The sequence below is a fragment of the Adiantum capillus-veneris genome, chromosome 9, assembly GCF_014529385.1.
Source record: "Adiantum capillus-veneris isolate H3 chromosome 9, ASM1452938v2, whole genome shotgun sequence".
NCBI classification, from domain to species: domain Eukaryota; kingdom Viridiplantae; phylum Streptophyta; class Polypodiopsida; order Polypodiales; family Pteridaceae; genus Adiantum; species Adiantum capillus-veneris.
In genome coordinates this window covers 89859642-89978698 of record NC_140939.1, presented here as the reverse complement: position 1 = coordinate 89978698, position 119057 = coordinate 89859642, and the positions used below count along the sequence as shown (strand labels likewise).

Sequence of the window (119057 nt, the reverse complement as noted above, 5' to 3'; positions counted from 1 at the left end):
ACAAATACAGTCCAGAAAACTAGATGATAAGGTTGTCAAATATATTTTTGTTGGATATAGTGTTGAAAGCAAAGGTTACAGGTTATATCATCAACAAACAAAGTGTATCTTGGTTTCACGGGATGTTGTATTTGTGGAAGATTCTATTCAACCCTTGTTGTCATGTACTAGAGACAGTAATATAAGCTCACATGACATTTATGACACCTTGTTATCTAACTGCATATGGCCAAAAAAAAACAAGGGACAGACTAAGGGCAAACTATTGAGTAGAGGACGACGCGTGTTTTTAGTGGAGATGAAGTACGTGGTGAGAGCCAAGTCTTACAATAGACACCTCCACAATCTCCTTTGCATGGAACTACCCCATTCCATTGAAAGATGTTCACCTATAATGAGTACCATGTGGCAAGACATTGTGAGCGCATGCAGCATGTGAGGAAGTTGCACGTATTGCCCAGCTGGCGCTTTATGATTTGTTGAAGTTGGTTGTAGCCACTCTGCACCAAATGAAGAAAGTAGTGTTGTTGTTCTTGTCTTTATATTTTGGATACTTGCATGACCTAGATGAGCTGCTACCTCAAGAGAGTGTAGAGATGCTACCCGTGTCGTCTGCATTATGCCACCACTTAAAGTAGTTGGACATGAACCAGAAGGCATAGTAGTGCTAGCCACAAAGATTTAATAATCACCTGATCACGTGAAATTTTTTGTGATTACCATGTTTTATTATCATATTCACATAATTATACATAATCACATTTAAGCCAATGAATGGTGATCTAATAATCCAACAAAATCCCACAAGGAAATGATTTTGTATGGTAGACCAATTGGGATATGGCAAAAACCCCACATCGAGCCTATCAAGATATGGAAAATCCTAGTGTGAGACTACCGGTTTGGGTGGTTGTTACAAGCTAATATAATGAGTCTACATATTTATTAGCATTTATTAGCCATTTCAAGGATCATGGAGTTCTTTAGTTGAGTAGGACAATTTTTATCTCCTTATCTATGCAGACCCCACCTCCCCTTGTACTTTTGGCATATTGTGATCAACGATCAAAGCTTCCACCATCGTTTGGATTACATCTCTCTCTCTCTCTCTCTCTCTCTGTGTGTGTGTGTGTGTGTGTGTGTGTGTGTGTGTGTGTGTGTGTGTGTGTGTGTGTGTGTGTGTGTGTGTATTTGCCATCAATCTCTCTCACCTTAGCACTCCCCTTCCCCTTTGTGTTGAGCCCCTATTTGCATGTACTAAACTTGGAGATTGTTACCCATGCCCGTTTGATAGGCGATACGCAATAGGAGGTTTTTTTTTAGGAGATATGTCGCAATAGACCCAAGATGCATTGGCTACCCAATCCCGAGAGGATGTTTTCTTGTGGTTGGCAATACAATAATAAGAGGTCATTTCTGAGGAGATATGTCACAACAGATCTAAGACCCATTTGCGGCCTGGTCTTGAGAGAAAGTTTGCTCACAATTGCAAATGAGATTGTTGGAATTAGCGTTGCAAGGATGCACATAGAGCTTGGAGAATATGAAGATGCTTAAAGCACACAATAGAGAGTGTATTGCTTAGTGCGCAATGAAAAGATAAGTTAGCCCTGGAATGATGGGAAAAGTACAACTACTTCAGTTGATGTACAATGAACCTTAAAGCCATTTCATCCAAAATATTTGATTGAAAGATTCTTTGCTAAGGAGTGTAGCCAAGATCATCCAATTTCCCTATAGAAAGTAAGCTATTTGTAAGCTTGGGCACATGTCTGACATTTTGCAACACAAAAGTAGTGCCATTATGCATCTGAAGTTTCACATCACCAATGCCAAGCTCATAGGAACCACCAAGCTTGACTATGCCATGCATGGATGCATAAGAGGAAAACCACTCTCTATGCGGTGTGACATGAAAACTTGGACCAGAATCAAGAATCCAATTCTGTGCATAACCCTCATCCTGTGCAACCAAAGCATCTGGAATGAGATCTAAAGTGAAAATGAAAACATATGAGGGATATGTTGTCACCTCTGCATGAATGTTTGTTGGCATAATGATCATCACTGGAAGAGAAGCATCCTCTACTGCAGTGGTAGGTATGGGAGACTCAACCACATTGAGCTCCTCAATCTTTATCGTACTTTGCCCTTTGCCAGAATTATCCTTTTGCATGTTTTTTTGATCTGTTAGGAAACTGCGACAATCCTTTTTGTAATGGACTTTCTTGTGGCAATAATAACACTTGTCATTTCTGGTATTGCGGTCTGTACTTGAGTTCTTGTGTTTGCTAGGACTACGAGGATTTCGCTCTCTACTTTTGCTTTTGTATTTGTTCCTATCATGGCCTCTTGCCTTCGTTGAACTGCCAGCCATGTATACATCTCCATGAGTAGCACCTTCGAGAGATTTACGTCGAATTTCTTTAGTGAGCAACACATCTGTGACGCCATTGAACACTAACTTGCCATTCAGAGCCGAATTACTAATGGTTGTGCAAAAGATGTCCCATGAACTAGGTAGAGAGCATAACAAGAATATAGACTTGAGTTCGTCGTCAAACTCCTTAAAGCCCTGAGATGTCAACTAACTGAACAAGGTATTGAACTCATTTAAGTGACCAAAAAAACTGATACCTTCTTTCGTGTTGAACTTCATAAGCTTTTTCATGAGAAAAACTTTGTTGAATGCACTTTTGCTCTCCCATGCTAAACATAAGCTATCCCAAAGTTCCTTGGTTGTTGTCTTCCCTATGATAGTGAAGAACACTGACTCGCCTAGATGTAGAAGTATCGTAGCCATGGCTCTCGCATCCAAAAGCTCCCACTAAGCTTGTGTCTAGTCATCATCTTCTACATGCTCTTTCAAAGGTTCTGATAGGCCTTTGTTTGTCAAAATATCTTTCATACGCTCTTTCCACATGGTGAAGTTGTTGCCATTGAATTTTTGAATGAAATGCTCCTCCTTTTCTGAAGAAGAAGCCATCACTGACAATAGGGTTTAAGAGGTGCCAAACTGTGGCAAGAGGCTACAGAAATTTGGGCAGAGTCTCCTTTCTATGAGGACTCAAAACTCAAATCAGAATACGTATAAATGTACCAACTGCACTACCTGGGCATCTATTGCACAAATTGTGTGCCGCCAACTCGACGTCAAAACCGTATGAAACCATCTAGATACATTTCTTATGGCGAGGATATCGAAAAGTGGGGAACTCTAGCTACCTGTATCACCGAAGGTGTCTCAACATTTGAGCACACCCTAGCTCAAAGAAAACCTCACGCTATTGACCCTCCAAAGGCTAATGCAGACACAAATCAGAAAGGGCTCTTCCGGTTCGAGTCTCAGAAACGGTCGAAAAAACTACCAAAATAGCCAAAAATGGCTCCGCACATAGTACAGTGGGCAATGTCCGCAACTCAATGTACATGAGTGAACCATGCTCAAACATGCACCAAGAATTGTTGCATGTAGTAAAAGTGGTCCATGCAGGGATATCAACTCTCAAAAGAGCTCAGTAGCACTAGGTGTGCTCACTAGGTGTGTTCACAGAGAATATGTTGTCAAAATGAAACATCTGTGAAAGCGCTGTGTCTGGTAATCTGGAATATCTGAACAGCCTGAAAAATCCCCTATAACTTGTAACCTACCTGTCGGTGTCGCTATGTGCCGATTTCTACCGCCGGGCAGAAATGCACTTGTCGTATAGCCGCCAAAGGTGTCGTAGCTGAAAATTGTGTTGTATAGCAGCACGATCGGTGCGCTTGGTGCCGATGCTGGTGTCACTCCTCTATGGTAGAGGTATCTCACCCATGCATGGGCGAGCACAGCTATCGATCGCCGAAAAAGTCATCCGCGTCAAACCGGTGTCGGGTCGGATATCTAGGAATCCGCCGCAATGTATAAGAATGTCAAGCCGCACCCACTAGAAATGGTGTCAAGAATCGATGTGCCTATGCGGAGCAGTAAATTGCTAATTTCACGGAGCTGGAGCTCTCTCTCACTGCCTAAGAGTGATGACGATGTCGATGTTGATGTCGCCTTCCGCCGCCGCCGGACGAAAGTGGCTAGCGGAGTAGCCACAGACGCCTATGCTCAAAGCCGGTGTCGAGGAGATTTTCCGAGGTCGAGGTCGACATCAATGCCAAAAACGTGCGCACACACAGTGTGTGTGTGTGTGTGTGTGGACGGAGACAAGAAATCGAGGTCGATTTCGGAGCCGGATATTTGCAAATACACACAATCCCTCTCTCTCTCTCTCTCTCTCTCTCTCTCTACTCAAACTCCGGACATGGAGTCGGTGTCGAGAAAGCCGGGGTCGAAAGTTGAAATATGGGAGGGGGGTGTGTGAATGTACCTTTGCACACTCAATGTGTTGTGTGTAATTTTGAGATTAAAAAAACATTGTCGATTATTGCATCTGTCTGACAAAAAACAGAGAAAATGCAAGAGGTGGAGGACGACTATGCAAGAGCGGTGTGTGTGTGTGTGTGTGTGTGTGTGTTTTTCCCAAGTTTTTCCTCGCTATTGAGGCCACCCCTTGCTGCACGCTCTCTCAAATCTGCCAGCACTACAGGCTCACGACACGGTGCTGCTGCTCGTTTCTTCTCACAAAACTGCAATCCCGCCTGCTCGGTCTGTGTGTGTGTGTGTGTGGGGGGGGGTTGAGCTTTTTGATATACTGTACAACTCGGTACTGCCCGGTTCTACTCCTACTCACAATTGCTTGCGCTCAAGATCTCACAGTGCTACCTGATTCCAAGCTTTGCAATCCCTCAATGCTCAAGCCCTGCCTTTGTTTGCCTTTCTCACGACCTCCTCAGTTTTAGCTCTGGTCATCTCTACTATGCCTGTACTTGCTACCTCCAATTGTGTCCGGTGCGGCTTGCTGCTTTGCTTCAAGATCCTTTCTCTGCTTGGTTCTCTGTGCTACTGGCTAGCTGATTTTAGTGTCAAATTCCCCAAAAAAAACTTGACCATATGCTCTTGAACATGTCCTACTGCTTCTACCCAATTCTTGCATTGTTGCTTCAAGATCAGAAGCTTCCAAGGTTCAAAAGAGAGCTTCACTCGATGGGGAAAGCGAGGAGCATCAACCGTGGCTCCGATACCAATTGAAAGGCTTAGGAAGCTATGTGCGCGCACGTGCAAGCAAGAGGGAAGGAGAAGGGGGAAGGGGATGAAGTACACCAGAGTGGGTTGGGTTAGTGGGTTGGGTTAGTGAGAGGAAAGTGAGAGAGTAATCAACTCTCTCACTTTCTCTCACTTTCTCTCCCTATATTGAAAAGGGAAAAAATATAAGTAAGGGTGGTTTTCCACGACCACCTGGATTACACCACAACAAAAAGGCCCTTTTCACATTCAAAAAAGGCAGCCCATGTATTCTACATTAAACATGCTCCAGGAGAGATGAAATCCCATAGTGGATGTCCATTAAACTTTTGTGCTTATGTAAGGGAATCACATTTGGAAAACATATTGATCAAAGCATCACCAAGCATGACATATTTCTCAAATAGACCCATGTCGAATGCAGCAAATCTTTAAGGCATAAGCATAATTAAAAGAGCTTAGAAAATGCCTTCAATCTCCATATGTGGAATCTAAACCAAATTTTCTTCGTATCATGCAATTGCCGCAATCCAAGCCTACAATATTCCAAACAAGAAGCTTGCAAAACATTTGTCCTTTTGGGAGGATGCCATATGTGGAGGCATAAATATCGACCAAAGCACAACTTAACATCTGTTGAAAATTGACAAAGAGTTTATTGAAAATAGCTTGAGTCTTCCACAACATTGTTGGGCATATTTTGCAATCGACCTTCTCTTAGTGAACATTCAAGATAGGAAATAGATCAATGATGTTTTCCCTGATGCTATCCTAAATCTTACATCCCTTATCCATTACATATGAATCACAAAGTACATTGAGCACACTAGTAAAAGCAATCACAGGTAGGGAGATTTTGTGAAAATATATGTGCGCTCTAATACGATGTGAAAATATAAGGGGGGTAGGAGATGAAAACAAGACAAATACAAGAGAGAAAATGATATACTGTAATGGAAAGCTTTATTATTCACAAGACTACAATGAGATACAATCTGAGTTCTAAAAGAAACAAATAGGTACTTTAAGGTACTTTTCACTATCTACAAAAGGTACTCTGGAGCACCTTGATAGGTACTGTAAAGTACCTATGATCCCCAAACCCAAGCTAGAGGCTAAAGTTTCGAGTACACTGAGGTTGTTTTCCTAGATAACAACACTCTATACAAGATGATCTAATGCCTCACAATGTCGCTCGGCTCTCTCTCTCTGATGTCTCATTGTCTCACCACTGTCTCTCTCTGTCTCTCTATAGAACTAGTGTCCTAGCATATCTTTATATAGTTGTAGTCATCAAGTCCGAGCATAAGTCATGAATTCCTTTGGCAGGTAGATGCATCATATGTGGGGATCACTCCTTCTTTACATTTCATGAGTAGATGATGGATGTATCTCCTGATAGGTCCCTCCCAAGTTGGTATGTTGGCTCCTCTGTGCAGTCTGTAGATCTACAAGAGGCAGCTAACTTGGCACCTTCACCAGAAATGGTAGGAGTGGAATTAGAGCTGATATTGCTCGTACAAGTCTGCTTGTAGAACTCTTGAAATTGCTCCTACCTTTTAGGTATAGTTCAGTTGTCTTCTAGGTGGTTTTTGTAGAGTCCTCCAACATGTATAACTGATGATGTAGAGGTTCATGAACATCCAAAATGATGTCAAAGAACCATGTTAAGATATCATGCCATCATCCTAACATGCCAACCTTATTGACCCTTTGTTTCTACCTTATTGAAAAGGATGTATTGGACTTGTAACTTTAACACCTTCCCTCAAGTCCATAAGCATCTATAATGAGAAAGCTAAAAACCTTGAACCAAACATGAATTGAAAAAACCAAATCTCTAATGATGAAATTTGAAGACTTTCTAAACAAGCCTTCCCTTATTCATGAACCATGTATGAGGAGCCTTCCTTTATTGTTCAACTCCTTCCCTTAAGGGAAGCTCCATCATGCAAGTGTCAATCTATGCTTGAATAAAAGATCCTTCCCTAGAGCTTTAGTGGATATATTAGTAACATTCTCCTTGGTATTGCAATGGGATTTATGTTCATCCTTACTTGAGGAAAGGATGATAATGTTTTTCTTCTTTGAGCTCCGAGAAAAGGCCCCACTACCTAGAAAGAAATAATTACCACTAATGCTCTTTCTATCCACCAAATATTTCACATAATCTGAATCACTATATCCATGGAGATTGAGCATATCTCCTTCACATAAAATACATAAAGAGGGAGTACCTTTCAAGTACCTTAGTACCCTCTTGGCTGCATTTCAATGAGATAACTTTGGTGCTTGCATGTATTGAGCAAGGGAATTTACTGCAAAACAATTGTCTAGCCAAGTGATTCTCAAGTAGATTAGAGATCCCATGAGCTTCCTTCTATAAAGAGTAGCATCATCAAGAACACCATGCTCATCGTTGGTGAGCTTAAGACTGTACTCCATGGATGTAGAGACTAGTTTGGAGCTTATCCTACCAAACCTTTTTTTGTCAGATAAAGATGTCTTCCTTTTTCAACCTAGAGACTTCAATGCCAAGAATGTAGTGTAGTTCACCAAGGTCCTTCATCTCAAACTCCTTGGAGAGTTTGGATTGGGCATCCTCCACCATAGCTTCATTTCTTCCTCTCAAAATAAGGTCATCCACATAAAGAATAACTAGAACAATGTCTTTGCCTTGAACCTTGCAATAGAGAGTTGATCGGCACTTCCTCGAAATACTTGCGAGTGAAGATAAGTATCAATCCTCCTATACCAAACTCTAGGGGCTTGCTTCAACCCAAACAATCTCTTCTCAAACTCCCATACCATTTCTTCTAGACCAACATCAACATATCCTCGGGTTGCGGCATATAAACTTCCTCCTCAAGTAGTCCATTGAGGAAAGCATTGTTAACACCCCACTGCTTAAGCTTCCAATTACAGATAGATGCTAAAAATAATCTGATGGAACTCATCTTGGCTACAGGAGCATAGGTTTCATCATAGTCTAACCCATATTGTTGAGAGAAACCTTTGGCTACTACTAACCTTGCTTTGTGCCGGTCAATCTTTCCTTCTTTGTTGAACTTGAGCTTGTAAAGCCATTTTCATCCTATGGATTTCTTGTTTGGAGGTAGGCAATCCATGACAAGAACCTCACGAGTCAAGAACACCACATTTGGCATACATGTTGACCCACATAGTGCAACAACTTCAACATAAGCATTGCAATATGCCTATAAGATACAAGCATAGGTGATTGCATTTGGAGAGCCTTCATCACCTGAAAATAGCCTAGAGCTCTTAGCTTCGTTCACGCCAATCTGAAAAAAAGGAGGGGCTAGAGGGCTAGAGCCCCCCATCATCAACATGCACGCGGATGATGGGGGGGTTCCAACCCCCCTTTTTTTTGAGATCGACATCTTGCATAATGCCACAATCCTCTAGGAGCCGGGTCCACATATTACGCATGTCTTTAATGTCCAAAGCACTACTATCTATCTCATTGACAGCACAACTGAAAACATGACCTTTGAAAAAGAAGCTAATTCTCAGCAATTGAAAGCATGGCCTTCGCAAAAGAATCCAAGTCATGCAATACTTTGTAGAGAACTTCAATTCACTTTATCATTGGTATAGATAAATACACTTACAGCATTAAAAGACACACTGCACTCTGGAAAAAGAAGGGGGGACTGGAGCATCCCCATCGTCAACCCCCCCTTTTTTTTTAGATCGGTGTCTTGCATAATGCCACAGTCCTGTAGGAACTGGGTGTGCATATTAGGCAGGCCTTTAACGTCTAGAGCATTGCTAATAGCTATGTATCTCATTGGCACCAATTGAAAGCATGACTTTTGAAAAAGAAGCTAATTCTAGGCAATTGAAAACATGGCATCAAAAGAAGCTAAATGATGCAATACTTGTAGAGAACTTAACTCACTTGATCATTGGTACAGATAAATACACAAGTACACTTACAGACACAGACAAAGTTTGATTTGGGGAAAAAAGAGGGGGGCTGAAGATGATGGGGGGCTCCAGTCCTGCCCCCTTTCTTTTCCAGCGTGCATGCAACCACCCTCTCTCTCCCCTTCGTGTACAGACCCTCTCTCTCTCTCTCTCTCTCTCTCTCTCTCTCTCTCTCTCTCTCTCTCTCTCTCTCTCTCTCTCTCTCTCTCTCTCTCTCCATCACGTGGCCAAAATTTGGAACTTTGAAAAGAGGGAGTGGAAGCACATTGTTAAAGGGTATACGCAAGGCCTAGCCTCTCTCTCTCTCTCTCTCTCTCTCTCTCTCTCTCTCTCTCTCTCTCTCTCTCTCTCTCTCACCCAAGTGTGGTAGATTGATTATTCCATTTCCCTCTTGAATAACAGTTCTTGAGTTCAACTCCTCGTCGGCTAGATGTTTAAGGTCTCTTGGGATAGTTTCCTAAGACACTAAAACTCTCTTCTTCTTCTTCTTCTTCTCTCTCTCTCTCCAAGGCTGGCTAAGGCCATGCTTTCGATCTTGAGAACTAGCTTCTTTTGCAAATTTCAATTGCCAGAGAAAATCTATCATCTTACCTTTGGGGCCGATGAGATAAATAGCAGTGCTCTTGACATTAAAAGAGCAAATAAACCAAAAACGGGACACGGCTATGGATCGTAGAGCATGCCTGGAAAAGACAAAAGAAGTGACTTGGCTACTTCGTAGAGAAAACGGGAACTTGGAACAAACCTGGCTATGGATTGTAGGTAGGCCTAGAGCAGGCAACAAGTAATGTGTTGGAGATTCTTGGCTTCACACCTCCCTCGACACTAAGTGACACCGTGCATTAAAGAGGGCAGGTAAAGGGATTGACGATCGGGAAGTCATGGCCAGAATCTCGAGGCGCACTAAACCTGGCCAAAGCAAAATTCGAGGCAAAATGGAAACTGTCACCCCTCGCGACCCGGATTTGAACCTCTGACCTCGCACTCTGGGTTTTGTGATTCATGGGCTAACCACCACACTTACACGCGCGTTGTGTAACCCTCTCCATTTTTACAAGGTTATATTTGTGAGTTAACACACGTTGCCTAAGTTTAGGGTGTTTAATTTGTGTCCAGCGGGTTTAGTATTTAAATAACCTGGATGGATCCATTCACCCCGGCTTTCATGCGTGAACTTTTTTATTGTGGATCCCTTCAAACCCCCCCCTCCCCCCCCCTTTTCAATGTTCGGTGTTACTTATTTCTGAGGACACACCTCCGTTCCAATTCCATGCAATTTTTAAGTTGTTGATATAGCATGTAGTGGCTAGTTATAGCAAAGCTGATTTCTCTTAATTCAATGGCATTCTTACTCTATTTATTTACAAAAGATTCAAAATGAGCCTATTTTGTGAGTTTTGCACGTTTGCAAAATAACTACCGATAGGTAAGAAATGGTTTAGCTACCTCACGATGGCCTAAGGAAAGGGTAGGAGTTACATGATCCTCATGACAATGCGATGAACATGGAAGACAGTTGGTGTATTACATTGACTCATATGTGTATAGACTCTACATTTTAAATTGCTTGTCCAAACAACCGTCTAGAAGGTGTTGTAAACATTTCAATACATAGTCAAAGGCCTCTTTCGAAGATGGAGGTCACGAAAGACAAGAGAGACTTAAGCTTATCTCAAAGTGTGACCCTTCGTTTGGAAGGTAGTTGTATTGCTTGGAGAAGCTTTAAAAGCATTTAGTTGTATCTAGGCCACATCATCAAAGGTTTTATGGATAAAGTTTTTAAAAACGCCATCTAAATTGGGGGGTCATTTGAATAGATTTCTCATAGACTTTTGTAAAAACAATTAGGTCACAACATGCTAAGCTTCATTATGGATGGTCTCCCTTAGCACCTCTATAGCCATGAGAGTAACTCAATGCATGGATCTTTGTTTTGCTAGTATGTGCATGCAAGTAAGTGTGTGTGTGTGTGTGTGTGTGTGTGTGTGTGTGTGTGTGTGTGTGTGTGTGTGTGTGTGAGAGAGAGAGAGAGAGAGAGAGAGAGCAGTTACTGATACGTAGTGGGGACATTGTAGTATTCGGTCATTATTATTCATACTGGATATAGTTTTTTATCTTATGGGTAACTTAAAACTTATATTTCCTTTTAAAGATTTTCTATTGGACTTAAATATTTTCTTGAAGCAAGAGAAAGTTTTCTCATGTGGATTTGGGAACAGTCAAGGACAGGGAAGAAAGCAACAATGGGCATAAGAAGAAAGTGACCAAATGTGTAGAAGGAAACATAAGTGTAGGGAGGACTACGTTTCCTCGAAGAATTGCAGGTGAAGTTATTGAGTTGAGGGACTTAGTGGAGATTGTTCCAAAGCTTGTTGACAAGTGGAAAGTTGTTGGTCTAGATCAATTCAATCTATGCCATGCATTCTATAATAAACAAGAAAGATATGTATACACCTTTCAAAATTTTGCTTTTTGCTATAAGGCTTATGAAAGAGAAAGAGACTTCAAAGGGGGTGAAGCCTTTGAGGGTGAAGCCTTTGAGGGTAATGGAAAGTGGTACATTCAATGATCGCCTGGTAAGCCATATTGCTTGAGTTAATTGCCAATGCCTTAGTGGTTGGTAGATAAGGGCTTATCTTTTTTGTTGGCGAGAGTAAATTTATTTTAGGCTAATTCTAAAAGTGTTCATGAGATCTTCCATGAAGCAACATGGATGATTGAGCTAGAACTCTTGCATTTATGAATTATGTTTTGACCCATTCATATCTACTTTACTAGGTTTGTCCCCAATGGGTCCACACGTCTCCAAAGGTTACACCTGAGAAATAAGCCGGAGGTACGAAGTGTGACACTAGAGTATCGTAGAGGGCTTCATTAAAAGCACCAAATTTCATGGAACTCCTTTCAAGTTCCCAACTATTGTTACATGGAAGGCAAAGTTTGTGGTGAGCTGCAACTTTGGGCACATGGAATGGGGAAGCATATCCATGAGATGATACTTCTAGGCAACGTTGTCTTGATGCTCTTTGACATCAAGGGTAGGCATCCTAGAGAAGCTTCCTTCTTGTAGGGTTATCCATTATGATGCTTTAACAATGAAGATTCCTTCTTGTAGGTTTGTCCTTTATGATGCTTTAATAACAAAGTCTACTTCGATAAGGCAAGGCCAACAAGCTCTTCACTATTTTGAACAGATGCACCATGAAAAACATCCTTGTAATTGAGATGATATGTGCTTGTATCCTTAGACCCAATGTTAGGATTAGGGTTATCAAAGGGGGAAAATCAATATATCCATGATGAGATCTCTAGGTAAGGTTATTTGTTGTGATATGGTGGACACCATTAGAAGGCATTTCTAGAGGACCCCGCACTTGCCAAAGAACATTACATCTAGCAAACACACTAATGGGAGCCTTAACCAACATAACATCACACCCAAAAAGGCATTGCGTGCAAATCTCATAATGGATTTGCCTCATATGTGCCTAAAGTAGCTGAGAGCTAGTTGGCATTGCAAGAGCATGACAACTTTGTTCTAAGTTAGCTCTCGTGTGAATGTTCTCTATGTAATCTTTTTGGATATTGTAGTGGTTCTTGGTGGGTTTATTACACTATGGTATTCTATAGTTTTCTCCATTATTCACTTCATCATCTTTACAAGTTATTTCATCCACATGGTTTACCGTCTATTATTTGGTAAGTGATACTTGTTGTGATGGAGGCTATATATCAATGTGTATCCTTGATGGAAAGAAAAGTAGTGGCAAGAAGCTCAAAAAAATAGTCTCAATGGAAAAAGTTCAAAAATGAAATCATCAGGGCAAAAACGGTTATAAAAGGGTTGTTTATTAATCTAAGGATTAAGGAATAGTCTAGTAGTCATTTGACACCTATACAAAAGTATGACACTTTTGTCTCCTCTATCTTGGGTTTTGGTGGTCCTATTTTGACGGAGAGAGAGTAAATGTCTTGATCGTAAGGCTGAAACTACTATATTTAGGTGCTTTCGGTGAGTAAGCTCATTTAATTGTGGCCCAAAGTAATGAAGTCTCGTCTTTTATTCTATTTTATATTTCAAAAAATCGTTGTCAAAAGATACAAAATCTATGTGACAAGGCTCTAAAAACAAGGGCATTAATGACAAATCACCTACTTTTTTCAAACGTATACCTTTTTCACTTTCCCTCTATTTTGTGAGAGGTTTAGGTATTTCCGTCTCTTTTTTTTCTTTCCTCTTCTTTAATTTACGAGTTTCCATGGCGTCTTCTGTACGTCGCCCTTCACATAACATAACTTCTTGTGACTTTCATAACGTTAGAGAGGATGGTCTTTGGAAACCTATGTCTTTTCGTGTGAATGACTGGGTAACAATGCTTCCTTCATGCAAAGGCGTACACAGAGTGACGAGAACCAAACACGATAAAGTAAAAAACCATTGGAAAGGTCGTGTTCTTGCTTTCAAAGTGACCGACAATGGCTGGCTAGCTAAGGTTCAGCATGTGTACATGGCCAAGGATATGGTGTTAGACTTGGACGAACATCCCACACTGGATTCTTATTGTAAGTTTTAAAAAAAACTTATCTATTTGATACAATAAATTTTTATTTTTCCCATTGTTTTTTCTCTTTTTTTTATTCCATTCTAGATATATTTCCTTCAACAGCTGTGGAGAGTCTAAGTGGGACATTCAAAGTGGAATGGAAGCCTGTGGAGAGTCTAAGTGGGACGTTCAAAGTAATGCATAAAGGGATTACAGATGCTATGTATGCTGACAAGCCACCTTGTTTTTACAAAACAATGGATTTGTTTGTCTATTTTGCAGAATACAAGGTTCCATCACGAGAAGGTGCATATGGAGAACTACATCAGTTACTCGTTCCCACCATAAGTTCACTTGACTGGGAAGCTCCTAATGCATGTACTATATCAAGCTTCAAATCCAAGATCATAGAAGACATCCTTAAAGCTATGTCTCCAGGCAGGATATCAAGAAGAATTAAAGTTCAATGGTTCTTGCCTATACATGTCTTTGTGGCATGTTTCAAAACAATGGACTTGCAGAGGACAAAGACGATGTGGCTTAATAGAAGACTTTCTATGACTGAATTGGATAATGTACTTGGAGACGGATGGAATACCAAAGAAACTTTCCATATTGACGATAATATTGGTTGTAAAGTAAGCCCAAACTCTATGTCTATCTCATATCAACTATGTTGTCAATCATTAGTTTTGGGCTATGACTATAGGAGATTGAGAAGCAAATTAGGTAGTTGGGTTCCTCTTGACTCTGCATTCCATTCACACACTGAGCATAGAAGCCTTATAGGAACAACAAATTGGAGACTACAAGATGTTAGTATAGATTCAAAGTGGATGGATTTGTGATGAGCACAAGGATGGAGAATTCAACCTCTTGCATCAGATGCCTTCCCCCAAAAAGAGTTGTATTTGAGCCACTTGCAGGGACTTGAAAAAACAAGTTCAATGTTGTAATCATTGCATTTTGCAAATATATTTGTATTTTCTACCTTGTTGTGATCATTATTTATGTTGTTTTAAACTAACATGACACCATGATACACATTTAAGAAGCGAATAGTTGGTATTAAGTATTTGCAGTACAAAATTATGAACCACCAAAGGGTATTCATATGGACAAAATGAACAAAAGTGTACATAATTTTTGTGGAGTAATCAATCATGAAAATCCACTTTTCTTTTTGCCTAAGAGGATTCTACATCCTCAAAGACCCTTTATCTTTTGTGTTCAGGAGGGGTGAAGTCAGTTCAGGAGGGGGTGGTGGGGACTTGGGCTCCTCAAGGATTGGCATGGGGGTCTTGGTAGGGGTTGGTGCTTTGGGCTCTTGAGTAGTGGTTGGTTTGTGTGACTTTAGTGGGGTTGGTTTGTGTGACTTGGAAACCTTCTTTGGTGACATAAATGGTACTTTGAAAGGTGAGCTAGGTGCCTTACTATTCTTAGTTAAATGATGCTTTTAAACCTTGAATTTCAATGGTGAGTGGAATGGTTGGCACTTTGTGTCTCATTTTCTTTTGGCAGGGCTCTTCTTCTTGGTGGGGCTCTTCCTCTTGGCGGGGCACTTATTCTTTGTAGGACTCTTCTTTGTATTGCTTCTCTTTGAAGGGATCTTACTTGTATGACTCCTCTTTGAAGGGCTCTTCTTTGAAGGGATCTTCTTTGCAGGGCTCTTCTTCTTGTGATCCCTTTTCTTTTCACCCAAACCCTTGGTGGCTCTATCTTTCTTTGGTGGCAAAGAAGACTCTATTTCATCTATACTTGGTGCCATAGGAGAGTCTGGATCTTTTGGGTTTATTGATCTTTCCAAAACCATAGAAATAGGCTTCTCTCTCACCCACGTACCCAAGACTCTGGATATTCATGCAATTGCAGCAAATAGAAAGGGAAATTAAAAAAATGAGTACATACATGAGTTAAGAAGTCAAAACAAATCAATGGAACGAACATGAGATGCACACTTACAGTGAGTGTAATCATCCTGCATCTTGACTCAAGATATCTCCATGCATTGGCAAGCACTCTCCATCCATAAGATGTTGAGTCTGTTTGTAAAGGCACTTTTTGATTGTAGTACTTGAAACCTTCTACATTGTAATCCTTATTTGTGGTACTCAATTGACCAACGATAAGTTTGGCAGCACTGCAAGAAGACATCAATCAAAATGCTACTAGTAGAAAACAATGGGCCATCAAGCATAGATCATACTTCATACTTCAATTTACTTCTCCCATGGATACTTGACAATGAATTCATAAATATAATATCTTTCTCCAAAATATTGAAGATAATAAAACTTTAGTGCCCTCTACAGAAAAAATAACAATTAGCTAGGAATACCTCAGAATATTATAAATTGTTAGGAGTTAAGGACATACCCTTCAACATAGGGGTCTATTATGTAATTGTAGGTCAGCATGTCAGAATCTTCAAAAAAACTTGAAAGTCTTCCTTGCTTGTTAAATAGGCACTGTGTCACTAGAGGATCAAGTATGGAAATTTGCATAGCTATAGCCTCTTGGAAGATCCCTCATAAGATATTTGAAGTCAGAGAAAACACATCCCCCAATGAGGTCCTTGTAGGCGCACATGCACTAATAATTAGCAAAGGGGCAACACATACCTGAGACAGATAAAGAGCACAATATCACCAAGCTCAATGTTGGGTTTTACAAGGATACTTGTGTCTTGAGGGAATATGTCACAGTACAGCTCATCATCCCCACACATGGAGACATCCACAACCATTTCGCCTGTAACTTTTTCATAAAAAGGAGAGAGTTGGATGCTCTTAAAATTTCTTCTTGCTCTGTAAGGATAGCATCCTCCGACATAATGTCTTCCTTCCTCTCAACCTCCTTGCATGCTTTGATATCCTGGGCCTTTCTTGTTGTGTAACATCTTCAATGAAAACCCATGACTTCTTATACTGCCTGGAAGGGGGGATACTTAAAATTTGAAAGGCCCTAAGATCCTCACTAGGAATAATCTCAAGAGCCTTATCAAACTTGCACCTCATCCTTGACACAAGCACAAAATCTTTGCTCATCAATGTGACCCTGTGAGCAAATGCAACTGTAATGTAGCTAGCATTCATAAAGTCTATTAGGAAATCCTTAGAGGCCTCCTGAAGGCACATCAAGGTTTGAGATTGCCACCTTATTGAAACAAAAGTTTTGATTTTCATCATGCTCACAAGTCTATCAGATATCTCTTTGACAACTCTCATGAAGAGTAGCCTTGGAATAAGAAGACAAGTATACTTATATGCCGTCCTTATCTCCCTTAGAGATTTGACTTGATAATTCATTCTCTTCCTAGCAGTAAGCCTCTCGCGAGGTTCTGTAGGTAGTTTCCCTTCTTTCTTTCCAACCTCTGGATTGACTAATTCTTCTTGGTTGTCATTATCATCTTTCTCCAAATCCTTCGGAGCTTGGTAAAATTTTCTTGCAGTTTGCTTTGTCCTTGCCATTTGATATTCAAAAAGTGCTATAGGAGGCACAAGAGACTCTCCAAAAAACACGCTATCCCCTCGTAATGAAAAGATCACATGCTTCAACAATATCCCTAACAACGCGATAAGAGGTATTACCAAAGTCTGGACAACTCGCTATCGCGTCATACAGGAAGGTGAAAAAAATACCACAGGTGGTGATAAGAGGTGCTCCCAAAGTCTGGAACTCCTCTCTATCATGTATGCGGGCAGCTGAGAATAAAGTAGTCAATTCGAGAGAAAATCCCAAAGAACGCGATAGTAGGTATTTCCAAAGGTTGAAAGTACTCGCTATCGCATCGCCTCGGGCACATGAGATGAGATAACGTAAAGAACGTGAAAGGGGATGTTCTTAAAGCTTCTAACTCTTCAATATCACGTCGTACAGGTAGATGAGAAAAATGTAATACGAGGAAGATGAAAGAAGCAATGGCGGAGGATGATGGAGGGACAAAACGACACAAAATTATTCTTTGGGAGAGATGAAAGATGAACATGTGACATAAGCCTTTTATACATCCGACCATCCATACAGTATTTGTTAGAATTATGCCATGTGGCACGTGTGCATGAGTGACACGTGTCAATAACAATCATTTTTGGACCCCTTATATAAGCTTGACCCTGCCTTTTTTGTTGCTTTATTACTGGTTTGGGCCGCACGATGCGAAAAACCTTAAGCTTAACCTCTTCAAAGCACTCTCCTTTATCCATGCCCTAACGTTACCTTTATACATCATCCTCTAACCTTTTCAAAGCACTCTAATTCTCTCACCTCAACTCCATTTCACTGCTCTCCCTCCTTGTCCATCCGCCATTCACGTTGGTCCTACACGATGCGATACTGGGTGCTTGCAAAGTTTGCGTCATACTACTATCGCTCTGTTCGGGTTTTATTGCCACGCCCTTAACCGCCTGCACGATGCAATAGCCGTAGCTAGCAGAGTCTACCTCGTGCCTCTATCACTCCATTCGTGTTTTGTTGACATGCCCTAAACTCTCTGCACGAAATGATAGGAGGGGTTTAGCAGGATCTTGCTCATGCCTCTATCGTTCCGTTCGGGTCTTGCTTCCTTGCCCTAAACTTTTTTGCAACCAAATCATGAGTGAAGGTCGTGAAGAGACTTTAGAGGAGAGCCCAAGTGAGAAGCTCTTGGTTGCTATCATGGATGGTGGTGACATGGAAGTGTACACCAAAGCATATGAAATATTCAATCCTTTGTTTGATCTTGCAGTTATGCTAGACAAATTGAAGGACTTTTTGTCAGAGGAGTTCAAAGAGTTTGAAGCGACGGTTGAGGGTAAGTGTTTTGTGTTGGATGGTGAGACTTATTGGCATCTAGTTGAATTCACTACCAAATCAAATGAGAAAGGCAAGGTAACAAGGTGGCCAGGAAGATTTTCTAAGAAGACTTCATTTATTTGTCCACCGACCATTTCTTGTCATGTACATTCAAAGCCTTTGTAACCTTGTTCCAAAATAAGTTGCCTTTCTTTTCTTTTTGTTCCTTAAAGTTGATATGCAAGGCAACGGCGACGATGAAGTGAAAGATACAGACAAAGAGGGAACAAATACAAATGTTTCCACAATCTTACAGCTTGAGAAAAGTGAAATTCTAGAGGAGAAGGAAATTGATGATGCAGTTGAGGAGCAGGAGAGTTCAAATTTTGATGTGGCTCAATTTAGAGCTAGTACTGTCATTGATGAGCCCATAGAGGAGGTAGAGGAGGTAGAGGTGTCTGAGGCCTCGCTTATTGTTCCAAACCTTGTCTACTTCTATATCAATAGAAAAGATTATATCCATCATATTCAATGTCTGCTTAATATCAGGGAAGACCATTGTACTTCAACCATTTCTAAAGCTTCGGAGGTGGCCAAAGATTTCAGTGACACAGAAGAAGAATCAAAAGAGGAGTTTCTGACACTTGATCTTCAGACATCCGATAAATTATTTCTTCCTGCTCCTGATGCACTTGCTCTATGCATGAAAAGAGTGGAAGAGAAGAAACCTACTCTCAAAGATAAAGATTTTGAGAAGAGACTTGTTGAGCTTGGCATCCAATCTTTTGGCAGAGACTTTAAGCTAAAGGAAGTTGAAAAGGACGTTGACATAAGAGAGATGACTAGATCATGCAATCTCCTTCAAGAAAAAGTCATTGCCGAGAATGAGTTGAAAAAGGTAGATTCAGTTTCACTTTAATCTCCCTTTTTTTCAAGTTTGTTTTAATTACTCGTTATTTGTTGTTTTTCAAATTGAACTCCTTGACAAAGACAATTTTCTTGGGAGAGCTAAAGGCTCGAGAGGGAAAGCAATAGAGGGCACTTCAAGAAGGAATGCCTCCTCTCTCATGCACTACATGCCTACATTGGATAGTGTCACCTTCTGTGCTTTTCACATGCAGTAATCTGAAGATCCTGATTTGCCAATATTTTCCCTGAACATATTGTCACAATTTTTGGGGTACACTCCCCTTCAAATCGATGCAAACAAGATCATGCTCCTTCAAAGAGCTATAGCACTTAAAATATTTGGGTATGCTGCAGGATTCAATGTCTCAAGAGCAAGATACTTTCTTTGCTACTCTAGCTATGCAGCAGCAGCTAAGGAGACAAATGTCAACCTTCTTAGGGGACTATAAAAGAAGAAATTTTTTGAGATATAGGGGTGACATGCCTAGTGATACCAAAAAAATCAAAAATTGATGTAAAATTGATAATATTTTGTGTAAAAGTATCTTTTTTGAATTTGGATCTCTTTAGAAAGATTCGGTACAAAGTTTCAAAGTGAAGCATTAATCTCCATTTGTGGTTGAGCAGCATGGTTGTTTGATCTCATCCGTTATAATTACCTCCTATAGAACCAGTTGAATAATTCCTTTAGTGCATTGCTCCTTCTTTGTCCCCCTCCCTTTCTCGTACATCCGAAAAATGAAGTCCTCACTTGATAGTGAGATTTTTCCATTTCCTGAGTATTCCATATTGCAAGGGGTCCTTGTTTTGCAAAATATGGTCCACGCAAGTATAGAATATGCTAAATTTTTTAAAAAAAAAGGTTAGTTGAACTCATAGGATGCAATGTAAAATACTATCCAGACTTTAAAATGTAATTGAATAGTCACCAAGTAATATGTGATGTCTTTTGTTTCCCAAGCATCTGCGATAACAGTTATTAAAAGCTTTATTGTCTTCTTAAAGTCATCTGCATAAGTAGTAGAGATAACTTGTTGTCTCAAAACTTTCAAAAAATTATCGAGCTTCTTCCCACTTCCATGCATTTGTTGGCTACATCTAGTCTACTTTTGACATTGGTTGTTATTACACAAAGATCCTTCCAGCAGTTCCACATAGCGTCAACTTGTTTGTTGTCATGGTTGCTCAAAAATCTTTTGGCTTTTGCTACACCCATTGAAATATCTTGTAAAACATTACCCATTCCTTTTAAAAGATTAGGATTTTTTTTTAGATGCACTTGACCACCATGAGAACCCCATTTGAGAGAGCAAAGCCTCACATTTTTCTATGCACTCGTCTGCAAGTTTACTTGGCTTAATAGAATATGCATAATCAAGATGGAGTCGAAGCAATTTGTCCAAGATTCTAATCTATGCATGCATTGTACATATATGTACATTTTTAAATCTATTTTTAGAATTGGATCCCAAATCATAGAAGACGATGGGTAGTCGATGACGTTCACACTATTTCTCGATGATGATTTTCCAACCTCGTGTTCTGTAAGCCATCCTTTTTGTTCTAGTGCTTGCCATGCAATACAACCATGGATACTTGGTATTGGCACCTCCACATACACCAAACATGCACTTCAATGCTTTTAGATCGGCACTCAAGTGCCATTCTACAAGAAAGCTACCCATGCCATCTACACGGAGTTGTTCACCTGCATTTTGGTCCTGTATAACAGAAGGGATATCGGTATACAAAAAGAGCCATTTCTGATTGAGGTTTGTGGTATGGGGAATCAAGCTCCATTTTTTATTGAGGTTTGCGGTATGGGGAATCAAGCTTACCCTGGCTATAATCCAATGCTCTATTCATTAGGGATATGGATACTTTTTCCAATTTTTGACATTTCCGAATTTGAGCTTCATACAATTTCATAAAAAATATAAGTTTTCCTTCACAATCTAGTTCTCGCATGTTATAGTATCTCACCATAACAGATTGAACTTTTTTTATACTCATCCAAATGTTATTAAAAACATTATACTCAAAAGAACATAGTTTAATCTGTTTTTCATATGGCTTCGTTCCTTCTATTTGATAGTACTCTCCAAAATGTTCACCATAGCGGATTGAACTTTTTTTATACTCATCCAAATGTTATTAAAAACATTATACTCAAAAGAACATAGTTTAATCTGTTTTTCATATGGCTTCGTTCCTTCTATTTGATAGTACTCTCCAAAATGTTTAGGTATTTCTCCGTTTAACAGAGTCCTTACTTTCCCAACATTGTGAGGCCTAGGCAACCCAAAAGCTTTAATCTTGTAATACTTTAGGACCTGAAACCAGGTTTTAGAGATTGCCCTGTAACCCCTTCTACTCACCCCCACTGTGTCACAAACTTCTTGCATTTGAGAAGGTTAGACCAATAAACCCATATCTTTCAGTAAATTTTGAAATACCAATTTCTTCTGAGTTCAATTTTCGGAAAGTTTCAAAATGTCATTTTTGTTCATTACCTCATTCAAAAAATTTACCCTTTCTTGAACATTGGACATATCAAATCCTAAAAGGCTGGTCACATGTTCTCTAGTAATCTTTAACCTTTTTTTCCTTTGTCCAAAACCTTCCATTAAGTTTACTACAACTCTCATTCGTTTTACTCGTGCTCTTAATCCTATTGGAGTTTCTTTTGAAGTCTGAAGCTGATGATTTTCTTGTTTTAGAGATGCTATTTGCTTTTCAAGTTCTAAAATTCTTGTTGCATTCGAAGACAAAGCAGTTTTGAGATATTGAATGTAATGTGTATGATCAATGTGTAAATGAGATAGCTTAGAACTATATCCTAGTAAGCCATCAACCCCATCTCCAACAAATCTCATCAAATCATGAGGTGTGTGAAAAGATGGATACCTTCCAGTGCTAGGATCCGGTGGATACAAGCTCCCATCTGTCCATAGTTCCATGTGTTTCTTTCCCTCGAAGTTGTGATTCATTTGCAGTTGTAATTGGTCATTGATAGACACTCCGCGTAGTAGCATATTCTTGGCTTAGCTTAATGTTAAAGTGAAACTTGCGGTTATCACTAATGGAAGATGTATTACTCATTGTAAGTAATGAACACATAGAAAGTTTAATGGAAATAACGTAGTAGCAAAACAAGGTGCATCTAAAAAGAAGAGAGAAAGCTCGTGAAAGTTCAGACAGAAAAAAAAGAGATTGAGTGATTCAAAAGTGGAAACAACTATTTGCCGCCAAGTGAAGTAAATGAGAACAAATTTCAAGGTGAGCCGCAAAGGAATGTGAAAAAAACGATATCTTTTTTAATATTTAGAGATATGTACCTAGATACGTTTTAGATTGCGTAGATATGCTTTAAATGACCAAAACAACCAAATTTGGAGCCGTTTTGACCATAAACGGCTCTACTAATTAGTACGTTGCCCAATTTCTTAAACAACCCTTTTTCAGTTGTTTTTGGCCCTAATGGCACTCCCTTTGGGGAGACATGCTATTTCCAAAGAAGCACAAAAGAGATTGGAGTCAGTTGCATGCATGGTCGCAACGTTCTTGGAAGAGAAAGTGGAAAGTGAATGACACATGGTTTTTTGAGTCTTGACACAGAGAGTTGTTAGTATGTACACATAAAGACAGAACCTCTATGCATCCTCATGCCTACCTTCAAACAATTGTGGTTATTATTGATTCTCTTTATGTCTCGATGGATCTTAGCATGGGGACCATGAGACCTCAGTGTCGATGTCCACTAGAGTAGACCCATGTGATGTACCCTCTATGCATCCTCATGCCTACCTTCAACTTGAATAGGTGGTTTTGACAATTGGGTGGCCTAGAATCCTTATTTTAATTATATTAGTCAACTCCATGATCTTTAGTCTAAGAAATTTGGTATATAGTAGATCTTGTTTAATAAAAAAGGTTAATTTTCTCAATAGTGAGAAGGTTGATATTAAAGAGTCATAATCTCAATCGTGAAATTTTTTTAAGTGGTTAATTGTTGTGATAAATTTGGGTGTCTATAATTAGCATAAGATGGGCAATGTAGAACTCACATCTGCTGTTTTGATTTTTTATTTTAAAAATTGTTACACAAAAATGTATCGGCTTTATGTTGGCATGGAGATGTAAATAGGAGCTATCCTTATCACTACCAAAGACACCTCCTCGACACTCATAGGGAGACACGTGAGAAGTAGGAGACACATGAGAAAGGGACACACATGACATGGAAGGCATCCCAAGTAGGATATGTGACATGGATAGATTAATAAGGAGGATTCAAGATGCCAAGGTATGAGAGACGTAGCCAAGAGCATGGTAATGGTGACCTCTTGGGGACTTTTACACTTAAGGCTAAGACATGGGTAGAATAAGGAGATGGATGCCAAGAATGCACCAAGAAAGCTATAGCTTACCATCAAGCCTAGCTATAAAGAAAATCATGGCGTACTAACAACTAACACCCTCTTAACTTGCTAACCATTGCAACTCCATCATGCACCATTTAGGGATGTCTTGTATGCTCTTTTGGAAATTGATATAGAAGCATTTATGATGCCTTCTCTCCATTAAATACTCTCTTGGTACCTACCCTCCACCAAATACTCTCTTGGTACCTACCCTTACTCCGCTAGCATGATGTTTTATTGGTACTTTGGTGGTACATTGTTTAGCTCTCTCTCTCTCTCTCTCTCTCTCTCTCTCTCTCTCTCTCTCTCTGGTGTGTTTGTGTGCATGCGTGTACGTGCACACTCGCATTGATATGGATGCCAAAGCTTGTGGGACTAAGCAATGACAATCCTTGACAATGCTAGGCTTCTCAATAAATAAGCCTACATATGAGTGTGACAGGAACTGGAAGTGAGCAAAGAGTTGGAATCATATCAAATTTGTTATGTCTAACTAGTACACCCTCATATTACCATTGTATATACAACACTTTGTATAATTCCACATAAATAATTTTTCTCTCTAGCCATGGTGGCTACCCAAACACCAACCAAGAGGTATCTAGCTACTATCACCATCAATTAAGACCAAGAAGCATAAGTCCAAGGTTCAAGGTCACATGCTTGGTCCTACATACTTTGGAATTGTAAATAGGAACTATCCTTGTCCCCACCACCCAAAATAATCCCCAAGGCCTAGAAGTGTGCCTCCTTTACACTCATAGGGGTGAGTGTTGTTGCTACGCTCAAGAGGGTGAAGAAGGACCAATGATTTCTCTTTTGACGTCCACACCAGAGTTGTCACATCAATATTTTCTTGAATTTCTCCGGTCTTCTTTACAGCTACACCACGGTCTGAGACGCCACCCCAACCACCACGCCAAAGTAAATTTTATAAAGTCTGAAGATGTCACTACGGATGGTATCCAATGAAAATCCTTGGAAACGATAGGTTTCTCAATAAGTCTACACATGAGTGTGACAACAATTGAAAGTAAGCAAAGAGTTGGAATCACGGGGAGTTTCTTATGTCGAACTATTCCACCCTCATATTACCATTGCATATACAACCCTTTGTAACATTATGCATAAATAAGTGTGATCGCTACCAAATGGTGGCTGCCACCATCTAGGAGATATCTAGCTATTGTCACCACCAAATAGGACCAAGAAGCATAATTCCTTCGGCGATAGGATCAAGGCCACATGCTTAGTCCCACAAGCTTTGGAATTGTAAATAGGAACTATCCGTATCACCACCCAATCTTACCTCACGGCCTATGAGGATACCTCCTCTACACTCATAGAGAGACATGTGAGAACAAAGGAGGTCCTAGTAGGTTATGTGTCATGTATAGATTGCTAAGGAGGATTCAAGATGCCATGATATGAGAGACATAGCCAAGAGGAGGGTAATAGTGACCTCTTAGGGACTTTTACGCTCAAGGCTAAGACATCGTTTGAGAGGTGACATCTTGAGCACTTGGGGTATGGTCGAGGTATGGTAGAGCACATCACTCTAGTAGGTTTTGTTATATATCATGCACTATGTTTCCCTATAGTACGGAGATGAAGCGTCAAGAATGCACAAGAAAGCTATGGCCTACCATCAAGCCTAGCAATCAAGCAAAGCCTAGCTATTTACCATTATAGATACGTCCAAGTTTTGACCAATGTTAGGTGGTATCCCCTTGTCCCTTTCCCTTACCCTAATGATGCACATACGGTAGGGGTAGGTGCGTAGAGGCTATAAAGACCGACCCCCCCCCCCCCCCCCAACACCCAAAAAAAAAAAAAAAAACATCTTGACGTTCTCAATTTTTGGCCCTCAACATGCTTAGTTTTTGTTGGGTGGTAAGCCTACTACATGATATTATGGTGATTTGGTGCAAGGTGGCTTGGATTAACGGCAAAATCAACACTTTTTTATTAAAAGAAGTGGGCGTGACTGGTTTGTTAGTGGGAAGACCATCACATAGGATGTCATCACATGGGATGTCAATCCGGTTGTTTTGTTTTTATGCTTAAAGTTTTTTTAGCATTGATTCACCGTATTGATTTTTCATGCCTAAAAGGCATGTTGAGTGTGGTGATTTTCTCGATAAGAGACATGGCCTTTACTCTGTTGGCTATGGGCTTCCTTAAGCATACGGTCGGCTTTTCTTAGTTAATAGGCTTATTGACTAAGCACTCCTTTTGAAATGGTCCTTCCAATCCTTTAAAACAAAAATAGGGAAACTTTTGATGTAATCCTTTAACCAAAAAATACGTTGCTTTAGGTTTTAGACTCTATGAGAAAATGTGAGCTTTCGTGCCAAGATCCTTCTCAAATTGATCTCCTCTCAAATGTGAGTAGTGCCACATGTTCATATCCCATTTGCTGAGATAAAAGAAAACTAAATAGAAAACCTAGAAAAATACTAAATGTAAATACAAACAAATCGATACAATTAAGCAATATCGTAGGTTTTTGTTTAATCTAGCATGAAGAGGGGGATTGTGTCAATTCTACACCTACCACTTGATATTGTTGATGGCGTAGGCATTTATGGAGAATAAAGTCTAGCAACACAGAGAATGACACGACAACATTATTACACTAGCTGAGCCAAACTGGAGATGATAAACTAGAATATTATTAGCTATAAGATTTGTGTACAAAAAGCTCTTTATATGCTTAGGGACGTCACTTAATAATTATGTGACTATTATGTGAGTGCAACAGAAGAGGTTATTAAATTTCTATTTCTGACGTTTTCACATACAAAAGGGTACTGTAAAATGGACTTGCAAATACATTTACAGATTGAATAGCAAAAGCGTGTTTTTCATTTGTTAAAAAATTCACAGATAAGAAAATACTATTTGAATGCACGCGATATACACGATTTATACATAGTGACCCCCCCCCCCCCCCCCCCCCCCGAACTAGATGGAAGGAGTAAAGCTAGAAAAATTGTGCATAAAAAGGGGGATGCATCCATATGTATGACACAAGCAACATCGAGTTTGGCATGTGGTCCCAGACAACAGTTGCTCACAACAAGCTTAATTCAATGTTCCACAATCGCTCCAAAGAGTTTGAGGAGTCTCCTAAAGGTCCAAAATTCACCATTTTTGTGTGCTTAGTCATGAAGGGCCATGTACATGTAGCATAACTCTTAGACCGAGAATGACAATATATGGGACTAATTGACACCTCCATGTTCAAGAGGGATAAATGGCCCACACTTATTGCATGTCTGCATTCAAGAGTCGTAAACAAAACATGATCACCATGACTCACCCTTTTCTTGAACTCACAACCTTCCGATCCCAAGGTGCGTGCATTAACAATGTTATCATGTGCTTCTTGTTGTGAGGGCAAGTTTTTGTAATTATAAAGAAAAATCACAATATGGTGCTCATACATAGTTTGCTTTGGCTTGACTTAGAGTTCACTTGAAAGGGTGTAAGTTCAAAAGGGGCAAGTAGTTAGCTTAGGGATCACCTTGGGTTCACCTTGACTTCGCTTCAAATGGGATCACAACGAGTTCACTGAGTTAAATCTAGGATATACTCCGAGTTCACTAAGCTATTACCAATGATATTGTGTTATTCTTTCACTCTTCTATAGGGTGCATGCCCTATCAAGTAGCTTAATTTTTATAGTAGTTTTTCTTGCTTAGTACTTCTTTCAATACTAGGCTACATTACATTTACTTATGCCAAAAACTTAGTACACATTCACATTGTATTGACTTATGCTTGTGTGTACGTGTGGAGTGGGCGTGTGGGAGTATAGATTAGCATCTAGCTCTGAACCCGCTATTGTATTGATCTATGCTTGTGCATGCCGCACGCATGTGTGTGGGAGTATATAGCAATACCAAGTTCTACACCCACTATTGGCTTGTGGATGACTACCATGAGTCTATACCTTGAACTTTCCTTTAAAGGTGAATCTGGGCATATCATGGATTCATTGAGGCATATGTATCCAATCTCACGCGACCCCGTCTCACCCTTGAGGAATGGCAATAGGTGGGTGAAAATCTAAAGGGTCCACCAAAGAAATTTGGTCACAATAGTAGCTTCTTGACAAAGAAGGGAAGACTCATCTCCACAATCTCTAATCTAATCCACGATTAGATGTGATAATAACGCTTCCTTTTTTAGGCTTTCGAGGGAAGAAAACTAACTTAAAACATAAGGACAAAGGAGCAAGTTATGAGACATGCTCCACCAAGGAACATACATATCCCCAATTTAGAGAGAAAATTTTGAAATATACAGCATGTGTCACTATGATTTGCTAAAAAGCATACACGTTTTGATTGTCTCTAATGCCTTAGGAAGCCTCAAAAATTGAATTTCATAAAATAAAGCGTCTAAAAATTATCAATCTTGGTATTATTTAATGTGCCTTTTCATGACATTTTGCAAGCAAGAAACCCTCTTAAACTATCCACATCAATACTGATAGACAGCAAAGGCAACTGCAACGCCGAATATATCTTCATTTGTAAAAGTCTCTTCAGCATAATCATCAGTATTTGGATCCCAAAAACATCGACAAGCCATGTTAAAACCTTGGCCTCGCTTTTCGCCAATCGTAGCTTGCACTACTATTTTGTATCTCTCATATTCCATCTCTGTCATCCCAAGCAACAATGACTATCATAATCAGTCGATAGTAAGATTTTTATTTCATTGATAGATAAATAGCATGTACACGGAAAAAACTGCTCATTGAATTAAGATACTCATTTTCAAAACAAAGATATTGACGTCTACCCAAACTTGAAACGAGAAATAGCAAGCTTGCACGTTGAAAGGTTCAAACGCATTGCTAAATAAAAGAAATTTTCTTAGTCTTAACAAGGAAGGCTCACATTGGCATTCTAAAACAATAAAATAAAAAGGAAGCCAACTTATGTAAGGCTCTGAAATAAAGCTCACATTGTCAAACTAAAAACTAAATAAGATTTCAATGCTTTCACATGAAAAGGTAGGCCCAATTAACTTTTTGAATTGATGATCGAACAAAATAACAAGAATTCATACCATGCACATATGTAGGCAATTCATACTGTTAAACATCCATGGAATCTTTGACTGTAGCAGGGATTTAGAAGAGGCCTCCATGGAAGGGGGTAATTGTAAGACAAGACACGATGGAATGGATTTGATTAAAATTTTCTCACGCCCACACACAAGGAGGGAGGGGGTAATGCTAACTTTACCTCTTTGAGATAAAGTTATTTGAGGGGAGGGGGTTAACTCCAAAACAGTTAACCCCTCACCTGGAGGGCCCCTCTTGCTCCCAAATTTTGAGGATTGATGCAGGACCAAAAACGTTAGCCAATTCACAAGCTTTTAAAGAAGAAAACATCAAACCAGAACAACGAAAATGTTTTATGATAAAAACGATTCACCGTAAAGGAAAGATATGGATGACTTTTCTTGAGCAAGAAAACGAAGATCCGTGTATATACAGATAGGTGCAAAAGGGCACAAATTTACAAAAAGAGAGGGGTATACAAATCATCAATGATCATGGCAATAAGAGACAGGAGCCATAGAGAACCAATCATCTCTTCAAAAATCAAATATGTGAAGCAAGTCAAAACAAGTTCCTCTCTCTTGCTACCTGCATAGTAACATGGAACGCAAAATGGGAACAGAGAATGTGGAGCCGGAAGGGGCATGAATTGCCATTCCCTATCATGACATACTCACAATTGTCATATGGAATGAGGATCAAAACAGAGAATGTGGAACCGGAATGGGCATGCTGTAGCCATTCCTTGTCACTATGGCTACCTGCCATCGAAGAAACAGCAACTTAAAAATATCACAAGAAATGGAGCTCTATAGTTAACTTCTCCAAAAACTACCTGCAAAACTTCACCTTTAAAGACAACCAACCTCAAAACCAAAAACAATATGGAGGAAACGAGTGGGGGTGAAGTCATTTCTTGTGTGATTGTCAGCTTTTCCAGGCACTTGGGAGCAAAAGTGTCACGATTGTGACGTATTCTTTGTCTTGTATTACCTTCTTCACTTGATTCTTTTGCACATACGAAGATGCACCAGATCCAAGACCCCGATTCTCCAAAGGATGCGTCTCTTCGCCCAAGAGTCGCACCTGTTCGACGAATAGCCATGCCTCCTCAACGAATGGTTGCACCTTTACACTGAAGGGTCACGACTCTCCAGCAGAGGGACACGACTATTGGCCTAGAGTAATGTCTTTTGACCTATGGTCATGTCTCTTGATCGTGTCTCTTCAGTTTCTATATAAAAGCGCCCTTGTAACATATTTCAAGCAAGCAAGCAAGCAATCAATCAAACACACATTCAGTCTCTTGAGTCTCACTTTGATCTTCAATATGAAGTTTTAGTCTTAATTATAGGATTAGCACCACCAATCCTCACAGTGGTATCAGAGCAAAAATTTTCCAAGGACTTGAAGGTTGTGAGCCTCTCACCCTCGTCGCTACGCGCTAACCCTCTCCCGGAGTTGCATGGAAGCAGAAGAAAGGTAGTACACACACACAAACAAGCATGAGGTAACATGAATTTTTTTGTTCCAATTAGATAAATAACAGACAGCGACACAGATATATGTGTGCGGCGTGCCACGTTCCCGGTGATTTGCGGGGGAAATTGTGTGCTGGTGCCTCTTTGCATTCCCCATCCATTGGGAGGTACCCCTTCGAGCTCGTACTCGTGCCCCTTCATACACAAAGGTCTTGAACCAGCAAGCAGCCACCTCTTCTCCAAAGGTTGCACCTTTCTCCCAAGCGGAATGTCTTGTGTGCAATCCTTTACCTTGCGCTAGCTATTGAAATTACTGGCTGCCCAGCTTGCATGATGTTTCATCTCCCAAGCGACAACATCTCCAAGCAGTGAACCAATAAAAATCCTTACGCTGGAACGTTTGCGCTGAAATCTTTTTTACGCTGATGATTTCGTTTTGACGCTGGCAGCCACTACTTAAATTATTATAAGTTCCAAGAACACTTTGGCCGGCCCAACTGTCCATGGTGTGGAAACTTTTAAAAAATCCGCCCAAAGGTTTTCTTTTACATATCCTGTCACCCCAGCCCCTGAATATTAAGCCCCTCATGTGAAAGCAATTTATCACAATCCCACTTACGTTTACAAAATAAAAAATAAAAAAATGAAAGCTAGCTTTCCATGTTGCTTCCCCTTTGCGCGCCATCGGAACCACCACCATGGCCGACGATCCCGAAGTGCCCATTCCAGAACCTGTTCCCGATCTAGAACCTGCACATATTCGTTATTCCCTTTGAGGCGTTACCATGCCAAATTCTCAAAACGGAGAAGGTCAATCAAAGGATGGCCTCGCTATCATCAAGGAGCATATGGCCACACTTTCCACAAGTCTCACATCACTTTATACTCGCTTGAATCAGATGCAGACGCAAAACATTTCTCCGACAACTAATTGCTGCCTCTCCGCCATCTTCTTTTGAAGCTTCAGTGGTCGACCAGGAAGAAGCACTCAAACAAAAGCCTTTGGAACTCAAATTTTCTCACCCAAAGTATGGTTTCTCAGAGACAACTAGACACAAAGTATCTTCGTGCGAGCAACAAAAGTCTCAGCATGAATATTCTTGGAAATACTACCAGTCCTTACGTTCAATGGTGTAAAGGATAAATTAGATGCAGCACTACTTCAGTTGTTGTAATAGAATCTTTGGACACAACTTGTTCTACAGATGAACCTTTAAAGATGGATATACCTCCAAACACTACTCTGTCTCAGTCCGACATCCCTTCAGGAGGATTTTATTGTTCCAGACAAACCAATGGAATACCTTGCACATTTCCAACCAGTGGTCTTCACTCAACAGAAAACTCAAGTCAGTTTACCAATAGTTTCACTTGAAGCAGATAAAGATTCAATCTTTTCTTGGACAAAGCTCGAAGTTACAAATGACTTTAACAAAGACACTAATCAAGTTGCAGTTTTTAGTTTGGAAAATTCGTTATGGTCAATATCAGTGCCACGACATGGGGCTTAACAGTTAGAGCTTTGAATGCAAAAGCAAGCAGAAATACATTTTCTTCTCCCGGAGTTTCTAAAACTACCCTGGGTTATATTTTAAATGGGAGGGAATGTCACGATTGTGACGTATTCTTTGTCTTGTATTACCTTCTTCACTTGATTCTTTTGCAGATACGAAGATGCACCACCTACGAGACCCCGATTCTCCAAAGGATACGTCTCTTTGTCCAAGAGTCGCACATGTTCGGAAAATAGCCATGCCTCTTCAGAGAATGGCTGGACCTTTACGCCAAACGGTCACGATTCTACAGCAGAGGGACACGACTATTGGTTTAGAGTCATGTCTTTTGACCTATGGTCATGTCTCTTCATCGTGTCTCTTCAGTTTCTATATAAGAGCGCTCTTGTAACACATTTCATTCAATCAATCAATGAATCAAACACAGAGTCTTCTGAGTCTTATCTCTTGAGTCAAGTTCAAGTTTCTTAAGTCTTAATCATGAGTTTAAGTACTTAATTAAGGATTAGTAACTAGAATCCTTACAAAAAGACAAAATTCAAATGATCCATTAGCCCAGCTCTTTCAACTTGTATACCTCCTTCGTCTCTGCTTTCATACAAAAGTGCATGTTTTTATTGTAAAGTCAAATAGCAAGGCACTTATGCAAATGCTGTACCATGAGCGCCCACTAAAAAGAAACTTTGGTTTTCATATTGGACATGAGACCTACATGTTCTTATCGTTAGTTGTCGTGTGTTTGAACAATATAAATCAGCTCTAGAAAATTTCTCTCTTCATTAACCTCAAGTGGTGAAATAGGACTAGGTGCCCCTTGGTCAGCAGCATTTGAACCTTCCTGATAGTCCTCTTGTTTCTATATCCAAATCTCACGTAAAGCATAACCAATTAAGGGTACAGAATGTCTTAATATGACTTTAAAGCCAGCATCGCTTAAGAAGAGCAGACGTGTTCGAAGGATAAGCAATATTTGTCCTAAAAATGTGGTCTCTTACAGGCATGGTGCCAGCCAAAAATGTGTTTGGACTTACACGTGTAGTGAAACCATGGTCAAGACATTAATACAAAACTCCCACAAACCTGGCTATGCTGACTTTATTCTTGGAACATCTTGAATTTGATTTTATATAAGTAACCTTTCTAAAGACAAACATGAAAAAGTAAGCACGTTTTGAGATTTCAAAAATTCAGTGTCTCGCTTTGGAAAAACAATGTGATTCAACCTTCAAAGATCTTTTGCAACACTAAATTTATGAGAACTTGATTATGTAGTGAAAATCTGTGATTTTTGGCCTGCAATGGTTAATTTTAGTTAGTGATCTCCTTTGGTTGAGCCACTCTAAACAAGTAATGAAGTGCCTCATCCCATAATCTTGCAGGATGTACGACAATCATTCTTAGCAAAGGCCCTTGTAAAACAAGCTGTCAGTGTTCTGTCTTGCTAAGAGTGCCGGTGTCAAGTTTGGCTGCAATGAAGAGGTTACCCCAGCAGATCTAAGAATGGAGATGGGTTGTCCTATGCCCATACACATCAGCCCTATGGGTTACCCAATCTACCAAGCAGTAGCTACATAAACTATTAGGGTAAGCCCTCGCTTGTGGCACAACATGGGAAAGCCTCCTAGACAACTAGGATGGATAGAATATGAGATGGTCCAATAGGGAGAAGGTGATTGTAAAGCACCAAGCCTATTTAAGAGGCTCTTTTCTAATGAATCTTGGCACTTGAATCTTATCATTGTGTCTATACTCTACCCTAGATCTCTTGCCCTTGGCATAGCCTAACCCTAATACTAATCTCTCTAACCCTAACTCTAATCCCATGGCTAAGCTAAGGCTCCATCCACCATAGCTTGATGCTGGACAATTGGTGATTAGGGAACACAATTCCGCAACTAATCCTCACAATTGGCATAGCCTAACCTTAATCCTAATCTCTTGCCCTTTGCCCTTGGCATAGCCTAACCCTAATCTTAATCACTCTAACCCTAACCCTCACACCACGGCTAAGCCAAGGCTCCATCCACCATAGCTTGATGCTCAACCATTGGTGATTAGGGAACACACTTCCGCAACTAATCCTCACAATTGGTATCAAAGCTTTCTAGGTGATTAGCATCTCTTGATCGCCATCAAGATCCACATTGTCTCTTGCCCTAATCACTATAGTTAACAATTAATTTTGAGCATGCTCTTGGCAATACCAATGAGCCACTATCCTTCTTGATTTTCCATTTTGATTACTGGCATTAATATTTGTGTTTGTGTGCGCAATTTTTCACTTTTATTGTGCTCATTTTAGCCTACTCCATCGCATCATAGCTCTCATTGAAGCCACTATTGCTTTGTGCAATTTGTGTGTGCAGAGTGCTTTCAACGTTGTTCTATAGAGCCCTTAAGCACCAAATTTGCACATCATTAGATCATCCCTTTGAGCTCCCAAAAAATCTCTATATTTTCAGCTTTCTCTAGACTATCTAATCTCTACATTTGAAGCTCATTAGCCCACCTAATCACTCTTCCAGATTTAGGTGTGTGTGCGTGCGTAAGCTTTTGTGGTGGGAGCCCCCTTCGTCACCTGTAGCTCATTTCAGATTTAGAGCCAGATATACCAGTAGCTCCTCCCACAGGGAACAAGCCCGACAAGTTGCCAAAGTGGCTATTGGAGAATCTGCGAGATTCAGCAACCTCAGATTTTCCACCCGATTGGCGTGAACCTCGTACCACACGACACTCTCAGGGACTTCGACTTGCCAAGGTGGATGAACCTTTACTTCGGGTGAACTATGCATTGATGTCTACAGTGATCGGGGACAGAGTTCCTTGTACAGAGTTTGAGATGACAGATCTCGGCTTGCTTCATCATTTTCTTGCATTGGAGGTTTGGCAGACTTAAGAGGGGCATCTACCTCTCTTAGGCATGGTATATCTCAAGCTCAGAGGTGAATAGTCAACGTAATGTGATCTTGTTTGATTCGGATAGTATGCATGATGTGATTAGTGACTCTCTCGTGAAGAGTGCACGTTTAGCAGCTCTTCCAATAGATCCCATTGTGATCTCTAGGTTTGCTCCTGGCATGTACTCTTCTTTCACGCATGAATGTTCGGATGTGACATTGTTAGTTCCAATTGTCGGTTTTCGTCGTAAGTTTGTGGTTTCTCCTCTCAAAGGATGTGATATAATTTTGGGCATCAAGTGGTTTAAAGATTCTGATCCACAAGTTAGTTGAGAAAAAAACACTCTCTCACAGTCAAAGGAGCACCTCCCGTGGTTCTTCGCTGCATCAAGAACATTCCGTCTTTGCCATTAATCTCTCACTCTCAAGTTTTGCAAAGGATAAAACACACAATCTCATAGTCTCTCTTAATACACAATCCCACACTCTAGAAATGAATCAGTCATTGCATGAAAAGGAATCTCTTTTTGTCATTCCTTCTCTTGAGCACGACATCCATTTTTTGCATGATAGAAATTTGGTTGTTCGTAAGGATCGTCAAGCCCTCAGTTGCTCCAGTTTGTAGCAAGTACACCTTGGGGTGACTGTCAAGATAGATGGTTCGAGTCTTGTGATCAATCGGTGGTTTGATTGATTGTGTTTCTAGTAAAGCTAACTCAATTGCACATACGATCAGTCACGCAGGATCGATCTTGGCTCTTGAGTCGAGGTCCACAAAACCCATTCAGGAAGTATCTTTTGTTCGCATGATTAGTCAATATCCATTGTTCAAGCCTCTCATTTGTGATGGTCTCTTGTATTTTCTTCACCATCTTTATGTGTTACCTTTTCATAGGAACGCCATATTGCACGATGCACATGATTCACTCACAGATAAGTTCATTTTCCTATCCCGTGGTAGCTTCGGCATCTCCCAGGAGCAGATTAGGCAGTGAGGGCTATTTTGTGGTTGTGCCCAACCGTACTTGAGGTAAGCGTACTTGTATACGGTAGTGCACTTCACTATGTTGCTCACCAGGTAGGGTGGCATGAGACGGGACCCTCGTTCCTAGGGTTTCCCAGGGTCAGAGTCTCGGGTGTTCTGCAGTGTTGCTACTAAATGTGTCCCAGGTCACTTTTAGTGAGTTTACATATTTATTAGCACATTTTAGCCATTTATTGGGATCGTCGGTTGGGTTGGAAGTTTCCCTATATAGGCACCCCCCCCCCCCCCCCCCCCCCCCCCCCCCCCCCCCTCCCTTGTACTTTTGGTATGTTATTCAGTGCAGAGATCCAGTATTTGAGGCATTCTCTCTCTCTCTCTCTCTCTCTCTCTCTCTCTCTCTCTCTCTCTCTCTCTCTCTCTCTCTCTCTCTCTCTCTCTCTCTCTCTCTCTTTTTTTTTTTTTTTTGGGAAAATTAGGGCTGTATATTACTGAGTACAATATAATCCCCAGCGGATGCCAAAATAGCCTATCACGTGGGGTGTACAAGCTGAATGTAAGGGTGAGAGCCACTATAGTGACAACTCGACTAGAACAATCTCTCTCTCTCTCTCTCTCTCTCTCTCTCTCTCTCTCTCTCTCTCTCTCTCTCTCTCTCTCTCTCTAGCGTTTTGCATTGCTAGAGTTTTGTGAGTGTGCGGCCACATCCTCTTGCTAGAGTTTTTTATCACCATCATCGATCTCTCTCCAGCATTTTTGCTCAAGATCTCTCTCTCTCTACACCTAACGCTCCCTTTCTCTTGCGGTGTACACACCCTCTCGGTGTTGCATCGTGTGCAGCAAGATGGAGTGCCCGTTCGATGGGCAGTACGCGCTAGGACCTTGACGGTGAGGAGATCCATCACGATAGGTACGAGATCTATTGGCTGCCAGTCATCACTAAGAGGTGTTTTGCGCGCGGTTGTAGACCAATTTCTCATCCGATTCACCCTTTTCCGCTACACCTTTAACACACAGATGCATGAAGATCACTCTAGCAAAGATCGAGTTTGCAATCAAGAAATTTACAATGTTTCACGATTGTACGTCTTGTCAGACACTTTGGCATGTTCATTACTTTGCAGGACACAATCACAGCAAAAGCACTAGCATGATTGTCCATCAAGCATTGACATTTCCGTTGTGGTTTGCCACAATCAACAGTTTTCGGTCGAAAAGTCAAGTTTAATTTACACTTTTGGCATGTATTTGGTGAACGGTTTGGCACTTCGTCACATTGTTCATTTGCATTCCATGCACAGTCATTTACGAAGCATAGTCTTTTTTTAGTCACTCGACAAGGAACAGATGTGTCTATGATATTGTGTTTGAAGTGGTTCCAAGGATACTCCTCGAAGGAATTCTTGGAGAAGGTGAACCGGAGATCGTAGACGAAGTTGAAGCATTGGAGTGGAAGCTTTTCATTTATTCAAATCGTGGAATTTGTTAGGATGGCTGCCCGACCCAGTTTTATGCATTTATAAAAGAAGCTCTTGGGTCACCAGAGTTAGCCAGAGGAGCAATGGGTCACCAGAGTCAGCCAAAGGAGCAATGAAGGAGCCTCTCAAGAACCAAAAGAACCTAGCACTCGGTGACGGTAGCGTTTTCCAGATCAGCCATCAACGTTTTTTAGCAGCAGAAACGTTTTTGCTTCCCTCGGCATCCCACTGCAATACCATAGCACATCAGTCTTAAAGTGCATAGCAGATCCTCTTAGAGTGCATTTTATTAAAATGTGACTTTTCATTTACCCAAATCATGGGATTTGTTAGGATGGCTGCCCGACCTAGTTTTATGCATCTATAAAAGAAGCCCTTGGGTCACCAGAGTCAGCCAAGAGGAGCGGTGAAGAAGCCTCTCAAGAATCAATAGAACCTAGCACCCGGTGACGGTAGCGTTTTCCAGATCAGCCATCAACGTTTTTCAACAACAGCTGCGTTTTTGCTTCCCTCAGTATCCCACCGCAGTACCATAGCAGATCAGTATTTCCTTCGTCGGGTCGCCATTCCCATCCCAGCCAAGACAGTATTTCAGTTTTCAGCCAGCAGATCAATTAGCGTTTTTCAGTTTTCAGCTGTCGTCGTCGCCGACAACAACAGATCAGCCCTGTGGCTTCGTTGCACTTGCAAGATTCCATCGGCATCCATAGTGAGTTTTCAGCCTCAAGCATCAGTAGCATTTCAAGATTTCAACCATTAGCCTCGACATCATCGTCGTCATCGTCAACATCATCGTCATCGATATCGTCCTCGTCAAGTATCACATCATTTAGAACCATTGTACCAGACTTTGTGCAATCTAAAGCAAATACCTCTCTAGCAATAGAGAGGGGGGCCCTTGGAGGGGAGTTTGGGAGGCTTGGGACCCGACATCTGGTGTCGTCTCTTCTCTCTGTCTCTCGATCACTCTCAGCACTTTCACTCACAGTTTCCACTCTCTTTTGTTTGTTCATTGCACAATCTCTCATTAAGTCAAGGAAGGCTCTCCCTTCCCTTTAGTAAAAGGAACCTTGAGCACACACTGATCACTCATCCTGAGCATACACCATCATTCACTTCCGCTGCACATCAGACCACATTTGCAATGTATGCATACTTTACCACATTAGCCATAAAGGTTACACCCTCAACAAACCGGACCAACGACATCAATGAAAAAAAAAAACATCAACATGAAGATCTACACATGAAGATAACAACATCAACAACGACACGTAACAACAACAAAGACGTGAAGACGATTTTGAAGAGGACACACATGCAAACTTCTTCACACATAGATGAATGAATAAAATTTGTATTACCTTAGAAGTTAGGACTACCTTTTGAACCTAGGATGAGTACTATCGAACCATGAGTGATGAATCCATTATGAGAACCACCATGAAAAATCATGTACTACACCTAGATGTATGTGCAGCGCTTAGGAATACAGTATGACATGAAACATGAAACCAAAACATGACTTCTTTGTATGACGCCCCAAGCTTGGCTTAAGGGGGCAATTGTTAGGGTAAGCCCATGCTTGTGGCACCACATGGAAAAGCCTCCTTAGACAACTAAGATGGATAGAATATAAGATGGTCCAATAGGGAGAAGGTGCAACCTCTCTAGCCAATGATTGTAAAGCACCAAGCCTATCTAAGAAGGTCTTTTCTAATGAATCTTGGCACTTGAATCTTATCATTGTATCTATACTCTTGCCTAATGCTCTTGCCCTTGGCATAGCCTCCTTAGACAACTAAGATGGATAGATATAAGATGGTCCAGTAGGGAGAAGGTGCAACCTCTCTAGCCAATGATTGTAAAGCACCAAGCCTATGTAAGAGGGTCTTTTCTAATGAATCTTGGCGCTTGAATCTTATCATTGTGTCTATAATCTAGCCTAATGCTCTTGCCCTTGGTATAGCCTAACCCTAATCCTAATCACTCTAACCCTAACCCTAACACCATGGCTAAGCTAAGGCTCTATCCACCGTAGGTTGATGCTAGACCATTGGTCATTCGGGAACACACTTCCGCAACTAATCCTCACATAAACCAAAGAAAAGGCACCATCAAAATGCAATGTTGGTGGCATCAAAATGGAAGGGCTATTAGCCAGCTGGAGATGAATGGAGGGAGGGGGCTTCCTAAGTGGCCTACCATGTCAAAACTAAGCCCCATAGGGGTGCAACCTGCATGGGGACTCACCCATACAGTGGGGGGAGGCCCGCCTCAAAAGGAGCATTGTGGGCACTCTGTAGCGTCGCCCCCCTCCCTCACAGAAAGAGGTATGCCCCCACCAATGGGCTGACAACTGTTTAAACAAAATGTATCTTCCAAGGAAGGTGGGCGGCTAGCGCCAGGATTCAAACTAGACCTACAAGCATGCTAGACTACCCAATTTTTCCCCTTCAACGATAGTTGGATAATACCAACTATTGCACTTGGTGGATATGATGATGGCAGTCTTTGATTCATGAGATACTCGGTTCTTTGTAACTGAAACAATTGCAAAGCCAACCTATCAACATCCGGAGCTCCATGAGACAAATGCTTTGGGATCAGTTGGCGTCTATCTATGGATCATTGGTAGCACATCTATCTGATTCTAGGTTGTATGATGGTAAAATTATCATCAGAGATAACTCATTGATTCCTATACTTGGTGAGGGGGTTATGGAGCTATTCCAAACGGGAGAGTCCGGATGGGAGAGACAGTTTGACACTTTGCAGCCTTAGTTTCTTTCATATTTCCAAAAATATAGAGCAAAATCGATGATAATGAAACATACCCAAAACAGATATCAAAGAACAGACATAATTCAAACAATTGCAATTTGCTGCAAGTCAAAAAAGAACTCAATCCTTTTCAAAAAAGAGAAAACCTTAAACTCAATGTACCCATCCTACAAAACCAATAGCTCCATCATACATCTACAATGACAACAATGACTTCACAGAGAAACTTTTAGCATTAATTGTCTGTAGACAAATCAAGAAAAATAATGTTGAAGAAACTCAATGCAAAACAAAGTTCATACTCAAACTGCCTTTGTCACCCAAATCATTACTTTGGACTTTAGCAATACCTTTCAGCCTGTTCTTGATGGTGTCGACAATGTCCCGTACCCATCCAGAGGCAGCTTCGCCATCATAAATTATACCAGAGAGCCGTTCTCGTAAAGTTGCTCTTATAATGTCTTTTGCTTTACCAGGCAGGAAATATTGTTTTGGTGCATAAGTCAAATCTCTTACAACTGTTATCTGAGCATAGGATGACATGTGAGTTTTCATTTGAGGTCATATAATATCACAGGTGATTGTACAAACCACTGTTAAAAGCAGCTGAGCAGGCAATAAATGGTTGGATTTCACAGTTAACTATCCTCTAAAATTTAAGCTGCTAAGCATATTATTAAAGTGGTGATGAGGTAAGGTGTATCACTTCAATGGTACATGACAACAAACACAGAGCAGCATAGAAAACAACCTAGAAATGAAAGACAATGTGTTATTCAAAACTACAAGTGAGACTTCTACCTCATCATTCACCAGAAAATAATGAGTGTGACTTAAGCCTTCACATCCCCTCTTGCTGCATCTTTTTGAATTCTTGCATAGATGATGCTTTATATGCTCTGGATGAGGACCGGAAATTGTTACACCAGTTTGTCAGAGTAGTGTCTTGCTGGGGAAGCTCGTTGTTTGTGGGCTTCTTCCCTCTCAGATCCATGCTAGTATTTGAGCGGAAGGTGGTCTTTGGGTCCAAAAGACGTATGGCTCTTCACATTTGTGCACACAGCCAGTTTGAGAGATCGTTTTGCTTTGCCCATCCTTCAGGCCTTGGAACAACATCCCCCTGGTCATCAGCAGAAGCCCGTCCCATTCGGAGAGGAGACTTCACCAACCTTTGGTGTGAACACCCGTTTCCATAGGAAGCATGGCCACATGCAGTTTGGGAGTCATTTGCATGTGTCTCGGAATTCCATAGCAACAAACATGTCTTGGAGAGCATCACTCAGGAATATGTGTAGCATCTAGATAGGCGCTGTATCAATTTCTTCCTGTCGCGGTAAAAAGATAAGGGATTGGCTCAATTCAATGTGTCTGCGCAACAATAGCATGTGCAGCATCTAGATAGGGACAATGTATCAATTTCTTCCTGTCATGTTAAAAAGAGATGCTGCGTAACAGTAATATGTGCAGCATCTAGATAGGCACGATGTACCAATTTCTTCCTATCATGTTATAAAGAGAAGGAGATCACATTTTCAGACTGGCTCAATTAAATGTGTCTGCATCATAGTAATGAATTGCAACATCTAGATAGGCACTCTAGATTGAATGGGAAGACTTTGTGTTTGCTCCTGTATTGATAGCTCGCACCGCTGTGGCATATGTGGGTGCATCACCAATTGCATCCTTCATACACTCCAGCATGTTGTACGTAGAGAGTCCTGAACCATAAAGTTCCTGAGTGATGCTCTCTAGTTATAGTTAAGGGCGTGTAAGGAGATCACTGCAGAAGGTATGAGTCGAGAGCCGAGGCTCCTGAAGATTTCGAGCAGTACTCCATGGTGGCAAAGTGGGAACGTGAATATTGAGTGCCCAAACCAGAGGACTTGGCGCCCGCTACTCAAACAGCTGCTGGCTCCATAGGTAAAGACCACAAGGACGTAAGGTTACGCACTTTCTTTGATAAAATAAAATGCACCACCTATAATTCCAGCACTCTTGATCAGAGATAAAAGTTCATATAAACTATAAACTGTGTAAATAAAAAAAGATATTTGGAGTGAGTCTCACTGTTTTGGGCTCACTTTTGAAGGGTGACCCTTATCACTCATTTGAAGGGTAAATCATAATCCAAATCCACCCTTTATTAAGCTATATTTAGGACAAAATGAGAAGGGCTACTTAAGGATTTTTCAATATCCTATCCTTCTTTTCTAGGGTAGAATTATATATGCCTCTAAAGGGCGTCGAAGCTTTCAAAAATGAGCCTTGCAAGTTGAATGACAATGACAATGACACTAATGCTCCTAATATGTGAGAAAGAACTTGAAGCTAAAGGTGTAAAATATGGCTACAACGTCACGCCCTTTTTGACATGCTAAAACATGCCTTAGAACATACTCATACCACATGGGTAGAAGGAGGAGGCCCTCCCTCCAAATTCTGGGTGAAAAAGAGGCTCCGCTGAGGCTTCCTCTAGCATGTTGTTCACACACAAGCAGCAGCACTCCCCCTGACATGTAAGCTGAGGTGGGAGGGCACCATTGGCTTTGAGGGAAAAACTAGCAAAGGTTTGTGTGCATTTGTTTATTAGTAAATGGGTCTCTTCATTAAAGGGCCTTATTTGACTTCCTTTGCACTTTGTTTTAGAATGAACCGATCGTTAGAATACGATTGATTCCTTTCATATGTATGGTTACTCGTATAAAAACAAGGGTTAGGCACACGACTGGATGCACAAGGGTTAACTTCATCATCATCATCCTTTATTGCATCGCACCCATCTAAATTAGCTTGCAATAAAGACATGCCATGTGTGCTCCCAACCACAAGGTGTCATTTCAACTAAAATTTTGCAAATGATAGGCTTGGTAGAATCCACAATAGAATCGTTCAACTATCGTACGACAGCTAGAAAGAGACAAAGAGCAATCGAATTACCAAAGCAAATAGAATGAGTAAAGATTTCTTTAACCTCGGACACTGCTGTTCATTTTAGCTTTCATTTTATTTTGCACCCAAAGATTGTATTAGAACCACCAGGATTGTATCAATTTGGTCTCGTAGGTCATTTTCACCTTTTGAAGACGCTTGATATAGCATTTCTTTTCTCGCATTTTAGGGAGAGACCCATTGGGAGTAGTATGCAAGCATTGGGAGATAGATGTTACCCTTCGACCGCTCAAAGGGTCATTGTGGTTTACAGGTAAAATTTGCAATGACAAAAAATCAAGTGAAGAGGCCTCATAATCTGACCCCTCTTCTTAGACTTTGTGTTCCATTGGGTGTAGGACCTTGAGCATGTGATCTGCTGGACAATGGACTTGGCTTTTTGCTCGGACTTGAGCGTGCATGTAGTATTCAATGTTTTCATCTATTCATACTTATGGCATGTTCATCGATGTTGGTTAAGGAAGCTGGTGAAGAAGGTATAAGATTCAAAATTAAAAGCTCTCGTGTAGACGTCTTGGTGCAATCATGAACATGCAACTCGGAGGTGGAACGCCAAACCTATTGCAATTGACAAGATAGGAGGCAATTACTAGACTTATTCAAAGAATTTTCACGTGAGAAATCCTTCATTTAATACTTTTGTACCAATTGGATATCTTTAGTAAATATACATCCTGCTAAACTATGAAGTTTATTAACTTGCAAGCATGAACATGCTTTCATAAACAATGTTGTGTTGCAAGCACTTCAATTGAATTTTGCAAGGACGTGAGAAAGAAGTGTTCTGATATGCAAATCAAGACAGGAATCGGACAATTGAACCCTATCCTGTGTCCCAAGTCACATGTTCTATGCAACAAGAAATATATAGGGGTTTGCAAGATCAATTCACTCGCATAAGCTCAAGAATGCTTGTTTCTTTACTTCTAGTGCATAGATGAAGCAAAAACGGATGGCTTCAATCTAAACAAATCTATACAAAAATTAATTGAGCATTCAATTGAAGAGCTAAAAGCATAAAAGATAGAGACACGGCTTCTTTCTATGAAGATATGAGTGTTGTAAGTAAACCTTCTTATGCACAATGTAGATTTTCATTGAGAAATAAAAGGTGACTAAGCGTCACATTAAGATTACTAATAAAGAACTATATTTAAACACTATTGTAGACAAGTGCGTCTTGTATCACAATAATCATATCAAATATGTGAATTAGGATTCCTAGTGTTGAGGATTCCTAGTGTTGAGGATATAGATACATCTTAAGTTTTGAAGAAGCTCAATGTACATCCTGCAAAGAAATCCACGGTTACGAACATATTTTGATGCATTAGTGCAAAGGTTAATAGTCCAATGGCAACAGGTGCAGAAATCCACGGTTACGAACATATTTTGATGCATTAGTGCAAAGGTTAATAGTCCAATGGCAACAGGTGCATTTGAGGGGAGTGCATGAAGTCTTGTTCTTGTCAAGAATTTTAAACCTTCAGCTAGCTTTGATAAGTCTATAGACCGAGCTACGTCATCATCGAGCACCATATCAGAATTGATGGCAACAAAAACAACCACCATGTCTTTCCTATGACAGGCCGCTAAGCAAAAGCACTCTATGCAAGCTATATAAAATTTCCAAAATTGTGCAGAAAGGGATGATGATTGATTGTTGAAACTAGGAATTCACATCCAACATTTGTGATCAATTAGGATGCTCTTTTGGTCAAATGTTATCCATAAATATGTATTTTAGTGTAATTAGATTCATTTGTTTTTGTTTATATGGCTTGTAAGTTCACCAATACATATAGACAGGACATATGGAATTTCCTTGAGAGTAACATCAGGTTTTGGCTTCCAATCCGGTCCACATGCTTACTATTCTTCTCCACAATTGCTTGGTTTGGAGTGTCGCCCTACCCTTGATGTCTTTCATGAGATCTAGATGTGCGGCCCTTAAGTTGAGATCAAAATGAGCACTAGGAGCTCATTAGCAGCAAGGTAGGTCCATGTGGACGGTACCTACAATATGGTGTAGGGAAAGGACCTCTACCCTGTAATAAGTATGCAACCAGCAGAGGCTGGCAGCCATGGTGGGAGCAATTATTACATGGTAAAGGACACTAGATGTCCTTTCCCAATAGTCAAGAGTCCAAGCGAAAAACACTATTTTGCTTGTTGACTTGTAGGCCTACATTGGCAAAGGGAGAGGAGGATAATTATTTCATTCGGGATGCTGACTTGTCAACTGTACAAGCGCTCTGCCGTCGCCATCGTACTTTCCTGCTGTTGATGTGTTGCATGCGGATGAATTGCAGGTTTGCAGACATTCCAACTACGGACTTGGCGAAGATTTGAGCCACTGTGGTGGAGGTTACTCTCAGTAATAAATAGTGAATGAGCGGCTCAAATCTCCTACTCCTTGACCCTGGACCTTGACGATGTACGCTCTTTAAGAAAAAGTGCATGAGATACAATAAGATTTTCATGAATTATTTATAGCCATAGAAAATATATACTACATTCCTCATGTCATAAATTCCTTTGAAAACACTAGTCATTCGTCAAATTCTAATATGGAATTGGCAAAATTTGCAGATCCCAAAGTGTGCATGCATGTATGTGAGTATGGAATCATGTGATTTCTCTGTTTTTGGATATGATCTTTTTACCTCTCTTGCAATTCTAAGGAACTTATGGGCTCTATATATTTATATGCTTCATATACACAGACAATAAGTATCTTGGAAAATACACGTATGCTTAGAAGATCCAATGGTATGGTTGTTGAGGGCTCTTGTATTGATATATATGCTTCAAAAGATCGAACAATGCTAAGGTCATTATGGGCTCTTGTATTTATGGATCATTGCTGCTTCATAGACACAAAAAAATAAAGGTACGCTCAGACTACCAAATGGTATGATACATACACTACGATGTGCACACAAGTACGCACTAATCAAAAGTACGACTCAAATCCAAAAGAACGAACATTAAACCCATTCTTGATTAGCAGCCTCACTGAGCGACGCAGCCCTAGAGTCAAAAGAGAATTGAGCACTAGGAACTCACTAGCAGCCTCATGGTACGATGGATATTGGGGGCTCGATGATTTGGTACCATCTATGGGGCATGAATGCCTCTTGCTAACGAGACCTACAACCCAAGCTGATTCACCCTTTAGGCCAGTATGATTTTTACAAGGTAGCTCAAAACAGCTTCCAGCAATGGTGGTAGGCTTCCATTAGTATTTGGCAGGTTGGGCACCTTCTCCACAATGGGTGGTTCAGTTTGGTCATTGTACGACTGGCCAGCATTGCTTTTCCCACCACCCTTTGTATGATACAAGCCTTTGAGCTTCTCGTATCTTGGAAGAGTCACCCAAAATGCCCCCTGGCCTTTTACAAAGACATGTCTGAATTCTGTACCTCTGGGGGCATTTGATTGACTAAAGGAAGTACAAATGGTAAAGAGAATTGCCTGCTCAAACAAAAATGTCATGTGCACATGCCATAAAAGAAATCTCATCGAGCTGCTCGCTGCTGCTGTAATTCCTTCCCTACACTAACCCTGCTGTAGCAGCTCGCGCTACTGCTGCTGCTGCAGCCCCGCCCGCCTTTTCCGCCTCTGCCACCAGCTGCCCCCTTGGGGCAGTCGCTCCCGCCATTGCCGCCCCCGCCTTTTGCTGCCAGCGCTCCCGCATTATCCCCCCCCCCCCGGCCCGCCTGCTATTTTTTTCCTCCCAGTTGCATCCTGCAAATCGGTACCTACAGCATTGAGTCGATTTTGGGGCAGTGCTTTGCGTGCCAAGTTGCAGAATCCGCCCGCCGTCCTCTTCTTACGCCACAGCAGTAGACACAGATGGAGGCTCCAGCTTCGCCACAGAGGGACTCGCCAGAAGCCCCCTCGCCCGACCCTGCTGAGCCCACCATTCGACTTGCTCTTTCGCCGACAGAGCAAGCGAGCCTTGCCGCAGAGGTAGAGCGTTTGCAGGCGACTTCAGTCATCTGCAAGGTTCTCGGCACCCGACCTAGCACAGGAGAGCTACGAGACCTACTACAGGCCCGCCTTCTCGCAGAGGTGGGCAAGATCTTGGATGTCCAGATTCTCGGACATGGGTACTACCAGATCGAGTTCGAGACCTCCGCGATGGCCTCCAAGGTCATAGCTATGAGTCCACTGGCCATCCAAGCATCCCGCGCCCACTTTCGACAGTGGCGACATGGTTTTGACCCGACTTCGGATGTGCTAGTAGAGGAGGCAGACATCCCCATCTCAGTCTGCTTTCCGGGTTTACGAAGGGAGTACCTACCACTTCTCTCCAGGATTGGCTCCGCCATCGGGACTGTCCTGGAGACACCTCGTACGGCAGCATCAGTAGCTGCCAAGGCGGCTTGCATCTCCTCAGTTCGAGTTTTGGTCAGAGATACCCACATACTCCCGAAGGTCATCCTTCTGCCTCGGGTGAGTGGGGGTTGGTTTAGACAGAGTGTGGAGTACTCGGGTCTCCCGAACCAGTGCTTCATTTGCAGACACATGGGCCACCTAGTGAAGGCCTGTCCACGGAGGAGGCCACGACCTGCACCTCAGCCTCAGCCTCAGCCTCAGCCTCAGCCTCAGCCTCAGCCTGCCAAGGCTGGGCCGCAGCCTCAGCCAGCGGCACAGCGCACAGATTCAGAGCCACCCTCCGAGCCTGGGGCTCCAGCGAAGGAGGGGTGGCAGCAGGCCCGTGGCCATCGACGCCAGGGGCCACAGCGACAGCCTGGCACTAAGAGTGGCCCTCAGGTGCCTACTCAGCAGCAGTGGGTTCCCACTGGGAACCGCTTTGGTCCTCTTGAGCAAGAGGAGCCCCCTACGCCAGCCTCCACCTCCGCTTCACCCTCGCCAGCCGCCCCACCTTCAGAGTTCCCCTCCTCCTCCTCATCCTCCCCCCCGCCCTCTGCTCCCGTCCACTCCCCACCTCGCCCCTCTACCTCTGCCGCCCCACCCCACTTTTCTTCCCCTCCGCCCCCCCAGCTCCTTCTCCCCCCCCTCCTGCTCCAGTACCACCATCAACTCAGGAGACTGGTCCCTCGCCGGCGGCTAGGAGATCTCTTGGCAGCGCCTTTGCCACGAGTCGCCTAGCGAGAGAGGGTCAGCCCTTCTTGCGGCCCCCTCTGCAGATTCAGACATCTTCCCTTGCAGCTATCCCTCGTGGTCTGACGAGCATTGACCTCCGACGCCGCTGGGATTTCTTCGACTACGGATTCACTCGCTTTCTCGGCGATTCTGCAGCAGACCACGAGCCAGCCTGCTTCAGGGTCCACGCTTTGTTCCTCGCCGCAAGGGGGACAGAGGCATTGGACTCAGCAGTTGGTCTCTCCTTCCCCCTCTGTGGTAGGACCGAGAGAGAGTGGTCCCTCAACTCAGTGGTGGGATGGTTGCATACACAGGTTCTCGAGTTCTCTCACCACATGGGAGAACTTGGAGTTACAGATTTGGTGCAAACGTTGTGGCCACTGGCCAAGTTTGCGGTGACACCCCCAAACTCAGCAGGATGTAGGCACAAGGCACATTGTGGTGTACTTTTTTGCTGATACCCAGTGTTTGCCTTGCTATGTATACATTCATGAGGACTCCTGGAAAGAGGAGGTTGCTTTACGCACGGCTCGCTCTACTTGGGCTTGGGCTAGGCACTCACTGCAGTCTCGCCTATCTAGAGGCCGCTCGGATGCGGATTACTCCCCATCCAAGCCAGCCTCGAAGATAGCCCGTCTTGCTGCTGCGGCAGCATCTGTTCTCTCTCGCTCCCCATGAGGATCGTCTCGTGGAACGTGCAAGGATTAGGTGGGTCCCAATTTCAGGACAGCGGGGCCGATTGCGTCAGGAGCTTCAGCCTTGCCTTGTGGGAGGAGAGATTGATCTCCTTATGCTTCAGGAGCACCATCTGTCTGAGAGCCGCATTCGGCGATGTGGTCAGATTTTGCGTGGACGATATGATACCTTTTGGTCAGCTGCTTTTGGAGGCATCTAGGGTGGGGTATGTATGACTATTGCAGACTCATTGCAGCAGGCCATTGTGGGCAGAGGGATTATTGTGCCAGGCAGGGCTCAGTGGATTACTATGCAGGTTCAGGGTGGCCTTGTGGGCTTCTTGAACATCTATGCGACCAATGTGGTGAGTGCTCGTGCAGAGTTTTGGTCACAGATTGTTGAGTCTTTGCTACAGGCTGACCATTGGTGTGTAGGAGGGGACTTCAACATGTTGGAGGACCCTTCTGACAGGATCGGAGGCAACCATGCTACTGTGCATGGAGTCGAGTTAGCAGCTTGGGAGAGGTTGTGTATGACTTTGAGGGTCTCGGATACATGGCAGTATTCTGGCTTTGTGAGGCCTCCAGAAAGTCTTGACTTCTCTAGATCGGACCGCAGAGTGGGAGGAGTGAATCTATCGCGGATAGATCGCTTCTACACTAGTGACCACTTCAGTGACTTGGGGGGATCAATGGGCATCCTGGCAGGGACATCCTTCTCGGACCATGCACCAGTGATCCTCACAGTGGCAGACAGGCAGAGGAGTGGGAGCACGATGCTTCGCATCCCAGAGTGGGTCTTGTTGGACTTAGCACTCAGAGAGAGGGTAGAGGCTCTTTGGACAGAGGGCATGGACAGCCAAGCTCTTCCTGCAGACAGAGTGGCCTCAGGCCTAGCTCAGCTTAGCCATTCTTTTCTCCAGGAGTCATTGGCTCGACGGGCTGCAGCGAGAGAGGAGGAGCAGCGTCTAAGACGAGGCATTGCTTCACTACAGAGGATGCAAGAGCAGCATCCAGACAGTCCATGGTTGGAGGAGCAGTTACAGCAGGCTCGACAGGAGCTTGCTTGCACAGAGGAGAGGCGTCATGAGTTTGCCTTTCACCGACAGGCATCTCAATGGACTCAAGTGGGTGACAGAGTGACTGGTGCTTTCTTTGAGACAGTGGGACCTCGGCACTCGCATGCCAAGGTCAATCAGTTGAGGAGACCCGATGGGTCCGTTGTTTGTGAGCCCGAGGATATGCGTCCAGTTGCTACTGACTTTTACCGTTAGTTACTGTCGGCTGAGCCCCAGACAAAGCGGCAGGATGCATGCAGGGAGCAGGTTTGGGCACAGATGCCTTGTCTTGTGACTGAGGAGATGCGCCAGAGGCTAGAGATGCCTCTTCAGCATGAGGAGCTGCACACGGCTCTTAGGGCCCTCCCTCGTTGTAGCTGTCCAGGTGAAGATGGGCCGACTCCCAGCTTCTTCTTGGAGTACTGGGACCTGCTTGGCCCAGATCTTTGTAGTGCCTTTCAGTACATTCTGCACACACGAGTGATGCCGGATAGCATGAGTGAGGGCCTGATTTACCTCATTCCAAAGGAGGGTGGCTCCTTGGATGAGATTCGACAGTGACGCCCCATCACCATCCTCAACTCAGCCTACAAAATTCTTACCAAGGCTCTGAGTTTGAGAATTCAACCACTTTTGGAGAGCCTTATACATGGGACTCAGACAGGTTTTGTCAAGGAACGCAGTTTCCTTGACAACATCTTCACTTTCTAGGAGGCTTCTGCCCTGGCACGGCTCCGTGGGGAGGACCTTGTGATTCTTCTTCTCGATTTTGAGAAGACATACGACAGAGTTGACTGGGACTTTCTAGAGGGCACTCTAGAAAGGATGGGCTTCTCAGATGCCTTGATCAGAGGGGTGTCAGCTTTGTACAGACAGGCTCATTGTCAGGTGCTTTTGGCAGGAGGTAGAGGTGAGCGCTTCATGCTCACACAATCGATCAGACACGGTTGTTCTCTTGCCCCATTTCTCTTTCTGTTCTACGCGGAGGCGATGAGCAGATTTTTGGTGTCACAGCAAGTTGGTCTAAGGGGCTTAGCACTCCCTATACGGGGGGATGAGCTTCTGGACGCTGAGTTTGCCGACGACTCAAGCCTTGTACTTAAGAGGGCCAGGAGGCCAATCTACACAGATGTGAGCAGGCTTTGGAGACCTTCTGTTGTGCATCGGGCATAGTGATCAACTGAAGAAAGACAATGGCTTTCTCGGTTGGCAGTGCTCCTGTGCCAGATTGGATGCCAGGAGAGGGTTTCAGGTGGATTCCCCCAAGGACTGCAGTTCGGTACTTGGGTCGTCAGGTTGGTTTGGACTTGTCCCCCGAGCAGCAGATTGCTCCTCTTCTCCTGTCCATCAGGAGGAAGCTGTTACATTGGAGCTCAGCACGACTTTCTCTGGCTGGTAGAGTAGTAGTTTCCAACCAGGTGTTGTTGGCGACTATGTGGTACATCACTTCTTGCTGGATCTTCTCGAGTTCTTGTATCAGTCAGGTTGAGAGGCTGATCAGGAACTTCCTTTGGTCAGGTCGTGACACTCAAATTGCCCGAGCCAAGGTGGCTTGGTCGGTCATCACACTTCCTTGTTCTCAGGGAGGGCTTGGGATCATTGATCCAGCACAGCAGAGCAGAGCCCTTCTTGGGAAGTTCGTCGTCAGAGGACTTCTTCTAGGCGAGGAGCCCTGGAAGGAGTTCTTGCTGCAGAGGCTTCATGCCAGGGTGCCTCAGTCAGCAGGCCCTTGGCAACCTTCGACCAGATGGATCTTTTCAGAGGTGCGCCGAGTTGGTTTGAGCAGGAGACTGGAGGACAGATTCGCTGTGAGTTTGCTTCGATCTTGGGACCTCTTACGGCGTGGCCTAGAGCAGAGACAGCCGACGTGCACGGAGGAGCGCCTACGGCAGCCCCTCGTCTAGAACCCCATGGTTAGCACTCAGAGAGGCCACTTGGTTGGGAGTCGGCCTCATGTTTCTTGGGGTCCCATGGCAACAGGTCAGCGCGCTCTCTAGGTGACTGGCTAGAGTTCACAGGTTTGTCAAAGGAGGTGCAGGGTTTACAGCTACAGGGCATGAGAGGGGTGCAAAGTATGTGTCACATAGTTACCCGGAACGCGGAACGGGAACGGCAACGGGCCTCCCTGCGGAACGGGGGAACGGCAAGGGGTCCAAAACGGGAACGGCGCGAAACGGGAGGCATTAAAAAACACCCAAATAATGCAATTTTTAGCGTTATGTGTTTGAACTTTGAATACAAGTAGTGTTAGAGTCCTTTGACTCTAATACTCACAAAAAACATACCGTTCCACCTTATTATGGCTTGATTGTATAGTGTGGTGATGCGCGGTCATAGTACGTTCACAACAGACACAATGCATGCTTGAGATAGAGAGCTTGAGAGAGGCTTCACTTCTTGAGACGAAGGGAGAGAGAGCTTGAAGCCTTGAAAATTGAGGGCAAGCCCAAGAGAGAGCGCCTGAGAGCTTGAGGCCCGAGCGCGAGGGTAGAGGAAGAGAGAGAGAGCTTTGAGGCTTGTTGCATTTGGGAAGGAAAGGGGTGAGGGGGGAGCAATTTATAAGGAAAAACACACACCCAAAATCTGCCCCTTTATGCTTTCTTACCATTGCTGCCGTTCCCGGCCGTTCCAGGCCGTTCCGAGACGTTCCGGCCCCGTTCCCCCCTGCCGTTCCGGTATTCACTGGTCTGTCGGAACGCCTGGCCGTTCCGGGCACCTGCAGCAGGTCGGAACGCCGTTCCGGCGTTCCAGGCCTTGCTAGGGGTGTTCCCCGGTAACTCTGATGTGTCAGGACATCTCAGAGTCAGTTCCAGCTGAGTGGCTCACACCTCTCGAGCCAATAGCACCCCGGTGGATGGGAGCCTTCACACGACTGGAGATTCTCATTTCAATCAAGGCCTGCTCACAGACTGTCCCAGCCCTGTTCTTCGAGCTTCAGGGTGGGGGACGATTACAGCGAGTTGCAATAGAGGCCCCGCAGGTAGCAAAGTGTTGTTTCCAGAGGATCCGAGTTGTGGGCATTGTGGGAGGACTTGCGTCATAGACCCGGACCCAGCAGCTCTAGAGACTGGACACTGAAGGCTATGGGCTTGGGAGTGTTGTCCACTGGCACGAGTACAGTGGGATCCTGGTGAGTGGGTATGGAGGGACCCCCTCTCTTCTACAGACCACCCAGGAGTCCCCTTCTTTCAGTACACTGTTCGACTTGGACGTCATATACTTGCAGCACAGAGAGAGGCCCGCCCCGCTGCAGCACGTCATTGGCAGGAGGAGGGCCTCACAGTCGAGTTCTTGGCAGCTTTTTGGCAGAGGCTGTGGGACTCCAGACAGCCGAGGCGAGTCACCTTGTTCCAGTGGCTGGTTGCACACAGAGCCACAGCAATAGGGAGCTGGCTCGTGCATAGTGGTCTCTCGGCCGCATGTGCAGCCTGTGACCAGTTGGTGGAGAGTCAACGTCATTGTCTTTGGGACTGTCCCTCGGCCCAGCAGGTGTGGCTCCGAGTTCTTCGGTTGATGCCTGCTCTCTCCACGGCTCGACAGTACACTTGGGGGGCAGCGGCCTGGTCCACACTCACCGGCCCAGCACTTCATTTTGAGCTATCTTCCACCAGCAAGATGATAGAGATGCGGGGGCGTCCTACACTCCAGCCTGCTACAGAGCTTACTCCACAGGAGTGGTGCAGTGAGAGAGAGGAGTGCTGGGAACTCATCAGTGGCCTAACACTTTGGTTCATCTGGCGGGCCCGCTGTTTCCCCATCTTTGAGGCTCGCCCTGTGCCACCAGCAGAGACAGTTCGTGACTTTTGGCTAGAGCTGATCCATACTCTCAGAGGACCGCTTGAGGGACTACAGGGTAGCTCCGACCGCATGCGGGAGCGCCGCGAGGCTTTCCTTCGACTTTGGCGCCCTGGGCCTTTCTACACCATAGTCCAGGGGATGCTCAAATGGCACTACTGTCCACCTGTGTGGCTCTTCCCTCCTCCCATCTCTTGATTTAGCCTCATTGTATATATGATGTTTTCTCATTGGGAGAGTCTCCCCATCATGCTTGTTGTAGCCCTCTCTTGCGAAGGTGGATGTAGCCCTATGGGCAGTTTTCATTAACTAATAGAAGGATCTCTTTCTCGGAAAAAAAAAATGTCATGTGCATATGTTTTGTTCAAGAGAAGCACAACTAAAGCTGCCTGCACTTGAAAATTGATTTTCCAAAACCAAAATTCGACGATTTGCGAGGTGTGCACTTAGAGACACAATTAGAGCTCGTACCATTAAATCACAAAAGACTTTTATAGGTTCCAGTTTGAGAGACGAACTTCCATTAGAGAAGCAACTCAAAACACACCAAGAGACAGGTGTCCCAAACAGAACTTTGACACGGGCCATTGAGGAGCGAAGTAGTCACCACTAGTGAATTTTTTAGAAATAATGCAACCGGCTCCTAACATAGAAGGGTTCAAGAATTTGGACATAGTATGTGCAAGAAGCAAGCAGGTGGGTGCCTTGATCCAAAGGATATTACTCATTTGGAGATCAACACATCAGGAATAGATAGGCTATTTACATGAGTATTGTCTACAAAAAGATGATGGCCTACGGGAGAAAGAAATCATTTAGGCAAGCGCTCGCTGCTGCTGCTCTCACGCGCTCACCATCGCTGCCCACCTCCCTGCTTCCCTTCGTGCTGCCCTGAACCTGCCAGCCCCGCCCCATCTCCCCCCCCTTGCACTGCCTCGCGCTGCCCTGAGCTGTCCACCATGCCCTCGCGCTGCCTTGGGCCTGCACACCCACCCCGCACTCCCTCCTCGCGCTACCTGCAGCCTGCCCACCATTCCCTCACTCCCTCCTCGCAGCCTGCCCACCATTCTCCCACTTCAACCTCCCGCCCCCTGGCCTCAGCCCTATTACACCCCCCGCCCCCTCTTTTCCACCCCTTTTTCGCCTTCTTTGAGCCTGTAGGCTGTTTTTTCAGCTTGCTGGCATTCACCTCGCCACCAACGACCCTATCCTCTCAGCAGCAGACACAGAATGGCGGCCTTTGCTCCGCCTCAGAGGGACTCCATAGAAGCCCCCTCGCCCGACACCGCGGAGCCGACCCTTCGACTGGATCTTTCGCCAGAAGAGCGAGCGAGCTTGATGGCCGAAGTGGAGCGCTTGCAGGCCACTTCGGTTATCTGTAAAATCATTGGTACTCGGCCCAGTCGGGGTGAAGTTCGGGATCTACTACAGGCCCCTCTTCTCTCTAATGTGGGCAAGATTACAGATGTCCAGATCCTCGGGAGAGGGTACTACAAGGTCAAGTTCGAGTCTACAGACATGGCAACCAAAGTGATCTCGATGCGCCCGCTCGGCATCAGAGCAGCTCAAGCTTACTTCCGAAGTTGGCATCACAGTTTCGACCCTACTACAGATGTGCTCGAGGAGGAGACAGACTGGCCGATTTCGGTTTGCTTTCCAGGCCTAAGGCGAGAGTACCATCCCCTCCTACCCAGGATTGGTTTCATGTTCGGGACAGTTTTGGAGTCTCCACGCACGGCAGCTTCAGTTGTGGCCAAGGCCGCAGGTCTACCTACTGTGCGGGTTCTTGTTCCTGACACACACTCCCTCCCCAATTTGGTACTGCTGCCTAGGGTGAGTGGGGGATGGATTAGACAGACTGTGGAGTATTTGAGTCTCCCAAACCAGTGTTTCATTTGCAGACAGATGGGCCATATGGCAAAGGCCTGTCCTCCCAGGAGACCTCGACCAACAGCGCATGCGCAGCCGCCCAAGGCTGAGCAGGCCAAGCAGCCAGGTACACAGGATACAAAGGCTGGTACTTCGACAGAGACTAGTGACCAGCCAGTTGATGGTTGGCGGCAGGTGCCTGGCCGCCGCCATCGGGGGAGAGCTCACCCCACTGCTCCTCCTGGTGGCCGACCTGCTGCAGCTCAGCACCACTGGGTTCCGACTGGGAACCGTTTCGACCCCCTTCAGCAGGGCCTACCTGAGGAGGCCCCGTCCACTTTTGTTCCTCCACCACCGCCTCCTCCACCCTCACCCGTTGCCGCCCCGCCTCCCCCACCTCCCCCCCCCCCCCCCCCACCTCCACCTTCGTCCCCCGCCCCTCCCCTCTCCTCGATGGGGCCCACAGCCTCGTCTCCGGACCCCTCCGCCACTCCTCCTCAGACAAAGGGTACTGGCTACACTTTTGCCGCGAGGCGTTCTCTTGGTAGTGCTTTCGCTACGAGCCGTGTGGCTCGTGAGGGACAGCCCCACTTGAGGCCGCCTTTTTTGGTGCTCACTTCTCTCTTTGCAGCGATCCCCAAAGGTCTGACCAGCTTCAACATTCGCAGACGCTGGGATTTCTTCGATTACAGCTTCACTCGGTTTCTGGGTGATTCCTCTTCCGACTTGGAGGAGGCCAGCTTTCGAGTCCACGTCCTCTTTCTTGCAGCTAGAGGCAGTGAGGCCCTGGACACAGCGGTGGGTTTCTCCTTTCCGTTGTGTGGTAGGGATACCACAGAGTGGACCCAGCATACAGTCCTGGACTGGCTCCAGACACAGGCTATTGAGTTCTCACACCACACAGGGGACTTAGCAGTGACAGATCTGGTACAAACACTTTGGCCTCTTGCCAAGTTCAGCGTGACACCTCCAAATGCAGCAGGTTGCAGGCACATTGTGGTACACTTCTTTGTTGACACTCAGTGCCCTCCGTGTTATGTTTTTGTGCATGAGGATTCTTGGACAGAGGATGTAGCCCTTAGGGCTGCACGCTCGGCTTGGGCTTGGGCGGGACAGTCACTTCTTGCGCGCTTGTCTAGAGGTCGTTCGGTTGCGGATATTACTCCCCATCCAAACCGGCCTCAAAGATAGCGAGCTTGGTTGCTGTTGCAGCATCTGTTTTCTCTCACTGACTCCATGAGGATCATCTATGGAATGTGCAGGGATTAGGAGGGCCCCAGTTTCAGCGACAGCGGGGTCGGCTGCTTCAGGAGCTGCAGAGATGCCTTGTGGGTGGTGAGATTGACATTCTTATGCTGCAAGAGTATCATCTTTGTGAGAGCCGCATTCGGCGTTGTGGTCAGATTTTGCGTGGTCGCTATGAGACTTTTTGGTCAGTTGCTTTTGGACCTGGAGGCATCCAGGGTGGGGTATGTATGACTATTGCGGAGTCTCTACAGGAGGCCATTGTGGGCAGAGGGATTATTGTGTCAGCCAAGGCTCAGTGGATCACTATGCAGATTCAGGGTTGCCCTGTGGGCTACCTGAACATATATGCGCCCAATGTGGCGAGTGCACGAGCAGAGTTTTGGTCACAAATTGTTGAGTCTCTGCCGCAAGCAGAGCAGTGGTGCATTGGGGGTGACTTCAACATGTTGGAGGACTCTTCTGACAAGATTGGTGGTAGCCACGCTACTGTGCATGGAGTTGAGCTGGCAGCTTGGGAGAGGTTTTGTATGACTCTGAGGGTTTCGGATGTGTGGCAGCACTCTAGCTTTGTGAGGTCCCCAAACAGCCTGGACTCCTCTCTTTCGGACCGCAGAGTGGGAGTAGGAGTGAATCTATCGCAGATAGATCGCTTCTACACTATTTTTCTGTGACTCGGGTGGGACAGTTGGCATCCTGGCAGGGACTTCCTTCTCGGACCATGCACCAGTGATCCTCACAGTGACATATAGACAGAGGCGGGGGAGCATGATGATACGCATCCCTGAGAGGGTTTTGTTGGACTCTGCACTCAGAGAGCGAGTAGAGGCTCTTTGGACAGAGAGCTTGACATGCACGATTCTCCTGCTGACAGAGAGACCTCAGGACTAGCTCAGCTTAGTCGTTTCTTTCTTCAAGAGTCCTTGACTCGCTTGACTGCAGCGAGAGAGGAGAAGCTCTCAAACGGAGCGTTGCTTCCATGCAGAGGATGCAGGAGCAACATCCAGACAGTCGTTGGTTGGAGCACTACAACACTCTACGCGCTTTTTGACGCGTAGTATTTCGACGCGGCATACCTTTCCACGCACATTTCGACCACATAGCGGACGTCGATATATGCGTCAATATATACGTGGCAACACACGTTTCAATGTCCGTCGAAATATGCGTAGCAACCACGTAACTCGACGAGTTACGTGGAAAAATGCTTTCTACGCGTATTTCCATGCGCGTATCGACACATATATCGATTCATATATAGACGCTCAAAAAATTGGGGAAAAAACCCCACCCGCGCGCAGGCGGCCATTTTTGCCTACGCGCACAGATCTAGCCCCTGCTTCTTGGAAACCTGTAGTGCAAGTATTGTTCCCCCTCTCCCTCCCCCCCTCGCCTCCATCTCTCTCTCTCTCTCTCCCTCAAGCTACATTGTTGTGTGTGTATGTGTAGGAAAGAGAGAGAGAGAGAGAGAGAGAGAGAGAGAGAGAGAGAGAGAGATAAGGAGACACAGAGAGAGAGAGAGAGAACTAACTAGAGATAGCTACGGAGATGGATAGAGAGAGAGAGAGAGAGAGAGAGAGAGAGAGAGAGAGTAGTAGATAGAGAAAGTAGTGGTGAAAGAGTTAGCTTGGATGCTGACCAATTGTGTGAAAAGGATAAAAACTATCTCTCTATCTCTCTCTCCCCCTCTAGAAGAAACTATGAAACTAAAAGAGGCAAAGGGCTTTTGCCCGCTACATGCATTGTCATGTACACCTAGGTGTGCACGTATGTGTCACCCTTATAGGATTTGACCAATAAAGATGAGAATTTGACCCGGTGCTCCTAATCTCCGTACACCTCTGGACCAAGGTGTGCGGAGATCGGGCAAGGCTAGAGAATGTGAAGTAGTTTACATTGTGAGGAGTATATATATTGAGACAACATTCATAATCATTTTAGATGGCAACATCATCAACTAACATGGAGGAAAAGATTGCATGCTCGTGCACGCTCTGCAAGTATCAAATCCAGCGCAAGCGTAGGATATGTAATAAGCATGTACACAAGTACGGAGAGTTTGCTAAAGAAACCGTACAAAATCTACGATACGACTCCTATGGAACGGGCATTGATTTTCGCGACATAACACCTATATCTGAGAGAGAGAGAGAGAGAGAGAGAGAGAGAGAGAGAGAGAGAGAGAGGATTATGCGTGAAGGTCCGACTAATCCAAAGCCAAGGATGGAAGCAGAGGAGGGCTTACAGACACAAGACGACGGCATGGAGGAGATGTTGGATGCCTTCTTCCAACCAAGCGAGGAGAACGCTAACAAAGCAGCACCAGAAGACGTGCGCCTATCTCCTGAAGACATGTTGAGAAAGTTGGCACGTCAACCAATCTATGAAAGCGCCAAAATATCTGTGCTTCGTACTTGTCTGTCATTTTTTAATCTGCAGTCAGTGTACGGGGGGGGGGGGGGGGGGGGGGGGGGGTCAGATGCAAGCGTCATTGCTTTGTTTAGGTACGTAACTTACAAAAGAGATTTTCCGATTGCAACGGTGACGTGCTTGGGGAGGTTTTAATTTAATGTGGCTTAAATAGGTTGTTGCGAGAGCAACTACTCCCGGCTACCAATAAAATGCCCCCCTCTAGGCCAGACGCAAAGCGACTATTGACCTCAATTGGATTGGACTACAACAAGATTCATGCATGTCCAAATGATTGCATTCTTTTTCGCAATGAATTCGTAAATTGTCTGTCGTGTCCTAAGTGCGGAGCAATGCGCTACAAACAAGATATGACACTTGTAGATGAAGATGCAATGGATGAAGACAATCCGCCAGAACGAGTTGGGGCATAGTTATGTCTGCAGTTAGAAATAGACGATGATACGGTGCAAGATCTTATCGATGATGCCTCACTAGTCGAGGCCTGTAAGTGTTTGTGTGAAGACATTGATTTACAATTAAGCTCTTTCTTAATTTAAACAAAGGTGTTCTAACGCTTTCTTTTGCTTTCTTTTACTTTCTTTGTGCAGCACTTTAGTATGGCAGACCAGTCATCATATCCCGGTTCTATGAGTGCGGGTGCATTTATGGGCTTCATCACACAGATGACGCCCACTCAAATGGCATAGGCATCTCAGTATTGGTAGCCACAGGTACGGGTACCACGCCTCCGGGCATGACACCCAAGGGTCCGACGCCTATGGGGGAGACGCCTATGGGGTTTTGCCCGCTTATCAGTACGACGCCTGCGAGGTCTCCCATCACGGCCGCTTCGACACCTAGGGGTACGGTAGAGGCGGGTACGTCAGCATCTCCGCTTCACAGGCGCACTCGCCGATCTTGGCAATCGTCAGGCGGAGGTGGTGGTTGCTATGGAGGAGGGTCCACGGATGCTTCGACCCCTCCTCGCTCACGACCCCCGTCCGACGCAGGCACACCTCTCGACACACCTCTTAGCACACCTCGGACACCTTGGGAGACACGATCCCAATGCCTCCAAGGTCTATACTATACGGCTAGATAGATAGGTTGACATGGATAGTGTCGGGACTGAGATAAGACAACGGGTTTGCCAGCTCTCGGAGGTGCAGTTTTCTAGCACCATCATGACTTCTTGGACTCATCAGGACCACGACAAAATCAATTATATAGTGGAGACCATCCTGAGAGAGTATCGGCCTGCTCCGAGTTCAGCAGAGGTTCCGAGGAGGTGGATCACGAATGTTGCACGGGACACCGTGAAACATCGTCGAGATGCAGCTCGTCGGGCTTTCAAGCAAGGCTCGCCGAAGCCTACGGGCATCTCACACGAGCCGTGGCAGCAGATCAAGGAGAAGGAGGAGACAACGGACACAAGGTTCAGGCCGCGACGTCTGGCCACGACGAGCCGTCAGGACACGAGGGGCACATCTCATCTTGGCAGCGGAGGCTTCCACACCTTTCGCTATGAGTTCGTGAGTTTCCAATCCAATCCTAGCTATGGCATTTTTTTCAAGAGCGATGAATCATGTATTCTATATTACTTTGGTTTTTAAATAAACGCACAATTTTGCAATACATCGAGCCCCGACACGCCAAGAGGAGACAGATGGATATCGGAAAGGAATTTATGATGTATTGAATGATCTTGCTGCTTAGAGTCTCGCTGATCGATTGAGGTGAGACGTTTGATCAAGACAAACCATAACCAAAATCACATTATTTGTCTCGATCAAACGTCTCACCTCAATCGATCAGCGAGACTCTAAGGCCTCCCAGTCTACAGTCTCTCCTGGTAGCAAGATCATTCAATACAACATAAATGCCTTTCCGATATCCATCTATCTCCTCCTGGCGTGTCGAGGCTCGATGCATTGCAAGATTCTGCGTTTATTCAAAAACCAAAGTGATTAAGAATACATAGTTATCTCTCTTGAAAAAAAACGCCATAGCTACGATTGGATTGGAAACTCACAAACTCATTGCAAGAGGTGTCGAAGCCTCCGCTGCCAAGATGAGATGTGCCCCTCGTCTCCTTACGGTTCGCCGTGGCCAAACGCCGCTATCTTAACATCGTAACCGCTGTCTCCTCCTCCTCCCTGATCTGCTGCCACGACTCGTGTGAGATGCCCGTAGGCTTCGACGAGCCCTGCCTGAAAGCCCGACGAGCTGCATCTCGACGATGTTTAACGATGTCCCGTACAACGTTCGTGATCCACCTCCTCGGAACCTTTGTTGAACCCGGAGTAGGCCGATACTCTCTCAAGATGGTTTCCACTATATAATTGATTTTGTCGTGGTCCTTATGAGTCCAAGACGTCATGATGGTGCTAGAAAACTGCATCTCCGCGAGCTGGCGAACCCGCTGTCTCATCTCAGTCCCAACACTATCTATGTCAATCTGTCCATCTGGCCGTACAGTATAGACCTTGAAGGCACTAGGATCGTGTGGCCCCCAAGGTGTCCGAGGTGTGTTAAGAGGTGTGTCGAGAGGTCTGTCTCCGTTGGACGGGGGTCGTGAGCGAGGAGGGGTCGAAGCATCCGTGGACCCTCCTCCACAACAACCACCACCTCCACCTAACGATCGTCGAGATCGGCGAGTGCGTCTGTAAAGCGGAGATGCTGACATACCCGCCTCTGCCGTACCCTAGGTGTCGAAGCGGCCGTGATGGGAGACCTCGCAGGTGTCGTACCCATAGGCGGGCAAAACCCGATAGGCGTCCCCTCCATAGGCGTCGGACCCTCGGGTGTCATGCCCAAAGGCGTGGTACCCGTACTTGTGGCTATCCAATACTAAGACGCCTGTGCCATCTGAGTGGGCGTCATCCGTGTGATGAAGCCCATAAATGCACCCGCACTCATAGAACCGGGATCTGGTGACTGGTCTGCCATACTAAAGTGTTGCACAAAGAAAGTAAAAGAAAGCGTTAGAACACCTTTGTTTAAATTAAGAAAGAGCTTAATTCTAAATCAACGTCTTCACACAAACACTTACAGGTCTCGACTAGTGAGGCATCATCGATAAGATCTTGCACCGTATAATCGCCTATCTCTAACTGCAGACATAACTCTGCACCAACTCGTTCTGACGGATTATCGTTATCCATTGCAGCTTCATCTACAAGTGTCATATCTTGTTTGTAGCGCATTGCTTCGCACTTAGGACAAGACAGAAAATCTGTGAATTCATTGTAAAAAAGCTTGCAATCATTTCGACATGCATGAATCTTATTGGAGTCCAAGCCAACTGAGGTCAATAGTCGCTTTGCGTCTGGCCTAGAGGGGGGCATTTCATTGCCAGCCGAGAGTAGTTGCTCCCGCAACAACCTATTTAAGCCACATTAAATTAAAACCTCCCCAAGCATGTCACCATTGCAATCGGAAAATCTCTTTTGTAAGTTACGTACCTAAACAAAGCAGTGACGCTTGCATCTGACCACCCGTACACTGACTGCAGATTCAAAAATGACAGACAAGTACGAAGCACAGATATTTTGGCGCCTTCATAGATTGGTTGACGTGCCAACTTTCTCAACATGTCTTCAAGAGATAGGCGCACATCTTCTGGTGCTGCTTTGTTAGCGTTCTCCTCGCTTGGCTGGAAGAAGGCATCCAACATCTCCTCCATGCTGTCGTCTTGTGTCTGGACTCTGTAAGCCCTCCTCTGCTTCCATCCTTCGCTCTGGATTGGTCGGACCTTCACGCATAATCTTTTTTCTCTCTCTCTCAGATGTAGGTGTTATGTCGCGAAAATCACTGCCCGTTCCGTAGGAGTCGTATCGTGGATTCTATACGGTTTCTCTAGCAAACTCTCCGTACTTGTGTACATGCTTATTAGATATCCTCTCTCTCTCTCTCTCTCTCTCTCTCTCTCTCTCTCTCTCTCTCTCTCTCCGTAGGTCTCTCTCTCTATCCATCTCCGTAGCTATCTCTAGTTAGCTCTCTCTCTCTCTCTCTCTCTCTCTCTCTCTCTCTCTCTCTCTCTCTCTCTCTCCACATACACAACAATGTAGCTTGAGGAAGAGAGAGAGAGAGAGAGATGGGGACGGAGGTGGGGGGGAGGGGGGGGAGAGGGGGAACAATACCTGCACTGCAGGTTTCCAAGAAGCAGGGGCTAGATCTGTGCGCGCAGGCGAAAATGACCGCCTGCGCGCGCGGGTGGGGTTTTTTCCACCAATTTTTTGAGCGTCGATATATGAATCGATATATGCGTCGATACGCGTGGAAAGCATTTTGCCATGTAACTCGTCGAATTACGTGGCTGCTACGCACATTTCGACGGACATTCACACGTGTGTTGCCACGTACATATCGACACATATATCGACGCCCGCTATGCGCGTCGAAATGCGCGTTGAAAGGTATGCCGCGTCGAAAAACTACGCGTCGAAAAGCGCGTAGAGTGTTGTAGTGTACAACAGGCTCGCCAGAAGCTTGGTAGCACAGAGGAGCGACGCCATGAGTTTGCTTTTCACTGACGGGCATCTCAGTGGACGCAGGTGGGTGACAGAGTGACTGGTGCTTTCTTCGAGGCAGTGGGACCTCGGCATACGCATGCCAAGGTCAGTCAGTTGAGGAGGCCCAACGGGTCAATTGCTTCTGAGCCAGAGGACATGCGTGCAGTTGCTACTGACTTTTACCGTGTGTTACTATCTGCAGAGCCTCAGTCAAAGAGACAGGATGCATGCAGGAAGCAGGTGTGGGCGCAGATGCCTTGCCTTGTGACTGAGGAGATGCGCCAGAGACTTGAGCTTCCACTTCAGCTTGAGGAGTTGCACACGGCTCTTAGTGCACTCCCCCGTGGTAGCTGTCCAGGTGAGAATGGCTTGACTCCCAATTTTTTCTTGGAGTACTGGGACTTGCTTGGCCCTGATCTCTGTAGTGCTTTCCAGTACATCTTGCATACAGGAGAGATGCCTGACAGCATGAGTGAGGGTTTGATCTACCTCATTCCCAAGGAGGGTGGCTCCTTGGATGAGATTCATCAGTGGCGCCCCATCACCATCCTCAACTCAGCCTACAAAATTCTTGACAAGGCTCTGAGTTTGAGGATCCAGCCACTTCTAGAGAGCCTTATACATGGGACCCATACTGGTTTTGTCAAGGAGCGTGGTATCGTTAGGTGGCAGAGTGTTGTTTTCAAAGGATCCGAGTGGTGGGCATCTGTGGGAGGACTTGTGTCATCGATCCTGACCCAGCAACTCTTGAGACTGGACACTGGAGACTGTGGGCTTGGGAGTGCTGTCCACTGGCACGAGTACAGTGGGATCCTAGAGAGTGGCTTTGGAGGGACCCTTTCTCTTCTGCAGACCACCCAGGCATCCCATTCTTTCAGTACACTGTTTGACTGGGACGTCACATACTAGCAGCACAGAGAGAGGCCCGCCCTGCTGCAGCACCTCATTGGCAGGAGGAGGGTCTCACAGCTGAGTTCTTGGCAACCTTTTGGGAGAGGTTGTGGGACTCCAGACAGCCGAGGCGAGTCACCTTGTTTCAATGGCTGGTTGCACACAGAGCTACAACAGTTGGGAGCTGGCTAGTGGCATAGTGGTCTCTCGGCCGCATGCGCAGCTTGTGACCATCTTGTAGAGAGTCAGCGTCACTGTCTTTGGGACTGTCCTTTGGCACAGCAAGTGTGGCTTCGTGTTCTTCGGCTGATGCCTACTCTCTCCACGGCTCGACGGTACACTTGGGGAGCAGCGGCTTGGTCCACCCTCACGGGCCCGGCACTTCAGTTTGAGCTATCTTCCACCAACAGGATGATAGTGATGCAGGGGGGGCGACCTACACTCAAGCCTGCCACAGAGCTTACCCCACAGGAGTGGTGCACAAAGAGAGGAGTGTTGGGAGCTCATCAGTGGCCTGACACTCTGGTTCATTGGCGGGCCCGTTGCTTCCGCATCTTTGAGGCTCGCCTTGTGCCACCAGCAGAGACTGTGCACGATCTTTGGCTAGAGCTGATCCACACTCTCAGAGGATAGCTCGAGAGACTACAGGGCAGCTCCGACCGCATGCGGGAGCGCAGAGAGGCTTTCCCTCGACTATGGCGTCCTCGGCCTTTCTACACCATGGTCCAGGGTGTACTCCGATGGCACTACCGACCACGTGTGTGGCTTTTCCCTCCTCCCGTCTCTTGATTTAGCCTCATTGTACATATGTTGTTTTTTCATTGGGAGAGTCTCCCCATCATGGTTGTTGTAGCCCTCTCTTGAAGAGGTGGTTGTAGCTTTATGGGCAGTTTCATTAACTAATAGAAGGATCTTTTTCTGGAAAAAAAAACAAAAAAAAAGAAATCATTTAGGCCCAACAAAGATGAAAGAGAAAACCGCATTCACCCTTGCAAGTTTCACCACGGCCACCTTTGACTGATGAAGACGCACCAAACAATAAGTGTTCTAATTGAATGACCAGTAAAAGCCACAATTACTACTAACACCAAATATGTCAAGGTGCTCGGATTGCATTCTATATGAATGGAAAATACACATAATAATTTAAAGGCGGCTGTAAAATTCATGTACAGTATTTTTGTCAAATACTGTATTGCTTCAGGAAGGTTCTTTGGACTTAAGCAATAATACTAAGCATCTTGTCACAAAGAAGCCATAGAGATGGTCTTAGAATTTTGTTTGCAACACAATCTAATGACCTTGAAACATAAAGGACATCTAAGCGGGGTTTCTCAACCATAAGGTCTTACTTACAGTCTCAAACCAATTGCAAAAATGCAAGGTGACTCTGAACATTTATGGGTGAACGTGTCACTTATCCACCAAAATTGTATGGTGGTTCAAGCTTTGCCAAAATGTCCGAAGCAGTTAGGTGGTATCACATACTTTGTACTCGGCAACACTTTTGTGAAGAAAAAACTCAGTTGCTGTAAAAATGACTCACAAAGCTCCTTTTGGAATAAACATGGTATTACTGAAGTTCTACTTTTGCTGATGACCACTGAATGCTCAATGATCTTTCTCTTCTTAGTTTAACTTCAAGCAAGCACAGGCACAACCTTCCAAAACTAATTAGACAAACGTACGTGTGTGATCTTCTTTTCCTCTTGAGCTTCATGAAGAGTTTCTAAGTGTTCTATGGCTCTTTCTTCGCTTTTCTCAGTAATTTTCTCCATAATAGTACATTCACTAAAGTCGTGCCTTCAGGATAGTCAATTGTTCGACAACTGTAAGCTAAAGGAATGACCATCAGAAAAGAATGTGTGGATATTAAACACACCTTGTTAAAGAGAACTCAAACTGTTGCAAGATAGAAAATCAGAAAAGAAAAAGACAAAAACAAAAATAACACAAAACAAGGACTTCACAAACTTCAACTCTTTCAAAGACTGAACTGAACCTGCAGCATCTCACCAGCTAAAGGCTGGCCACAGATGTGAACAAGGTTGCAGCAGTTATGAGTCGCTGGAATCTTTCCTTTCAGTAAATTTGCAGATCGAGGTTATCAAAAGCAATTGGCATCTTAATGAGCTCAAAAAGCAGTTACAGAAAAAAGGCATGCTTCCATGACTCTTGTAACATTAAACATTGCATATATAAGACTTGAAAGATGCACAACATAGCAGTTTAGTCTATGTTCTGTTCAACCGATGATTAGAGTTGTAGCTTCAAAAGGCTGCAGTTTTCCGTTGAGGTGGCAGCCACGTGGGTTGCTGACATGGAAGGCCTTGCACAAAATTGCGGAAGTGGCAGCAGAGCTGAGATGGCAGCTGAGAGGTAACCAGGACCAGAAGGCTGATCAGATCCAGGGATGCAACAAAAGGCAGCAAAGTGAAATCGCTAGGGACGAGTAGAAAAGTGAGATCGTTGATGAAAAGAAGGGAAAGAGAGATCGATTGACAAAAAATGGGTCTTTTGGTGTGCCAAAACAGCGATGCTGTACATCAGACCCCCAACTACTTTTGCAGAGGTGCTCTACTGCTCTGTTCTGACCTGCTTTTGCAGAGTGTTTATGAATGAGGTCCCTTGGCCTCAGTTGCATCAACAGAGCACTCACGTGTGGTGAGACATTTCAACGCCTATCAGAGCACAGAAAATTAACAAAGAAGACCAAAGGGACAGTAATATTGATCTTCTTGAGCAGCATTCTCACCACTTATGTCTTGCAGTTGACAATATTGTCCTGTACTCTTCGCTTGTCTTTGCTTTCAAGGTGTGGGCTTGCAAGATGATGTGCAATGGCCACCTCTAGTGAGAGGGATTGCTGCTAGATATACAACAATCAGGCCATTCTCCTCGTGGTCTTCAGGCTACGTCTCATACTCTAAAAGGAGGAGTCAACGACTTAAGTACCTCCAAAAGAATATGCAGGATTTGGATGATGCAGCTTGGATTGCACAAGTGATGAGTACAAAACCGTGCTTGACGCTCATGCAATAATGGCTGGCTATGAAATCCATAGTCACAAGAGACGCGTCCCGAGGAGTGGGGACAGGGGATGGGGGACAAGGCTCAAATGGAATTTAATATAAAAAAGAGGGCGACACGGCAAGTGGGGACGGGAAGCCCAAAAATGGGCTCCCCCTGTGACTATGATAAAATCAGATGATAATAATAAGTAGATACACCACGATAGACCCCAAACTCAGCATGAGCCCAGCCGCTCTCAATGTATCAACCATAACAGCCTGGCAACACACACAGCTCCATACCTGCTAACAAGATACAATGGGGTGTCATGAATCAAACACAGCAAGGGAAGTGCTGTGACAATGACTCGACTCTAAGCCCAAGTGGAATGAGTTGGGGGCTTGGGAACTATTCTAGAGTTAAGGCTCAGATTGACGAACAGTTCTGACTTCGATGTCAAATGATCAAATGAGCTGATTGGGTTCACATATCAGATATTGCAAGATGGAATATTTTCTTATTTTTTTGAGTAATTCTATTTATTGAAATTAACATATTTAATTGTGTGCACTTGAACCGTGAGGTTAGGAACTTAAGATCTACTGGAATTATTGAAAGCCATCAAGAACGGACAATTATGATGTGTCACATGATGGGTGACATTAAGCATCGCGAAGGGGTTGTACCGTTAGTTCGATAGGAGAGATCGGGAACAAATATTCCTAGTGCGTCACGTGAGGGTGATGGGAGCATTGGAAAGGGAATATTCCAATGGTCTGGCAAGATATTCCAAAGGTCTGGCAGGAAACCCGAACTGGATAAAGGAATACATGTAGACACACAAGCACAAAAATAAAGATGGGTTCTGAGAAGCTTAGCGCGGACTACGTTTAAGTGTTTTCCGAGAAAAGCAGATGATTTCCCGCGAGCAATCTGTGTTTGCATTGCATATTGCCTGAGAATTGCATCCTGGGACGCTTAGAATGTGAATGTATAGCATTAATTTTCAGCTCACTCAATTTTATTGAGTTTTGTCCAAGTTCACTTTTTTTTTTCAAGTGACCGACCGCCCACTTTAAAAAAAATGGACCATGCTTTAATAAAACAAACCAGCGCTGGCTGGAATATAAAAGAGCGTGCGATGCCTCTCTCTCTCTCTCTCTCTCTCTCTCTCTCTCTCTCTCTCTTTTCTCGCCAATTTTGCAGCCAGCCCCTCCCCCCACTCTAGCACTACCTCTTGCCTCTATTCCGACAAGGTGCGGGTGCCTATAAAAGCAGCCAGCGCTAGCAGCAAGGAGCACCTTCGTCGAGAATCTGCAAGTGATCATGAGAAGTCAATACTCAAAGTTCGCTTTCCCGCACTCGGAGCGAGAGGTACCAATTGTGATTTCGCGATACAAGTTGTTGTTTCGTGTTTTTGCTTTTGCAGGTACTCCATCACGGAGAAGGAGCAAGGAGGCCCCGGCCTATGCTCAAAGATTCCGGGAACAAAATCAGGAACTATCTGTAGGGCTTCACGCTCTAGGTACATACAAAAAAGGAGTTGAGAGCTCATCTCTCAGGATTTTCCCGCACGGAAAGGAATTGAACATCGAGTCTAATGATTTAGAACGGAGGAGTCAATCCGGTTCTTGTGCTTGTAAAAAAAGATTCTCCCTAATAAAGATTCTCGTATTTATTTTCAGCTTGTTGATTATTCGTGTGCGCTCCCGTTTGTGACAAAGGTATCAAAGCTCGGGTTCCTCTCTTTCTCTACATAGGAGGACGATTCCGAGAAGAAACGGGAAGAACCATGACAAGCCACAGAAGAACCATTGAAGACGAACTTCAACAAGTATGAGTTCAACTCGCAGAATTGTAGTAGCTTATCTCGCTACTGGCTGTCCAAAAGGTTTTGGACAGAATCAAGAAGCCGCAAGGAACAGATGCCAATAAGCATCAGTAAAATCCTATCGATGGTAGCAACTTGCAGGAGGAGGATGCAGAAAGAGGTGCAGAAGCGCACAAGAGACCTTCAGATCAGGACAAACGGCCTTCCAAGAACAAGGGCCACGAAAAAGAACTTTCTCTGCTTTAAAATAAGAACCTGATTATACTACTACATCTACGTCTCATACAGTATCTAAATCTTCTCCAAAGAAGAAAACTCATACTACTTTTCTACTAAAGAGAAGCCCAAGTTCAAGAAGGATAACCACAAGCGTCACCGAAAGATGCGGGTTTTCAAATCCGGTGACAAGGATGTCAAGTTTGACAACAACACAAGACAAAGAGACATCACCAAGGCACTGTCTTTCATCAGGCAGTTTGAAGTTGCTTTTGACAACGAAAAATTCACCGAAAAATCCAAGTTGCGTCATGTTGGGATGCATCTGTAATGTGCAGCGGAAGTGAATGATGGTGTATGGCTCACTATGAGTGATCAATGGGTGCTCAAGGTTCCTTTTACTGATGGGAAGGGAGAGCCTTCCTGGATTTAATGAGAGAATGTGCAATGACCAAAACGACGAGAGTGGAATGCAAACCGTAAGTGAGAGTGCTAGAGAGAGAGAGAGAGAGAGAGAGAGAGAGAGAGAGAGAGAAGAGACAACACCAGATTGGGTCCCAAACACCCCTCCAAGCACCCTCCTCTCTATTGCTAGAGAGGTATTTGTTTTAGATTGCACAAAATCTGGTACAATGCTTTTAGGTGATACTTGACGGCGACGATGTTGACGACGACGACGACGACGACGACGATGTTGACGATGACAACAATAACTGAAATTTGTAAATGCTAAGATCTGATGCTGTGGATTTGCTACTGTTGCAAGGCAAGGGTTGATCTACTACCACCAAGGCCTGCAAAAGCAGACACTGATAGTCAATGGCTGAAAACGAAAAACGCTAGCTGATCTGGGCTAAATCTGGAAAACGCTGGCTGGTTTGTGCTGAAAACTGAAAACGCTAGGCTGATCTGGGTGTTGGGGTCGTGATGACCAGGATCTGCAACAGGTGTTGCGGGTTCTCGTGAGGCTAAGGGCTGAAAACTGAAAACGCTGGTCTTCAATGCTGAAAACGCTCATCTTCTTGATGCAAAAATGTTGGGCTGTTTCTGGAGAAAACGCTAGAGAATGCGTGAGGGTGCTGCCGATTTGCGTGGGTCTACCCTCCTTGTGCCTCTTGCCTCTTCTGTTTATACTGAGCGCCCTGGCCTTCATTATATAGATGCCTACAACTGGGTCGAGCAACCTTCACAAGCCTCCCACGATTTGGTTGAATAATAATAAGTCACTTATTATTAATGCCAAGTAAGAGGTGGTTCCCACGTGCGGTCGGGACTCGTTCCCATGCGGTGGAACTGCTCATGCTGGATACTAGATCATGATGCTAATGCTATGGGTTGTGCAATTAGAGGGTATGCAGCTACTCTAAGTGCCTGGACATGCACGGCCCGCGTACAGGCTCACAAGGGTGCCAAAACACTTCCTAGGCTACCTAAACCCTAGAAGTAGGAACAGCTTGTCCACATACACATAGGGTTAGATGAACATGTGTCATCCCCCCCCTTTCAAGGTGAGGTACTGGTACCAAGCTGTATGGCGTCCGTAGATTCCGCCAACAACTCTTGGGATCTTGCGAAGTACTCTTCGTTGGCCCACTCTGCTGCGTGGGCCGTGCGATACTTGAACTTCATAAAAGTCTGCAATGCTTGCTTCTTTGGCCCGCGCCGAAAGCGACAAAATGATCTGCTACGGCTCCAATGCTCTAACTTTGTCTATGGTCATGGGTCCATTTTCTCCGAAGAATCTCCTCTGAGGAATATCCATGAAACCACTTAAAACACAAAACCATAAACATACTCGTTCCATGTCGAGTGACTGGAGAAAGATTGTTCTTCCTAAATGACCGTACATGCAATGCAAATGAACAAAGTGATGGAGTGTCAAACCGTTCACCCAACACATGCCAAAAGTGTGATCTAATCTTGACTTTTCGACCTAACCGATCAACTGTGGCAAATCACAACAGAATTGCCAATGATTGATGGACAACCGTGCTCGTCTTTTTCTGTGACTGTGTTATGCCGAGGAATGAACATGCAAAAGCGACCGACAAAACAGGCAATTGTGAAACATTGTGAATTCCTTGAATGTAAACTCTTCATCTTTTCTAGAATGACCTACATACATCCGTGCTCATCCATGAGTGAATCATGTGCATTGTGCAATACGGCATGCCTGTGAAAAGGGAACACATAAAGACAGTGACGAAAATACGAGAGAACGTCACGAATGAGAAACTTGAACAATGTGTACTAACTAATCATGCCAAGACAAAAATACTTCCGGGATGGACTCTTTGAACCTCGACTCGAGAGCCAAAATCGGTCCTGCATGACTGATCGTATATGCAATGAGGTTAGCTTTACTTGGCACAAAATCATCCAAACCACCAAATTGCTCACAAGACTGGAACCATCTAGCTTGATGGTCACCCCAAGGTGTACTCGGTACAGACTGGAGCAACTTACAAACAATCACAGTTCTATCATGCACAAAATGCATGTCCTGCTTCGGAGAAGACATGACAACAAGAGTTCTTTTCATGCAATGACTCATGCTTTTCTAGACTGTGGGACTGTGTACTGAGAGAAACAATCATACTACGTGTTTTATCCTCTATCAAAACATGAGAGTGAGAGGCTCATGGAAAAGATGGAATGTTCTTGTCACAGCGAAGGACCACGGAGGTGCTCCTTCAATTGTAAGAGAGAGTGTTTTCATTCCAATCAATGTGTGGATTATAACCGTTAAACCACTTGAAGACAAAAATCAAATCACATCCTTTGAAAGGAGAAACCACAAATCTATGACAAAAACCAACATCTTGAACTAACACTGTCACATCAAAACATTCATGCCTGAAAAAAGAATGCATGCCAAGAGCAAAACCAAAGATCACGATGGGATCTATGGGAAGAGCTTCTAAACGTGCACTCTTCACGAGAGCCACTAATCACAACATGCATACTATCTGAATCAAACAAGATCACAATGCGTGTACTATTCACATGACCATAACGTTGCATGAGAGACTCATCTACATGATCATGAGAAACTTCGCACACATTAGTGTTCTCACTGAGTGCATTCACTGATGATGTGGATTCTTGTGTGGGTTCATTAGGTGCTTCCTTAGGACAATCTCGTTTAATGTGACCTTTAGTGTGACACTTAAGACATCTTTTGTCTCGTGCATATTCGGCTTGTTCTTCAAGAGTTAACCTACCTCCTAAAATTCCTTGAGCAAATTTTTCATCAAGCGTCAACTTAGGGGTGTCCTGAGTTTTAGCCCTTCCTTTATCATCATTGTGAGAGTTTTGTGCTCTAGGTGTAGAAGAAGATTGAGAAGAAGAATTACCGTCATCTTACCAATGGTCTTACCGTGCTTACCATTCGGTTGGTCCTGAGAGAAGTACTCGCTCGTTCTCCTTCGGCTTGCCTTTGTTGTGCTTCATTTCTTGTGCTAAGGTGATTCTAACGGCGTCATTATAGTCCTCAGGGCGGAGAACTTGCACACCGAACTTGATATACTCGTCTAACCCAAAGAAAAAAGCCTCCTTGCGATCCTCATCCGACTTACGCAATTGAACGCCAATCTATAAAATACGGTTAGAAAAAGACATAACACGGAATCCATTTTGCTTAAGACCACGCCAATCTTCTTTTAATCGATCAAGGTACTTTGCTAGCATGAAACGAGCCTTGAGCTCTTGGAAGTCAACCCAACTAAAAAAGGGGGTACACCTTCCTCAGTACGCTCAAGATGCTCAGCCAACTAACAATGACTCCTGCCAAGCTTGATACCAATTAATGGCATCACCTGCTAGATACATGGGAGCAGTCAACACTTTATTGTTGCTTGTTTTCTTGTAGTCGCAAAGTAAGCAATAAATTGATACAACCAATGATGAATCATAAATGCATCCATCTTACCATCATACTTACTAAACATCAACTTCTGAGTGACTAGATTGTTGGAATCTTCGTCTCTACCTGTGTTAAGTAATGACTCGCCGACCTCCTTGAGTGGCTCAGTCTTCGAGGAGAGTACCTGTAGGACCAACTCCTGCATGCGTTGCTCTCTCTGCGCCTCTCGCTCTAACTCCATAGCCGCGCGCTTCTCTTCGGTCGCTATGCGTTGAGCTTCGCATGCTTGCTTACGCTCGAGCTTCATAGTTGTCCTTCTTTCTTCACGATCTCAATCCATGGCGGCACATTGAGCCTCTTGTTGTAAGTAAGATCATCTCCATCATCGTCTTGCCCAAAGCCTCCATAGGGTTTGGTGCAATCCGTAGCGTAGATGGGGATGAGGAAGGATCGGGGAACAATCCTCTTAAAGTAGAAACTTCCTCTTCTCCAACTCCACTCTCATCAGCTTCATGCAAAGTATACATTCCGCTTCGGGTGATGACCAGGCACTGTGTTCTTTGGGTTCTTGGGTTCTTGGGTTCTTTAGTACGTGGGTAGCCCTTAGCGGCCTTACGCTCACACCAAGGTTTCTTTTCCCCACCTCACGTAAATTGGCTTGCCGCCAAGTGCAAGGTTCGCTCTCAATGAGTGGAAAAGAGGAACGAGGAGAGGCTCGACAAGCCCTTCCTTTTTTGGTTACCTGCCACTCTTCAATAACACAGATTAGGGATCGACACGCCCAAGTGGTCTTGGGTTATGTGCGACCACAAGAAGCAAAAAAAAATTGTGCTTCTTGCCTTGCTGGTTTAGGGTTTCACACCTAAACTGCAAATTAGCACCAGGGGAGTCTCAGGAAAGCCTTGGGATGCATGTATAGGGCTTTGGCACCTGGCAACGGCAAAACAGGAATCTACAGTGCGCTGAAATTCTGTTGCAGGTCACCAGAAAGCTTCTAAATTGCAAGGGAATTTATCCTAGACAGATACTTTTGACTTACAAGGGATTTAGCGTCATTATGCTGCCGAAATTGGGTCAAAAACCTGCAATTTCAGCCCTCGCCAAGTTTGGACAGCTTTGTGAGACTTTGATCTACGTGTTCGGATCGTCTGTTCCTAATTGAACATAGATATACCGAAAGGGACGCTAGTCTTTGGGGCCTACAAGGTGTCAGTCTCGTGTACGCAATAACATTCTAGTCGCTAGACGTATCTGTGTTCTCTTTTCTTCTCAGTGCTCTGTGTAAAGTTAACAGATAATTGAATTAGTACCGCCCTCTACTGTATACACGCCGGTTTTATGGTTCTATCGCCGGGATAGTCACTTTCTCTTCAAAAAGTGCAACGTGGATTGTTGTGGGTGAAAGGAACATAGAGCTTGTCGTTATGGCAAAGAAGAGAGACCAAATACCTGAAGAGAGATCTTCCTCACATGGCATAGAGAACGTTCCTTAAACTCTTCAAGAAGTGGATAGGTTGTTCAAAGCTCAACTACGTAGCTGCATGGAAATGTTTCAGCAGTTAGCTAACAACCCAAGGATGCAGGAGTTCTTACAAGCTCCTACACAGGAATTTCAGGCTCTGACACAAGGTTTTCAGGCTCCAACACAGGACATGACTGAGCCGTTGCAGGAAAAGGAGATTTTCAATGCACAGAGGTCTTGTAATGCTAGAGGGAAAGCCCATGTGATTGAGCAACCAGCGGTGTCCATTTGTTTTACCTGGACGGGAACCGTTTGGGAATGGTCAAGGGAGTAATGAGCAGGCTATGCGTCAGACCCTTCCCTTACCTACTTCATATCCTGGTTATTTTCAAGGTGGTTCAGTGTTTCAAGCTATGGTTGGACGTTCCACAGGTTATATGCCAGGGAATGTGTTTGGGCCAATGCAAACAAGTATGGTAAACCCTATGTATGGGAACATGGGTGTCCAACTAGGTTTTAAGGTGCCTATGGTCAGTTTAGAGTACCAAAACACAATTTGGTATGGCTGGTTTTTCGCAACCATATGCCCAAAATGCAGATATGACAGGTAAAACAGATAATGCGAGTGCTAGAATCGACAATCATGGAGCACCACTTTTGCGGGCACCTGTTTATGACACTGTGATTGTGAGTCAGCCTAAGGATTCGAAGGAAGATGGGCAAGGAATGAAGTTTGGAACTTTCAGAAACTAAGCATCAACTCAAGGCTTTGATCGTCATCTTGTGCAATCCCACTGCACCAGATCCAACCTTGTTGATCTGCAGGATCTCTCGGAGTAGACGCACCTAAACCGAATGCCTCAAGGTAAAGTTCCAAAATCTAAGGAGTATCTGCTCGGTCCTCCTCCTCCATCCATTTCGCATTCAATGCCAAATAGTTCTTAAATTTAACTAAGAACCACCGAATCACTTTCCCTTTCACTTTTCTTTCCTTGTGTACCAAAATCTGTTAAGGAACGAGTATCTCCTCGCTCTCTTCCACTTCCGATTGCTCATCAGGCTCCCCATCAACTGGCACCTCACCTTTAAAAGGTTTCAAGAGACTCCCATCGAATGCATTGTGAATCTTCCAAGTATCTGGCAACTTGAGTCAAAAGGAGGCGCAAGGAACATGAAATTCCCCATCATGTAGCAATTTATAGCGCCTTCTGTACAAAAAAACATGAAACGAAAACCAGGTTTAGGTACGGTAGAGATTACATAGCTCACAATTTTGTAGATCATTTGATCATCATTAGCCACGTTGCAGGGACCACTGTGAAAACCTCACCTTTGACACCCTCATCCGCATTCAGAGGCTGTTGCCGTTGTTGCTGCCATTCATGGAGAAGTTAGGGACGATGCGTCCCGCGCCCCTCTCTATTTGCGCTCAAAGCCCTATCTGCTACCCCTGAGCTTTTGCGTTTTCTTTAGGTTTTTTTATCATCCCGCACCTAGGCTACAAGGTAAGTAGAAGTAAGCAAGGGCAAAATTAAAACTCTTTCAGTTTTAGGGCCACATTTTCTTTTACGGATGGAAAGGTTAAAACTCTTTCAATTCTTAGTTTTGAGGCCAAATTTTGAAGAATATTCCATAGATATAAGACTTCAACAAATCCAAAACAACTGAATTGACGATCTCAGATTGCCCATGTCTCCGGGTGGAAAGATGACGAGAATTGCAACTGTGCGCCAGTGTTGTCCCAAATAGCCCTCCAAAACAAACTCGTGAATCAAGGATCTCTGTCGGAGACTATTGTCTCAAGCATGTCATGTAACAGAAATATCTATGCAATGAACAGTCTCCCTAAATGGTCCGGCTTGACTGTTTTCTTCACTAGAATGAAGTGAGCTTGCTTGCTAAATCTCTCAATGACAGTCCAAATCATAGTTACCCGGAACGCAGAACGGGAACGGCGACGGGCCTCCCTGTGGAACGGGGAAACGGGAACGGGTTCGGAACGGGAACAACACGGAACAGGAGGCTTAAAAACACCCAAATAATGCTATTTTTAGTGTTATGTGTTTGAATACAAGTAGTACTAGAGTCCTTTGACTCTAATACCCACAAAAAATACGATTCAAAAACCATTCAACCTTATTATGACTTGATTGGGATATGCGGCGTCGCGTCCATGTATGATGGTACATACACAACATTGAACAAACACAATTCTCATACACAATAACACATGTAGTTACAGATTAGAGCTCTCAAATAATTGCAAGAGTAGTAGTCAGAGATAAAACTTTTCGCTTAATTTTGGCTAACAAGGCCTGCAAAGGCGCTACAAAAAAACCAGAGGTGACATATACCATAATGAGACTACAAGGGGCCAAACCAGTGACCACAATACCAAAAGACTAAAGGTGACAAATACCATAAAGATGCTACAAAGAGGGCAAGCAGTCATACAAAAAGGTAAGGATAATGAAAGTCCTAGAGTCGCAACTCTCGAGTCTCAAGACTCAAGACTCAAGAGACACTAGCCTGAGAAGCCTTCCAATTCGTAGTAGCCGGCTGTACATCATGCACATCCTCCCATTCCTCATCATCGAGCTCTAGGCCCGGCTCGACCTCAGCCATGGATGAAGTACCTAGTGTCGGTGGCTCTGTATCTCCACCTGCCTGAGGAGCCTCTTGCTCCATCTCCCACTGTGTAAAGGCTCTATCTATTTACCTGCACTCTTACAAAGCATTTTCAAATTTGCGCTGACAAAGACAAGATCATTTGCCTTCTCCACTCCAAGCCGATTCCTCTTCTTGGAAGCAATGTGGCTAAAGGTACTCCAAAATTTCTCCAAGCATGAGGTACTAACTGACTGGCTCAGAATACGGATCGCCAATCTCTGAAGCTCAGGGGCATCATAGCCATAGTCCTCCCACCATAGCACTGAACCTATCTTCCTGTGATCAATCTGAGCATCTGGACTGCCAAATGACCCCCGCATCTCTTAGTACTGTCTCAACTAAATCTTTGACAATGCGTTGCTCATCTCTGTCTAGAACCATCTTGTTTGAGATCTCTGTAAATTGGTCCATGACTTCTCTATCTGTCTCTTGCCCTTCACCTTGGAACTCTGGATCCACCATGAACGTTGCCCCATGTGCACCTTGAGGCATATGAATTCCACCTCGAGATGCAAAGTGCATGGATCTCCTCATATCGCTCTGCTTTTGGCTCAAGTTGTGCAAGCTGCTCGATCATGCGGTCCATTGCCTCATAAACCTTGCCAATGCAATGGTCCATGTCATCGAGAACTCGAAGCAAATGAACCACCGGTTTTACTCTTGAGCTCCTTCCATAACTCAAGATCCTCTGTCTTATCCTTGCACAAAATTCATGCAACTGTCTTTGCATAGGGAGAGGTGGTGAACTCATCACTAATGAAGACCTGTCGAACCGCATTTTGACATTCAAACAACCTACGCACAAGAAGAAAGTTGAATACGAAGTGGGTGTCTGAATACTTTAGAAGCACTTTGCCGCCTGACCTCTTGAGATACTCACTCCGAACCAAGTTGTGATTGTTGATAAAAGTAACAATCTTCACTCCATCAACAATGATAAGAGTAATCCAGTCTAGCTTGCCGATGTCTTTTAGAGTCGTTCAAGCAGTGTACTATGCAAAAGCACACTGTCACATGCAGATAGTGGCCCTCTACAATAGTTGTTGCTTCTCTGTTTGAAACTTTGATGCCTCCCCATCTGTGACAAAGGCCCCCACGTGTTGCTCACCGATCGTTTCTATGGCCGTTGTCCACTCTGCAGAGAGGACATCGGCGGATTTACCACTCTCCGTAGCATCATAAGAGTGCACAAAGTACATCTCTCCACTCGAGTATGCGACGAGGCCATGGATAGATCTCTTCCTTGTATCGCTCCACCCGTCGGCAATGAGGGAAACGCCATGTTTTGCCCAAAGCCGTTGAATATTGAGTGTTGCTTGCTCCACGAATACAAAAGGGAGAGCCTTTCGTTCCTTTCGAGAGAGAATGCAATGATCACAAACAAAGTGAATGCTACTGTGAATGAAGGTGTTGAGACTGACAGAAAGAGAGAGAGAGAGAGAGAGAGAGAAGAATACGACACCAGGCGGATATTTTTCCGATCCTTGGCCATCCCCATCGACGCCACGGGTTGCACCAAATCCTATGGAGGCTTTGGTCAAGTCGATAATGGACATGATGATACAACAAGAGGCACAACGCGCCGCCTTGGATCGCGAGCACAAAGAAAGAAAGGCAGCCTTGGAGCGTAAGCGTAAGCAAGCGCGCTTGGCGGCCGAAGAAAGAAAGGCAGCTATGGAGCTTGATCGTGAGCAAGCACACGAAGCTCAACGCATAGCGGCCGAAGAAAGGCGAGCGGCCTTGGAATTAGAGTGTGAGGTGCAGAGAGACCCAAGAATTGGTCCTACAGGTACTCACCTCGAAATCCAAGCCGATAAAAGATGTGGGCAATTCATCAGGTAGCACAAGTAGAGATGCGGACTCCAACAATCCAGTCACTGAGAAGTTGACGTTCAGTAAGTATGACGGTAAGATAGATACTAATGGTATTCATTCTTAGCTGCATCAATTTAATGCTTACTTTGCGACAACTAAGAAAACAGAAAATAGCAAAGTTTTTACAGTAGCCATGTATCTTGCCGGTGATGCTATTAATTGGTATCACACATGGCAAGAGGCACAGTTCGCCGCGCACCTAGAGGAAGCCGAAGAAGGCGTGCCCCTTTCTTCAATCGGGCCGACTTCCAAGACAAGCCCAAGGTGCGGTTTATGCCACCTCGGTACTTGGCGCGGTTGAGAGAAGATTAGCGCAATCTCAAGCAAAATGGTATGCCAGTCATGTCTAACCGTGTTTTGCAGCTCGGCACCCAATTACGCAAATCGATGATGAGCGCAAAGAGGCATTCCTTTTTGGTTTGGACTATATCAAGTTTGATGTCGAAGTACTCGACCCGTGGATATCAACAAGGCGGTAGCGATTGCTCTCGCACAGGAGATGAAGCACAACAAAGGAAAGCCTAAGGAGAACAAGTCTTCTCACAGTACCTCTCAGACTCCTCAGAACCCATAGAACGGTAAGTATGGTAACGCTTCTAGTCCGTCTTCCTCTAATCCTTCGGAAAATAACTCTCAAAATGAATCTAAGGGTAAAGCTAAAACACCTGCTAAACCTATGCTAACCCAGATGAAAAAGATGCACAAGGAATTATAAGAGGACACATAACGTCAGAAGAACAAGTCATTTATGCTAAGGAAGGTCGATGTTATCAATGTCACGTCAAGGGTCATATTAAGAGGCTTGTCCTAAGACAGCACCACCTAAAGAACCCAAAGCACCGACAGCTACCACAAGCACTTTAGTGAACCAATCTGAGTCTCCACATGTTTCTGACACACACATTGATGAGTCTCTCTTTAAATGTTATGGACATGTGGAGAGTCAGCGTTTTGTCATATTGTTTGATTCAGGCAGTATGCATGATGTGATTGGTGACTCTCTTGTAGAGAGAGCTTGCGTGGAGGTTAGCTAGACAACTCCTCTTGAGGTGTCAGGCTTCGCTCCACTCTCTCATTACGCAAGAGTGCCTTGATGTGTTATTCATTGTTCAGCAAGCTTCCTTTCGTAGAAAATTTGTCGTGTCTCCTCTCTCAAGATGTGGTATGATTTTGGGCATTAGATGGTTTCGTGAACATAACCCTCTCATTGATTGGACATACAATACGCTCACTTTAAATGCCAAAGGTGACTCTCCCATGTTCATTCGTGGTGAGGAGAGTCTGCATTGTTTACCTCTCATTCTCATGTGCAGGAAAAGCATGAATTACAAAGAGGAGCACAAGCGGCATTCATCTATGCCTCTCCAGTTACTCAGAGCATTAAGACTCCAGACATGTATCCAGCCTTGTTTACCAAGTATGAGCACCTCTTTTTGCAGGATGATCTTCCACCCCGTCTCCCTCCCGAGCAGCCGGAGGACAATCACATCGAACTCATGGAGGGGGCACAGCCAGTTAGTAAGGCTCCCTACCATTTGAACAAGACTCAAGAAGAAGAATTAGAGTGGCTACTCACGGAGTTGGGTGGCCAGAGGATTCATACGTCCTAGTGTAAGCATAGTTACCAGGAACAGCAACTGCCACAAAATGCCATTCCTTGTTACGGATACTCACGTTTGAAACACGGAACGGGGATTCGGAACGGTAACATAGAATGGCAACGGGGAACGGAGACATGAAAACGGCCATTCCCTGTTACTATGAGTGTAAGTCCTTTTGCTGCTCCTATTTTATTTGTCCGCAAGAAGGATGGTTCGTCTCGTTTGTGTGTTGATTGTCACAAGGCGGGCACCACGTGCCAATAGAAAAGAACAGACTGAACAACTTTAAGCACTTCAAATAACAACTAAACTGAAATGGAGAGAGAGACGACATGCGACACGGAGTGGCGGAATTCCACCCCAGAGAGTATTGGCCCCAAACCTTGGCACCCCTTTCGGTATTTCTTTATATTGCATCAACACAGTACAAGCCGGTACTCCAGACTCTGCACCTTCGTACTGAAGCATGCCAGAGAATGAGCCTTAGCCTCATATTTAAAGGCCCTTGGCCTGAAAAGCAATTTACATGAAAAGCTTTCAAACTCAAAAGCTTCTGGTCCAAAAAGCAGTTTACATGAAAAACTTTCAAACTCAAAAGCTTCTGGTCCAAAAAGCAATGCCAAAAGCTGCCAGCGCAATTTACTGAAATCCGTACAGCCTGCCACGTCATCATGTCAGCACAATTTTCGGAATTTGTCTGCTACCTTAGGGTTAGGGTTAGGGTTTTTGGCAGAAATTAGGGTTGCAGGTTTTAGGGTTAGGGTTTCCAAAATTAGGGTTTCAACAGTTAAGGTTTTTGGCAGAAATTAGGGTTTGCAGGTTTTAGGGTTAGGGTTTCAGCAGTTAGGGTTTCTAGCAGAAATTAGGGTTTGCAGGTTTCCGGGTTAGGGTTTCAGCAATTAGGGTTTCTGCAATTAGGGTTTTCAAAATTAGGGTTTCTGGCAGAAATTAGGGTTAGGGTTTTCTGCACTCGGGCAACCACGTCCTCACTCTGTGACACTTCTTCTACTGCTTGTTCTTCTTAGGGTTTAGGCCCCTCGGCCGGCATCTGTAAGTTGGCTCCATTCTTTAGGCTTTGACACGTCAGCAGTTTGTTACATTGATCATAGGGCTTTGAACAAGATGACCGTCAAAAACAAGTTTCCGATGCCTCGCATTGAGTATAACCTCAATAGGCTCAATGGGGCAAAGGTTTTCAGTAAGGTCAATCTCAAAAGTGGATACCATCGAGTAAGGGTATTCAAAGGCGACATCTACAAGACCGCCTTTCGCACAGAGCGAGGGCAATGGGAGTATGTGGTTATGCCTTTTGGATTGACAGGTGCCGTGGGTACATTTAATCGTCTCACGGTAAGCGGTTTTGGTGATATGGTTGGCGTGTGTGTATTTATCTTTCTTGATGATGTTCTCATTTTTTTTGCATCGTGGGAACAACATGAAAAGGATGTAGAAAGGGTTTTAGCCCGTTTGAATGAGTGTCATCTGTACATTGCAACTAAGAAATCTTAGTTTTTTCTCACTGAATTATCTGGTTTATATCATTTCTGTAGAAGGGGTCAAGCTCGTTCCCGTGAAGGTAGAACAGGTTCGTAATTGGGATTTGCCCAAAATTGCATATGATGTGCGTTCTTTTCTTTGGTTATGTCAAGCATATAGTTCGCACATAGAGAATTTTGCACGCATTGTTGCACCCATGACTGATGTTTTGAAAGGGGTAAAAACTCGCCGACAGCGCGTGGTTTTGCTCGAGGCAGCCGTTGAGGCTTTTGCAGCTCTCAAGGTTGCGGTGACAAAGGCGTCGTGTCTCATCCTTGCCTCTTGGGATAACCCCTTTGAGGTATAGACGGATACGAGAAATGTCGGCATAGGTGTTGTGCTTCAACAGCATGGCTATCCAGTTGCATTTCTCAGTCGGAAGTTAAATAGTGCAGAAAAGAATTATTATGTTTATGACAAAGAACTTATGTCTGTCATTCACTCTCTCAAGCATTGGAAGCATTTTCTCTATGCTAGAGAGTTCACAGTTCGCACAGATCACCAAGCCCTCAAGTGGCTCCAGTCTATGTCTAGTGCACATTGGAGTGATCGCCAAGCGCATGGTGGTCACAATTTTTTGAGCAACTTGGTGGTTTGATTGAGTATGTGCCTGGTAAAGCTAACCCTGTTGCAGATGCATTAAGTCGCAAAGGATAGATCCTGACTCTTGGGTCAAGATCAACAGTTTCTATTGAGTGTCTCTTTCGACAGCATGAAGAACCAGTATGTAGATTCCGAGTTTGGTAAGCAATGGTTGCAGGCTCTTGCTTCCTAAGGGCCCAACAATTATCTCATTCGTGAAAATTTGTTGTATTTTCGTCACCGTCTATATAATGGAAATGGGCTATGAGCTTTGAGAGTAGAGGAATTAGGAAATTAGATAAAGCACTTTTGTGAGATTACTTTGTGAGCATAGCGGGTGAACTTAATTGATGGTAGCAACATAAACATGGTACTTTATTAACTTGGCATCAAGTATTTTGATGATGGTGCAACATGAATTGCAACCGGTCTTAGCCCACAATGACCTAGCAATGAGATGGATGGTTGTTCAATGTCTTGTGCAAGGGAATATTCTCGAATTTGTTGGGGTTTATGCTTATACTGCCTCGCCACAAAGAAGTCACCTTTGGTAAGAATTAACTAAATATCAATGGTGCTCGCATGCTTTTTGGTGTGGAGGTTTTAATAATGCACCTACAAACACGGATAATACATCTGGTCATTCGCATATCTTGAGCTCTGTGCGTTCTTCTTAGAATCCTATGATCAGAGATACAAGAATTTAGGATATGTAAGCCGTTACTCATTCTTTAGAGCGGGGTTACACTTTTATTCATGATGCTCACTCTAGATATAGAGGACGGTTGGATCGTTGGTATTTGTTGGGTACTCCGCAATATGATGTATTCGCATGTGATATGAGGATTGATCGTTTCTTTACCCTATCAGATCACTTCCCTCTTTGGCTTTGGTTCATTTTGAGGCAATCTGCAGATTCCCCTCTTCTCCGCAAGCGGTTATTCCATATCAATAATGCATATCTTTCGCACCAAGCCTTCCAAATGTTGATTGAAGAGGTGATTCCTCCACTTGTCTCCCATATGGTTATTGATGTGGATGTGGGCTTGGTATTGTTTTGTTATGCGGATCCAGGCAGTCATAAAGGATTATGGTACATGGTATATGCATTAGCAAAGAGACAAGGTGCAAGAAGACAAGGCAATTTGTCAAGACTTAAAAGTCTTGTGGATTCTAGACCGCTTACTGATTCAGAACAAGAGAAGTTATGTGCGGCTAAAGTCTCCTTGATACATAATAACAAGAGGAAACTTGAAAATGAAACGTTAGATCGAGACAGCATAAGCTTGTTCGTCAAAGCAATCTTTTAAGCATTTGCATCATTTGCGGCAATTTGCAGCCATTAAAAGAGTTAAGGATGTTATTGGGCAATGGACAACCAATACGATTCAATTGGCAAATTCCATGGTAAATCACTTTCAACAGGTTTTTGCAACTCCTGAGGCTCCTTCAATTGTTGTCACATGTACATCCTATATTGACAATGGATGATGTAGCTATTCTTGAGGCCACCCACCTTACTGAAGTTGAATTACACAATAGTTTGTTACATCTTGGTCATTGGAAATCGCTTGGATGGGATGGTCTTATGGTTTAATTTTTCCTTCGCTTTTAGGAGTCTCTTAAGCAACCTCTGTTTTTCATGATGAATCATGCATGGACTACACAATCTTTGCCGCAATCATGGAAAGGACTGGTGAAATTGTTGCCTAAGCAAATGTTATGTGAATCTTTCTCACAATGGCGTCCTATTACAGTTATGCCGCTCATTTACAAATCGATGTCGAAAATGACAGCTACACACATTAAAGATCGATTGTTTTCCGGCATAAAACCTGCCCGATATGGATTCATTCCTCGCCCACAAATTATGGATAATATTGTTAATGCTTTCATCAACATTGAGTATGCAAAATATACTAAACAAGATGTACTTACATGCAGATTGATATATAGAAAACATTTGACACTAATCATTAAGACTTCATTGCACAGATAATGGCAACCTTGGACTTTGGGTTCAAAATGCGTAGTGTGGTCTATTTTCTTTATGAGCATAGTCAATCTTCGGGAATAATGACTTGGGCTCGCTACTGCTGCTCGCCCCCCCCTTGCTGCGCCATCGCTACCCTCCCCCCCCCACCCGTTGCCCCTACACTGTCCCCCCACCCCCTTCAGCCCCTGCGCGTTGCCCCTCAGCCCACCCGCTGCCCCCCCCTATCTGCGCGCTGCCCCAAAGGCTGCCCGCTGCCCTCCTCTCGCTTTGCCTTCCCCACTCCTTCCCCCCGCTCGCTGCTGCTTGTGCACCCGCACATTGCACGGCTGCCCTCTTCGTCCTCGCCGTCCCCCCATCCCCCCCCCCTCCCCCCCCCTATCCTCTTCGCTCCCGAAGGCCCTCTGCACCTCACTCGGCAGCACTCTCTTCGGAAAAAGTGCCTAGCTGACTTGTTTGCAGGTTTTTTTCTTCACCGCCCGCTTCTTCGACTCAACAGTAGACACAGATGGAGGCTCCAGCTTCACCACAGAGGGACTCGCCTAAAGCCCCCTCGCCCGACCCCGCTGACCCCACCATTCGACTTGCTCTTTCGCCGGCAAAGCAAGCAAGCCTTGCCGCAGAGGTAGAACGCTTGCAGGCAACTTCTGTCATCTGCAAGGTTCTCGGCACTCGTCCTAGCAGAGGAGAGCTGCGAGACCTTCTCCAGGCCCGCCTCCTCGCAGAGGTGGGCAAGATCTTGGATGTCCAGATTCTCGGACGGGGGTACTACCAGATTGAGTTCGAGACTTCCGAGATGGCCTCCAAGGTCATAGCTATGAGTCCATTGGCCATCCGAGCATCACGTGCCCACTTTCGACAGTGGCGACATGGTTTTGACCCGACTTCGGATGTGCTAGTAGAGGAGGCGGACATCCCCATCTCAGTCTGCTTTCCACGTTTACGGAGGGAGTACCTTCCACTTCTCTCCAAGATTGGCTCCGCCATCGGGACTGTCCTGGAGACACCTCGTACGGCAACATCAGTAGCTGCCAAGGCGGCTGGCATCCCTTCAGTTCGAGTTTTGGTCAGAGATACCCACACGCTCCCGAAGGTAATCCTTCTGCCTTGGGTGAGTGGGGGTTGGTTTAGACAGAGTGTGGAGTACTCGGGTCTCCCGAACCAGTGCTTCATTTGCAAACAGATGGGCCACCTAGCGAAGGCCTGTCCACGGAGGAGACCACGACCCGCACCTCAGCCTGCACCACCCTCCGAGCCTGGGGCTCCAACGGAGGAGGGGTGGCAGCAGGCCCGTGGCCGTCGACGCCAGGGGCCACAACGACAGCCTGGCACTGAGAGTGGCCCTCAGGTGCCTACTCAGCAGCAGTGGGTTCCCAGTGGGAACCGCTTTGGTCCTCTTGAGCAGGAGGAGCCCCCTACGCCAGCCTCCACCTCCGCTTCACCCTCGCCAGCCGCTTCGCCTTCCGATCTCCCCTCCTCCTCCTCATCCCCTCCCCCGCCCTCTGCTCCCGTCCACTTCCCACCTCGCCCCCCCCATGTCTCTGTCGCCCCACCCGTTTATCTTCTCCCCCGCCCCCCCTCAGCCCCTTCTCCCCCTCCTCATGCTTCAGTACCACAATCGGCTCAGGAGACTGGTCCCTCGCCGGCGGCTAGGAGATCTCTTGGCAGCGCCTTTGCCATGAGTCGCCTAGCGAGAGAGGGTCAGCCCTTCATGCGGCCCCCTCTGCAGATTCAGACATCTTCTCTTGCAGCTATCCCTCGTGGTTTGACGAGCATTGACCTCCGACGCCGCTGGGATTTCTTCGATTACGGGTTCACTCGCTTTCTCGGCGATTCCGCAGCAGACCACAAGGAAGCCTGATTCAGAGTCCACGCTTTGTTCCTCGCCGCTAGGGGGACAGAGGCCTTGGACTCAGCAATTGGTTTCTCCTTCCCCCTCTGCGGTAGGACTGAGACAGAGTGGTCCCTCGACTCAGTGGTGGGATGGTTGCATACACAGGTTCTTGACTTCTCTCACCACATGGGAGAACTTGGCGTTACAGACTTGCTGCAGACTTTGTGGCCACTGGCCAAGTTTGCCGTGACACCCCCAGACTCAGCAGGATGTAGACACATTGTGGTGAACTTTTTTGCTGATACGCAGTGTTTACCTTGCTATGTATACAACCATGAGGACTCCTGGACAGAGGAGGTTGCTTTACGCACAGCTCGCTTTGCTTGGGCTTGGACCAGGCACTCACTGCAGTCTCGCCTATCTAGAGGACGCTCGGATGCGGATTACTCCCCATCCAAGCCAACCTCGAAGATAGCTCGTCTTGCTGCTGCGGCAGCATCTGTTCTCTCTCGCTCCCCATGAGGATCGTCTCGTGGAACGTGCAGGGACTAGGTGGGCCCCAGTTTCAACGACAGCGGGGCCGATTGCGTCAGGAGCTTCAGCGTTGCCTTGTGGGAGGAGAGATTGATCTCCTTATGCTTGTGACTGAGGAGATGCGCCAGAGGCTAGAGATGCCTCTTCAGCTTGAGAAGCTGCACACGGCTCTTAGGGCCCTCCCTCGTGGTAGCTGTCCAGGTGAAGACGGGCCGACTCCCAGCTTCTTCTTGGAGTACTGGGACCTGCTTGGCCCAGATCTTTGTAGTGCCTTTCAATACATTCTGCACACAGGAGTGATGCCGGATAGCATGAGTGAGGGCCTGATTTACCTCATTCCAAAGGAGGGTGGCTCCTTGGGTGGCTCCTTGGATGAGATTCGACAGTGGCGTCCCATCACCATTCTCAACTCAGCCTACAAAATTCTTGCCAAGGCTCTGAGTTTGAGGATTCAGCCACTTTTGGAGAGCCTTATACATGGGACTCAGACAGGTTTTGTCAAGGAACGCAGTATCCTTGACAACATCTTCACTTTTTGGGAGGCTTCTGCCCTTGCACGGCTCCGTGGGGAGGACCTTGTGATTCTTCTTCTCGATTTTGAGAAGGCATACGACAGAGTTGACTGGGACTTTCTAGAGGGCACGCTACGCAGGATGGGCTTCTCAGATGCTTGGATCAAAGGGGTGTCAGCTTTGTACAGACAGGCTCACAGTCGGGTGCTGTTGGCAGGAGGTAGAGGTGAGCGCTTCATGCTCACACGTTCGGTCAGACAGGGCTGTCCTCTTGCCCCTTTTCTCTTACATGGGACTCAGACAGGTTTTGTCAAGGAACGCAATATCCTTGACAACATCTTCACTTTTTCGGAGGCTTCTGCCCTTGCACGGCTCCGTGGGGAGGACCTTGTGATTCTTCTTCTCGATTTTGAGAAGGCATACGACAGAGTTGACTGGGACTTTCTTGAGGGCACGCTACACAGGATGGGCTTCTCAGATGCTTGGATCAGAGGGGTGTCAGCTTTGTACAGACAGGCTCACAGTCAGGTGCTGTTGCCAGGAGGTAGAGGTGAGCGCTTCATGCTCACACGTTCGGTCAGACAGGGCTGTCCTCTTGCCCCTTTTCTCTTTCTGTTCTATGCGGAGGCGATGAGCAGATTTTTGATGTCACAGCAGGTTGGTTTGAGAGGCTTAGCACTCCCTATACGGGGAGATGAGCTTCTGGACGCTGAGTTTGCCGACGACTCAGCCTTGTACTTAGAGGGCCAGGAGGCCAATCTACACACATGTGAGCAGGCTTTGGAGACCTTCTGCTGTGCATCGGGCGCATTGATCAACTGGAGAAAGACAGTGGCTTTCTCGGTTGGCAGTGCTCCTGTGCCAGATTGGATGCCAGGAGAGGGTTTCAGGTGGATTCCTCCAGGGACTGCAGTTCGGTACTTCGGTTGTCAGGTTGGTCTGGACTTGTCCCCCGAGCAATAGATTGCTCCTCTTCTCCTGTCCATCAGGAGAAAGCTATTACATTGGAGCTCAACACGACTTTCGCTGGCTGGGAGAGTAGTAGTTGCCAACCAGGTGTTGTTGGCGACTATGTGGTACATCACTTCTTGCTGGATCTTCTCGAGTTCTTGTATCAGCCAGGTAGAGAGGCTGATCAGGAACTTCCTTTGGTCAGGTCGCGATACTCAAATTGCCCGAGCCAAGGTGGCTTGGTCGGTCATCACACTTCCTTGTTCTCAGGGAGGGCTTGGGATCATTGATCCTGCACAGCAGAGCAGAGCCCTTCTTGGGAAGTTTGTCGTCAGAGGACTTCTTCCAGGCGAGGAGCCCTGGAAGGAATTCTTGTTGCAGAGGCTTCGTGCCAGGGTGCCTCAGTCAGGAGGTCCTTGGCAACCTTCGACCAGATGGATCTTTTCAGAGCTGCGCCGAGTTGGTTTGAGCAGGAGACTGGAGGACAGCTTCACTGTGAGTTTGCTTCGATCTTGGGAGCTCTTACAGCGTGGCCTACAACAGAGACAGCCGACGTGCACGGAGGAGCGCCTACAGCAACCCCTCGTCTGGAACCCCATGGTTAGCACTCGGAGAGGCCACTTGGTTGGGAGTCCGCCTCATGTTTCTTGGGGTCCCATGGCGGCAGGTCCAGCGCGTGCTCTAGGTGACTGGCTAGAGTTCACAGGTTTGTCAGAGGTGCAGGCTGTCCAGCTGCAGGGCATGAGAGGGGTGCAGAGCATGTGTCAGGACATCTCAGAGTCAGTTCCAGCTGAGTGGCTCACGCCTCTCGAGCCAGTAGCACCCCGGTGGATGGGAGCCTTCACACGACTGGAGGTTCTCATTTCAGTCAGGGCTTGCTCAGAGACTGTCCCAGCCCTGTTCTTCGAGCTTCAGGGTTGGGGACGATAACAGCGAGTTGCAGTGCTGTTTCCAGAGGATCCGAGTTGTGGGAATCTGTGGGAGGACTTGCGTCATAGTCCCTGACCCAGCAGCTCTTGAGACTGGACACTGAAGGCTATGGGCTTGGGAGTGTTGTCCACTGGCACGAGTACAGTGGGATCCTGGTGAGTGGCTATGGAGGGACCCCTTCTCTTATGCCGACCACCCAGGAGTCCCCTTCTTTCAGTACACTGTTCAGCTTGGACGTCATATACTTGCAGCACAGGGAGGCCCGCCCCGCTGCAGCACGTCATTGGCAGGAGGAGGGCCTCACAGTCGAGTTCTTGGCAGCTTTTTGGCAGAGGCTGTGGGACTCCAGACAGCCGAGGCGAGTCACCTTGTTCCAGTGGCTGGTTGCACACAGAGCCACAGCAGTAGGGAGCTGGCTGGTGCATAGTGGTCTCTCGGCCGCATGTGCAGCCTGTGACCAGTTGGTGGAGAGTCAGCGTCACTGTCTTTGGGACTGTCCCTCGGCCCATCAGGTGTGGCTACGTGTTCTTCGGCTGATGCCTGCCCTCTCCACGGCTCGACAGTACACTTGGGGGCAGCGGCTTGGTCCACCCTCACGGGCCCAGCACTTCAGTTTGAGCTATCTTCCACCAGCAGGATGGTAGTAATACAGGGGGGGGAGACCTACACTCCAACCTGCTACAGAGATTACTCCACAGAAGTGGTGCAGTGAGAGAGAGGAGTGTTGGGAGCTCATCAGCGGCCTAGCTCTCTCGTTCATCTGGCGGGCCCGCTGTTTCCGCATCTTTGAGGCTCGTCCTGTGCCACCAGCAGAGACTGTTCGTGACTTTTGGCTAGAGCTGATCCATACTCTCAGAGGACAGCTTGAGGGACTACCGGGCAGCTCCGACCGCATGCGGGTGCGCCGCGAGGCTTTTCTTCGACTCTGGCGCCCTGGGCCTTTCTACACCATAGTCCAGGGGGTGCTCAGATGGCACTACTGTCCACCTGTGTGGCTCTTCCCTCCTCCCATCTCTTGATTTAGCCTCATTGTATATATGTTGTTTTTTCATTGGGAGAGTCTCCCCATCATGCTTGTTGTAGCCCTCTCTCGCAGAGGTGGATGTAGCCCTATGGGCAGTTTTCATTAACTAATAGAAGGATCTTTTTCTCGAAAAAAAAAAATCTTCGGGAATAATTGATGGTGAGCTCACTCAGTTTTTGGACTTTGGTTGTTCAGTTAGGCAAGGATGCACTATGTTGTATGCTATTGCGACTTTATTGTTGTACTTGGACTCCTTGATGGAATTTGTCCAATTACATGGATTGGAATTACCATCTCGCAATCATTTAGTGGCACAAGCATATGCTGATGACTCCATGTCTGGCCTGGAAATCAACCAGATCATGTTTGATGTATCTTTATTAATTGACTGCATGTATCTTTATTAATTGACTGCTGGTCTACAAGTTAACTTTCGTAACTTTTGATTGCACCTAATGGATTGGCATTCTATGTTATGGCCAGATGAGATAGTGAAGCAGAATCTGATTGTGCGACATCTTCGATACCCGTTGGCGTGGTGAGTGAACAATACCCAAATTCTTGGATTGGGTTGAGAATAAAATTAGGTCTGAATTACATTCTTGGAAGCTGTCTACTTGGCCGTTACATGTAACACTCAGAATAGTATAATCCATCTTGGTAACATACATGCAATATTTTTTGCCATTATTGCATTGGCCATTTCGTCGTCTTTAGGCTTTCATGTCTTGGATTTTGGAGCATTGCTAGTCTACTTGCTCCAAGAAAAAATGCCTACAATTGCTCACTATGGATAAGCTATGTACTCCAAAACATTGTGGTGGTCTACATATTCTACATTTGTATTCTCATGTTATTGCAAGGAAGGCCACCTTGTTATTGGTACTGATAGAGCCAAAACAGTCCTAGACACTGATGTTTGCGTTTCTATGTTCTCATGCGGTTTCTACACCCAACTTTTGGGCATTGGCAGTCTTCATTCTGGGATGTGCGTTTTGGCAAATTTGAAGCCACGATACCTAGCTACCCCCTTGCTTCCAATCTAGTAGCTGATTGGAAAATAGTCACGAAGGAGTTGTTGTGGCATGGTCGAGATGACATGAGTGGCAATTCGCTTAGAATGGAGAGTTTGCATTGGAGTCGAGTTTTTTATCAGACTCTTGTTAAGGGGTCTCCAAGACAGACTTATTTTCTCTCTCGAAAAGGCATTGAAAGGATATCGATATAATCGATGCTGATGGACAGGTGCTCTCAATTAGAGAGGCTGCTTTATCTTTTGGGCTTGGAATGCGTTATAGACACATGTGGTACACCATTAAGAATTTGGTTGATTCCATATCTCCCATTCCGTCGCTTGCTGCTGAGAATCGAGTACGTGACTTGCATTACGTTGGTTCTTCAATCCTCTCTATATCTGCAAAGAAGGTGTATTGTCATTTGCAGTCATCTTCCTGGATACAAGAACACTGTAATAAAGTATTAAATATGAACAAAAGTGATGCATGGTGGCAACATAAAGTTATAGAGTGTGGCATGCTAAACTTCCTTTAAAGGAGCGATTGTTTATATGGAGATGTATCATTGGGGTTCTCCCAACTGGCAGGTTTCTGCACTCCAGAAGATTAGCTTCCTCACGATGGGTTCGTTGTGATGCTAGCATTGAGAATATTTCACATCTATTGTGGTCTTGTTTTCATACGGAACAATTTGTGGACTACACCTCTATATCTCTTCGCATGTGTTTCCCTGGGATACCTTTGGTTGACATTTTTGGCTTTTCGAAGTGCTTCCGCTTCTTAAGTCTATGCATACTTTTTCGATTGGGTTAGATTCTGGCCGGTATGGAGAGTGTGGAGAGCACGTAATTTCCTCATGTTTCAGTAAACTCAAGTGGAGTATGAACCCTTCTTTAAAACATCTCTTCAATGGTCTCTTGAAGTTGCCTATGACTTGAATGAGTTCCCCTCTCTTCATTACGAGCTCTACTTCGACTCTTTCTAACTCATTGCTTGTAATAATTTCTATGGCTATTCCACAATTTGAGGTTTCGCATCGGTAATTCAGTTCTACATTACTAAAAAATGTGTGTGTGTGTGTGTGTGTGTGTGTGTGTGAGAGAGAGAGAGAGAGAGAGAGGGCCAAATGTAGGAACGAGAGAAGAGAGGGGGGGATCGGGATGTGTGTGTGTGTGTGTGTGTGTGTGTGTGTGTGTGTGTGTGTGAGAGAGAGAGAGAGAGAGAGAGAGAGAGAGAGAGGTGAGGTGTGCGCACGTGTGTGTGTGTGTGTGTGTGAGAGAGAGAGAGAGAGGGAGAGAGAGAGTTTGAGAGGTGAGATGTGTCTGTAAGGGAGACCATGGAGAGAGAGCATACCTTGTATCGACTAGAGCGCAGACCTGCACCTTCGACAAACAGTCTGCGCAACGTCAGGGCGCTCACGGGCTGCTGGTCGTTTTGAGTTGGGTGCCGTTGCAACAGCAACGTCTACCTAGGTCCTTTTTTTTTAAACCGTAATTGTAGAGAGACACAAATACATCAGGCTCGTGGATAGATAGAGCATGGACGTACATAAAAGAGGGAAATGATAGAGGAGTAGTAAGTTTTGCTACCATAGTCCTAGCATAAATACGGTTCCTAACATGATTATAATACATACAGGGGGAAAGAGCACACAAAAAGCTTCATCATGCACGCAGGAGATAGTCCAACTCTTTCTATTGGGTGTCTAAAAAGTCTTAGTCTTCCTCGATCCTTCTAATGACCCCTTGCACTTGATCAGTAATCTCTCTCGTCTCTCGTCCATTTTATTTATTTATTTGGCCATACTCACAATTGTGATGGGGATTAACTCAAAAATGAATGTACAATAAGCCTCAAGCATAAAATGGGCCTTGAGGAGTCAAAAGATACAAAAGGGTGTTGGCCTTAGCTCTCTCACAGACATTGTTCTGAATCAAGATGTGTTTCGACTTTGGTCTGCTTCTTTCCAACTCACGATGTTTCGGTCCCATAACTGAGTTAGATGTATTAATCCTTTGTTGTTGATTTTTTTGGCCACTTCTCTCTGGAAGGATTTCCAATCTTAGAGAGCCAAGGGGACCAGTGGGTAATGGAGTTCTTGAAGTATCCGCTGCTCAAAGTTTCCCTCGAGTATCCAGCTCTGCCTTTGTCTTGGAGCTTTCCATATCTTAGAGCAGTATCCTTGATAAATTGTAATTCTTTCCTTCCATTTTTTGAGTTGGTCTAAGTAAAGTTCTTTATCTAGTAGAAAAATAGATTCAATAAAATTTATGAGACTAGGAGTCTGGAAAGCACTTTTATACAATTTGTCTGCCTCAAAATTATCCCAAAAAAGCTCAAAGTGGGCTTTGTTCCAAAAAGTTGATAATAGACGAACACTCTCTCGTTATAGCAATTGTTGCCATGAGGGAGTGAAACCTAGGACTTGGAACAAGGGAGCTAGAATAGGTTGGTTAAATGCACAACTCATGAAGAGGTGGCTTAGGGCTTCTATCCCTGTTTTACAGCTAGGTCCAAGGCCTGACCAATGTTCATTTTTTGCAGTTTGGTAGCTGTCCAAAAAAATTTCTAGAGAACAAGCCATAGCAAGATGGCCTTTTTGGGATGTATGCCAAGGGCTCTTATGCTAGTGAATTTCAAGGCCCGAAACTTCTTGTCCTTGATAATTACCACCAATGATTATGTATGGTGTGTAGAGTCGTTGAGGGCTTGGGAGGTATGATGTTAAGTTTGTCCTTGTGTGTGTTCCAGGCTTTCCTTAGAGAGCACATTAGGGCAAAACCTCTCGGTGCAATGGGATGGTCACTAAAAACGATAGTGACAATTGGAAGTCCCTTCCACCCATGTACAGTTGGCATATTAAATTAGTCCACGTTTCTCAACAAGAGAGTAGCCCATTCATCCTCAGGTATGAGTATTGCAACTAGCGCCATTTTCAGTGCCAATTTGTCAATAATGTTGTTTATGTCCTCAAATCCCATACCTCCTTTGTTTTTTGGGAGGCAACATATACTCTATTTGATCTTTGCCAATTTGGATATAAATGGATCCCCTATCCAAAGAAAACTCCTACAAACCTCAATAATTTGATCAGGATGAGAATTAGAAGGCCTCTATCAAGTCAAGAAGAAAATCACACGTGCCGCTAGGAAGTGATTGATGACGAGAACTCTCCCAACAAATGAACCTTGAAACCCAATCCAACTAGTCAACTTTTTTTTGAAGTTGGTGCAAGTCTCCATCTCTAAAATATTCCTAGTGATCTATCACCCCAATAGTGCATTAGTGTCATATAAAAACTCAGAGAGACATTGTGACCTGTCTGAGTTGGGGAGGGAAATGTGTTTGATCCTACCTTTAGTGATTTTATCATTAATGAGGCAGCTGAGTCCATCCACAATTATAGCAAACAGAAGGGGAGCTAAGGGGCAACCTTGTCTAACCTTTGGAGTGGGAAAGGGTCCAAAAGCGACCCATTGAGAGCCAAACGTGCACAAGCATTACCAAATAGGGTAAGCACAAACTTGATGAAGTTGGGCCCAAAGTCAATCCTTTGCAGACTTTTCATCAAAAATGACTCTTCAAGACGGTCGTAGGCTTTTTCAAAGTCAATTTTTAAACGTATGAAGTCTTGACTAGAGTCTTGTCCATATTCAATGCCTTCCTCAATTGCAATTACTATCTTGACAAGCCTATGACATCGAATGAGACCTTTGTGTTCCTTTGATATCCATTTCATGAGATGTCTAGTGGTCTTGTCAACAATGACCTTGGTGAAGCTCTTACAGGTATTGTTCAACATGGTCAAAGCTCGCCAAATGGCTAGGTATTCCATAGGGCCCCGTTTCCACAAAAGCTTTAAAACACCAGTATTGATAGAGCAAGATAGATCTCTATGCCTCATAGACTCAGGGGGTGCACCTTGTAGATATATAAGTGTATCATGCGTGCTTGATAGGAGGTTATATTTTAGTTCGTATCAGCTACACATTTACACTTAAAAGAGGAAATTTGAATTCAATTTTCTCAAAAAGTTACAGGTTTATGAAGAAGAGGTGTAGGTTATACAAATCCACAGATTTTGTAAAGGGGGTTTTCTATTAGGCTCTAATTGCACGTGATACATAGGATTTTGTAAGGTGCATCCCCCAAGCTCATAGACTCCTCCCAGGCAAGCATTAGGAAGGGGCAAAAGGTAACTTTGAATACCTTAAGAAATTTAGTATGGGGACCATTTAACCCTCGAGTCTTTTTAGGTTTAGACCTTCATTAATAGCGATTAAGAGCTCAGTCTCAGACAAAGTAAGGTCATTGTACTTTGTTATATTAGGAGGGATAACCTTGATTCTTGAGCCCCATATTTTGTATTTGCTCTTCTTAATAGCCTCGATCCAAACTTCCTCTAGGGGGCTGAACAGCTTCTAAAAATGGCCCTTGGCGAAGGTCAAGTTCTCTTCCTCATTGTTGGGGTCAGAGAGTCTAAAGAGTGGGATTGAATCACGAGCATGTTTTCTTTGGAGGAATTTTACATCTCTTTGGAGGGCTCTTCTGTTACGCCTTCCACCATTCCTTGAAGAAAAATTAGGTATGTTTGAGATTGAGTTCCTCTTCTGCCCTAACTTGAGTACGAAGGTCAAAGATCTAGTTTTGTATAGCTACACTAGGGAAGGTTTCTAGTTTGACAAGTTCATCAAATTTCTCTCTCCTTCTTCTCCTTATCTCCCCGATGCCTTTCTGGGCCTAGAGAAGATAATCTTGAGTGATCTTAACGGCCTCTAACCATGTGAAACTAGTGGTTTCTAATTTTGGAAACTTTGTCGCTCAATGTGATCTATTGAGGGTAGTGATCAAGAAGGCAACTTCTGAACTTTGATTTATTATAATTAACTCTATTAAACTTAGTGGCCAGGATTTTTTAGCATAACAACTTACCTTCCTTTCAAGATCACCTTTGCTATAATTTTGCAAGGTGAAGTCACCCTCATGTCCAATAGCCCACAATTGTATTTTTTCTTTGAGGAACTTGTAATTAGCTTACTCTTGTCCTAAAGCACCATTGCCTTTGTAAAGATTTCTATCCTCTAAGGATTCAACCATGTTGAAATCCCATGCAAGGATATTATTCACAAAGGGGAAGCATAGTTCTCACCAGAGCTCTACCCTTTCATGGACTGACCCTCCTGCATAAACTAACACTTATCTGCCTTGATGAAGGGCAGGTAGAGGATAGCACACCAGTTTGACCATCAAGGATATGAATTGTCAATAAGTGGAAACTTCCATAGCAGAACCTCCAAACTATCTCAAACAATCTAAGAAGATTCATTGATGATCTTTGGAGATAGAGGTAAGCCTCTCTAGAAGATCTACATGGGTACATTTAGCTTCTCTTAACATGATGAAGTCCAACTTCTTCATCTTGATCAAAACCGCAACTTTCTTGACCTTGGGAGGGTCTACAGACCCTTGATATTTTCCAAGAGGCTACCTTCATTGAATAGGCCTCTTTCTCTTCCCTCCTTTATTGCTCATCCCTGGATTTGGGACATGTTGTCATGGAACCTCTTAATGTCTTAGAGGACTCAACCATGGGTGATGGGGCAAAGGTTGTTGGGCCGTATATAGGGGTTTTATCAAAGTTGTCCGCTCGCAAGTGGCGTCCCGTTTTGTATATAGAGTGAATCCCCCGGGGCATTTATAACCCCTTGCCTAACCTCGTCCTCACACTAGTCCCCCCTTGTAGAATAGTTTTCGTTGTAAAAAAGAACAATGGGACCATCTTTAAACTTTTCAAATGTTTTGATACACATAGAAAACTAAATCACCTTCTTCAAAAGTAACCAATCTTTGTTTTCCATTACAATACTTTTGATACCTATCTTGTGCTTGTTTAATATTTAAACAAGCCACACATAGCTTAGACATGTGATTCTATAAGAAGTCATTGTATTGTCAGATCTTTTCATTCGCTAACTGTTCAATATCAATGAACGGAGTTGATAGCCATACTTTTAACATAAAGGTGCTTTGGCACTATTGTAAGAAAACTCTAAGTTTGGAAGGTAGACTTCCCAATCCAATTGTTTCTTACTTACATAAGCACATAACATATCCTCTATTAGTTCATTTTCCCATTTGGTTTGACCATTGCTTGCAAGATGTACAGTTGTACTTAGTGCCTAACTTTTGGAATACAGTTCACCACAAATGGCTATTGAACTCTCACAATACCGTCACTTACAATATTGGTGTGGATAAACCGTACTATTTTTGGATTTTTTATTATAATTTGTAGGAATAAAGTTTTACATCTTGGTAAGATGGTCAACCACATTCCAAATGGAATCATGTCCACATGCATTGGTTGGAAGTCCTACTAGAAAATCCATAGAGATACTTTCTCACTTGCCATCAAGGACCTCTAAGGATGAAGCAACCCTCATACTTTTAATAATTCTACCTTATTAATCTAGCAGTTTTGGTAATTAATCACATATTCTTGTAAGTCTTTATGCAAGTGTGGCCAATAGAATTGCCGACGTGAGTGCATAGGTATTTCTTATCTCAAGATGAGTAACACCATCATGACACTCTTACTTGATTTGGTACCTAATGCCATTGTCTATTGGTACACATAATCTACCTGTGTGGAGTAACTAACCCTTGTTAACGGGAAAATGCTCCTATGTTAAGTTCATTCACTATTTAAAGCGGAACTTTGTGTACAGTCATCTTGAACACTAGTATGAGTGTTGACAAGATCTCTTTTTATATCAACATGACTCCACACCTTGGAGTAAGACTGGCCATTCTCACATTTTCTCTTACGGGATTGCAAAAATTCACTTTGAATTTATGTAAAAGCTACCTCAAGAATGCAACTTAAAGCATCAGCTATACAAAATTGTAACGACATTTTTGATACCTTAACTTCCCCTTGTAGTCATCCTCTTGAAGGAATTTATCCAACCTGGCCTTACATCTAGACTTTTGATGCTTTCATGGTCACAACAATCCCAAAATGAGCATCATATAGATAGTGTCACCACTGCTTCAAAGCATGAATAATGGCATAAATTTTGTGCTCATAAGTGGAGTAATTTTGTTAAGAAGAATCCAAATCCTTGATTTTGGAGGAAATAGGCCATCCTTCTTGCAGGAGCACTGTGCATATCGCATTGTTGTTGGCATCTCATCTCAAGCACAAACGATGTGAGAGTATCAACAATAGCTTGAATGGTTATTGTAGTTAGAGCTACCTTAACCTTATCAAAATTACATTGTTTCTCTTTGGCCCAAGTGAAGGCCTTGCAATGATTCTTTGATTGGCCTGTCTCATAGGCCCACTATCTTAGCATAGTCTTTGATGAGTTTATAATAGTAGCGTGCTATACTTAGGAAAATGTGAAGTTTCTCTAGGTTTCTCACACGAGCCTATCGTAAAATCATATTGACCTTCGATGGATACATTTAAATATGATATCACCATTTTCTTTGCTGACTCAGGAATTATCTGCGGACATCCATCTTTGACATATTCATGGTATATTGAGTAGATATGCACAAAGCACAGCAGGCAGTATGCATGTGACCATGGCAGCCAAAATAGACCACGCACTTATTCCTCCATCAGGGTTTCCCCACAATCGGTACAAACTGACATGAGAACTTGGAATGGCCTTGTGGCTGACATTTCTTGGTAGGGAGTTAACACTGTTGCATAACTTGTCTTGCTTTTGATTTGTGCATGTAACAAACTTGTGAAGTTCAATTGAAGCCTTGCTTTGCGCACTTGCTTCACACAGTCATTGTGCCTCTCCTGCAAAAACAAGAAAACTAGACCAACAAAATCAATAGTCATTTTAGAGGTTAAGCCCAAGACTCTTGTCTTAAAGCTTTAAAGTTAGGTCTACCTCAACCCATATACCCACACAACTTTAAAGCAACACTCTTAACTATCACATCTTCAAGCCCAATGTTGTTACCACCACCAGACACTATAAAGCATGGCCATTTTGAAACCTCATGTAGCTTTAAAGTAGTGAAAGATGTTTGGAATGTTAAGTATGGAGCTTAATTTACCCCCTGTACTTTTTTGTATTAAAAACGCACATTTGTAAGGTCCTGGTTATGAGGAGAAGCCATCGTGTGCCCGAAGAAAAATCACTCGTTGTGGAAAACCAAAATTTCCACGATGGAATATTATGGCCGAATAGCGGCCGAAAAGTGGTCGAAAAAGAGCCGGTTGCTTGGCCGGTGGTGGAATTCAATGGCAGGTGGCTAATTTCAAATTGGACTCGTCTTCTCAAGGTTGGCCACACATGGGCGCATGGGAGAATTCAACTCGAACTTTTCTACACAAGTGCGGCTACACACGGCTACCTCTCATGAGAGAGGGTAGCCCTTTTGGCCTATAGAAGGAGGCCTTTTCTACACAAAAAAATGAATTGAAGAGGTGAAGCATTGTGATACATTGTGAAGTTGATGCAACAAGGTGGACGAGAGGTGGTGAGGGTGAAGCAAGGTGGGAGCTCCAAAAGGGTATAATCCCTTTGTAATCTACTTCTTGTTTTGAAGTATTGAAGCCATTGAGTGGCTGCTTTCCCGTGGACGTATCCCACATTGGGTGAACCATGTATATCGTGCTCTCTCTCTCTCTCTCTCTCTCTCTCTCTCTCTCTCTCTCTAATCTCTCATGTGTGAAAAATTATCTCTCTCTCCATTAAGTAAACTACTCTACTATCTATTTAGCTACGTCCTATTTCCTAACAGGAAAGCATATCAATATGCTTTAAAGCATATGCATCATACAATGTTACATGTTTTAGTGAATGTTATATGCCTTAAAAGTGTCCATGTGTGCTTAGAAGCTTTACCTAATAGACCAAAACATGACATTATGCTACAAATCATGTGCACCATGCTTGCCATAGGGTGAATGCAGGCTTCATTGACTTTCCTATGCTATCAAGTATAACTATATCCTTTAAATAATGTCACTCTATACCAAAGCATGGTACATAAACGTTTCAATCATTGTCATATGCTTCAAAGTATATTGATATTTGTTGGGGTTAAGGCATATGTGCATTGACCGGTCGCCCAGGTCATGGACGCCCGCCCACTTTTACCCTATACTTATAGTGAGTATACTGCATAGGGGGAGCTGCCACTTCACAGTCTCCCCACCCACATCGTGTGTGTGTCTCCTTCTCTCTCTCACTCTCTGTCTGTGGTGCTCCCCGATCCCCTTCAATTGGTATCAGAGCTATAGTGACTGCGGAGAGCACGACGGCTTTGAGAGCTTCGAGGCGATAGTTCGCTCGCTCTCGACGGTAGAGAGATTAAGAAAGCTTGGAAGCTTTGTGAAAATGCAATGGGAGCTTGCGAGCTCAATTGAGAGTGATGTATGCTCTTGTGGAAGCTCAGAAAGCAGTGTGGAAGATTGTGTGTAAGTGAAGGTGCTGCCCTAAAAACTGTGTGCGCAGCAACACTATTTTCAGATTCGTATTTCTCCTTGTAGAATGCAGATTTGAGAATTTTGTCCTCCATGCCCATCCATTTCGACGTGGTCTACAACTTTGCAGAAGAAACTTTTTGCAAATTCCTCACCGTTTTGCTGATATTCAGCTCAGACTGACTGTATATAGAAATTCCAGATTTTCTGTTGTCGCATTGTGTGCGAGTTTGATGCACTTTTGGAAGCACGGGAGATGCTTGAAGTTGAGTGCATAAATTCTGAGCTGAAGATGCAATTGCAGCTTGTGTTAAGCTTGTGGTTTGAGGGTTTTTTGGTAGACTTGGGCAACGAAGTACGGAGGCGTTTACACACCACCGAAGCGGACTCTTGAGAGACACAGTTTTTTGGAGCACACAGGTGGAGCTTCTTTCACTGGTTTTCACGGGATACTTTGGCAGTGATTTTGTGCTTGGATTCATGGTCTTTGCGGATGGTTTGCATATGGTTATGCACATGGTTGATGCCCATTATACATGCATTTTGGTGAGCACTTTCAAGTGCCGGTGAGCTCTCTTGAGAGCATTGTTTTCGCATTGATCAAGTTTCCGGATTGCAAATCTTTTGGCGCTTGCTTATGCGCGGTCACTCCGTTGATGTACATTGAGTGCGGATTGCCATTGTATGTGAAAATGTGGAGCCATTTTGGCATTTCTACTCATTGGCATTGAGTAGTGTTATGGTTTATGGTAGAGATTGTACTTGAGTTTTTTGCTCAGTTTTCAAGGGAAATTCTGTCGGATTTTTCCCAGATTCTCGCCATAGTTTGTGATCGAGTGTTTACTCTCACTTTGACAGGTTTTGTCAGTTTGGACACAGTTTTGTGTTTTTGTATGCACTCTCGCAAGAGTGAGTTGTGTATCTTTCTTTGCTTGAGACAGTGGTTTGCTCTCGGGTGGGAGAGTCTTGTGATCTCGAGCATTGTTTGCCATAGTTTTGCAGAGCTTATGCATGTATGTTGAGTGTAGTTTGATGCGCATTGATTGCTCATTGTATTGAGCTTGCAGGACAATGGTTATTTTGTGTTGATAGCCATTGTGCGTCGAAACTTTGGTGAAATTTTCCCAGGAGTTTTATGAGTATCATTTATGCGATCTAGGTAGAGATTGCGGGTTGCACTCAGCATTTGCGTGCGGTGTTCTCTGCAGGTGGGAGACTTGTGCGTGTGTATGTATCGATACCCATAGTGTGGGCTTGGTGATTAGCTCACAGATTGCAGTGTGATACTAGAGCAGGCGAGGCTTGTATTGACATTGCGGGAGCTCTATTTTGGAGTGTGTCTCACAAGTTTTACATTTTGTTTCTGGCCATATTTGTAGACAATTTCTAGGTGTTGTTGGTGAGGTGGTTTTGCTTTCTAGTTTGCTACATTGTGCTCATGGCAGAGACAGGTGATCGCTCAGATTATGATCTCTCTGAAATGTGCATGTTTGATGGGTCTTGCAGCATGGAGAGAGTGTATGCTTGATGCATTGACACAACGAGGGTTGCATCGACCATTGAGTGGTGATGCAGGTAGACCTTCAAACATGTCTGACGATCAGTGGCAGGAGCTAGAGGAGATGGCACTATCTACACTCTCTTTGCACCTTGCGGAATCTGTATATGCTCTTGTTATGTATGAGACTACTTCGAGAGCACTTTGGCGCAGATTACATGATATGTATGATAGATCTGAGTCATCACGGACTCGTGTGAGACATGTACATTCACGAGCACGCCGACAGGTGACATGTTGGTATTGTGGTCATTCTGGACACGTTAGACGGCGCTGTTTTCGTCGTATGCGACATCGTAGGAGACATGGCAGTCTCAGAGATGTATGTAGTGATGCCATGGACTCAGTTGCTTTGACATTTGAGGAAGATGTAGTGTCGGAGTATACTAGTGACGGGGATGTCACTTTTACCTTGAGCTATGCACGAGATGCTATACATGTGGATAGTGCACTCCCTTCGCAGTGGTTGCTAGACGCAGATGCTATGTTTCATGTCACGCCGCATCGTGAATGGTTTTGTAGCTATTCTAGCGGGATGCTTGGCAGTGTACGTTTGACCGATGGATCGGTGCATGCGATAGCAGGTGCACGAGATGTGAGACTGTCATTATCAAGTGGTGCATCTTACTTGTTACGACATGTGCGCTATGTACCAGATTTGACAGTGAGTTTAATCTCGATTGGTCAGCTTAGAGATTGTGGATGTCAGATTTCGCTATGAGAGCGAGATTTTGTGATGCATTTGGGTTCGCTAGTGATTGCGAGAGGTGCCAGGAGTGGTCCAGGTTACCCATTGCATGTGGATCACGGGAGAGATGGTGTTGTCTCTGTGATCATGCAGCCAGGTAGACAACGAGAGAGAAGGCGAGTCTCTTTTTCTTGTGGGTTGCAGGATGCTTTGCATGGAGTGCAGAGCAGTGACCTTGTTGTGCAGGTTGCATCTACGGATGCACAAGTAGAGCAGGACAGCTCTAGTGAGTCACAGCAGGATGAGTCACCAGAGGTGATGACAGAGATGACTCACATGGATGCTGAGATGTCGGCTATTGTGGAGTCATTTCTTGATATGCTTATGCCAGAGCTTGATGCAGATTCAGGACAGATGGATACTCTTGGTACACATGTGATATGTGGTGGGCACGAGGAGTCACTCCAAAGCTCACTCCAGAGCTCGGAGTCAGAGTGCCATGGTCTCTATGATAGGGGACAAGATTGCCATGAGATGAGTTCTGAGTTGGAGGTGGCAGAGGTTGCCAGGGTTGCATCAATGTTCGGTGTCCTCATGTACGAGATGTTGATCTCGAGGCCCGACATAGCAGCTGCAGTGGGAGCATTTGCAACAGGGTTGATTAGTTGTTCGATGCTTGATCTCGGCATAGAGCATAGGGGAGGTTTGCAGGTATTGGACCGATACTTGCAGGAGTGCATGAGCTCTTGTAGACTCTTTGCAGAGCTTGGAGCTAGCTCTGTGTGGCTTCCGCAGCGGGATGTTTGTCTATCAGTAGAGCCGGATGCACTAGCTCATCAAGAGTCAGTGGGCATGGGTTGAGATAATATCTCACCTTCTATTAGTTGTACACTAGTAGATCTTGCTTAAAGGCACATTGGCCTTTAAGTGGGAGGTTGTTGGGGTTAAGGCCTATGTACCTTGACCGGTCGCCCAGGTCATGGGCGCCCGCCCACTGTTACCCTATACTTATAGTGAGTATACTGTATAGGGGGAGCTGCCACTTCACAGTCTCCCCACCCACATCGTGTGTGTGTGTGTCTCCTTCTCTCTCTCACTCTCCGTCTGTGGTGCTCCCTGATCCACTTCAATATTGATATGTTTTAAGCACAACACGATGCTTGCCATGAATGTGCATGCAAATATCATTGGTTTTCCTTCACTTTCAAGTATAATTATATGCTATAAAGCATGTCATTTTATACCAAAGCACGGTGTATAAAAGTTTTAGCCACTGTCATCGGCTTTAAAGTATATTGATAGATTTCCTATGCTTTGAAGTAGAGCTATATGCTTTAAAGAATGTCATTCTATACCAAAGCATGGTGTATAAAAGTTTTAGTCATTCTCATACGCTTCAAGGTATATTGATATGTTTTAAGCACAACATCATGCTACAAAGCATGTGCACCATGCTTGCCATAAGGGTGCATGTAGATATAATTGGTTTTCCTATGCTTTAGAGTAGAACTATCCGCGTTAAAGCATAACAATCTATACCAAAGAATGGTGTATAAAATTTTCAATCACTGTCATATGCTTCAAAGTAATCTGATATGTTTTAAGCACATAATCATGCTACAAAGCATGTGCACCATGCTTATCATAACGGTGCATGCAGGTATCATTGGTTTTCCTATGCTTTAGAGTAAAACAATATGTTGTAAAGCATGTTTTAGTGGTTATCATGCCATAAATTTTAATTTATAACTTTCTCAAATGATTTTATTATCTTAAACTGGCCATTTAAAATGGGGAGATTCAGAGACCAAGAGCTAGCATATCAATATGCATGTTGCTAGACTTATCCCAGTAAGGAACCAAGGAGAGAGAAAATCTACCAAGAGCAATGTGAACATATTGGAAAGACTATTGCCAACACTCAGTATTTTAAACCTTTTAATACTAAGTCTAAGGTTGCAATGGACCTCAAGTGGGTCAAGTGGCACCCCCTAGTTGCATTGGGTAAGCCCTAAGTGTAGGGAGATGAGAGAGAACACACACACACACACACACTTAAAGGACACTTGTCATGCTCCTAGCTATGTTGCCCACAATTAAGCATGAATCCTATTGGGTAGCCAATATGAAGGATTAATGAGAATTAAGACTCCACTTTCTCTGGATATTCTGCAATCCCATATTCTAAAATCACATGTCCAAGAAGCTTTACCTGTGGTTGTGCCAAATGACATTTCTTAGGGTTTAGCTAGCCCCCGCATTCATCATACCTTGCAAAAGTTGCTCTTTCTTTGAATTGTATACACAAAAATCATATATGAATCCTTTCACAAACTTCCCAAGAAACGGGGTAAGGACCCAATCCACTTTCCTTTCAAAAGCTCCAGGCCCATTTGTCAACCCAAAGGGAAGGCAGCAAAAGCAAAAACAACCCCATGGCATGATAAAAGTAGTCTTTTCCGGCCTTCAAGATGAAGGATAAGCTGAAAATATCCTCAATAACCATCACATACACTGTATCTTTCAAAGCCAACCACTGCATCTAAAAGTTGATCAATGAAAGGCAAAGAGTAAGGATCTTTTTTGGTCATTGCATTTAATGGCTTGTAATCAACACAAACTCTCCAACGCCCATCTTTCTTTGAAGTGACCACTATAGGGCTCACCCATTCAACATTATCAACTGGCATAATGAACCTTGCATCCAAAAGTTTATCCACTTCTTCCTTTAAAGCATTCATTTTCTCCTTACCCATCCTTCTTAATTTCTATCGTATTGGCTTTGCCCCTTCAACTAGTTCAATCTTCACAAGATCTCCAACAAAACCCCTTATTTCTTGATATGAAGTGATGAAAAGATGTGGAAACATGTCCAACATTGCTAAGTACTCCCTTCTTTCTCCTTGTGTTAGATTGGTACTCATCATATTTTGAATCAACTCTTTCTTCACTGGCAGTTCCTGTTTAGGCTACATCAACTCCTCAAGTTGCTCTAAACAGCTTGAATCATTTATATTCCTTGACACTTGCAACATTTCACCCACTTCCCTCTTCTCCTCGTCCGACAACAAGAATGACACTTCACCCTCATCACTGGAATTGGAAGCAGAGCTACTTTCTAAATCTTTGGAAACGGTAACTTTAGATTCATCATTCTCACTCACATCTTCTAGTGCCATAGGTTGCTAGGTAGTCATAAAAACACCCTATTTTCAGCCTTCCTGCCATACACACAGATTGTGCCCTTGCCCCAATCTTGCACAGCACCAACAACAGCTCTCAACCAAGGTTGTCCCAAAATGAGAGGAAAAGCTCCCATGCCAGCTGGCATAACATGAAAGTTTACTATAACCTTCACATTAAAGACAAGATTTCAACTTCCAAATTCTTAATCAATCCCAGACATTTCACTTTGGCATGGTTTGCTAGTCGAATCCGAAACCGAGAGCTTCTGCATGTAATGAGACCCAGTCTCTCAACACATGATTGTGTGATCACACAAACTTGAGCACCTCCATCAATGTAGGCCTCTCCCATGCCCACACCTTTGTGCCAAGCGTTCACCATAGGAAAAATGTCGGGTAACTCTCCCACAACCAACACTCTAACTTGTCCATGCTTCGGCTCTTTCTCTGGATTCACTAATGACTTCCACTGCCTCTTGAGTTTGGGCACTATATTCATCAAATGTTCACAAGTACGATCTACTTTTCTCCCAATCAGGTCTTTCTTTAAATTGTAAGCTATTTGGCCTTCTCCCGAAGGTAAATCTGCTACTTCAAACGGTCTACGAGGTCTTCTCTTCCTCTTGGATTTTGCATCTTCACCCTCTTTTTCTTCCATTTCTTTTGGCTGGGACTTGGAGCAACATAGCCTTCCCTCTCTCTTTTGCCTACGAGAAGCATATCTGCTTCTTTCTTTTCAACCCACACAATACCCACATGACCACCAGATGTTGAGGCCCGATTTTCCTGTTCAATACCTTGATCTCTTCATATATCCAATGCATAATCATTACCCCTGTTAGGAATCTGCTGGGGAAGTGGAAACATATCACCTCCCATCCTTGTTGGCTTTGAACAATAAGTGTTCATGTGACCAAGTTCACCACAATTATAACAGGTAGGGATGAATTGCGCTACGGCTCAAAGACACCTTGTCCACGACCCGCATTCACATTAGGCTGAGCTTCACATGCTTGGGCCATTCCTCTACCACGACCACAACAACGATCACTTCCAAGAACACTGAGTCGTAGGTCCTTCATCATGGTCATCATGTCTTTCCATATTTTGATGTAGCTGTTCAGTATTAGCAATCCTTTGAGCAGGTTGGGCATCCTTTGCCTGATTTTCCTCCTTTTGGCCACCATTACCTTGCATCGGGACCGCTTTCCCATACTCATTATGTCTTTGAGCCTTCCATTCTTTCTCCCTGGCGATAATGACTGCTTCCTTGAAGGTAGCGGGCCTTTTCAGGTCAACTTTGAACTTTAGACATTCTTTTAAGTTTTCCACAAAACGGTCCTTCTTTAACATGGATGGAGGGATTTCATTTTCCAAAGCTCGGGCCCATTTATCCCATAAACGGGTGAACTGCATGACAAAATCATTAACACTTTGATTAATCTTTTGAGTGTATCCCAAAATTTCATGCCAAACTTCATCAGGTACTTCAATGGATCTGTACTATGCCAGGAAAGCTTGCTTCACACGATTGTAGTCCAAAACCACCCCTTGAGTTTTTGCCTGCACTAAATCTTCATGATTGTGTAACCAAACTTTTGCCTCATCATGTAAATTGTATTGCAGCAGCCGCAACAATATAGCTTGGTCTAGTATATTTTGCAGTAAGCAATGGACTTCCAATTTTTCAAAAAAAGTGTGTGCATTCTCATTAGGCAATCCATGAAATTCTGGAAACTCGTCCTCCATGTTTGATTGCCACAAAAACACTTACATGTGACATCGAAAGCTCAAGGGATGCTAATGGATCACTCCAGTACCTAATCTACCTCACATTGGGTAACCGGGCCCCCAGTGCTTGGCTTCACAAAACCTCACGACCCTACAAAGGCTGCAATCCAATTACACGACCGCCTCAAGTGCTATCCACAATTTGCATATACATATGCGGTTGTGCGTAAGGACCCACATCCCCTTTACATTCTCCACCTGTAGAATAGACATATTTCACAAGAATTGGAGCATAGGAGCACTTGCTCCTCCGTGGGGGACATCAAAACCATGTTAGCGTGCAAACGGCAAGAAAAACGAGTGTCTCTATTGCCTTGCACAAATCACACCATCGGAAGGAAGAACTATTACACCGCCGAACACAAGTCCGATTCACGAGCTATAAAGCACGGCTGAAAATATTTATTAAAAACCATGTTTTGGGGACTCAAACAATTGAAAACATCAGTACCCCGGCCTGGAAAAATCACACCTTTGTACATGAATTTTTACACTGCCACTTCCAAAACTTGCAAGGCTATGTACACATATATACATGAGGCTAGTGGGCAACCTTTTTGGCACGACTTAGTGACTTTATCCGCATCCACAAAATGCATGACAACAGTTTGCAACACCTCAAAATTGATCCACAAAAAATATATCAAATCAATATGAAAGCCATGTATATCTTATACAATCGTCTTAACATAAAATACATGTAATATGTGCACATATATATGTACACCAATTTGACCATGAGAATCTCTTATTTGTCTAAATTCTATCCAATGTAATATAAATTAACAAATAATGAATCATCATGAAATAATAAACAAGCGACTCATAACGAATAATCATGATAAAAAGTTGTCATGGAATAAATTATAGCATCATGAAACACATCTATGAAATCATAAATATCTGAAGCACAATATATCATGAAACAATGCCATGACATCGTACAACCAACATCTAGATCTATGTGAATCAATATGAAATAGTATCATGACATAATGAAGAAACTCCATAGAGCACTAACTCTATCAATCAAAACAAATAACATGGATTAACACAATGGCATCATGGCACAATTCCATGGTATTATAATCATTTAAATTATAAAAAAATATTATGAAATAATTCTATGGAATAAAAACTATGTGGATCATAATGAATCATTGCGAAGGAACTTCATGGAATCATAGAATAAATTTATAGAATAATAAACATTTAAAACATAAGAAAATACCATGAAACGATATGATGACATCATAAAACGGTCATCTGAACAATTATGAATGAACATAAAACAAAAGCATGATATAATGAATGGACTCCATGTAACAATAATTCTTTCAATCATAATGAATAATCATGAAACAATACCACGATATAAAACAAGTCTATCCAACAAAAAAAACCATCTCAATTCTATTAGGTCATCTCATGAAACAATGCTATGGAAAAAAAACCCATCTAAAAAAAAAATGATCAATACAAATCAGTTGTAATTATCACGGAAACGCATTATGGCATCGTGGAGCAACTCTGAATGGAATAATAATCATCTCAATAATGAACGATAGGTATAAAAAACTTACAATCATTATGAAAACATGTCATGTCTCATGGAACGATTCCATGAAATAATATCCATCTCAGTAACACACGATTATGAAATAATAACCATCTTTGTAACACATCATGCCATCATGGAACAATTTAATAAAGGAGTAATTATCTCAGTAACAAACAATCAATGCGAACGACTTCTAATCATCATAGAAATTCATCGTGGAATTATGGGAAAAAACTCCATGGAAGAATAATAATCTCAATAAAAAACGATCAATACAAACTTTCTAATCTTGTCTTCCCCGGCTCTCAGCACCCATAGCAAGGCTTTTTTTGAATTCACAACAAAAATGTTATTGTGAACATGTTTGTGTCTATAAATATAGAGACACTGGTGTGTCCATGGGACTTATAGATTTAAACCCATCACCACATTTGTAGTATATAATCTCATATTGCACTTAACAAAAAAACATTAAATTTCAATTTTGTATGGGTGTAAAAATTAAAATAATATACATGTGTACTATGTCAAGATGTCTTATTGTCTGTGCACACGTGTGTGTGTGTGTGTGTGTGTGTACCCGCATGAGACGTGCATGTCCATTAGAAGTATATTTAGTTATAATCTCTAGCTTTGCTTACTTACATTTGGATGATTGATTCTTTGTGCATGCATGTACACACGAGCACACATGTGCACAGAAATACATACACGCACATGCATTTGTGTAGGTATTTTCAAGTGAGAGTGTGTTTTAATTTTCTTGTGTGTGTGCGTGCGCACGCGTGCACGCGTGCACACGCGCGCGCGTGTGTGTGTGTGTGTGTGTGTGTGTGTGTGTGTGTGTGTGTGCATACACATACACGTGCCTAAACCCATGGGTGTGCAAATACATATGAAAACATTTGCACAAAAATTGCAACAATTTCTTTATCAAAGTCAAAATTGATGACAAAAAGATGAGATAAACAACACCTTTGAAGTTGTGGCAAGAAGTAATGCCATATTGAAAATCACCTCCAAGACTGTGATGTGCAAGGGGTACCTCGATGAATGATATAGTGCTACAATTTATCCTTTGATTGGCTTTGAAACATATATAGCTATCATAGAATTATGCTAAATGGAAAGTAAGTAAATATTCTTTCAAGCTCTACAATGTAGTACAACTCAAGCTTGTGTATACTCAAGGCTCTCTTGGTTTGCATCCATCACCATTCTTGTCCTTTTATCCACATATGTCCTCAATCTATTGAAGAGTAGAGTGAACTATTATAAAATACAACAATTTTTGTTTTGCATAGAATATTGTAATAGTGTGTGTGTGTGTGTGTGCGCACGCGCATGCATGTGTGCGCGTGCACGTGTGTGTGTCTCCAAAACTTTGCACTCCCAAGCATTTAGGGGGGCTGAATATTTTGGACCTCCACCGCCACGCATTGGCAAGGAAGGCTATGTTATTGCCTACTTTGGCACAGCAGTCTCAACCATGGAGAATTATGGTTGCAGATTTATGCCAGCATGTTATCACTCCCGCCTTTGGTCATTGGCAGACTTCCCTTTGGGAGATTGTGTTTGGCAAGATGGTCGATCATATTGCTGGTTGCTTTGCTTTCTACTCGAAAATTTGTTACGGAGCATCTCTGTTGGCATGGCAGGAAGCAAACAGATGGAAATTCATTGCGTTTGGAAAGCATTCACTAAAGTAAGGTGTTCTCTCTTACTCTAGTTGATCGGTCCCCTCATCAAGCTTACTTCCGCTCTGGCCAAGTTATATGTATGGTGGATGATGTGGTGGATTCACCTGGGAATTTGCTCACTTTCTCTCAGAATCAGCACGCTTTGGGTTGGGCCTACATTATCGTCATATTTGGAGTGTGCGAGAGCATATGCTGGCCCATTTCCTCCCCATTCAGGCATTGGCCAGTGGTTGCCGTATGTAGGATTGGAATTTATGGGACATTCTTTTTTATATAATTTTTGCCCGCATTATCTATACTTCCCTTATGCAGGACTCTTGGTTGGCTGATCACTATAATGCACTTTGGTCTTTACAAAAATTTGGGAGGTGGAGAAAGGCTCTTAATGTAATTTGGAAGTCCCAAGTTCTTCCAGTCGACACCCTCCTTGCGGCACATCACATCAGCTCTTCTTGTTGTGTCAATTTCTTGGTTGTTGATGAGACTGTCAAGCATCTGCTTTGGGATTTTTGCTTCACCAAGGCTTTCCTGGATCGTGTCTCTGCTTGTATGCACCTTTGTTTTTCCTCAATATTTTTCCACAAACGATTCTGGGTTTTTGGCATTCTTTTGCCTTCCCTTCAACGATTTGTGATCTTCTTCATATGGGTGAGATTCTGGTCGCTATGGTCTTTGTGGCGCCAATGCAATTTGCACATGTTTCATCAGTATGAGGCAGATCCTTTTCCTCGTTCAAGATTTCATTGAGGCAATCGTTACATTTTGCCTTTGATACTCGGACTTAACCCTAGAAATCTTGCAACTCTTCTATGTTTGCTTTTAGCACTTTCATATCACAGAACACTTCTGTGTATCTCCCTTTGTATTTGATCTTTTTCGTGGATTTTCCTCAACTTTGAGGTTTCCCACTTGTAAATTAATCAAAGAAAATTTACCACAAAAAAAAGTGTGTGTCTCAAAACTTCCTTTGTTTGTGTGCATGAGACTAGAGAGAGAAGTTTTTAGAGGGTTGGGGAAGTAGTTTCCCATCTTTTGTTTTTGGTTTGAAAGAAAGAATATAGGTGATGGTCCTATATGTTTCCTTGTCCATGCAGCGACTACATTTCAAAACAAGTGGAAGATATTTAAGAAAGTATTTGGATATCCTATTTATACCCTTCCAATTCAAGTAGAAAGAAAATGAGAGCTTCTTCAAGGCCTTCAATGGCTAACTTTTATGGCTTTCTTTTTTGTGTATCTAGTGAAAAGGTAGTTTTGATAAGCCTCCAACATGAAAACTAGGTCCACCATTCAACTTTGAGGGTTGGGTGAAAGCCACATCCGAAAATTTTCCTAAGCAAAAATAATAATAATAAGACACCCAAAAAAACAAAAAATAAAATAAAAGAAGTGGAGAACCACAAATTTTCTAAAAACTTTGAGAGTGGCAGTGTGCTTTGTGTATTTCTTTTTTCTTTGTAAAACATCAAAAGTGTGTATATGGGTGTGGACGTATGTGTGTGTGTGTACATGTGCAAATCATACTCTCACCATTTTTGTGAATCAAATAACTTGGTACAAGTTTTAAATTTATTGATACAATTTTATATAATAATAGTAAAAAATAGTGGTGATGATCTAACTCACTCTTTATACAACATGGGTTTATGTGCATGTCCGTGTGTGCACACATATAGTTGTGTGTGTGTGTGTGTTTGGCCCTCCCCCATCCCTAGGGAAAGGTCAACATGGTTGGGGATGATTCCACCATGTAGACCTCTCCCCCACCAAGAAATGCTATTAGAATATTTTTGTCAATTTTTAAACTAGGAAATTCATTATGTTTCAAAAATTCAAGAATGTTACTTATTTATCTATTTTGATTAAAAACATTCATTGTAAACAATGATATAAGATGCATTACATCTCTATATGCTATTTCCTAATGGCTTCAAAATAATTAAAAGGCATTCTTAATTTAAAGATATCTTCAACAACGAAAAAAATGATGCACTACTACGTAGCAATAGGCAATGACAAAGCACGTAGATTTGCAACAGTATTAGTTGGGAAGGACGGATACACCATTGCACGCGAGAGAGAGAGAGAGAGAGAGAGAGAGAGAGAGAGAGAGAGAGAGAGAGAGAGGACACTTTAAAGAGAAGAAAACGCTAAAGGAAAAATAAAGGAGAAGAGAAACAACTTTTTATATGGACACAAAAGGTCTGTTGAATTTCCACCTTCATATGTCTTTTGACTTTCTATCTTTATCTGTCTTTTCATTTCCTAAACACGCCCTTCACTTGTGCACTTGATATGTTTCGAAAGAATTTTTATTTTTTTGAGATTGGGAGACCTAATGAGGTGTGTGATGCATTATAAATAATTGGCATTACTTGCAATACACACACTTTATCTGCCATTTTCTTAGGTCTATTGCTAAAAGCATGTATAAATGAGAAACTTGAATAGCAAAGCATTTCTTTTTTCCAAGTTGTCAACGTTTCATGATTACCAAATCAAGGGTCGAGTAAGTGAAATATAAGTGTTCAAGTAATCCCTAGTCTCATTTATATGCAATCAACCGTAAGAAATGAGTGTTTTGGGCAAAATAGACTAGTCCATCAACTTTGGAGGCTTGTTGTGACCAAGAGATGAGAAATTTTACAAGTTTGTCATTTTTCTGTATGCACTAGTCCTTGAATTATAAGCTTATGAAAGGATTTTCCAAATGCATGGATCTACTATGGTTTTGGAAGTTTTTTTCAAAACCCTGAAAGGACACTTTTATGTCCCGTTAGGTTGCCAACCTAGTGTTAATAAACAACAAGTCATCCATAAACCTAAATGAGAGAAGGAAAGATTTTATTCTATTACTGTCATTTGATCGTGAGAAATACCGAATAAAATCTTAATCAAACCATACCAAATACAAATTACACCACAATGGGGAACAAGAATATCCCATAGAATTCCCTTAGTTTGTTTGGCTACATTGAAACCTAATTTGGTATAGCAATTATCTAAGACAAATGCATTGATGCTGATAAAATCATAAAAATAAACAGATATCTCTTTTTGTTTCTTAGTGAGATTATATAGCTATTGGGACCATAATGAGGAATAGCTTCATAGCATGATTTTATATCGAAAGTATGTACACTAAAGATTGTTTTATGTAGATTAATTAGACAATCATATTGATTTTGAATAATCCAATAAGCATTGGTATGCATGTGTGTGAATGTATATCTTTTGTTGTGTAAAGACTCAATGTATACTATAAGGCCATTATTTATTGTCTTTAATAACTTAGTTATAAGTGATGTAACATTGGAAAACATGCATCCCTGTGCATTAGTGATCTAGTGAAGGTAATTTTTTGAATTTTAAAATTTCCCATTAGGTATGGAAATGTATAACACAAGGGTGAATCAATATTATTATTAAGAGAGAATTTACAAATTGCTTCATATATAGTATTTTCCTTTACCATGGAGCTATGGAGTATTTTCGTCTGAATTCATTAGAGGATATCCTTAATTAAGCGGCAATTTGAATGAGGTTTTTACAAATAAAAGTGGGTGTTTGGGATGACTTATCTAATCCACAAATGAAAGGATGAGTAGTAAGTTAAGCAATCTTGTTTAATAAATCTTTATTTCTATATCAAGATTTTTTATTCTATCTATGATTGGGGAAAATGGCATAGAATTCTCTCATAACTATTTTTGTTATAAATATATGATGTGCTACAGACTCATTGATACACATTAACTTACACACTCTTGGCCAGAATTTTGGTTGTAGTTACTACATGGCAACCATAGTTATCAAAAGTTTTGAGAAAGGGTTAGAATCTTTTTGAAGTGGAACAAATACATGCTACTAGTGGGAAAGAGAAGTTGCAAAAAGTTAGTAAGGGTTTGTATAGTGAGGTGGATAAGTTTTAGTGTGCTTTCATGCAAACCCAATATTTAATTCCCCCTTAAATTTTTTGTTAATATTAATTTCTTATAAAATCTCTTTAAACACAGTTTTAGGGGATAAGAAATCAAAGAATTTATTAGAAAAAGGACATGAACAAATCTCTTACTACATTCCTTCTTAGTGAAAAAAGAGAAGAGATGATTAGCTTTTCTAGTTAAGAAATGAATCTCTTCATCATCATCATTGAAATCTAAAGCTTTTAAAGTTTCTCCAAATCCCTCTGATCCACAAAATTGTATTGGCTTTTTGGTAGCCGATTCCATACTTCCAGCGGTATAAGGAAGCCTTTTGAATGAATCTTTGTTTTTAGACGGCTTAAGAATAGACTCAATGGTGTTGGCAATAGGAGTATTTACTAGCTTTGGGAGTAATGGAGTATTGGGACTAGAGAGGACTAGGCCACGGGCTGCCTCTAACATATGCTCATGAAACCAAAAGTATACAGTAAGAGCAGTTCTTATCTCAATGGGAATAGTTTCTACTCATCCAATGAACGGCATAGACTTGTGCTGGTCCATAAGAGAACGATAAAAATTTGGGTAAATTATGGAAGAGAAGCCATAAAAGATGGTCTAGCAAAATAATAGAGGTTGTGCAAGATGATTTAGGGTCCGACCTATTGCGTTGACATTTCAAAAAGGGTCTAAAGGTATTCCAACAATTCTTAAGGATTTTTTTTGGGTCCTTGGATTTCTCTTGGTTAATGGGCCCTTTTGTTCGTGCTATAAGTGCCAAATTAGAGCATTTACAAGAATCTACATCAAAAAGCTTGATTTGGCTAAGCTCAAAAAACAAATCAAAAGATAGTAAGTACTTTGCTTGGATAGTAACAGCTTTACAATTCTCAACAAGATCAAGGGAGGTGCTACAAATAAGGGCTAAGGATTCTAAGAAAGAAACCCTATGATTAATGAGCTCAAAATCCCACAACTTGTGGTCAAGTCAAATAGAGTCCAATTTGACTTGTCTACGAGGAAGTAATGGAACTAAACTAGAGATGGCTATGCAGATGTTTTTAGGAGGAGATAAGTCAAAAGAATGAAAGGCTAAACTAAACAATGCTTCTTTCTCTTTAGGGTCCAATAAGTCTAAAGCCAAGAGAGGGTTGACAACTTCCACTTGAGATTTAAGCTCTATAGGAATAGATAGAATACCATTTATTTGTAAAGTCTTATGTACAATATTAAGTAGGGATGAAAAGGAAAAATTCAAATCACATGAATCTTGGCAATCTATTATTGTTAACAAGATTAACAACTTATTAAATGCCTCAAGAGCATCAGTGGGATTTTTTCGTGATGTTATGAGAAGAGAAATTCAATCATTTATAAATGCAATGTTAAGGGTAGATAGGGTTTTGTTTTCATATGATAATTTTTCAAAATGTAAGAGTTTCTTGTGAAAATCAAGGCCCTTAAAACAGGATAAAATGCATTGTGAGAGACTCACCTGCCAACCAACCAGACAACACATAGTTTGTGAATATGCATGTGTCTATAAATATAGACATAGTTTGTGAATATGCATGTGTCTATAAATATAGAGGGTGTGTCTATGGGACATATAGATTTAAACCCATCACCATGTTTGTATTATATAATCTCCTATTGCATCTATCACAAAACCCTAAATTTTAGTTTTATATGGATGTAAAAAATAAACCAATATACTAATATCCCAACATCTGGTATCATAGCCTATCCTAGGCTAGTTTGCATTCTCTAACCTATCATTAGAATCCTAAGCATTCCGCTCTCCGCTAGTTTAAACGGTGCTCTTCTTTCTCACTGTTTGATCGAAATCATAATTTCCTTAAAATAGTAAAGCCTCATTTTCCAGGGACGTGCTTGGTGTTGTATGATGTAGGCTTCTTGTTTATCCTAAAAGGTGTGGCCTCAATTGAGCCATACCCCAATCATTGGTCAACAAGCGTGTAGCTCTTATCTTGAAATGACGTGCCAAATTTGCATATCACCTTTGAGCTTCTCAACCTCCTCACCATCGCTTGCATAAGGCAGCCGCCATCCTTTCGATTTTGACAAGCACTTCAGCCAGCTGCAACAGCTGTTCTAGATGCCTCTGCTACACTGCATCCAACTTTGTAGTGACTTGTCTTCAACCTCCCTATGTATATTTATTCAATGCTCACTCTCTCTAGGTAATTTCCCTTTGTGACGCTATCCCGGATTAAGCCTACTCAGCACTACTGTTGAACCTGCATCATCAATGCTATTGACAAACACTCCCAGTGCTCCTACGTATACACATGCTGCCTTGCAGCTTCAGCCTCTATCTCCCACACCAATGACCATACTTGCACGTATTAATTATGCATCTACATCCACCTACTAGCTGCCATATCCCAACCTGCACAGCCTACCATCTTGCAACTTCGCCATCACACCATAGCGCTTAGCTGCGCTTGCTCTCACACCACCTCTCACCGTCTTCACCATTTTGCAAAACTCTCTGTACTTGCAATCCACTATAGCTCCTTTGTCCACCTTCGGTTGTTAGCTCATAACTCTCAACGACGGCTTTGCCTTTGCTCAAGGCAAAACCATCCAGTCAATCTCTGGAGAAATCAACCTCGCCATCTCTCGGAATAAACAATTACTTGTGTCTCTAGTCGCGATTTTAGCCCCTATTTGCAACACTCGTCTTGTCACATACGATACACATCAATTCAACCTTTGCAACCCTCTGAGAGATTGATTCTTAGGACAAGAGAAAGCCCCTCAACCTATAAACTATACAGATTGATATTGGCAATCAACTTATCTTTTGTCGATTTGAGTTTGTACCATACAGCTCTCAAATCTGGAGGTAGAAGGGGGAACCCATGCACCCGCATTCAAACATGAAGAATACAAGCATGCACGACACAGACATGAAGAAGACGACGAGCAAGGAAGACATGACAAATGCATAAATAGGAGTCAAGCATGAAGAAGAAAATCACGACACATTATCATTACCCCTTTTATGATTATGATGTACTCTAAAGTTGAATCTAGGCATGACTAAATGGCCACCTTGTGCACCATAAGAGTAATGAATCAAATTGAACCACCTATGATATATTAGTGTGCCATCACAAACCCTGAATGAATCACCTTAGAGTATCCATGACTAGTTCAAGGGGGAGTTTGTTGGGATTAGCCTAGCCATGGAGTGCTACGAGAATACCCTCTTTCTCCAATGACATGATAACCATACACTCCCATAAGGCATGCCTCCATGCGT

General features: G+C 43.7%; 1 protein-coding gene across 3 annotated transcripts; it reads right to left on the bottom strand.

Moving 5' to 3' along the window:
* Positions 1–27953: 27953 nt before the first annotated feature.
* On the bottom strand, positions 27954–93450 carry LOC147450787 (uncharacterized). 3 transcript variants are annotated; one of them, XM_086520806.1, is made up of 5 exons: positions 93256–93430; positions 41106–41841; positions 40738–40835; positions 40287–40461; positions 27954–28390 (listed from the first exon to the last, which is right to left on the bottom strand). In XM_086520806.1, exons 2-5 carry the CDS (start codon positions 41167–41169, stop codon positions 28209–28211), a joined length of 519 nt encoding a protein of 172 aa, XP_086376932.1. In that variant the 5' UTR covers positions 41170–41841; positions 93256–93430; the 3' UTR covers positions 27954–28208. The 3 variants fall into 3 exon arrangements, with proteins under 3 accessions (XP_086376932.1, XP_086376930.1, XP_086376929.1); XM_086520804.1 differs by lacking the exons at positions 40738–40835; positions 41106–41841 and adding an exon at positions 66147–66287 and having other exon boundaries at positions 93256–93427; XM_086520803.1 differs by lacking the exons at positions 27954–28390; positions 40738–40835; positions 41106–41841 and adding exons at positions 29208–29561; positions 66147–66287 and having other exon boundaries at positions 93256–93450.
* Positions 93451–119057: the final 25607 nt, after the last annotated feature.

Excerpts from the sequence above, each read along its gene's own strand:
- LOC147450787 (XM_086520806.1), bottom strand. The coding sequence starts at position 41,169 with ATGCAAATGACTCCCAAACTGCATGTGGCCATGCTTCCTATGGAAACG. Across the intron at positions 40,836-41,105 it reads AACGGGTGTTCACACCAAAG|AGCATATAAAGCATCATCTA; the intron begins GTTGGTGAAGTC and ends GTCCTCATCCAG. Across the intron at positions 40,462-40,737 it reads ATTTTCTGGTGAATGATGAG|ATAACAGTTGTAAGAGATTT; the intron begins GTAGAAGTCTCA and ends TCCTATGCTCAG.